This window comes from Cryptomeria japonica, chromosome 3 (assembly GCF_030272615.1).
Source record: "Cryptomeria japonica chromosome 3, Sugi_1.0, whole genome shotgun sequence".
NCBI classification, from domain to species: Eukaryota; Viridiplantae; Streptophyta; class Pinopsida; order Cupressales; family Cupressaceae; genus Cryptomeria; species Cryptomeria japonica.
The window spans coordinates 265,064,524-265,208,702 of NC_081407.1; the positions used below are offsets into that span (position 1 = coordinate 265,064,524).

The 144,179-nt window shown below is 38.1% G+C and overlaps 2 protein-coding genes across 2 annotated transcripts; both read left to right on the forward strand.

Moving 5' to 3' along the window:
• The first annotated feature begins 5,829 nt into the window (after positions 1 to 5,829).
• Positions 5,830 to 112,068, forward strand: LOC131066825 (uncharacterized). The gene is made up of 6 exons (XM_058001684.2): positions 5,830 to 6,014; positions 57,535 to 57,566; positions 105,894 to 106,091; positions 106,781 to 106,831; positions 111,523 to 111,590; positions 111,749 to 112,068. The coding sequence occupies exons 1-6, from the start codon at positions 5,968 to 5,970 to the stop codon at positions 111,836 to 111,838; spliced, it is 486 nt and encodes a 161-aa protein (XP_057857667.1). The 5' UTR covers positions 5,830 to 5,967; the 3' UTR covers positions 111,839 to 112,068.
• LOC131077501 (polyadenylate-binding protein, cytoplasmic and nuclear-like) lies at positions 78,504 to 80,164 on the forward strand. Its single transcript, XM_059217976.1, has 3 exons — positions 78,504 to 78,755; positions 79,583 to 79,824; positions 79,909 to 80,164. Exons 1-3 carry the CDS (start codon positions 78,504 to 78,506, stop codon positions 80,162 to 80,164), a joined length of 750 nt encoding a protein of 249 aa, XP_059073959.1.
• Positions 112,069 to 144,179: the final 32,111 nt, after the last annotated feature.

Sequence of the window (144,179 nt, forward strand, 5' to 3'; positions counted from 1 at the left end):
TGGCAATTCTTAATTTTAGAAATTCGATTGACCCATCACCTCTGCTTAGTACTATTGTGGAAAAACTTAGTATTTCGGTTCCCATCACTCAGCCAAGTCTCCCTCGATTTTTGTTTCCAAAAGATCTCTTCATTTGAGAGTGTCTTTTCATACTTAGAGAGTAAAGCCTTTTCTTTGAGGAAGAGATGTTCATCCATCCCCTTCTCGAGAACCTCAATGTTAAAATTCTTCAGATCATTTTCTATTAGGAGTTTTTTTATCAAAAATATTTCCAAAATTAGTCTTGTTCCATTCTAAGAGATTCCTTTTGATAAGCTTTAACTTGCTTGTGATAATAAACATCTTCGAACCAAAGAAAACAGAGCTTCTCCACCAGTTCTCAATTAAGTTTAAAAAGTTATCATCTCTAAACCACATGCTCTCAAATTTGAAGGGACATTTTTTAGGGGAGTGGTCAAATAATAAGTTTAGTTGGAGTGGGAAATGGTTAGATCCTGCTAAAGGGAGGGGTTCTGCATTCAGGGTAAAGTTAAGCTCCGAGAGCCCCCCATGGATAAAGAATCTATCTAGTTTCTCAACAATGTTATAGAAACCAAGCCTTCTATTGTTCCAGGTGAAGGCATTTTTTGTCGTCTGGATTTCCAACAGGGAGTTCCTATTGATCCAATGATTGAAATCTACAGTCGCTGGAGGAAGTTTGTTGCTACCTCCTCTTTTGTTTGCTACCATAGTGATATCATTGAAATCTCCCCCAATGATGCATACATAATTTGGGAAACTTCTAAGAAAAAACTCCAGTTCCACCCACACCCTAGCCTTATCCCTATTTTGGATAGGACTGTAAATGTTAATCAATTTGAATCTTAGGTTATTTTTATAACTTACTACTTCTCCTCCCATCCAATTTTTCTTAATCTCTAAAGGTGTAAACAAGATGAATCTAGAGTCCCAAATGATGGCTAAGCCCCCTGAGGCCCCTGTAGAAGGGGAGTGCTTTAGCTGTTTAACACTTAGTTTTTTCTCAAAAAGGACTATCTCAGAGGAGTTCATTTTGGTTTCTTGGATTAACATTATATCTAGTTTAGAATTAGAGATGCAGTGCTTTAAGATGCGATGTTTGTTAGGGGCATTTAGACCCCTAACATTCCATGTTATGATTTTCATGGCTCTCTAGGGAGGAACTTCCCCTCCCCCGCATTAAAAAGAGTAGATATTTTAGCCTGACCCTTGGCATCTCCATCCTTTAATCTTAGTTCAGCAAGGGATCTCCTACCTCTTCTCTTACTGTGTTTAGCACAGTCAGGAGAGTCTTTGCTTCTGTCAGAGCTGAGAATGCCTAGAGTATTTGGGTTATCATTTTCTAAGTTATCTAATGCTATAACTAGTTCATCTGTTTCTAAGTTGACTTTGGTAACATCCACTAGATTTTTGACTAAGAAATCCCTTTGTCTTTCCAACTCCTCATCATCACAAATTTCAGCAACCAATTGATCCATGAGGTCATTTACTACTTCTTCCCCTATAAAATTGGCAATGATGTTAACTTCCCTAGCTGCTCGATCACTCTCAGATTCTACAATTGTATCAGAAATAGCCTTCAAAGGTGGAGAGCAAGCCTTTGCCTCCTCAAAGCCCTCCAATCTTAATGCTAGAGATTGGTTGATCCTGCAAGGATGCCAATCCTGGATCCGGGGAAAGCCTATCCATCATTGCTAATTTCTCATAGGTAATTAGTTCCATTAAAGGGGGAGACCCCAAGGGGCTCAACTTCTCTGGTGGAATAAGAGAGCTAGATGATGACATATTTGTTAAATCAAGCTGCTCTTTCTAAGGGATAACCTCATTGATTTCACCATCTTCCAGATCTTGATCCCTGAGAAGAGAGTCAGCTGTAGGTGAATTTATAGTTAGCAGTGGAGGAAGAGGGGAACGAGAGGGCTTAATAGGGGAGCTATGAGGGTATAGGTCTAAGGTGAGATTAGGGTTATTATCAATCTTAGCCTGCTGGGGTGAAACCCCCTCCTTCCACAAATTTGAATGGTGCACCATTAGACATGAGCAACGATTCAGGGAAAGGTTTCTCGAAGGGGATCTTCCTTGGCATAGAATCTTCAAAAGAACCATTATAAAAGGGTAATTCTAGGGTTAAACAAGATTTATCGCATTTCAGAGTTATAGGCTCTAAAGATTTAATGTTAATATTCATTTTAACAATTAAGAGCTGGTTAAAGAAGCTTAGGGCTGATTTTTTGACTTCTACAAATTTACCTATTTTGTTGCCTATTATTCTTAAAAAGTCATTATTTCACAGTTCTACAGGAAATTTATCAAGTGAAATTGCTCTATTAACCATGCAGGAATTGAATTGAGATGGAAGAAAGAGAGGTTTCCATTCCCAACAATCAAACCCTAGACCCTTAAACGTTAATATATCCCCGTTTAACAATGAATTTCTCAGACTCTGATTACCACATTCAATAGCTAAGAAATTATCAGGAAGGATGTCAATTTTTACCTAGTTATTGAAGGAAGATGACACCTAGTTGGCAATTTGTTCAGACAGGATCCCCCAGCCTTTCCACTGAGCAAAGATCATTCTGTCGCTGCAATGCATTTGATACCTGGCCTGGGTATGATTATCAATTTCAATGACTAACCCGTTAGGAGAAGCTGGGGAATTTGAAGGTAGATCTGACATTGGGTGCTCGACTTCCTTAGAATTGTGACAACCAGGGGTTTCCATATCCTCTGATAATTTACCCAAAGATTTTCATGAAGGAAAAATATGGCAAGCAGAGGAACTCTTTGACTGGTTAGGTTTTACAAAACCCTCCTCCCGACAATGACTGGAATTCCATTTGGGGCCATTTGGTTGCCCTAAAGCCCTGTTATTTCTGCGGCTCACCAAATGCCAATCCTGATCCCAGCCCTTGTAAAGAGGGGGGGGAGCCCTAACCGCATTAACCAAAGAGTATTTTGTTTTTGCAAAGAAGGCCTCTTGATCGCGGGTCCGTGATATGACCCTACCAAGATCCCCAGTCCTGGAGTTATTAGCCAAAACAACGAAATGATTTGTAGAGCCTCTATAATTTCCCCGCGACGGATAAGAACGCTCAAAAAATGATGTCGATGCATTGCATCGCTTTTTTCGCACGCAAAGGCATTTTCGTAGAAAAGCTAATATTGTAATTATGTTTTAGGGATGACATATGAATGCAATTATAATTGCGATGCATATAATAGTGATATAGGATCTATTTCAGACAATAGGAAAACTATTAAATTAATGCTTCGATGTAATTATCCTAAGATATATAAATTTGAGAGTGATGCAATTTGAGTTGCATTCCAATCATTGTGTGGTTTCATCAGAAGATCATATGTAGTGTGGGAGAGTGTTGAAGGTTGATTAGATCATCTGCAAGTTGAATTATTATTTTTGAAGGTCCGCAATCCATTTGTTTTTTTCTAGTGGGACTAATGTTTCACCTCTGAGTTGATGTTCAAATCCTTGTGTTTAGGATTGGTGTCTCCAATAGGTTGGTGCCTATAAAAACAATAGGGGACTAGTGTCTTTGGTAGGTCGGTGCCTATTTCATATTGTAAGTAATTCGTTATTTTGTGAGGTTGAATTTGGGTACTAGTAGATTCAAGAAACTATTCTCACCATGGTTTTTCTCATCTTGGGTTTCCATATATGTCTAGTGTTCTTTATGTGGATGTGTGCTTTTGTGTACAATTAAATATATTTGTAAGAGCTAGATTGATATTTTAAGGTTGACGTTTGGAGAAGTTATTAATGTCAATTAATGTTTAATTAAGTTGAAATTGGGATATATTGATTCACCCCCCTTCATATATATGCTGGTATATAAGATAAACATAACACTGAATAAATAAATAACCACAACAAAGTAAATAATAGGTAGACTCATTGTAAAGGAATCTGTAACATAATTAAAATTAGCAAATCTTACTTCAACCTTTTTGACCTAACAAATCACATCGTGTACATTTTGGGTTTCCTTCCCGAGTAAATTAGCAAACAGGACGAAGTAGAGGACACTAACAATAAAAAATATAGAAGACAATGTCAATGTTTTCAATGATGCCTTTCAAATTGTGATAGGGGTTTTCATCATAAATACTATATAATAACATTACGATAAGTTTATTAGGTTGTATGGTTGGTTTCCTTTCTTTTTGCTATAGTTTTTGTCGCTGGAACGCCTGGTTCCATGGTGATATTGCCACTATTAACAGTTTTTATAGTATTGACATTATGATGGTTTATTGCTGGTTATTGCGCTTGTTGGACGAGATTGGTTTCGATCTTAGGTTATCCAATAATGGCAAGCAGTTTTTGTTTTTGATTACTAGAGTAGGGATTGGCTAACTGCCGCGTGTCTGCGGTGTGTGTGCTGGTAATGCTTTTTTTTGTTTCTTTCGGGCCAGCCTCCGGTTTTGGTTGGTTTATAATAAAAAACATTGCGATAAATTTTTTATAGAGAAAAATATTGTAATAATTATTACAATTTTATTTTGCACAACTATAATATTTGTGGCAAAAAAATGTCCAAAAAATTTAAAAAAAATATTTCACATTTTAAAATTTCAAATAATTTCTTACAAGATCCAAAACTTTTAATTAAACACATTGTAGAAAAATATCTTCTAGAATTTGTAAAGTTTAAAGTCTCACATCTTAATTTGAAAAAATATATTTTTTTCAAAATAAAAAATAACCAATTCTAATTATTCAACAAATATATTATTAATAATCAATTAAAACTTCATGATTGCAATGGCCAATGAACATTAATAAATTAAAATTCAACTACACATTTTAATTTACTTTTGTAGATTTCAATTGTAGACCTACTATTTTAAATACACATCTTTCTATTACACATTTTAACTCATCTAGATTGCAATGTAAATTTTACTCATGGTATCTTAAATACACATGTTTCAAAAGTAGATTATTATATTTATTAAAAAAAATTAATTTTCAATTTATGTAGATTATAATATATAATTTATATTTATATTTTAGATAGGTGTAGATAATTTGTCAATGTAGATTATTATATATATTTTAAAAGTATTTACGGTAGATGTAGATGACAATTTCGATTTGAATTGTACATATTATTTTAAAAAATTGAAAAATAAAATAAAATATGACAAATAATGTCTAAAATAAATTAAAATAGTCTAATATAGAATAATAAAATAATATGGATTGGTGTTAATCTCATAATGTTGTTGTGTCTTTATTGATCTATATTTCTCATTTTTTTTTTATGTTATAAATATCTCATCATCTAATTACATAGAATTTGATATCTTTTCACATCTTTTAAATAAATATATTTGAGATATCTATATTAATTATAAATTTTATAATAAAATTAAAATATTACAAATAACACATATAATCTAATACATGGTATGAGCTTTCCACTTATCAATGATTGCAGTAAGTTTTTTGGGTTCAAATAAAGTTTTTTGGATTCAACTAATGTATTTTTATTATTAAGATTATTTGATTCTTCCTCTTCCTAATCATCACTCTCTGATCATCCATAAAAAAAAGGCACACAATTGAATCCAAAATTAAAAAATGCACACAATTGACATACAATTGAATAAAAAAAAACTTATTATATAATCTAAATGAAAAGAAAATGATGTCTATTTAGTCTTTTAAATAGATATATTTATATTATATTAATTATAATTTTGGGGAAATAAATGTCATGGATTTAATAAGCTTATCATAAATTAAAGAAAAAAAACGTTTTATAAGTCTATTTTGTATATCTATTCTTCCCACTGTAAATATGTACAATGTAGGATAAATATTTCGCATACGCAGGGGACAGGCCGGTCTCCCATCCGTATCATTATTTTTATTTGAATTTTTCTCCCAAACCCTTGGAGTCTCTGCAAATCATAGAAGAGATGCAGGAAAACCCAGTTGATTCCACCAAGCGACAGCCTTCAACCAGGTACTAACTTCTTTTTCATTATTTCAATCAAATTTTGTGATGGTGGACTTGTTTGAAAATGTTAAATTAGAGCTGTGATTTTATTTTTCCAATTTGGAAGAGAGGGTTTCATTATATCTTTCAATATTTGAATTTGCATAATTTAGGTGGTTAAATCAATTTCAAAGAATTCTCGACTGAATAATTTCTTAGAATAATTCCATTCTTTATTGACTTTTGAGGGGTTGATTTGAGTTAAACGTGTTTGTTATGTATATGTGTATAACAACGTTAAAAATATACGTGCAGGTGTATATGTAATGTATACGTGTATACACAGATATACGCCTGTGTGTAGCATTGTTTTCATGCCTAAAACAAATGTTTTACAAAATTTAAACTCGAAAACTGGTTGCAGGTTTCAGACTATAGTATCATTATTAGTTGACTGCTCGGTTGACACTGCATCCCGTGGATTTCCAAGCTTAAGCTACAAATGTTACCAATTTATATTTAAAAGCGGTAATAGTAATAGCAAATCTGCTCATAAATGAGCCCTTGTATGCCAGTTGCACCTTTCCTTTATCCTTTTGAATGCCAACGTGGACTCTGAGAGTACGTTGATTTGTAAGGTTTAGTCTACTTCCAAACTTAGTCATCAGGTCGAAACCTAGCGTTACAAGATCTAAACAGTACATAAGATATTAAGCTAATCGATAAAGTCAAATCCTTTTGGAAATGAGGTTGTTATACTCCAAATTGGCATCTGCTTGGGCGTGACAGTACAAAATGACCTCTATTTACCTTTACCCATCATGTGTATATGTGTGAATGTATATAACGATTTCTATAGGGTGCACCTATTTGTCAGATTGCTTCAGATCTTACTGTACTTTCAATGTCAAATTGATCCAAAAAATCAATTCAATTCTAAAATTAGATGATTGGTTGTTTTTCCATTCAGTCAAGGAAAGACTAGTATTGGAGTACCTTTACAAGAATGAATTGCATTTTGTCAGTATTGGAGCTTAATGAGCTTGTGCGCATGGTTGTTAATGACTTGGGATGATCTGGAGCATCTTGGGGAAGAAGACCGCAACTGACAGAAGGTTTTCGATTTTGAGATCTGCTGAAGTCACTGCTTGTTACAGGTGGCGAACTTGCATGTTTGCCCCGGATGAAACAGGTGAACTCATGTTTGCCCCTTGGTGGAACTGGTGAACTCACTAAGGGGCAAAACTATTCTTGGAATGTGAAGGGTTTCAACTTCTTGGCATTAGTTTGTGTGTATGCATTCTTGGGGGGATGTGAAGGGGGCTATGTCAAACACGTTTGAAAAGGGAGCAAAGGTTGGCACTCATGTTTACCACTTGGAGCAAAATGTTTTGCAAGCCATTGTCATGCTTAAGCAGGGTTTTGGAACTGGATTGTGCTTTGTAGATTTTATCAGTTCTTGGAACTTCTTGTGAAGGTTGGTTGGTCATATTCAGACCTTACTACATTGTACTTGGTTGTTGTGTAGTGGAGATGAGGGGTTTATACAGTATTTGCTGGAGTTTTTCGCCTGTTTAGGGTTTATCCAGGTCAAATGTTGTGTTTGAGTCATTGTCATCCTGTACACTACCGCTGTTCTCAGGTTCTGTGTTTTGTGATGAAGTTCGATTGCAAACCAATGACTGTTACTTGATTAAGCAGCTGTTTGCTCTAATTTACATGTTTAGAGAGGTGTTTTGAGTTGTTACATGTTCAGAATCTGTTGCTCTAATTTAGATGTTTAGAGAGGTGTTTTGAGTAGTTACACGTCAAGAATCTTCTGTTGGTGAATTGTTTGGGAGTGTCTCACTATTAAATTGGTACCAGAGCAGGCTGGAAACACCTGTAAATTTACATTTTTCTGTCATTTGGTCGGTTTCAAGCATAGTGCACAAACTCAAACTCGACTTAGACTTGGCAAATGAAAAATTTCGGACTCAGTTAAAACTCACAACTTAAAAAATTACCTAAATTTCTTTAAAAAAATAAATCTTATGCAGAATTCTGTTACTTAAATCATCATTATAAATTACATATCTAGCAAGTTACAAATTATAAGATTTTACAATGTCCTCTTCTCCATTCTAGTGAAAATTGGGGAGAGGGTTTAGTCCTCATGTTCAGCTGTGGCTCCTCATTGGACCTAGAAGGTTACGCTTGTGGCTCCACCCTGCTACTAGATGGCAATGATCCACCGTTGCTATGTTGATGTCATCCAATCTAATATCTCCTCCTTTTGTTGTAATCACAAAATCAACAATCTTGTCCTTTCAAACAAGAAGGGCTCCTCATCCTACATTGTCCAATTGCTATAGGGATCATTCTCATCCAAATGAATATACTCCTTTGATTTGTACTCCACCTTTTTTGTGCAAAGCCAAAGGTCATATCACACAAAAAATAGGTCATTGAGGCATCATTGAGTTAACTAATTGTGCTTCTTTGTGTGAATGCCATTAAATGAACTCCAGTTGTGCACATAATCAGAAGTGCTGCAAGATTGAGACAAAATTCAAAGGGCTAACTTTTGAATATTTGGGTTGTTTCTGTTGGTGTTGGAAATAAGCCACACCTGGACCGACGATGGACTGGTCCAAGAGGGGCCAGTAGCTCAGTGGTAGAGCACTCCAGCAGCATATGGAAGGTCCTAGGTTCGAGTCCTAGCTGGTCCATGTCTCAACATGGTATCAGAGCCAGGTCCAGGCTAGGAGCCTCAAGCACACGAGAGGTGTGGCTTAAGGGGGGTGTTGGTGTTGGAAATAAGCCACACCCGGACCGACGATGGACTGGTCCAAGAGGGGCCAGTAGCTCAATGGTAGAGCACTCCAGCAGCATATGGAAGGTCCTAGGTTCGAGTCCTAGCTGGTCCATGTCTCAACAGTTTCCACCTCAATCTTCTCACCAAAAACCTGTAAATAAGATATTGAAGAGTTTGTAAGCAAAAGCAACTAATATTTCATTAATAGTTGTAATTTGTAACTTGTAAGATATAAGACTTCAATTTTGTTACCTAGTTAAGTGGATCTTCCTTGGATAGCTAGTGGCGAAGAAAATATTTTCCCTAGGGCTTGGTTATAATTTTGCAACTCTAATATAATGAAGTCTCTCACTTCAACGTCAGATATCATTCTCTCAATGCATGTTGAGAGGGTCTCTATAAGCTTACCATTAGGATTTGTGAAACTATTAGAGAAGAACAACTTGCTGTTGAGAAAGTACCCAATTGTGGGAATGGGTTAGAGTTGATTGTTCCACCTATGTTCAATGATCTTCCAAATGGGATTAAATTTGTCTCTATTCCCTCTTAAATAGTTTTTGATGGCCTTTTTAGCTGTAATGTACCCTACCTGATTAACATAATTAATCTATTTTAATATACTAAAATTGATTGAGAGACAAATCATGAAGCCGGTCATTGATATTCTTTAATATTTTAGTTATTAACAAGTGCTTATTTATTTTCCTCATTAGATGATTAATTTCCATTATTCATAGTTCTTAATATAGATATCAGACCTTGCTACTACTTCGGTTTTAAGGGAGAAGGGTCTATGTATGCTACCAAAGCGCTTAGAGACAAAATATAATAGGTTCCCTCAAAGTTTATAGATCCAAGCCCTTACCTATCTTGGGTCTATACCCTCAAGGCTTATGGGTTGCTGATCCCCACCCTATCTTGGGACTTAACCTATTGCTTGGATTTAGATTGCCCCTCTCTGGAACATCTCATTCTCATCTTCTTAAATACTGACAGTAATAACATGATTTAGACTATAACTATACTAATTTCTTATGTGCCCCTCTCTGGAATATCTCATTCCCATCTTCTTAAATACTGACAGTAATAACATGATTTAGACTATAAGTATACTAATTTCTTATGTATTATGAATATATATCTATGTTACCCCAAGTTTCCCGGACGGGGGGACGGGGGGACGGGGGGACGAGTTTCCGGGACGGCAAATTTTTTTCCCAAATTTGGGGACGGGGGGGACGGCAAAGGGGACGGCTGTATAAAAAATAGGGAAAATTTAAAATATATAGGAAAATTCTAAATGTTCATATGAAAACATGGATAAAGCATGCATCTATACATTATATTCATATGAAAACATGGATATAGCATGTGTATGATACTATGAAAACATTTTAGAATGCAAACATCGAACATACAACATTATCAATAGACTCAATACTCAATATGCACTCATAATTCAGAATTTCAATTCATTCACATTGTCAATATGCATATCATAATAGATATTAAAGAAATAAAATACATAATGGAGCCTAATCAGACTCAGAGGTTAAATTTTCACTACTTCCATCAGCGCAGTTCCCCCCTATATTTTTCGACGGGGGTTTGGGGGCAGCGCCCCCAACTTGGGGTCAAGGGGCAGCGCCCCTTGCGTGCTCCCTGTCGCGATACAGGGCGGGGTCGAGGGGCAGCGCCCCGCGAGGCCAAAACTACTTTTATTATTTTATATAGGCATCGGGTGTTATTTTTCTATTGGCAAAAAACCCTTCATGAGATATTTCACTCCCTCAATTACGCAAAAAACATCATTAAAAAAAATTGAAAATACGACATTTTTTATTTTAATATTTTTCCCTAGCCCTAGATGTGGGGGACGTCTGGCCGTCCCCGGGACGGCTGGGACGTCCCCAATCCGTCCCCAGCCGTCCCCGGGACGTACGGACGTCCCCCACAGCTAGGGAAGCCGTCCCCCCGTTTCGGGGACGTCCCCTCAAAATTTTGACAATTTGGGGACGGGGGGGGGACGTCCCTTGGCCGTCCCCAAGTCCCCGAAACGTCCCCGGGACTGGGACGGGGGTTTTCAGGTAGGGGACGCGTCCCCGGGTTTCGTAGATATATATATGAAATTAAGAATGACTGTCACACATATTTTTTTTTTTTGGGAAAAAAGGGGTAAAGATTTATTCAAAAATCACAAAAATACAAAATTCAGGCCTTAGGCCCACCAAGACAACAACAAAAACTAAAAGGATCCTAAAAAAAACCACTAGCACCACCACTACAAAGTCCAGTGACCATAGCATTAGATTTGATCGTCGGATTTCCAATGATAATACCTTTTCGAAAAGCTCTCAAAAAGATGGAATTACACAAAAAACAGGCTAATCCGGAGCCTCGAAGGGCCTTAAAAATGACAATGAAAAGAGAACAAACATAAAAGAGAAATTGATCCTACACCACTGGGTGCTCTTGCATCATCCTGTCTTCTAGCATTAACCTGTCTAAAGTTTCAAGATAATTAGGAGGTAGACCATCCCTTCCACTAAAATCCCAACCATCAACATGCTCTGAAGCCCACTTGGCCAAACAATCAGCCACTCTATTCCACTCCCTTGGAATATGACAAAAGGAGACAAATTCCAATGTATTACACAGTTGTAAAATCTGTCTGACCACAGAAGCTAATTGCCAGCTCACATCATTCAAATTTTGTTTATTCAACATGTCCACAACAATCTGAGAATCCGACTCACAAATAATCTTCCTCCATCCTAAAGAACAACCTCGTTCAACAACAATCTTAATAGCTAGGGCCTCCATAAGATTGTTAGAGTGCTGCCCAATATAAATAGAGAAGAAAAAAACTGTACAACCATCATCACCTCTACCTATACCTCCAATACCTGCATGTCCAGGATTCCCACGGGAAGAGCCATTTGTATTAATTTTTAAGATTCCCATAGGAGGGGGAATCCACCTTCCATCTCTACTTATCCGCTGCTTTGCATGTTGAGATCTATTTCCAGCAGCACAGTCCATTTTAATGTTTTCCAATTGCAGATTCCTTACAATAGCATAATCACCCGGATCAACATTTTCAGACAAATTGCACTTAGCCGAGATTGTCTTCCGAAGCCTATTAACTATCTTCTGCCACAGCTGAGGACTCCCTACATGTGAATCACAAAAGACCCTTCGATTCCTTTCCAGCCACAGATTCTAGATAATAAGGGCTCGCCCAATAGCCCAGGCCACTTGAAGAAAAGAGGTCTTCGTTGGGGGTCTACCCAAGCTATCCCAAAAGTCAATTAAGGAGGTAGCCTGAAAACAAGCATGTTGCCAAGCCTCCCACCACTTGTGCCAAATCTCCCTAGAGAAAGGGCATAGAAAAAACAAGTGGGAGCAGTCTTCCTCATTATGCATACAAAGATAACAGATAGATGGTCTCTGGAAACCTCTCGTACGAAGATTCTTCTATGTGAGGCATTTCCTCTGAGCAACCAGCCATAAGAAAAAATTACATTTCGGCCAAGAGAAGCTATTCCAAACCTTCTTCCACCAGGGAACATCCGTTAGGCCATGCAATTGCCTATCAAGCTGAGCATAACCTTCGACAACAAAAAACTTGCCTTTTGGGTTAGGACCCGTTGATGTGTTTTTTATGCACATAACAATACAGAATAAATTACCAAAGTAATTTACCCTCTTGAACAAAATCACTTCAGATGCTAAGAATGAGATCAACTAAAATGATTCCAAGGTTTCTGCATGTCAGGTTTTGACGAGTGGGTAAGTTCAGTGGTTGATGTGAATTGCTGTGTTTCACTTGGGGACTTACGCAAATGTTTGGATTATCATGAATGATGCAGAATAGGTGTGCTGACAACTTAAGATTTATCAATATGGCTCTGGATTTACTTCTTACTAAAAAAGGGGGAAAAGGAATAGGGTTCAGGAAATCTATTCTAAAACTAGGAATGTAGGAAATGATGAATGGATCTAGTGGAATCAAACCAAGCAAGGTCTCACAATAAGGTATTGACACAAGCTTAATGCAATCATCTAAGGTATACTTAATGATTTTCAGACTATTACCATCAAACGTAGACACCATCTAAGTTGATGCTTGTCAACGGACGCATAATAGTTGAAGTTATGCTTACTCAAATTCCAGTTGACCACACAAGGCGCACTTACCAGTGGCAAGAGGCTAGTGGTATGGATTAAGGATTCCACACAAATGAATTCAACAAATCTTTCACTCAATCTAACATACATGAAAATAAATTCTAATCTAAATTCTAATCTAACTCGGAGGAATTGAGAACCATGAATGCAAATACAACACTTGAAGAGCAAAATCACCAACAATTGAACAATGATTAGGATTCAAATAGCTGCAGCATATACCAACAATTCTACAAAAACTCTCCCTTACAAATGAGAGACAAGGAGGCATATATAGAGTCTCTGACAAAAATGGATGGCCTAGATTGATCTAAGATCAACGGTCGAGATCATGCCAACAAAACCCTAGAATTGCCCTGATCAGGGTTACATAAAAAATGGCGCCACCAACATATGGCCCAATGAAAAGATACCTAGTCATCAAATAGGGAATCTTCTAGAAGATTCCTCCTTGCATCTCTCTCTCTCCTAGCATACTCCAAGAATCTAGCCAATACTGAATCTAACTCCTCCATGGAAATGCTAGGCAAGGTATCCTGCTGTAAATCAATCACATCCAATGAATCCGAGCAAGCATTCAAAGTGTTCTCCCATTCTGGCATGAGCTTCTGCGAATTATGAACATGAATCAACAAAGAGACCAAGTCATCTATTTGACTCTTCTTCAACGAGTCCAACTGGCAAAAATACATAAATTTTATCTTGTCTCTTAATTCGGCTAAGTGTAAACCACTAGCATCACTAACATCAACACCCAATAATTCCTCAATTGAGACAAGGATCTTCATCTGAATGTCCTGAATTAATCCTTCCATCTCCATACAACTCGATTGGGCGTTCTCATAAGCTGATTTCTTCAAGGCTAATGCACAATACTAGCCATGGAAATCGTATATGTCTCCATTGTGCACAATGTTCTCGCTGACCAAGGTGGAATTAGGAACCTTCTTCAATGCCAGGAGGCATGGAATAGTCTTGTCCTGAATAGGCCGGAATTCTTCCCAAACTCCCTCCAAATACTGGATTCTGAATACGAGCGTTGTTGTCTTATCATATGCGTGGACAAACTGAGTAAGGAAATCATCTGCCTGCTTTCTTGTGCTCTCAATCCACTTTTCCACCTCTGAGTGTGTACCTCTCGCTACCTCGCAGTGTGAATGCATTCCATGGTCAACTGCAATAGGGGAAATAAGGGTGGGATCTCCACGCCTTGTCCTTGCAATATACTCTCTGAGTCTAATATTTTCTTCTTTGTACCTTTCATTTTCTACAATCGCTCTGTCTAACCTTGCATTGATTGCCTGGAGGTTGTCACCAATCTCCTGTAATTCCTGCCCTGCGGATGGACGACCAAGGGCAACTGAAGTGATCTGGAAATCCATAGGAGTAGCAATGTCCGCTGTCACGCCTGCAATAGGAACAACAATCTGCGCAATCTGCATTCCTGTCTCATCTCTAGCTATGTGCGACAAAATCTCTGCTCTCTTGGGCTCCTTCTTCTTAGCGCTCCTAGCTAGGTAGTCATCAATATCATCAATAGGCTGTACCTCTATCATTTGTTTACTTTTCTCCATGCTTCTCCTCAGCCATTCAGGAATAGTGGCCATTTCCATACCATCATCAAGACATACTTCTCGATCAAGTCCTTTCAATGCCGAAATAACAACATCATTATCATCAGGATTACTCCTGGTCCAATCATATACTTCATTTCCCAAGCTAACTTCCAAAAGGATAGTAGGGGATTCCGACTGATCATTATTCTCATCAGGAGGTGCAGATGTCACTGTGGCATGGAATTCCTGAATATTTTCTGGTAGTATCACTGTGTTGGAACACTGCTGAGTCTCCTTATTCTGTTCTGTTACTTCAATCACTTCGATTGATGAGACACTACGAGGGGGTGAAGGAATGATAAGTGGAGTGATAGTCTTTTGTTTCTTCTTCACCTCCTCAATCTTCTTCCCTCTGGCCTTGACTTCTCCAGGCATGTTCTTCCTTCTCTTGGGAGCTTGACTCTCTTCGTCAGCATGAATCCTGACATCACTAACAGTTCTCTGATCATCCTCGGAAGTAGACTCTTCCGGCTTCATCCTTTCATAAGTGAAGGGAACACCCATGTCAACCAACTTATTCATCTGCATATCTACCCATGTGCGGGAGAAATTCAAGACCTCTCTCATCAATGCATTTAGGTCAATCTCTTCTAACTCTGACCAATTTGGCAATAGGATTGCCTTCTTCATTTCATTCTCATAATGTGGGTGTGTATGATCTCTATCATCTAATACCTGATCAGGGATGAGGAAAAGTCCACACTTCCTCATGAAATCCACTAACATTTTGGACCACATTCTTCTCTTCACTGCTTGTTCGTCCATTAAGTTAGCCCAATAATCCTCTATGTCAACCTTATGAGTGAACTTCTCTCCCCTGATCCTTTCAACCTTCTTGTCTGGATCGAATCTTTCTCTTTTCTTGTATGTTGCAAATCTGTAGAATGCAATCTCCTCACCTGCAGTGCTAGCGGCTATGGCGGATTGGCAAACCTCTGACGTCTTCCCAACTGAAATAGGGAATGTCATTCCTGTCCTGTGCTTCTCTCTCTGGATAACATCGAACTCTAGAAGCTGTTTCACCACTTCCAACAATATCATTCTGTCGGTTGGATACCTAGGAAGTCTGTAGGGTTCAGATTGAAACCCATGAATCCTGAGGTATGTGAAAGTGGGGAAGTGTATATACCACGATCCATATGTTTCTATCAACTCTGTTGCCTCCTTGGACAATCTTCTGTGGATTCCGCCCTGCAGCATCCGTGTGATGTACATAGTGAATGCATCATTCACTCTCTTATAGTCTTCAATTCTATGCATGCTCAACTGGGGGTAGCATTCATAACTCTTAAATTGTCCTTGCCCATTCCCGACTTCACCTTTACATATTAATCCTCTGTATGAAACAAATTGTGCAAGCAGGTACACCAGGTAGGAAGTCATGGTGAATGACCTAGACCGCTCTACATTTCTCAGCTGGAAATCCAGATTGTCACTTATAATCTTGGACCAATTCACTAGTGTTCCTCTAAGACAATCCTGGATGAAGTAGAACATCCATCCATGAAATATTGCTCCCTGCGGCATCCCCATCACTCTGTTGAGTAGGAATATCAAATCACTATATTCCTCCTTAAAATCTATGCACATGAGTGTCTTGGGAGCCTTGGAATGATGAGACCTGGGCTCAATCATCCACTCTTTGTTAATTAAATTCTTACATACAACCATCTTCTTTGTGTATCTGTCTGCATAATCCTCCTTGGTCACATCCTTCATGTCTGCGTGGAATTCTGAACACCTCAACAATGGCATCCTTAGCAAGGTAGGCGATGACAACGCCCTTAGGACTCTTGATCATTCTTGTGAGCGGATCGTAACATCGTGCACACTCCAGGGTCAACTCACTGCACTGTATGGACTGTGGAAACCCAGCGGCATGGAAAATGCCACTCTTCATGATATTTGCATATGTTGGGGAAGGAACCTGATCTCTGACTCCGAACATCCGACGCTGCATCTGGTTGAAGTCCAGGAAATGCATGTTTGTATCAGCGATCTCCTTCCATCTGGATGAAACCTTAAACTCTGGATAAAATCCAGTCTCCAGCGTCTTCAACAGTTCTTTTCTTTCCTTGTATCCTGACTTTGACATCGCACCTATACGAGGCTCGAAGTTAGACTTAGGAAAATATTCATAATAAAATTCCCGACTTTCTAAAGATTTAGTTAATTTAGAGCATGGAGTCAGAAAAATAATCCATACACTTGGTAAATTTTAGCAATTAAGTTCAAAGTGTGACAACACCAAGGCATGGAAGCCTTCCATAAAATTCATTTATACCTCCTTATACTTAGAAAATATGCAAGCAAAGAATGCAAAGGAGTATACCGGATTGATGATGACTAAGGAAAAGGTGTGAAAGATTGTGTTTTCACACAATGAATGTTTGAAGACACCTTCCGCAATCAACAATGGAGGTCAAAATTCTGAAGACAACCTGAAAATCAGACTTTAAAAAACATGTTGTAATCTTCAAAATGTGCATAAAATCAATAAAAATCAGTTTTATTGATGAAAACAATCATTTTCTGGAATGTAAGTATGGCTGGTAAAAATTAGTTTTCTGAGGGCAAGTCTGAAAATCGGATACTTCAGACTTACCAGCACCTTTGCAAAATGGTTCAAATCCCTGAAAATGATGAAAAATTGCTACGGAAACAGCCCCAAGCAAATTCGCCAAAATTGGTTAGGTGGCTGGAAATGAAAATTTCTGAGGACAACCGCCTAACAATGGAGTTTCAGACCTGCAACAGCGATAAAATGGTCTAAAAAATGCACAGAAAACTCCATAAAACACCTCCAAATGCTAAATGACTAAGTTGGAATTGGCTGGGCAATAAAAACTTAAGTCTGAAAATTAATGACAGCCATTAGTAGAGGTCAAAATCTGAAGCAAACCTCAGATCTGAAGCGAATCAGCAGGCTGGAAATGATGGCAGCCACAAAACATGCATGAAAATCATCAAAATATGGCACCAAATCACCTCCCAAGCAAAATCAAAATTTTCCCAAGCATGGCGCCAAACTTGGAATTCTGAAAATTGACGTCAATGGCAGCCTTGATTTGTAGCAATGAAGGATGGCAGCAATCTGGAAAAATTGCCCAAGTTGGGGTTGGATACCCCAAACACAAAAATTTGCCTTCCCTAGCAAAAAATCGAAATTTTCAGAATTATGAAAAATGTTGTTAATGGCAGCAATCTGCAGCAATGAAGGTCTGAACAACAAGCACAAATGGTGGAGGAAAAATCGCCTAAGTTTCCAATCATGAAATTGCCAACTTTCACCAAAAAATGCTAAATTTGGAAAAAAACGTCAAACTTAGCAAAATCGAAAATCTGAAACTGGTCTTTAATGGCAGCCAAGAGGAATAGATCAGCAAGCTGGAAAAAATGGAGGAAAATAAATCCTCAATCCCACACTTCACAAAAACGCCTTGCCAAAAAATTCGCCCAACTTGGAAAAAAATCGCTTTCATGGAGACACCTGGCAGAAATAATAATAAAGTAATGCTGAAGTTCCTCTCATATACTTGCTTTCACCTCCAACTTTCACCACACAAGCAATGTGGGATAAAACACTTGTATAAATACTTGCTTGGTGAAACCCTAACTTGCTTCTAGAAGGTTCAAACATTTAATAATTATTGCAAATTATTAAATTTGCTTTTAAATTTTAAATAATCATTAATAATTATTTAAAAGCAATCAAAATGGGGCTTATTTATTAAAATATTTCAATTTAAATCTAAAATAAAGCCTCTAGGGGAAAATCGCTATCAGTTGGGATTGAAAAATCCCTTTAAAAATCACTTAAGTGTCAAAATTTACCCCATAAGGGAAATCTGACCCATGCTTGGATAAAAATCCATGCTCAATTTCATCAAAATGCACACAAAAACCTTCCCAGGGGAAATTCGATGTGAGTTTGGACAAAAATCCAGACAAAAATGCACTCAATTTGCAAAAAATCACCCCTAGGGGAAATTCGATATGTGTCTGGACAAAAATCCACACTCAAAACTCACCTAATTTGGAAAAATACCTCCCTGGTGGAAATTCGACCTTAGTCTGGATGAAAATCCGGACTCAAAACTCTTCATAATGTTCCGAGTGGAAAATCGATCCCTGTCTGGATGAAAATCCAGACAAAAATCCTTACTTAGATGTCACAAAAATCTTGGTGGAAAATCGACCCAGGCATGGAATTATCCTTGCACTCCAGCCCGCACTCCACTCTGCACTCCTGGTGGAAAATCAATGGCAGTCTGGATAAATCCTGACACTTAGCCAAATTTTAGCACTTCCAGGGGAAATTCGACCCAGGTGTGGATAAACAGTGGGGGAAATTAGTGGCCAGTATGGATTCCAGGAGAAACCCATGTGTAGTATGGATTTTGAGTGGGGGAATGGGTTGGGTAGTCTGGAATGTGAGGGGAAAAGCACCTCTAGCATGGAATTTGACCCTTTAACCCTTGGAATAAGGATTTCCCTTAGGATTTTATTATTTTAACCACTCAAAATCACTCAGCGACTTTAAATTTGACTGGACTTATACTAATTTTCCAAAAATATGAGCGAAACACTAGGAAAATATTGGAATAAAGTGCGAAACCAACTTAAATATTACCTTAGGAGCGAGAAAACAACTCCAAAAGGTTTGTGAATACCTTGGCACTTTAAAATCACTTGATGCACGTGTTTAAAAACACGTTAACGTTCAAATGGTCAAACACTTAGCAAAACTTAGGATCATTAAAAATATCATCGTTTGCAACTTGATCCTAACACTTCAAAGACCCTAGACGGCACTAGGCACGATCAAAATTCTGAGACTCGGGCACGGGAAACGCAAAATTGCCCACTAAGCAGCCAAAACCCTAACCTAACAATGCAGGCAGCTGGCAAAGAGGGGTCCCTGTTAGCAATGGGGCGATGTGTGAAAAGGTCACAACAGGACCCCAAGCCAAAATATCTCTCTCTTTGAGGGAACTACATAACCTACCCTCCAAGATATTAACCAACACCACACGATCTTCATCCGAGCCACCCAAGGGCCATTCAAGAGGATCCTTCCAACAAGTCACCTCAACTTGTCCAATGCACCTAATCGTTTTAAAATTCTCCACCTTAACCCATCCAACATTAGTGAAAATGTTGCAAAGAGGCTGAAGCTGTGGATAACTAGACAGAATAGGAGGGTGACCATCCCAAGAGTTCTACCAAAAAAGAGCTTCAAAGCCTCTATTACAAATCCAGAAAAGGCCATCTTTAATAAGTTGGGCACCTTTTTTAAGAGTATCCCAAATACAAGAGCCCCTGCCCACTAAACTAAGACGAGGCACCTCATGATCATTAGCACTAGGGAGATACTTGTGGGTTAAAATCTTGGCCTAGTCCTGATCCTGACTGTTACGCCACCTCCAATACAACTTAGCCGCCAAGGCCTTGCTAACCAAAGCAATAGATCTGAGGCCAAGACCCCTAGCATGTCTTTGTCTACAAACAGAGTCCTATTTAACTAAACTCCACTTAGAAGAAAGAAAACTACCAAACCAAATAAATTGACGGGAAAGAGCATCGAACTCTCTCACAAAGCTGGAGGGGGGGGCCTACACAAAACACCTATAAATGGGAAGCGCTTGCACCACAATCTTTAGAAGAATCACTCTTCTAGCAGAGGATAACCACCTATAAGTCCTATGATTAACCTTGCAACGAAATTTATCCAAAATTCCTTGCCAAAAATCTCCGTGCTGAACCCCCAAATCTAAAGGAATCCCAAGGTACAACAAAGGAAGGGACCCCGTCTGAAATCTGAGGATCCTAGCAATCCTATGGTGAATAAGCCGAGGAGTATCAAAGAAATATATGGATGATTTATCCTCATTAATTTTTTGACCTGAGGCTTTGCAATAGATATCCAAAGTTCTCCTGAAATTCACTGCCTCATTGATTGTGGCCCTACCCATCAAACTTGTGTCATCCACAAACTGAAGATGAGAGTAGGGAGGTAGAGCATTGCTCCAACTCCAGCCCTGAATAAGACCATGTCTCACCTGGGAAGTGAGAAATCTGCCAAGACCTTCAGCCATGAGAATAAATAAATAGGGAGATAAAGGGTCCCCTTGCCGAAGCCCCCGCGAACTGCTAAACAATTCCGAGGGTTCCCCATTAATAAGAACTGAGAAGGAGGTAGAAGTCACACAACTAAGAATCCAATTCACCCACTCTTCTCCAAAACCAAAAGCCAAAAGGATCTTCTGTAAGAAATCCCAACTCACCCTATCATAAGCTTTGGCCATGTCAAGTTTAATAAACATAGCCTTCTCCTTAGAGGAAGCCATCGAATGAATAGCCTCCATTGCTATCACAACTCCATCAAGGATCTGTCTTCCATCAATGAAACCACCTTGCTCCTTAGAAACCAAAGTGCAGAGGAGAGGTTTGAGTCGTTCAACCATCAATTTAGTGATTATCTTGTAGACAACATTACATAAAGCAATAGGCATGTACTGATCCAAACTATTAGCCCTCTCCTTCATAGGAATGAGAGCCAAGAAGGTAGAATTCATAGATTTGAGCATTTGTTTATTCCTATGAGATTCCTGAACCACATCTAGAAGATCATACTTTATAATCCCCCAAAATTCTTGAAAAAACTCAATAGGAAACCCGTTAGGGCAAGGAGCCTTGCCTTTTTTCATTTGAAACACAAACTCCTCAAGTTTAGACAACAAAATGGGGCGCAAGAGAGCATCATTCATTTCAACAAAGACAAGAGGGGGAATATAGTTCAAGATGGCCGTCTCTTCCACCATAGCTTTAGGATCCTCCTTGGTAAACAAATTAGAAAAATAACCGATAGCTTCCCTAGCAATTTCTTCTTTAGATGAAAGATGAACCCCTTTTGAAGATATGAGAGAGGTAATAGAGTTACCATACCTCCGAGCTTTAACAAAATTATGAAAAAAAGCTACGTTTCTTTCACCTTCTTGGAGCCAATCCACACGAGACTTTTGTTTCCAGAAAATCTCCTCATGCAACTCCCACTCTTCTAAGTCCTTAAGAGCAAGGGACTTGGCGATACTGAGCTCCACAATCATCCCTTGATCCCTAATTTGACGCGTAACTTCATCCAGCTTGGATTGAGTTGCCATCTTGTGTCTATGCAGATTCCCAAAACATTGGTTATTCCACCTCTTCAGCCTGTATTTCACATGTTGTAATCTCTTCCCAAAGGTGTACATAGCCCGCCCATGGGTAGGCACCCCTTCATACCACCAATCAACCATAAGATCCTTCAACGACTGATCATGAAGTCACATCAATTGGAATTTGAAAGAGGGATTTTTGGAGGTTCTAAAACATGTAATAAAAAGCTTAATAGGCCAATGATCAGAACCCCTCCAATCAAGAATTTCTGAACTGGTGGACCACCTATCATGCACCCAATAGCAAGAAACCAAAAATCTATCAAGCCTTTCAGAGATAGCCTCAACACCACTCCACCTATTATTCCATGTAAAGACACCATTAATTGGCTTCACATCAATGAGATTCAAGAGATCAATATTATCCTTGACTAAATTTGAGGAAGGATCAAGCCTGAATAGCCCATCTCGCTTTTCCTCCAAACTAGTAACGACATTAAAATCTCTAGCCAAAATCCAGGGGAGAAAAGGTTCTTGAGCTCGAAGAAGATTGATGTGAGCCCAAAGATGCGACTTACCCACTAGATCAGTAGGAGCATAAATATTAGAGAAGGGACATCTTTCTCCAGTCTCAAAGTTGAAGCGACCATGGAAATGGAAGATCTGCTAGAAAACCACCACAAAGGGGAAACTTTCCTCGGGTTTCAGAAACAACCAACCCCTCCTGAACTACCATGAGAACTCACTCCCTGCCAAAGGCCTTGGGGCCAGACACGCAAAGCACAACTGGCCAAACCATGTACTGAAAGCTTGGTTTCCTAAATAAAAACAACATCAGGAGACTCAGAGTAAATTAATCTGCGAAGAACCTTCTGTCTAGGGATGCTGTTCAACCCCCTTACATTCCATGAGAGCACAATCATTTATGTGGTTGAGAGAAGTGGGAATCAATGGGCTTCACAGACCCCGACTCAACCAAAGTATCACCAATAAGCTTAACCTTTTCGTGATCCATTTTTCGTCCACTCCTTAAAGGTTTGTCTAAAGAACCCTTTTTGAGGGTCTTTTGCTGCAAGCCTAAAACAGGCGGGGCTTTGTTACTCTTCACAGAATCTGAGGCCACTATAGTGGAAGGAGGAGTAGACGCCATGACCACTGCACCTCCAGGGACTTGTGACACACTAAGTTCTCTGTTGTCTTGAACATGGTAAGGCAAATCCATAACCATTTGAACATCCTATTGATTCTCCAAAGATAGGGCCCGATCCTCTTTCTTGGAATCCCCATCTAGCACCTCATGCTGAAATTGGGCACCCAAGGACATTTCAACTGGAACTCCTTCCTCTTGGACCAAATCATCTAGAACATCAAACCTATTTAGGGTGACATCATTTTGCCTATCCAACCAGGTTCTCTTCTTTCCTTTGCCTTTATTCCGAGGTTTGACAGGAATGAAGCCATCTTTATCAGCAGGACCATCAGGCACACGGGATTTCCCCTTATCTTCCCCTAGAACAAAGTGAGGAGGATCAGAGACGACCAATTTAGAAGATTTATTTTTGGGACATCTCCCCTGTAAATGACCATATTCATGACAAATTCTACATCTAAATGGCAGAGTCTCATAGTCCAGCTGTTGGATCCAAGAAGATGTCCCCAAACATATTTCCATAGAGTTTGGCAAAGGATTATTTAAATCAACTTCTACACATATACGAGCATAGGAACTTACCTTTCGATCTTGAGTTTGTGAAGTTGAACCCACAGGTTTACCAAGAAGCAGTGAGATTGAGTGAAGAATATCTTCTCTCCAGAATTCCAATGGAAGCCTCGACAATCGGATCCACACGGGCACACGAGAGGGAAACTCCTCAGCAGAATTAAAGCCAATATGCCAAGGTTTGATAAAGAGTCCCACCTGGTTGAAAAAATAAGGGCCACCCTCAAAAGCCTTGTTCCTGTCTGCCAGGTTGGAAAAAATAACCAGAAAATAGTTATTGGCTGCCATAAGTAGCTCCATATCTCCTTCAGGAATCCAAACACGGTGTGCCCAAGACTCTAAAACAGGTATAGAGAGGTGAATACCAATAAATTTGCATATGAGAGCATGATTACACCAATATTCAACATCCTTTGAAATTTGCTCAGGTTGAATAACAAGAACTGGACGATCTTGGGATCTCTCCAAACAACCATTCACTTTTTTCATGTGAAAAGGCTCTTTCGAAGAAGAGACGCCTGCCCCTGATTGGGAATTACTAATGTGTTCCTTTCCACATGCATGCATCAAATGAGACGGATCCGCCATATCTAGATCTCCAGAGATCATTTGAGAGGAGGATAATCCTCTATTCTCCATGGACCCAGAGAAAATGCCAAAAAAAGAAAAAGAAGAGGGGCGGAAAACCCAACCCCAAAACCCCGCACACCCCCAACGACAACCCAAAGCAGAAGAAACAGAAAAGGGTCACTAAAAAAACCTTGCGACAGCCTAGAAAACCCAACCACGGGCAAGCAAAAAACGACCCCCAGTAAGCAAGAAACCCCCCTCCCCCTCCGCGGAACGAAGCAAGCAGAGCGCAGGACACAGGCTAGGGCATGTCGGCCCTAGCACGACACCCACGCAAACACAGAAGCATCCTCCAATCCTCGATTCGACTGTCATACATATTGCAGTCCATATTAATATTAATATTACTATTAATTCTGCATAAGAACATTATCGGGCTTCATATATTAAGCATACTTATTAAACACATCCCCATGCATACCACCAAGAACAAGGATGTTATTGCCTACAACTTAATAACAGTTCTGATCTCATCTGATCCATGGTGATGTCACTAGATGCTTTTTATTCATTTCCTTTATATCTCTTGATGTGAGGGAGAGATCACACCTCTTCATCATGTATGTCCTTTGGAAAGAGACACCCTTTCACCATTTGCACTCTTTGTTCTTTCTACCCTTTGAAAGGGACACAACCTTCCACAATCAGATCTGCACTTCTCATTTTCCAAATTCTCCCCCCCTCAAATGAGGTTCTCTTCTCCCTTATATATCTCACGTTTGAGGGAGTCACAACTTATTTCATGCCTTTTGACCATTCATTAACTTTAGTCAAATATTAATTATATTTAATTATATATTTTTTATATTTTAATTTAATTTTTATATTTGTTCTTTTGTATTTTAATTTTATTATTATTATTTATTATTAAATTATATTTTAAAGTAGGGACATTACATTGGCCCTATCTATGGCCTCATAATGTACCCCACTGGGTTTTGATCCCTATGCTCCAACATAAAACTTTTACCAAGAGCCTCAACACCTACAAATACAAACAAATCAAAGTTAAAAATTTATAATGAAAGTAATTCCTTTTAAAAATTTTAAAAAAGGATTCACTTTGATGTTTAAATTAATTTTTTGAGGTTAACTTGATGATCTTTGCATCTCTCTTTGTAAAAGCTTGATAAAAAATTGCTTGTGCAATCCTTACTACATTGGCCTTCTTTGAATATGGTGAGTCAAACCATGCTTGACTCACAAACATTTGCTTAAGTGATGCCAACAAACTATTAATGCTTTGCAAGGTTAGGAAGTTAGTTGCAAAGCTTGTGACATTTGGTCGCACAAGCTCTTCTCTTTGCTTGAGTAAACATGACATGGTGTGAGGACTTCCTCCCATCAAGAAAACAAAAAATCTTTGCTCCAACTATCTTTTCAGACACAACATTGGTATTGCGTTCTTGTTGTTGAAAAACGAGTACATGGTTGTTTGAGGTTGGTGCATGTTGAGCTGTTCTAACCACTGACACCAAGTCATAATCACAAGGATGTGGGTTGTTGCTTGACTAGCAAAGCTCAAGCATTTGAATTTTTTTGAGAATTTTGATCCCTTGTTGATTTGTTGAAAGATCATTGGGTTGCCCTCGTAAGTTTGTTCACTTAGATTGAGGTGGAAATTTACTGACGATTTCTTAGAATAATATTTGAGAGAACGTGGATAAAAAGATGATCATTCCATATATGCATCGGCATAATGGTGTTCCTAAGAGGCGTGATCATAGCATAATGGAAATAATGTGAAGTATGTTGAAGGATACAGATCTAGTTTGTGCATTTTGGGTTGAAGCGGTTCTTAGAGCAATGCATTAGTTGAACAAGACACACAAAGGTTTTGGTGTACAAATTTCATGCACATCCTCAAGGTGTAAAGAAAGAAGTTAATAAGTCTTTGAGTTTTAGCTTTCTTGGATACGACTCAAAATCAAAGGGTTATTGGTTCATGGATCTAGCTACAAAGAAGCTGCACTTCAATAGAGCTGTCTTTGATGATGAGACACTCGCCTCACCATTTATTGCTTCGAAACAAGCATGAAAACTATTTGAGAGTGAAGAAGATGAATTTGAGGACATTGAAAATGAAGAAGAACAAGATGGTGAAGATTTGTTTTAGATGGAACAACCACCATCCATGTCCTCATTTGTTATGCACAAAATACCCAATTGGTATTACACTACCGTGAAGGTTGCGAAGTCAGATGCAAATTTTGATATGTATGCTTCAAGGTGAAAGACTCACAACAAGCCTTTTGATGAAGTAAATTTGGCTCTCAGGTGCACAATGATACAAAACACAAAATCAAAAACAATGAAGTAGGCACTTGTTTCATAGTTTTGGAAAGATTCCATGGATGCAATACTAAGTATTGATGAAAAACAACATATGAACTTGTTGATCTTTCACTAGGGAAGAGAGCAATTGGATGCAAATGGGTTTTCAAAATAAATTACAAACTAGATACAAATATTAAGCATAAGACAACTTAGTTTGGTTGGCAGGTTCATCAAATGGATGGTAAGAGTGCTCTCCTAAATAGAGATCTTAGGGAAGAGGTTTATCAACTTAACCAAAGGGATGCATTGCACTTGATTCGGCAAAAAAAGTTTGTAGACCTGTGAAATCTTTCCACAGTTTGAAATAGGCTTTTAAAGCCTAACATAAATATTTATGAGCATCTCCTTAGTCATGGATTCACCAAAAATCTATATAATTTCAATCCCTACCTCAAAGAGCAAGGTGGGAGATTGTGATTTTGACTGTTTATGTTGATGATTTAGTTCTTAGACAATGATTGAAATAAACAAAGAATGTTCTAAAAAATGGTTGGACAACATGACAAATCTCAAGCTTCTACATTACTATCGTGAACTTGAAGTATGGGAAAAGAAAATTTGTGTATTTGTAACTAAGATGAAATATACCAAGGCATTGTGCAACAAATTAAGAATGATAGATTGCAAACCAATTTCAACACTAATGGAGATTGTCTTTTGGCTATCAAGGAGTGATCAATCACCATAGGTGAATGCGATTGTGTAAAACCCCGACCTTCATTAGCTTTGTATTCATTGATACCCTAATTAAATTTGAATTTACAAGAGTGTGAAACGATTTGCAGAGCATCTATTGTATGAATTGGCTTGTTATACATCAATGCAGAATGGTCCTTTCCATTTACACCTCAATATGAATCACATAGATTGTCAAACGGGTCTATAGTGATGTAAAATAAATTGTAGAGCCTTTTCTATTTTGACTTCGAAATACATTGAACATGCTGTGGTAACAATAGGAACAATTGTTAGAACTGCCACGACAATGAAATCGAAAGTGCAGTGGCAAACCTTTAAATTAATGGATTGTGAATACATTACAAATTTTGCGATAACAACATTAACAACACATAAAAGTACACTTAGAGATGCTGCAAATACCATAGGTAGTCATCTAAAACTTACATGCCCAACCCACAACAACAATAAATCATATGAAGTTGATGCAGTTCTAGTCCTTGACCATGGGATATTGCTCATGACCTTAGGTAAAATTGTGTGATAGGGCAAAGCATTTTTGTCCTCTACCTCGTGAAACCAAAAGAGTTTCTATCTTGCGGTCTTCAGTCTTAGATTTGATTATTCAAACATTGGTGCTTAGATTGATGGCGGCCAGGGTTTTGATTTGGATAATAGTCAATGATCCTTGTCTGAGCACTCCCCATCATTTGATATCCTTCTAATCGATGATTAATGAGGGGTCCCACCAAACAATGGCTAAGGTTTGTGCAAATCATGGGTAGCTGTAGATACAACTCCCACCTTTAAGAATGGGTGATTGGTCATGTTCTATAAGCAACAACTCTCCTTTCCCACATCATTTGAATTGGTTGACTTAATCAGCCTTCTTCATCCCTTGCTTATAGTCATGCATGAATCCATGCCAAAGTGTTTTGATTATCGTTTTTGGTGGGAAAATCCCCTTTTTAGTGGTTGTATCGTCAAGCTGGCCATTAATGGCACTTTGATTGTGTAGGGGTAGGTAGGAATGGATCGTGCAAAAGGATGGGGGTGTCAAAGTTTGGAGGTTGAGGATACTACCTAACTCTTACTCTTGTTGGGGATTAGAGTTTAGAGGTGAGGCATACTAATAACGAGAAGTTTGACTCTCCAACAAGGGAAGGCAAAGGAAAAGCAGAGTGGGTGGAGGAGCTTGTTGTGAAGGGAAACCCCACAACCTACACAAACGTAGTAAGTGGAACATATCTTCCCAGTTATAAACCTCTAAACTCATTGGGTACATGGGGGATCAAAAAAGGGTGACATATATGCAAATTTGGACCAAAGGAGGCATCGGGAATAGGTAATAGGCCTTTAGTCCCTAAATCTGAATCAATTGAAAAGAGGACATTACAAATTCTTTATTGCCAGTTGATTGGGAGTCTCATTTACTTGATCTACATTTTGCCACATATTGGCTATGTTGTTTGTTATTTTTCAAGGTTCATGTAGGAACCGAAGGTATGTTTATGGTATGGTGGAATGTGGCCTAGAATATAAGTAGAATGATTGATATCCTTGGATGACGAGAAATCCACTTTTGGATTTGTATCCTTTTTGGTATTAAATTGGATATCATGGGGAGGGGGGGGGGGTTGAGAAGTAGACCATTGATGCTCATCCTTCCACAAACGTCTAATATTGTATCAAAGGTGGAGTTGTTTGTGAAGCAATATGGTTACATCACATTTTGATAGAAATGGCCATACTTGAAAGACAACTTACAATTCTATTTTGCAGCAATCAGGGTGTGTTGAAGCTTGCCCCTAATCCATTTTTTCATAAGCACAGTAAACACTTTGAAGTTTAGTACGACTACATTTGAGAACATGTTCAACAACATAATATTCAGCTCTAGTAATTTTCAACTTAGGAGTAGTGGACAAACATTTTCATTAAATCCCCTACAATGGTAAAATTCAAAGTTTTTCAACACTTCTTAATTCGTGCTCTTGAGAAAATGATGTAATAAGAGGGGGGGGGGGAATTGTTATAATTTTTTCTTTTTTGTTTGATGTGTGTGGGGAGAGGGCCCACTCCCTTTAGTATGATCTAAAGATAAACAATTAAGGAAAGCTTCAAGAATCCAACCTAATAATAAGGGAGCAAAGAAAAAGAAAGGAACAAATCAAAACTACATAGATCTACCTTGCTCTAGAGTTAGGCAGAAACAATTGAAAGGAGACTGTAAAGAGATTATTACTTTGAGCCCCCCAAAAGTACTTTAGTTCTATATTTGCTATTAGCAAACTCAAAACTCCTCATAAAAGTTTAGCTGCTATGTAATTTGAACAAGTTAGGTATAGCCATGTCCAATTAGAATTTAAGAGCCCATTAGGCTTCAGCCAGAGGCTCCCTTTCACCCCTTCTAGAAAGAAGAGCTTCCATGGTCCATTGGGAGCTTAATCTAATACAATCCCTAGCTTCTAACCAAAGATTTTCTACGTCAGATTTTTTGCTCCTTTGTTTTTTTGATAGAGGCAGAGAGAGCCACTGCAGATAGAAGGGGGAAGCCAATTTCTATAGATGCAATCTTCCCATCCTTTAGCCCTATCTCCTCAAGAATAAGCTGTGTGTCTTTATCCTTGATGAATCTCTCTATTGTAGCTTGGTTTCCATTGTTATCTTTCTCCCTGGATTCACAAATTTTGACTTGGGGCCACCCTTTCCTAACACTTCATGGTTTGCTTTAGTTTTGCTGCACAGTTTTGGGAGATTGTTAAGATTTCTTTGGTCAATAAATCATCTAGGAATCTTTGTAGGCCAAAACATCAACGTTTGATGCCCTGATATCTTCCTCTCTAGAGAGAACCTTCATTGGTGCTTTACAAAAATTGAGGAGCCTTAGTTGTTCTTGCTTTTGAATCCTCCTCCTAGGTATCTTTTCCTTGATTTACCATGAAGCAGCCATTGTTTTGCTAGATAAACTTAGTGTTGGATATTGCTACTGCTAGGATATGTTGTTATCATTGATGTCAACATATTCCTGTGTTTTGGTGTTGCAGAAAAATATTTTGGTGATCCGGTGATTGTAGTGAGTTGATCTCGTTGGTTTATCTGTTTGCTATGCTGAATCAACTAGAGATACGTCATTCTTTATTGATTCCATGATGCTATGTGATGATTTGATCGAGTTAAGGATTTCGGTATGGAGATTGGTTTTCAGTGTTCAGTGTTCAGTGTTCAGTGTTGCAGAGTTCTAGTGTTCGATCCTGTTGTGACCTTTTCACACATCGCCCCATTGCTAACGGGGATCCTGCTTTCTGCGTTGTTAGGTTAGGGTTTTGGTTGCTTAGTGGGCAATTTTGTGTTTCCCGTGTCCGAGTCTCGGAGTTTTGATCATGCCTAGTGTCATTTAGGGTTTTGAAGTTATAGGATCAAGTGCATGAAAATTGAGATTTTAATGATCCTAGTTTTGTCCAAGTGTTGACCTTTTGGAGCATTAACGTGTTTTTAAATGTCTTCATCGGTGATTTTAAGTGCTAAGGCGTTTTCAGATGTTTTGGAGTTGTTTTCTCGCTCCTAGGGAGTTATTCGAGTTGATTTTGCACTTTATCTCGATAGATTTCCTTGTGTTACGCTTCAATTTTTGATGAATTTGCCTAGGTCCAGTTGAGTTTTATTGAGTTTCAAAGTTTCTAAGTGATTTCTGAGTGGAAAAATCATCATTTTCCGGATGAAAATCCATATTTTAAGGGTTAAGAGGTCAAAATTTCATACTAGGGGTGCTTTTCCCCTCATATTCCTGACTACCCATGGTTTTCCCCACTTAGAATCCAAATTGGACATGGATTTCCCTTGAAATCCGTACTTGCTTCATTTTTCCACCACTGTGAGTCCATACTAGGGTCATTTTTCCCCTAGAAGCATTAAATTTTGACTGTGTCAGGATTTATCCTGGCTACCCACATTTTTCCACCAGGGAGTATGGATAGGATTGCGGATGACATTTGTCTTGATTCCACACCTGGGTCGATTTTCCACTAGGTCTTTTGTGACGAGTTTTGAGGATTTTTTGCAGACTCTCTGTCCAGACTATAGGCGATTTTCCACTGAGAGTATTTTTAATGATTTTGAGTCCGGATTTTCATCCAGGTTGAGGTCGATTTTCCACCAAGGGGTAGTTTGAGTGAATGAAGTGCATTTTGAGTCCGGATTTTCATCTAGACTAAGGTCGATTTTCTCCTAGCCCCATTTTGTGTGCATTTTGATGGATTTTGTTGGGAAGTTTTGTCTATACTTAGATCAATTTTCCCTTATGGGGAATATTTTGATGTTTTAAATGATATTGATGGTATTTTTAAATCCCTACTTGGATTGATTTTTCTAAGTGGCTCAAATTTTGATTTAAATTGCAATATTTTAATAAAGTGAGCCTTGTTTTAATTGTTTTTTAATAAAGCAATGATTATTTAATAAATTTAAAAAAACAATTAAATGATTTGCAATAAGCATTTAATGTTTTCAACCTTCTAGAAGCAAATCGGTTTCACCAAAGCAAGTATAAGACCAAGTGTTTTATTCCACATTGCTTGTGTGGTGATATTTGATGATGAAAGTGAGTTCAAATAGAGAGAAGTCCAGCATTATTTTATTGTTAAGTTTGCCAGGTGTCTCCATGCAAGGGTGATTTTCTCTCTTATTGGTGATTTTCGATGAAGTGTTTTGGTGGAGTGGTTGATTGAAGACTTCCATTTTTTCCTCCATTTTTCCAGCTTGGCAATTCACTTGATTGCTCCCATTGAAGTTCCTTGACTACATTGTTTTTAGATTTTCGATTTTTTTGGGAGATAGCGTTTTTTCCTAGTTTGGCAACTTTGATGATTTTAGAGGACTCTTACCTTTAAGTTGGCGATTTTCCTTGGGGCTGCCATTTTTGCATGCTGTTATCAGACTGATTTGGCTGCCATTGAAGACCCCTCATGCCACGATTTTGGTCACAGTTTGCCATTTTTGGAGAAATCCACGATTTTGGTGAAGGGGCGATTTGTTGTGATAGGGTTTTGACTCCAAACCTTGATGATTTTTTTTGATGCCACCATCCTCACTTGCTGTTCTCAGACCATTGTTGGCAGATTGTATGCAGATTGAAGACATTTTCCAGATTTGAAGGTGACGCCGTAGTTGGGAAAATACAATTTTTATTTGGCAAGTGTTTTAGGGACATATTTTGATGGATTCCATGCATCTTTGATACTCCCATTGCTCCTTACTTGCTGTCATTCCTCACATCTGAACTTTGATGCCATTGTTGCAGCAGGGGTGACCTCCATTGTTGGCTGTCCATCTATTTTCAGACTTAAACTTTCATTGCCAGCCAACTCTAAACTTAACGATTTACCTTTGGGAGAATTTTCAAGTCATTTTCAGTCAATCACTTGACCATTTGAGGGCTGTTACAGGTCTGCAACTTCGCCATGGCTGCTTGTCTTCAGAAAATTTAACTCTTACCAGCCATACTATTTTTCCCAGGTTTGATTTGCTTTCATTGTCTAAGTTGTTTTCCATCAAATTTATGCATGTTTAGGTGATTGCAACTTGTTTTGAAAGGCTAATTTGTACAGTTTCAGGTTGTCTCAGACTTTGTTGACCTCCATTGTTGAGTTCGGAAGGTGTCCTCAGACATAATTTTGTTTGAAAACACCATCTTTCACGCCTTTCCTTAGTCACTCTTGATCCGGTATACTCCCTTGCACTATAATTTGCACAAAATTTCAAAGTATAAGGAGGTGTTGATTTCATGAGGGTTTCATGCCCTAATTTTTCACATTTCGAATTTACATTGTTAAAATCTACCTAGAGTGTGGACTATTTTCCTAATTTCCATACCCTAATTAGCCTAAAATCATTAAGAAGTCAGGAATTTTATTAAGAATAGTATATTTTTCCTAATTTCTAACTTCAAGCTTTGTACAGGTGTGATGTCAAAGTTCGAACTTAAGGAAAGAAGAGAATAACAGAGGATTGTGGAGACTGGATTCTATCTAGAATCCAAGATGTCATTCAGTTGGAAGGAGATTACGGATACTAACATGCATTTCCTGAGCCTGAACCTGATGCGACAGCGGATGTTCGGAGTTGGAAATCAGATTCCTTCCCTAGCGTATGTAAACATTATGAAGAGTGGTATTTTTCAAGCCGCTGGATTCCCACAGTCCATACAGTGTAGTGAGCTTATCTTGGAGTGTGCACGATGTTATGATCCTCGCTCGTGAATGATCAAGACTCCTAAGGGCGTTGTCATTGCCTACCTTGCCGACGATGCGATTGTTGAAGTGTTTGGAATTCCACGTGGAGCAGATATGAAGAATGTAACTAAGGATGAATATGAAGATTGATACACGAAGAAGATGGATGCGTGTAAAAATGTGATGAATAAGGAGTGGATGATTGAGCCTAGGCTTCATCATTCCAAGGCTCCCAAGACACTCATGTGCACAGACTTCAAAGAGGAATATAGTGACTTAGTATTCTTGCTTAACCGAGTGATGGGGATGCCGCAGGGTGCAATATACGATGGATGGATTTTCTATTTCATCTAGGATTGTCTTAGAGGGACATTGATAAATTGGTCTAGAATTATGAGTAACAATCTGGACTTTCAGCTAAGGAATGTAGAGCGGTCTAAGTCATTCGCCATGACTTCCTACTTGGTACACCTACTTGCACGGTTTGTTACATACAAAGGATTGATATGCACAGGTGAAGTCGGGAATGGACAAGGACAATTCAGGAGTTATGAGTGCTAGCCCCAACTGAGCATGTATAGAATTGAAGATTATAAGAGAGTGAATGATGTATTCACAATGTACATCACGCGGATGCTGCAAGGCGGAATCCACAAGAGGTTGTCGAAGGAGGCAACAGAGTTGATAGAGAAATATGGATCGTGGTATATTCAGTTTCCCATTTTCACGTACCTTAGGATTCATGGGTTTCAATCCGAACCCTACAGGCTTCCTAGGTATCCTTCCGACAAAATGATCTTGTTGGAAGTGGTGAGACAACTTCTAGAGTTTGATTCCATTCAGAAAGAGAAGCATAGGACAAGCATGACATTCCCTATTTCAGTTGGGAAGACGTTGGAGGTTTGCTAGTCTGCCTTAGCCGCCAACACTGTGAGTGAGGAGCTTGCATTCTATTGATTTGCAACCTTCAAGAAAAGAGAAAGATTTGATCTAGATAAGAAAGTTGGAAGGATCAAGGGAGAGAAGTTCATCCACAAGACAGACATAGAGGATTATTGGGCCGACCTGATGGACGAGCAGGTAGTGAAGAGACGAATGTGGTCCAGAATGTCAGTAGATTTCATGAGGAAGTGTGGACTTTTCCTCATTCTTGATTAGGTGCTAGATGACAGAGAGCATACACATCCACAATATGAAAATGAAATGAAGAAGGCGATCTTATTGCCTAATTGGTCAGAATCAAAAGAGAGATTTCAAGATATTGATGAGAGAGGTCTTGAGTTTCTCTCGTGCATGGGTGGATATTCAGATGAATAAGTTAGTTGATATGGGCGTTTCCTTCACTAATGAAAAGATGAAGTTGTAAGCATCTACTTCCGAAGATGATTAGAAGACTATTAGTGATGTTAGGATTCATGCAGATGAAGAGTGATCCCAAGAGAAGGAAAAACACGCTAGGAGTCAAGGCCAGAGGGAAGAAGATTGAGGAGGTCAAGAAGAAGAAGCAAAAGACCATCATTCCTTCACCTCCTCTTAGTGTCTCATCAATTAAGGAAGTTGAAATGACATAACAGAATAAGGAGACCCAACAATGTTCCAACATAGTGATACTACCAGAGAATATTCAGGATTTACATGCCACAACGACATCTGCTCCACCAAATGAGAATGATGATCAGGTGAGATCCCCTACTGTCCTTTTGGAGGTAAGTTTGGGAAATGAGATATATGATTTGACCAGGAGTAATCTTGATGATGATGATGATGTTATCTCGGCATTGAGAGGACTTGACCGGGATATGTGTCTCGATGATGGTATGGAGATATCCGCTATTCCTGATTGGTTGATGAAAAGTATGGAAAAGAGTAAGAAAATGATAGAGGTACAACCTATTGATAACATTGATGACTATTCCACGCCTCAGAGCTTTGAAGAAGATTCCCAAGTCCACGTTGATCAACGAGAATATTGTGCACAGTGGAGATAGATACGATTTCGATGGTTGGTATTGTTCATTGGCCATGAAGAAATCAACTTATGAGAACGCCCAACGGAGTTGTATAGAGATGGAAGGATTGATTCAAGACATTCAGATGAAGATCCTTGCCTCAATTGAAGAGTTATTGGGTGTTGATGTTAGTGATGCTAGTAGTTTACACTTAGCTGAATTAAGAGACAAGATGAAACTTATGTATTTTTGTTAGTTGGACTCTTTGAAGAAGAGTCAGATGGATGATTTGGTCTCTTTGTTGATTCATGTTCATAGTTCACAGAAGCTCATGCCAGATTGGGAGAACACTTTGGACGCTTGCTCGGATTCATTGGACGTGATTGATTTACAACATGATACCTTACCTCATTTCCATGGAAGAGTTAGATTCTGTATTGGCTAGATTCTTGGAGTATGCTAGGAGAGAGAGAGATGCAGGAAGAATCTTCTAGAAGATCCCCTATTTGATGACTAGATATCTTTTTATTGGGCCATATATTGGGTGCGTCATTTTTGATGTAAACCCTAATTAGGGCAATTCTAGGGTTTTGTTGGCATCATCTTGGCCCTTGATTTAGTTTTAGTCTCGGCCATCAATTTTGTAAGAGACTATATATACCTCCTTGTCTTTCATTTGTAAGAGTTTTTGTAGAATTGTTGGTATATGCTGCAGCTATTTGAATCTGAATCATTGTTCAATTGTTGGTGATTTTGCTCTTCAAATGTTGTCTTTGTATTCATGGTTTCCAATTCTTCCAAGCTAGATTAGAATCTTAGATTAGAATTTGTTTTCATGTTTATTAGATTGAGTGAAAGATTTGTTGAATATATTTGTATGGAATCCTTAATCCATACCACTAGCCTCTTGCCGTTGGTAAGTGCGCCTTGTGTGGTCGACTGGAAATTTGAGTAAGCTTAACTTCAACTATCACGCGTCCCTTGACAAGCATCAACTTGGATGGTGTCAATGTTAGATGGTAATAGTTTGAAATTCCTTGAGTATACCTTAGATGATTGTGCTAAGCTTGTGTCAATACCTGTTTGTGAGACCCTGCCTAGTTTGATTCCACTAAATTTGTTCATCATTTCCTACATTCTTAGGCCTAGAATAGATTTTCTGAACCCTATTCCTTTTGCCCATTGTTTTTAAGAATTAATTCCAGAACTATATTGCTAAATCCTAAGTTGTCAGCACACCTATTCTGCATATTTTATGATCGAAGAAGATAATCCGAACATTTGTGTAAGTCCCCAAGTGAACACAACAATTCACATCGACCATTGAGTTACCCACTTGTCAAAACTTGACATGTAGAAACCTTGGAATCATTTTAGTTGATCTTACCCTTAGCATCTGAGGTGATTTTGTTCAAGAGAGGGTAAATTACTTTGGTATTTTATTCTGAAATGTTATGTGCATAAAACACACATCAACAAATCCATTGTGCTCCGGTATGATCATATCTTGTGTTGCGGATTTGGGAGAATGTTTGGGATGTTCGTGTGTATCTTCATTTCAAATGGTTCGTGATTTGATGCTCTGCAAGCTATCCTTCTTGCCCGAGTTGCTGCTGTTAAGTGTTCTTGAGTGTTAGGGTGTTGATCGATGAAGATTTGAATAAGTGGTGTTGGTGCAAATATTGCAGATGGTTCTAACGTGCTTGTTGGTGTTTCCTAATCATGTCCTATTTGTTTTGATGGTCTGCATTGATCCTTGTGCGAATTATGTAAGATCTTCTGGGTTCAGTGATATTCTTTGTGTTATGCGGTATCTTTGGTGGTGTAACATGTTGCGGTTGATCTTGGCAAGATTTCTGGTGGTGGCGTGCGTTTGAGGAGTTGATTTAGGTCCATACTATGTTTTTTATGACATTGTATTGGTCCGATGGTTGATTTATGTATCGTGTGATGTAATTTTGTAATTAGGTGTTAAGGGTTTGGTCGACCTTGTAGTCAAGGTTGATGATTTGTATAAATAGGTGTTATATTTGTGGTTCGATGATGTATGGTTGTTGAGTCTGCATTGTTAGAGATTGGTGTATGTGCGATCAAGTGAATTCATCTTTCGGTGTGGTGTATTGAGCAGAGATTGGTGAAGGGCAGACATATGAGCTTAACCAGAACTATAATCAGGCATTAGCAGATGCTATTTTTGCAGTTCATCTTAACCACATTGTAGTCTGAACTTTATTGTAAGGTAGTGAACCTTCCCTGAGGGTTGGAGCCTTCTGGGTCATTGTAATTTGAGCAGTGAACTTTAGGCAGTGTGCCTGAATGCATGTGCATTCCCCATTGGTGCTTTTGCCCGGAAAACTGTACCCGCATGTGGACTTTAGGGCTTAAAGATGTATTTTCACATACAACTACAAAGTATCATCTTATTGTTGGTAGGTTCCCACCGTGGTTTTTTCCTTAACCGGGTTTTCCATGTCAAAAATCTTGGTGTTATGTGTGTTGCTCTCATTGCTGTTATGTTTCTTTTTGTTGCAGTTGATCAGATCTGAGATTGTGCTTAATTTGTTTAATCTGGTGAAAACTGATTCACCCCCCCCTCTCAGCTTTCCTTCTTTACTGTTGCCAACACTTAGGATCCAATTTGTCAATTTTGGGAGTCCACTTCTAAAATTGAACAGTTTTCATAGAGTGATTCATGGGGGAGCTATAATTTTGTTTGAGATGACCCATTTGGTGGCATAATAAACAATGGAATGGAACCCCTTCACAATTCATTTGTTGAGTCCATAGCCCAAGTGAAGAGCGGATCTAGATGGAACATTGAAGAGGTTTCAAAAAATCATCAATGCACATGCTTATATGTTGTGGCTTTGAGTTCAACAAAAGCTGGATTCATTTTAATGAAATACCTAGCTGTTCCACCAAGATTTTCAACAAACCTGCATTTCACAAACAAGAGGAGTATTATTAAAATATTCGATGTTGTGATGTGATAAACAATGGAGATGAAGTCTCCTTAAATAGACAAATACAAGATGATGTTTCTAAATAAAACAATCGTAAACTGAAACCAGAAATAGAAACTACCTAAGCTAACTAAGACAACTAGATGACCATTAAAGAAATAATACATTATGCTAACACCCTCCCATGGCTAGGACTAATCTGATGGTGCTCATCTTGTTGTCGGAGCAAAGGTCTCCATGTAATCAATTCCTTCATGCTGAGAGAAGCCTTTGGCAACGAGACGAGCCTTGTACTTATCCAAAGTACCATCAGCCTTGTATTTGACCTTATAGACGCATTTGACCTTATAGACGCATTTGCATCCAATGGGTTTCTTCCCTGGAGGAAGATCTGACAGTTTCCCCAAGTGTTATTTTTCAGCAAGCTCTGGTGCTTAGTTGCCATAGCTTGTTCCTCTTCAAGTATTCCTTTCGCCTGTGTGTATGTTTGTGGTTCATACACACTGTGAATGTTGGCCATGAGAGCAAAATTGACATAATCGGGCTGCTTGCTCTTCTTCTGAGTAGTTTTACCCTCGATGAGCTCATCATCATGAAGATCAGCAATTGTCTTAGCCCACCATTTAGGCCGGAGAGTAGAAGTGCCAACATTAGATGCAAGAGGTGCAAGAAGATCAAGTTCATCAAACAAGAGATCAGAGGAATCCTGAGGAAAGTCAGGTGGAGCAGCTGCATGTCTAGGTGATCCTGCAGGAGAAGGAACTGGTGTAGGTGTAGGAGTTGGAACCGCTGGAGCCCTCCCATCAGGTGGACCTAATGGAAGATGAACACCTAAGTCTGAAGCCTTAAAAGGCTGATCCTCTGAATCCACAACTGGAGGAGAGAGATGAAATGGCCCTCGTTCCTCATCAAAAACCACGTCACGACTAAATATGATACGATCTGTCCCGATGTCAACCAGTCGGTAGGCTTTGTGAGTATCACTATAGCCTGTGAGCATGATTTTCTGGCTCTTGGCATCCAACTTGGTGCGCTTAGCATCAGGGATCCAAACAAAAGCAGTGGAACTAAAAACTTTCAAGTGATTGATTTTGGGCTTGCGACCTGACTAGGCCTCTTCCAGTGTCTTCTTCTTCTTCACAGCCACAATAGAAGACCGATTCAAAAGATAGATTGCCGTGCTAACTACTTCAGCCCCAAACTTATTCGGAACACCCTCGTGTTCAAGCATAGACTAGGCCATTTCAGTAATCGTGTAGTTTTTCTACTCAACGACACCATTTTGCTGAGGGGTGTAAGGTGTAGCGAGTTGGCGCTTGATGCGATGTTGTTCACAGAAATGGGAGAAGCCAAAAGAACAAAATTCTCCCCCATTATCATACCGAAGAGTAACAATGGGTTGTCCAAACTCTTTTTCAACTAATGCTTTGAACTTTTGAAACACAACAAACACCTCTGATTTCTGATGAAGAAAATACACCCACATTTTTCTACTATAATCATCAACAAAAAGTAGAAAATACCTGGACCTAGTAACAAGAGTAGCCATAGGTCCACATATATCAACATGGATCAGTTGTAGTACCTTAGAGGCTCTCCAGGAGTCGCCATCCAAAAATGGAGTCCGATGCTGCTTGCTAGCCTGACATGCTCTGCAAACTTCGAGGTTCTGGGTTTGAATTTCTAGCAATTTGAGGACAAGATCTTCTCGAACAAGCTAAGAAAGATAGTGCACATTTAAGTGCCCATACCGCTGATGCCAGAGTGTATTAACAGAGGAGCGCTTGGCTACCATGGCAAGCTCTTGAGAATCACCATAATCTAGTCTGAATAGACCATGATCCTCGAGACCCACGACAATAGTAGACTGAGTCTCCCGATCAATGATACTGCACTAATGTGAATTGTAGGTCACTTCAAGACGAGGAGAATGTCTAAGAATTTGACTAATTCAGAGAAGGTTGAGTTCCATTCCTGGAACATAGTACACATCGAGGAAAATTATTTTCCTCCCTCCAGACTGAATCTGCACATTGCCCTTTCCGACAATGGTGTACTCTTCTCCAAAAATAACTAAATCTGAGTAAGGTTGAAAATCCGTGAGCCAATCTCAACGATGAGTGAAGTGGTGGGAGGCACCTGAATCAATATACCAGGGAGAAGATTTAACATGGTCTGCAAGTCTTTTAGCCATGAAGGTGTAAAAGGAAGACTAGCTTTGCTCAGTGTGCTCCCCTACATTTGCTTTCGGTTGTGAACCACTCTGCTTAGCCCGTGCAACCAAGCGTTTACAACATTCAAGCTTCATGTGACCAAATTTATGGCAGTAATTACATTGAACATTTTTCTTCTTCGAGCCTTTTGATGACGGAGCAGAGGGTTTTTGTTGAGAAGATTGTGATTTGCCTTTATCCTTTTGAAAGGATTTGGCTGCAAATGCTTGTTTTATGGAGGATGAGCTGGTACTACTGTTGAACTGCTGCTTCCATCGATCCTACTGCAGAAGTTTAGTGTAGAGATTAGCGAACTTCAGATCAACACCGATCAAGGTGATGTTGAGAGTTTCGACAAAGTGCTTGTAGGACTTGGGCAAACTTTTCAAAGTGATAACGACCATGTTCTCTTCCTCCATATTCCAGTTGATGGCTTCCAATTGGTCACGGATCCCAATGTACAGATTTTTGAACACCCAAAAAATTATGACAGATACCCAGAAAAGATTTTGAAAAACACCCAAAAAACCTTGGCCGCTAATAAAAGTACAGAGGGTTGTTAAAAACCCTAGGCGCGATAAACTTGGCCTGTAGCCACCAAATTGTGAAAATTAGAAGCCAAAAATCGCGGGTTTTGAAAATTGCAAATACTGCGAATCAGACCAATTTTTTCATAGAAATCAAAAGCAGAAAAACCAACGACTCGACGAGCAGTTTCAGAAGTACAACACGAGCAAGGAGTTTGCAAGAAATGTGTCGGAAAAAATATAAACCGTCCATGCAAATCAAAAGAACACAGACTGCGCGGGAAGAATGAGTTGCCGCTGGAAAACCAGAGAATCACAGGTTGCAAAAGATAGAGGTCGTAGTAATAGAAGGAAGGGCGTGTGAAAATGGCTGTCGAGCGTGCGAAAAAAAAAATCGCGTCGCCTACAAACCAAAATGCGTCACAAAATCCTCAAACACGACCCGTCTGCACAGAGAGCCTTTGCGAATGCACAAAAAGGCGCGATTTTGGACGCCCAATAATGGACGCCGGGTTTGCAGCAAGAACATGTCAAAAAAAATGATGCGAAATAACCCTTCAAAAAAATCACTCAAACAATTTACAATTTTCGCGAAATTTTGATTGAAAAATCCGCCCAAATTAATTATTGACAGGAAAAAATAATTTTTAAACTGAATCGAGTTTGGGGAGCAAAAATCGAAAAAAATTCTTAACCTACTCTGATACCATAATACAAGAGTATTTGGTAAAAAGCTGATTGAATTAATGAATGATCGAAAGATCTTTATATAGATTACAAAGGGATTGATGTTTCTATTAAGAAACAACCGATAACAAACACTAAATTAGAAACTCCTAATATTTATAGTATATTACAAAATTGACCATTAAATAACTAAATAAATTTATTATTCTAATGAGGGTTATAAAGCCCAATCCAACATGGGACTTGCGTGGAGACCACTACGAAGGGGTTGTAGAGGGGTTACCAAGGGCACTCGGAGATGCCGTTCTTTTCAAAAATCCATGGTTTGTTTGCTTGAACATAGTCTTTGGCTGTTGGAGTTTGGAAATTTATAGCAAAAAATCCATTAAAAAGCATGATCACCAAGGGGTTAGAGATAGAGGGGCCACAAGGCCTCAATCCACCTATAGATCTTTGTAAGTGATGGCTTCCTTCCCATCATGCTGCAAATAATTGAGTGGCCTTCTAAAGAACTAGTAGTATAATTAGTTTGCTACTTTGAGAAGTCTAAAAACAAGTGTGGACAAAGAGAAAATTATAGGGATGTCCTTTAAGATATATGTAATGTCCCCACTTTGAAATAGGATTTAATAATAAATAATAATAATAAAATTTAAATATTAAAAATTAAATTAAAATATAAAAGAATATAATTAAATATAATTAATTAAAATTTAATTAAGTTAATGAATGGTCAAAAGAAATGATAGGAACAGTTGTGACTCCCTCAACAATGAGATATAAAAGGGAGAAGAGAACCTCATTTGAGAGGGGATAATTTGAAAATGAGAAGTGCACATCTGATTTAAATAAGAAGTGCAGACCTGATCATGAAAGGTTATGGCCCTTTCAAAGGGCAGAAATAATGAAGAGTTGCACTCTTTCAAAAGGGGCTAATGGTGAAAGGGTGTCTCTGGCCAAAGGGCATGCATGATGAAGAGGTGTGACCTCTCCCTCACATTGAGAGATATAAAGGAAAGGAATCAAAGCATCCAGCAACATCACCATGGATTGGATCAGATCCGAACTGTTATTAAGTTACAGGCAGTAGCATATTTGTTCTTGGTGTCATATTTAATTTCATATATATTTATAATACATAGAGGAAATTATAAAGACTGCCAACAAGGATAGGAAAGATGAAGAGCTCAGTGACAGGTATGTATATAATAGGTTTCTGATTTAATATTGGAATATAACAGCTAGTATTCTATATATTAAAATCCTATATGTATACCATTATTTATAAACTGTTGTGTATGATATTAATTAAATTAGCAGCATTAAAGCTGAATAAGCAAACAATATATAATAACTCAAACAGCATTAAAATGATTACACATAACATTACTGTTAGACATAATATATATATATGTGTGTGTGTGTGTGTGTGTGTTAATGAATCCAAGGATGAATAAGGCAATTTACACAAATTGTTATAATACTGTAAATCCATATAGTGCTAATAATATAAGAAACAACGCAGTGCTTGTAATGAATAAATGCGAATAAATAATACTGATACAAAATAATACTAATAGAAAGCATTGTCGACAATCTAATATAATGCACTAATGAAATATAATGTAACGGAATTGTGATACTTATGTCAAGTATAATTGATTATCATAATGAGTTGAATTGAATAACGAATATAATGTCATTGGAATATCACAAATGGTTCATTGCTTATGAGGGTTTCTCTCTCAAGTATGCCACTCCATAGTGGATGCTTAACACCTGCCACATGGAGCCAAGAGGGATGAAGCATCTGCTCTTGGGCTTTTGGGAGGAGGTGGTTGTGATGAGGGCGAATGACGATAGGACACCTCACTGGGTATGCCACCAGCCACTCCATGATGGATGCTTAACACCTGCCACATGGAGCCAAGAGGGATGTAGCATCTGCTCTTGGGCCTAGAATGGAGGGTCTCTTGGACACCCTATCCAGCTAGCCTACCCTAGTGCACTAAGAAATGGATAATAAAGAATAGCAACTAGCCTACAATCTGGTTTTATCTAACAATTATAATACTAATGGTAATTAATACATAAAAAAGAATTTTATCACCCAATCTAATTCATTAGTATATGTTTCAGTTTATAAGTATTACTTCATATGTGTTGTCTAATTCTGTGTTGCAGGAAAACAGTATGCAAGGGTACTCCCATGAACTTAATTACCTATTTTAGATTTGGCCAAATTTAGGTTAATTTAAAGTATAACTAATTAGGGGACATTACAAAATAAGGAGCCCTTTCTTCTACATTAATTGTCCCTTCCATCACGATGGGAGTAAGAGCTTTCATAATTGAAACAAATGCAAGATTTAGAGTTTCCTTGACTTCTGTGGAAGGATTAGTGTTGGAAGGAGGTGCAATGATAGGCATTTTAATTAGAGGCACAAACAAGAATCTTTCATCAAAATTGTGTTCTTGCAAAAGTCCCCATAAGAGTGGTAGGGATTTGATTCATTTTTGAATAGAAAGCCCTAATCTTTTGCTTGCTTCCCAACTCAAACTTAAATATTGTTGCATGTGTCGATTGTAGGCCATGTGTGATCAATTTTGTTGCCCCCTTTGTAGGTGCCTTTCTAATTCCATGGGCTATATGGCTGATAAAATGAATAATTGACATCCTCATGTATATATTCATCTGGCTGCTCATTGTCTCTCAATGTTTTTTTGCATGGTAGTAGTTAATATCTTTTGGGAACTTTAGTCTTTCGTAGCCTTTATAACTTTCAATACAATATTACCTTCTACTGCAATATTTTGATCTTCTATGTGGATTATGAGCTTTGAGGGCCTTTGATTTTGGCAATTGAAGATAAATTTTAGTGGTTCGCTATGACTAATGTAAAGTCCCTTCTCAATTTCCACTAGTTTGAACACTTTCTTTTATCATATGGTCAAACAATTTGCATATTTGTTTAAAGAGTTTGTCTTCCAGGTTCAAACAAAAATTATAAAGTAATGTAATACAGAAAATACAGTTTATTTATTCTTCCAGAATCTTTATTACTTGTACATCAAATAGAGAGATGAACATGGTGTAATATAGATATATGAACTCATAGTAAATTTAAATTTCAGAGAGCATGTATCTGACCTTTTATGACCACACTACCAAAGAGAATTAAAGTGTTGCATTGTGATCACCGCACAACAATAATCCATAAAACAGACAAGACCCCTTTCTGTATTAGTTCTGCTCAATGATACTGTTTCACCAATAGAGGTATATGAAAGAATAAGTGAGTTTCAGAACCCATTCACATATTGTACATATAAGCACAATGATGGCCAATGCAAGAGTGCTAATAACCCTGCAATGATGAATACTGGATTCGTTCCCACAGTTTCACTATTCTGGGAAGCATCGGCTGGCAGTGAGTTTTCTTTATGCCATTCCGTCCCCACGATATTCGGCTTCCAGAACTTATGTCGCACAGCCATCGGTAAAACAACCCTGTGTGATAATCACTTTGAATTCTCTGTTATAGAAGAGGTCCACCATATCACCTTGTGCAGAAGTTCCATTTCACAAATAATCCTGAATCCATCAACAAGAATGTTTACTGGCTTATTTGGATGGAATGCTGCTGTACCAGGAAACTGCGATGCCTGTATAAACTCTTCCCATCATCAATCAACAAGCATTGAATATCCCGCCGACTTCTTATTGCGTTGAACACAAACAACATGAGTAAATTGAACCACCGGTGAAGACCACAGAATAAGATGAGCAAAAGATTAAGCGATAATTCTATGTTGAATTTTGCAACACAAGCTTGCAAGATCAAACGGCAAACAAAAACACTTTCCACAATGAGAGCTGCACAAAAGAATGCTATATTACTCAAAAGCAAAGAATATAGAATGAATTGCAATTGTACAATGAGGTGTTTATAAAGAAAGCACAAAGCCAAATTTTAGGAAAACTAAAGTGCAAGGATGAGGAGCTAAATAAATCTCAACTAGATGCACAAAAGCTAAATTAGAAGCAAGCACTCTTAAGTGAACTTAAGCAAAAAAGCATAAATAGTTGTAAAAAAACAACTAATAGCTAAATATGCTTGAACACTCACCCTTAAGTGAAACTTAGGGTGAGTAAAAAAAATTCTAAATTCATGAATGCAGAAATGGGTCCTGGCAACCAAAGGTTTGATTAAGTACCCATGTACAAACCAATGAAGTCTATTTAAATGGAGAAAAGGAAAAAAACCATGTGGGAAAAAACCCCTCTCCAAAAGTGAGAGATGCAATGCATGAAAAGAAATGTGAATTGCTAAAAAAGGAATGAAGGACTAAGAAGCTTCCAAGAAAATGTCTTGGAAGAATAGGAACATGAAGAACATCCTCGAAGCACAAAAAAGCTGCAAACCATTGTCGAATGATAACTGCTATAGTGCTGAATGAAGAACCTCCTTTGAAACCAAGATGATGATTAGGATCAAGAAGACAACAATTTGCGTGAGTGCCCCCATGACACTACTCGAACAATCAGATTGCAAACAAAGGAAAAACATTTGGCAATCAAAGATACAGATGACACATGGATTTGCATGAGTGATCCCAATGACACTACTCAACTATGCAAGAGAAACTTGCTAGTCGAAAATACAAGTGGCAATAGTTTGAAGAACATTGATCAACAGAAGATGGAAGGTTGCCTCCACAAAACTGGAATGCGAAACCAAGGAAGTATTAGCATCAATAGTAGAAAACCCTCCATAATGCTGACAAGGGAGAGGCATGACAGGTCCACTGGAATTGTGTCAACATTAAGTGCATGAAGGAGAATTTGAATGTGCTCAAGAAAGTATTAGCAACTGAAAAAGGGCATGCAACTAATGCACACACACATGGGATAAGAATCTCTAGGATTCGATGTCGTCATGGAGGGACACTCAATGGACACAGGTGTGATACAACCCCCCATGGCACTTTATAATACAGTGCATGTACAGAATAAGGCACAACAGAATGTGCAAAATCTCCAAAAACGATAAGGAGAATTTGAATGTGCTCAAGAAAGTATTAGCAACTGAAAAAGGGCATGCAACTAATGCACACACACATGGGATAAGAATCTCTAGGATTCAATGTCGTCGTGGAGGGACACTCAATGGACACAGGTGTGATACAACTCCCCATGGCACTTTATAATACAGTGCATGTACAAAATAAGGCACAACAGTATGTGCAAAATCTCCAAAACAATACACAAGAGCAACACTTTATCTTAGTGTGTCTACAAGCAAAGAAGTTCATGAAAATGATGTTCAAAATGCCCAAATAGGGCAAAGTGCTGCAAATACATGTAGGACACCCCAAGAGAAGCCATCCATTGCAAACAGAAAGGTTCCAGTAGCCAGAATGTCCAAGTAATCAGCCATGAAGTGAAAAACACAATAGACTGAATAAAAATTACTTGGGTCAAAATCTAGAAAAATTAACAGCAGATCTGAATAGAGGACCCAAGAAGATACCTGATAATACACAGGAAGATACGCACCCAAAAGTATTTAAAAATTGGTTATTCGCCAACTCCCGACGAAGAAAAGACTTTCCGTTTAACTTGGTTTGATAGGTAGCAGATAAATGTTATATAGACGTCTCTTCCTAAGTCGATCCCCTTAACTAATAATTGCAGAATAGCCTGAGTGCAAATCCATCATTTCTCCTTAATAGAGACATACTTCTATTAAAGCAGAATTGTCTTTTGTGAAGACATCACAAATTCTGTAGAAACTCCAAACAATAATCCCATCTGAAAAGCCTGAATGACTTCTCCAAGTGCATCTAGGACATGTATCTCATTGTCGAAGGTGACAAACTCCCGGTTTAAAATCCAAGAATGATATTGAGAAAATTCTCAAATCAAAGATCAGAAAATCCAAAAAAGATGATCCTTGCAACATTCCCCAGATCATTAATATAATGATAAAATTTTGTTTTGAATTCCCATACAGCAGTTGTAACTTAATGTGACATTAATTAATCATTTTTATAAAGGCACATTTAATTATTTAATATTAGTTTTATAAGCTTCTTTTAAAACATAATATTAAATAATTAATTTCAAACTTACTTTTATAGATTCAGCTTGAGAGGGGGGGACATTACAACTAACCCCCCATTTGACATTAGGAATAGCTGGAGGTGTGTAACAATATGTGTATTGAAATAAAAAGTGGTGCAAAAGTGCAATCTATGGGTTGAATCAACTCTTTTTAGAGAAGAAAAAATTGATATATCTCAGCTAGAAACTCTTTTAAGATCAAATGGAGACGTTGGCATTTGACATGTTTCTCATGATGACCCCAAACTGCAATGCTGAGGTAGAATCAACTTTTGTGATAGAGGACATAAGTATTCAACATATCCAGGTATACTTGCTGCAAATTAATTTTGGCTAACTGGACAACTTTGTTTCTTGGCAAAAGTTTTTGAGGCAAACTATAATTGTTTAGCTTGAGGCTGAAATGACTTGCAGAACACAAGACAAGAGTGTTTATAATTGCTCTGATAAGAGTGCCTAAAATTTTCGGACATTTTGGAAGTATTGCTTTTTCTTGTTTTTAGTTAAAATAAAAATAAAAATGGGATAAAGTTAAACATTAAATTGATCATAGAATTTCAAATTTGGGAGTAGTATTTCAGTTGATTCTGAAGCAAACTGAGGACATCTTAAACAAATATTTAAAGGCTAAAGTGGAGGCCAAAAACAGGAAACACTTTATTCAATTTAAAGAAACTCTACTGCAGACACTGATCTGGACCTATACCATGGAGAGTACAGAAAATCCTGCACAAAACTGCAAAAAATGCAGCCTAGGTTTCCGAAAACTTTTGCTATCTGAATCTCTTAAAAAAGGCTTGCCTTATATTGGGTCAAATGCCATGTAGAAATCTGCAGTATAATAAGATCATCCACAAATCAACACAAGCTCAGACAAAGTCACAGATATCATAACCAGAGAAATGAAAATCGTCCAAAATCGCTTGGACTCGACGAGTCCCGAGCCGAGTGAGTCTCAACGAGTCCAGGGGGCTCGGACTTGGACTTGGCCGAGTCTGGGGTCTAGACTCGCCCAAACTCGGCCGACGGCAATGACATTTTAAGTTTTAAAAACACAACAACTTATAATATGTTTTAATTCGATTTAAGGACCACTGAGGCTACAAAACCTGTCTTTGGTGACAATGGCATTGATTGGGTCGACTGGGCAGATAGAGAGCCTGAGGCTATAGCCATGTGTTGATGTGTTTTTTATGCACATGCGAACACAGAATAAAATACCTAAAAGGTACCTTATCATCTCTTGAACAAAGTTCCCGATTGTTGAAGACCTCGCCCGAAGGATCAGTCGGAGTAACTCCAAGGTTCTTGTATGTAGGTTCTCTACTTGTGGATAAGCTCTCTGTGGTATGATGTGATTTTGCTAGAATCACAAGGGGACTTACACTTGATGACTGAACGTCTGATTTGCTTTGAATATTACTGGAACACAGGAATTCACTAGTCTAGATTTTGAAAAAAAAGGAAAAGGATGAGGGCGAGGAAAGGATCTAATTCTGACACTAAGAATGTAGGAGCAATGAATAACCTTTGATGAAATTCTAACTAAGTCTTGTTTTGACATCCCAGGACCATCTCTACAAGGTTAGTGCGATCTTTGGAGGAAAGCTTTATGATGTTCATATCATCGCTACAGGCATAGACACCATCAGGCTGATGCATATCAGTGAAGAAGCGACAATTGAAGTTAAGCTTAAGCTGAACGATTCCAATTGACTACACAAGGCAAGTCTGCAATCAACAAACTGCTAGTAGTATGGATAAACAAATTTCACCATCAATCAAACACATTTCTTCCATTCATTTAATAACATGAAATCAAATCTGAGAAGTATAAAGACCATGCAAATTGTTGAATCGACCCATAGATTTCACCATTTCTTCAATGAAGTTTACAAGTCTTTTACAACATCTTGGCAACAATCTTTGCCTTCTCTTCCTATTCTACTCTAACTGCTATTCTATTTGCTATTAATCATTAGCTATTCTAACCTCTATGAACTAACTATTAACCTTCTAGCTATTGACTAACTATTAGCCTTTACAAATGAGGAGCCAGGGCTTATATAGCACTCTCAATACAATTCAATGGCTCAGATCAATTTGAGATCAATGGCCAAGATTTTACAATGAAAACCCTAATTAGGGTTTGTTAAAACCAACTCAATTCTGGCCAATGAAATAATTGCATTATTTGGACACATTTCTTCTTTGGAATATTCAACCAATGGATAGCCGGGGTAGGTACATTGAAGTTAGTGTCATCTTTGATGAGTCAGGTACATTGAATCTGGACACGTTGAGGTGGATCAATCCGACTGGAGGAGTGATGACTGGGACGCCACCTTGTCTGACACTTGGCTGATGCTCAATTTGGTGATGCTGAGAAGCTAACTTTAATTAACTCTTCTGAAACTATTTGCTTCTCCAATAGACCCTTGCTTTGACCTCCTTTGTCTTTGATGTGCAGGATGGATGGTGTACCTTTCCTTCAAATGCTGGACTAGAGAAGGTTGTCCTTGATGATGCCGAACTGGTGGAGGTCACCCTTGATCTTGCTAGACTGGAGGAGGTCGCCCTTGATCTGGCCTGGTCTTCTTTCATCTGCAAGACAAACCATAAGATGATTAAGGACACATAATATATTTATTCTAACATAGCATTTTCTTCCTTAAATCATCAACAAGAAGACATCAAAATGAAGTTTGTTCAAGATTCTTTTCGGAGACAGGCCCTATAAGAATTTCGCCGTGGACCCTCTGGAAGGGTCAGGAGCGAAATTTGCATTCCTGGCCAACTTAGACCTCTTTTCAACATTACCTCACAACCTGCACTTTGCCTGGCCCAAACAAGGTGAAGAATAGTACTTTCAAAGGATTTCGCCCTGGACCCTTTGGAAGGGTCAGGAGCGATTTTCTTGATTAGGCCTCAATTACCCCATTTTTTCACTCCAAAATCTTCCGGAAGGTGAGCATATGCTAGTCTTTTCTCCACCAAAGCTTGGGAATCCATTTCTTGATCATCATTGTGAGCAATTTAGGTGAACTTGGGAATTTCGCTCTGGACCCTTTGGAAGGGTCAGGAGCGAAATTCAAGTTTTAGGTCTTAATTCCTCATCTCCTTCACTTCAATTCATCTTGCAGGGTGAAGAAACATCATTTCAACCTCAACCACGCCTTAAGACTCAAAGTCTTGACTTGACACCAGGAGGAAATAGGTAGATTGAAGAATTTCGCTTTGGACCCTTTGGAAGGGTCAGGAGCGAAATTCTAATTTTAGTTCAAAGTTTACATTTTTAATGATCAAAAATCCTTCCAAGGCATTCCAAATAGCTTCTCTCACCCTAGTCTAGGCTTGACTTTATTCAAAATTTGGGAAAAAGGATGGTTTTAGTGCTTTTCGCTCTGGACCCTTTGGAAGGGTCAGGAGCGAATTTGTCTCTATGCTTGCCTTCCTTCACTCAACTCCATTTCTCTCACTTTCTATACTTGGAATCTCATTCTTGGATCCCTCTCCGAAGCTTGCAATATTTTGTTTGACTTCAAAGTGACCAGAAAAGAGAATTTCGCTAGAAATCATGGCCAGGGACAGGACTTATAGTGGATTTCGCCCTGGACCCTTTGGAAGGGTTAGGAGCGAATTTTTTTCCTCTAGCCCAAAATCATCACTTTGGAGACAACAATCCATTCAAAGGGCAATCTCAAGGGCTTCTACCATCTTTGTCTAGGCCTGGCTTGGCACAAATATGAAAGGAATAGATGGATTTTGGAATTTTGCTCTGGACCCTTTGGAAGGGTCAAGAACGAAATTCTTGTTTTAGGCTTATTCCTCCATCTTTCAACTTCAACCAACTTCAAAAGGGCAAGAACGTGTCTCCTCGCACCCACCCAAGCTACAAAAACCCAAGTTTGACTTGACTTTGCTAGGAAAATAAGGGTTTTTAGGAATTTCGCTCTGGACCCTTTGGAAGGGTCAGGAGCGAATTTCCTATTTTGAGCTTGTTTTGGCTACTCCATTACTTCAATCCAATATTCAAAGGCAAGAACACATCAAAGTCCTTCTAACCATGCCATAAAACTCAAGAATTTGACCATCTCCAAGAAGAAAATATGAGTTTCCAAGAATTTCGCTCTGGTCCCTTTGGAAGGGTCAGGAGCGAAATCCATATTCTTGATTGATTTCTCACCTCCTTCATCCAATCCATCTTCAAAACTGATCTAACTCAACTCTCCTCTCTACAATCAAGCCCACTCACCATCAAATTAGCTTGAAAACTTCACCTCTCAATACCTTAGGCAAAATAAAGGGGGTAAATGAGGATTTCGCTCTAGATACTTTGGAAGGGTTAGGAGCGAAATCCATGTTTTGAGTTGATTTCCACCATTTCTCAAGGAAAGAACACATAAATCTATCTTTCAACACGCCTTAGAAACCAACACTTGGCCAAAACTAGGAAGGAAATAAGAGCTATAGAGATTTTTCGCTCTGGACCCTTTGGAAGGGTCAGGAGCGAAAATTACTTTTTAGTCTTCTTCCTCCATCCTTTCAACTTGAATCCACCTCAAAAGGGCAAGAAAACACTTCTCCTCACTCATCCAAGTTATAGAAACCCAAGTTTGACTTGATTTTGCTAGGAAAATAAGGGTTTTTAGGAATTTCGCTCTGGACCCTTTGGAAGGGTCGGGAGTGAAATTCACTATTTGGCTCAATTCTTTCACTTTCAATGATTTCCTAGTGCTTGAAGTCATTCCTAAGGATCTCTCTCATCTCAATTCACTCTAGTCTGCAATTGCCTTGGCATAAAATTGAGGAAAAAAGGTGGTTTAGTGAAATTTCGCCCTGGACCCGTTGGAAGGGTCAGGAGCGAATTTCCCTCTCTAGATTTGATTCTTCATCCTTTCAACTCCAACCCTCTTTGCAAGGTAAAATTTCGTCTCTTTTTGCCCAAGGAACAAGGTTTTAAGTCCAAGCAAGGTTGAAAATATAGGTTTGCAAGGAATTTCGCTCTGGACCCTTCCAAAGGGTCCAGAGCGAAATTCAAGGGTCAGGAGCGAAATTCACCTTCTTGGCTAAAATCCTTCACTTTTCAATGCTTTCAAATATTTCCAAAGCCAAAAACATGTCCATTCTCCCTTTCAACATGCCTTAGATATCAAAATTTAGTCAAATATGGAAGGAAATGAGGTCTAGGAGGATTTTCGCTCTAGACCCTTTGGAAGGGTCTGGAGCGAAAATCATCATTTGGGCTAGATTGTCCGATTTTTCAAACTTCAATCTTGTGTGGGAGGCGAACATAGATCATTTTCCACTTGAGGAACAAGGATTGATGCCCAAACAAAGTATCAAATGAGGTTTATAGTGAATTTCGCTATGGACCCTTTGGAAGGGTCAGGAGCGAAATTCATCTCTTAGGCAAAATCTTGATCATCCAAAGCATCCAACTCCCTCTCAAGGCAAGAACATGCTAATTCCTCCTTCATCATGCCAACGCCTAGCCAAAACAAGGAAGAAAACAAGAGATATAAGGATTTTCGCTCTGGACCCTTTGAAAGGGTCAGGAGTGAAAATCATGTTTTAAGCTTAATTCTTGACTTTTCCAACTCCAATCCTCTTTGGGAGGCCGCTCTTCTTGCATCTCCATCTTGGTCCTGACTTTGGCAAACGGGAAAAGGAGTGTTTTCAAGAATTTTGCTCTGGACCCTTTAGAAGTGTCAGGAGCGAAATTCATCTTCTTGGCTAAAATCCTTCATCTCCTCCACCTCAAGTCGCTTTCTAAGGTTTAGAACAAGTCAAAATACTTCTATACATGCCTTAGGACTCAAAACTTGGCCTTGATAAGTGAGAAATTGAGGTTTAAGGGGATTTTCGCTCTAGACCCTTTGGAAGGGTCAGGAGCGAAATCCCTATCCTTGGATAGTTTCTCACCTAGGTTCATCCCATTCTCCTCCAAACTTGATCAAATCAACTTTTTTCCTTCGCAATCAAGACAATCCACCACCCAAATGGCACCAAGCGAGGTTAAACTAGGTTTTTAGGGCCAAGAGAGGGCTAGATGGAGGATTTCGCTCTGGACCCTTTGGAAGGGTCAGGAGCGAAATTCTCTTTCTAGGCTAGCTTTCATCATCCCAAGGTCTAAAAACTCCTCTTCAAGGCAAACATGTGTCCAAGGCCTCCAAACTATGTCTTAGAAGTTACAAATTTGGTCATGCTAAAGAGAAAAATAGAGGAAATATGAATTTCGCTCTGGACCCTTTGGAAGGGTCAGGAGCGAAATTCTCATTTTAGGCTCATTTCTTGATTCCTTTCTCCTTTCCTTGGCTTGGACATAACTTGTTAGGCCTCCTTTGATCTCTATCAAGCTCACCTTGGCATCCATTTGGAGATTTTGTGAAGAAGATAAGGTTTTATATGAATTTCGCTCTGGACCCTTTGGAAGGGTCAGGAGCGAAATTCCTATTCTAGGCTCGATTCACCTTCAAACTGACTTGACTTTGTCCTAGACTTGATCCTAGATCCATATCGTTGCAAATTTGCTTGACCACTCTTTGACTTAGGCGAGATCCTGAGTCCTTGGTGAATTTTCGCTCTGGACCCTTTGGAAGGGTCAGAAGCGAAATCCTTGATTTGGTCTCTCCGTCAGGATTCATGTATGGAATATAACATTCTTATACTTTAAGTTATATTCCATATATACTGTCAGGATGTTTGAGAGTGGTTTCGAACCTCCAGGAGTTATGATGCAAAATCTAGTTTTTGGAGGATTCTTCAGTTTTCCAGACTTAGTCAAATTTCAGGATCAGGACATTCCGGACTTTAGCCAAATTTCAGGATCAGGACATTCTAGACTTAGCCAAATTTCAGGGCATTTGAAGATCAGGATGACATTCCAGCCAAATTTCAGGGCATTTGAAGATCAAGATGACATTCCAGATGTAATGTCCCCATTTTAGCAGACATGGTTTTTTGGTGATTAGCCTATCATTCTGACCCTCTTAGGCTAATGAGTATGGATAGAGGGTCTCCCGAGGCTTGTATCAGCTCCAGAGTTCAGTGTGTTTCGATCTGGCTTTCATTTGGTATCATTTGGACTTCATTTGCTATACTTACTATTTATAGTAAGTTTGAGATGTTAGAGATGGACCCCTTCTATATTTAGTAAAGGGGTATGGTCATATGCAGCTTCATCATGTCAGCTCCCAGCTCAGACGGCGTTTAAAAATGTTGAGTATTAATGGACATATTAATGTTTATTTAGTTTAAATAAACATTAATGTTTTGAGCTTATATTATTAAGTTATAATATAATTTTATATTATAACTTAAGTAAGGGTCCAAGTATCATTAAGGGGGACCATTTAATTAATTAATTGTGGCTCTTTTACCAAGGTGAAATATTAAATGACAAAGTGAAAATATTATATCATTAAATGTCATTTAATATCATTAATTGATTTAATGCCTTATTGGAGAAAATCGAACCTTCATGGGAAATATATATAAGGCTTTTGAAAAGAAGAGAAGAGGGATTGATTATGTGATTGGAGTTTTTGATTGAAGTTTTTCTGGAGCATTGAAGTGTAGAATACCAAGGGTTTCTGCAGGATTCAAGGCTTGTCGGCATTGGAGAGCGTGGCTTCTTCATTGTAACAGCATATAGAGGGTGTGCAATATCATCTGATTATGCTTGTGAGAATTGGCTTCATTCAGAAGTCAATATTGAGCTGATTGGAGGGTTTATTTCAGAGTTTGTTTGCAGATTGAAAGAGACTACAGTGCGCTACAGTGCCATGAACAGTGCGCATGAACAGTGCGCTACAGTGCCATGAACAGTGTGCATGAACAGTGCCGTGAACAGTGCGCTACAGTAGTTTGAGTTCTATAGAAGGGGATTTAGAAAGGTTGAACAGCTATATATATTTGACAAGGGATTTGCATATGAGGAGAATCAAACCAATATATCAAGGCAGCCATTGAAATACCAGGTTTTCTATCTATGGTCATTGTATTAGAAAATCATTACTTCATTGCATCATTTTCTATTATGATTATATCATGAAATACTTGGAGGTTGCATATGTTTAATGGAGATATAATTTGCATATTCCACATTCATGGTAACATTCAACATTGATTAGCTACTTAGCTTTCATGCCAATTGTTTGCTTAAATGCCTAATGGCTGTAGGTATACATTGGGATGCATGACAAGTGTTTGTCTTAATGTCAACTAGCTGTACTAGTTAATTTCAGTCATTACATATGTGTGGAAAGGTCTAAAACAGCTAGTATATCATTTCTATAACAACTTTGCATTGTTAGAAGCTTTCCATAACTTCATTTGCAGCCTACAAACCTAAAGAAGACAAATAAAGAATTCACTACAGCGGCTTCAAACATTGTATGCCAAGTGTTTGACAATATTCCTTGGGGTTCAAACAAGTGAAACAGGGTCAGATTAGCCAAGGGATATTACACCAGACTTCATCACTCACCAACTTGACCTAGCTCGGACCTTCAAGAATGATACTCACTCACCAAGCAAGACACAATTAGCAACAAGAGCAAAGCCAGGCCCTAAGGAAGACTTTCAAAGAAACCCTAATTCTGGGGCCTCAAAGACTCACCTCGGCTCAATCAGAGCCTGCCATCCTAGAGATCCCCCTGGGGGCACTCAAAATGCAAAGGCTAACAGACAAACCCTAAAAACCTAGAAAGCAAACCCCAGAAAGCAAAAAAAGTAGGGGTCCCCATTTGCAATGGGGCGATGTGTGAATACGTCACAACACCATGGCAGAGGAGGAGCAGAGAGCACGAGTAGAGACAACAGAGCCAGAGGCAGACACAGATATTCATATACCTGATGTTGGTGAGGGTGGCATGGTGTCACAGGCAAAGGCTATAGCTGTTGAATCATCCAGGACCTACCTTAGACGCCTTCGTAGGAGGGATGCATGCTTCTCTGAGCCATAGGCTTGTAGTTGTTTTTACTTTTGATATTTGTATGGAACATTTGATCATATGATGACATGGATATTTTATTCCATGAGTTTTGTTATATTGTATACATTTTGACAATATTTATATATCTATGTTTGCTATTTTCTTCAGCTACAATTTGTGTTTATGCTTATGTGATTGATGTATACTTGTGTATTTAATCAAATTAGCTTCTATTTGATGATGTTATTGTGTCTTTAAGGTGTATTTAATAAAGGGTGCATGAAACAAGTTTTAAATCTTTAAAAATCTCTAAATTTCTTGAGTTTTTCACTTTTCTGAGTCTAGCCGAGTTTGAGCCTAGTTTTTTTGGTCTAGTCCGAGTCCCGAGTTGAGTCGGCCTCGCCAAGTTCGAGTCCCGTTTCTATGATCATAACAGTACAAATTTGTACAGAGCAAAATTTCTTAAATAGCTTTGAAACCATTAGAATCCTCTCTTGCATATGCAATACCAAGAAGTCCATGCCCTCATAAAGAGAGTCCGTGAACCCAAGTCTAGGCATTTTGGGGAATAACACAGTTTAACATAAGTGTATCTTCAGTTCATTGTTATAAATAATAATGAAAAATCACTTTTGTATGGTTTGGTCTTATTTCTTGTGGTATTCAATTGTTTTGAAACTTACCTTCTTGATATGCCTAATGCATGGAGTTTTTTTTTGTTTTTGCTCAGTTATGGACCAATTTTCAAGTGAATGCTTGGTAATAGGATGTTGTTGTGATTTGTAGGAATCGTGTGATCAAACCGCGGCATTCTCGAGGTAAGCTATTTTAGTAGTCATTTCTAGCTTTTCTAAAATTTATTATACTTATTACTCATTTTCCATAAATAATGATAGTGTTGAAGGAGATGCTAGTTAATGTTTTTGGCATTATAAAAGGGGTTAAATGGGTCTTTTTCTCTTCATTGAAAACAAATATTATTAAGTTACATAGATTCTGAGTTCAAGGTTGAACAACCAACAGCTACAAAGAATAAAACACCAGAACTAACAGACTAGAGCAAGCAAATTAGAACAAACTGGTGACTACAATAATCTAGTTAGTCACACAGGTATTGTTAACAATTCAACACTTAAGATATAGGTAAAAGTGGGCCATACCTAGCCAATCAAAAGACTAGTCAATACAAACCACTAGAACAAAATTTGAGCAACTAGAGCAAAGCAAACTAGTACAGAGACGAGAACCAGGAAGGATGTTAGTCTTAAGATGGATCAGCTGTAGGACCTGCTTTGTTAGAGGTGTTCAATAGATCTTCATGGAAGAACTCCAATTGAGCTTGCAAAGCAATGATCCCTATAGGTGAGGGGACTTTCATTTTGTATATTAGGAGAGCTAGAGTGGGAGTAACATCAAAGTCAAGAGGGTAAGTGTGGGCTGCAAATGTATACATGTAGTAGGGAGTGGGACATTTGGGAAGCCAATGCTTTAAGCTCCTGTATGAACTTTACCATTTCTCCTATTGACTTGTTGAGTGTCTCCAAATTCTCATCCAATTCTAGGTTTTGAGCCCTAAGGGCATTTGGCTCTTCTAGAATCATGTCCTTAGATACACTGCCATCCTCATTCCTAATAAGCAGGATGTGCCCAAGGAAGTCAATCACCATTGTGCTCTTCAGCATTATGTTAAAATGCTTAGAGAAAATTTTCTATTCACTCGACAACCTATATAAATAGCATCCTTTCAAAGCCTAAAAATGTGTAGAAGCCTTAGAGGAATATAATTAAAGATGTTAAAGGCCTCTTAGAGCGTGTGGGTAGTCACAATCCAATCACTAGGGTTTGCACCTGCAGGGAATGTTAGTTTCTCAAAACCGCAGGTCCACAATCCTAAAACATTTCTTACTTTAGGGAAAGGGAGTTGTTGAGGATTTAAGAACAACAAATGAGAGTGGGTATTCTTGTTTGCACTTTGGGTTCATCTTTTAGACCTTGGAGGTTATTCCCAGAGGTATCTGTGACAGGTTTGTACATCAAGTAAAATGTAACATGATTACAAATTTACATCGATTACCAGCGATACTCAAATATACCCTTGATTCTATATTTGTCACTAATCAAGATCAACTAGCTGTGTAAGACCTCTTATATAGCTGATTTAACACCTTGCACATGCACCTACAGATGACAATAGTATTATGACCCCCACAGATGATTTCATTTAGTATTTCATACACAATGGCAAGGTGCAGACATGCATATCATGATTCTCTGATAATTTAGCTGTTTAAATTTCTCGAGATTTGTTCCCTAATTTGTAATACTGAATCATGAGTAGCATGCATATCCTACACTAGACTAATCTACTCCTACAATTAACTAGGGTGGAGAGTGTTTTAATGATGAGTGTTTGATCCTTATCCAATGTGGATTAGTTCCTACTCCATTGGGCAATAGAGTCATGAAGAGCAAAGAGGAAAGAGATGCCATTAAAACATCAACATAATTAGATTTCATTTACATGCAAATCAAAGATTGCATTCAACGTGATGGACATACATAATAATCAATTTTAAAATTACAATAACCTATATAAAAAAGAGGGAAGACCATTGCAAAGTATTTCTAATGCATTATAAGCTGTCACACTTACGTCTAACCCCTATTACAATTGCACCAACAAATGAGGTAAGAGGAAATGCACAATTGTGACTATACATTCCCTAGAATCATTAAAAATTGGGATGGAAACATACCAAGTAGTAAGCTGCCCTGTTGTTTCTTTTTTTGCTATAATTACAAAATATATTTTTTTTTGTGTGTGATCTTTCAGACTAGATAGAAGATACAGAAGGGGATTTGTGTTTTTTGATTGCAATGTTTTGATGTTAACAGCATATAAACATAAAATATAGCAGCAGAAATAAATTCTGAAAATAATGGAAACAACATGAAATAACAGAGCTGAAATTTCTAGATTTTAATGCTGATCAGAATATGAGTTTTTTCTCCAAATTAACAGCAACCTAGTTCATAAAAAAACATAACATATCTTAAACAAACACACCCAGAAAAAGTTGATAACTTAGACCAACTGCTGTGATGAAAGTCCGATCTGAAAACCCTTCAAAAACAAGTCACAACACCACAAAATGAACTCCAAAATGCCAAGAAGCTGATGAGTAATGTTTGCATGCCCTGGACACTTCAAAAAGGCCTGAAATATCAACCCAAAACTCAACACTCAGCCCAAGGTAGCTGGCATGGCCAGCATGAAAGACAAGTATGGCCAGCAAAGGGATGTCAAAGACTCTTTTCAGTCACCCAGACTTCCTTAATCTTCTCAACAATCTAGAAGATCTGCAATAAACTCTGAACTGATTATTCAATCTCAACTATAAACCCAGGTGTGTTTCCTAAGTGAAATCACCTCCAAATCCCCCAGTCTGTATCTCTCAACATGCGTAGAAGATGTTGTTTGCAAGGGGTTTCATCCTCACAAACCAAGAAGAAGCTATTTCCAATGAAGCTATAGCAAAAGCTCCAAATTCTCCTAATGAAAAAGGCTCCAAAAAGAGCTTATAACATCACCAAAAGAGGCGGCCATCTCCAAAACCCTAAATCCCATGCCCTATGAGAAAGAATAAAATTTTATTTTAATTTAATTTATCTTCTTATGTCTCCCTCAGCTTGGGCGCCAACTACTAGGAGTCCCCTTTTTAAAACAACTTATGTTCACCCATGGTCCTTTTTATAACTTAATAAAATTTAAAATATTATATTTAACTTTAATACATTATGCTATTTAAAATAAAGCAATGGACCTTATAAAATATCGAATCGATTTCAAATGCACCCACCGAAACATCTAAAAATAGCTATATTGACCACAGGCACTATTGGTGACCCAGCTTGACTTACTATAAATAGTAAGTACTGGAAACGTGCTAAAAAACTCTAAAACAAAGGCATTATGCACCAAGAGAATTATCAAAATTCATCTAAATAAGTAGATACTGCCAACACAATTGGATAACTGCCTCCAGAGTTCCCTAAACTCCACTCATCAGCCTGCAGGAACTCAATTGAATGGGCTAATGGTCCACCCTATCAATTGGTTAGGAAGGGGACATTATAGTCCACTCTTTCCAAGATTGCTTGTCCTCAAGCAATTTAAGCTCTAGATGCTGCAAGATCTGCTCACTCTTTGACATTGCATCCTCTACTGGTAAGTCCTTCCATTTGATCAAATACTCCTTGATGACCTTCTTTCGAAGAACCCACTCTCCGAAATCAATAATAGATTTTGATATTAAAATCAACTTTCCCTCCTCATCCAATGGTGGTAAAACTAATGAGGGCACCACATTATGCCCGAGTGCCTTCTTGAGCCTAGATACATGGAAGACATTGTGAACCCTGCTGCTAGCTGGTAATTCAAGCTCAAAGGCAACCTCTCCAACCCTTTAGGTAACTCCAAATGGGCCATAAAATCCGGGCTTGAGCTTCTCTGCTCCACTCTTCGTGAGAGTAGATTGTCTATATGGCTGCAATCTCAAATATACCATATCCTCAACCTCAAAACTACGCTTTATTAGTTGTTGATCAACATACAACTTCTGTTGATTTTGTCCCTGTTGCAGATTTTCCTTCAATGTTTTCACGATATCGTGACTTTTCTGTAACAAGTCTTTTGCCTTAGGCACTCTGTTGTCTCCAAAAATAAGATCCATGAAGTTGGGAGCCTCATACCCATATAAAGCCATAAATTGTGTCATCCTGATAAACATATGATAGGTGGTATTGTAGCAATACTCAGTAAGGTGCAGCCACCTAATCCAAGCTCTCTGTTGACTAGAAACATAGTTCTGAGGTACCCTTCCACCCTTTTATTAACTATCTCTGCTTGTTCATTTGTCTGTGGATGGTAGCTGTAAAGACCCTTATTAATTCTGACCTGAAGTTTTTCAGTTTTGGCTGAAAGGCATTACGTCAAACACTTAGCATACCTCTCAAATAAGCCCGATTTCTGATTACTGATATATTTGGGTGCAGTGACCTTCCTGGTTAATGGTTGGAATTGACTGTTTGCTGCAGCTAATTTACTGAGTTTGTTTTGATTCTTGTTTGTAAGTTTATGTAATCAAATAAGCATTTGTTTGATGAATGTTGATTTTCAGATTGCATCCAGGAAGTAGAACATACACAAACAAGAAATACTTGCAACAAAGCATTGGAAACAAGAGTACTTCAACTAGACTTCATACCACTTCATTACTGATTCAGATATTACAAATCATTTTTATAAAACATATTGCAGACCTGGTAATTACTCAAAACATGGAATGAATGCACAGAATTGATCCCAGCATCGACACTAGGCATGAAGCACTTAATGGCGACTTGTATAAGCTACTCCTAATCTCCCCACGCTTACAATTGTATTCCAGCTTCTGCAAATGTGTGCACAGCTACTGGAGGTTCAAATCTTCAAGTATTAATCCACTTTGATACCCACGTCTCCAATAATGGAGTTAGCAATGGAATACGCGCTGCTAGAAAACCACGCAGATTAGAAGGAACTCTTTCCTTGAGCCATGACTTTCATATGCTGCCAGCCGCCTCCATTATTCGCCCGACTCACTGTATTTAGATTGGTGTAAGCTTTGTGCGTGTTGCAAAGGGGTCACTTGGTGAAGTTCTCCTCTCTTCACACCCACGTTTTGTTACTATGGAAGATTTGAAGCCACCACGAACTGGGATAGTGCCACCACAAGGTAATTGAGAGAGAGAAGCTCAGATTCGATGCGATTTGGAGAAGAGTCGCTCCCGTATGCCCTAGGTTTGCATCCAGGAAGCGCTTAGGTTTTCGTCTAAGCTGTAGGTGTTGAAAGAAGACTATATCAAAAAATATGAAGTCGTGAATAATGCCCAAAACAACCCTATATTTCCTTATGTATTCGCTTTAAACAAGTCCCGTCATTGCATGTTCATCAAGCCACAAAATTAAATCGCTTTCTAACTCCATCGGCTCAATAGTAATAAAAATTATTGATTCCACTTCTCGACCCAATTCCTTTGTATCGCATTTTCTCCAAAAAAATTCATACATTAAATTTAATGTTCTCACTTGATGTTAGGAAAAATATCGTCCAAGTCAATTATTGCCCCATATTAATATTAAGTGGGTTCACCATTAATTAAATATAAAATTAGATATAAATTTACACCCATAGGCTCTTTCCATATTTAATTAACGACTTATTCCCTTATTTAATTTGCTCTAGCCTCTGGGAATAAACTAAGGCTAGCAAATTAATATTAAATTGAACACTAGGCAACGGGGTACATTACAATAGCTCATACTAGGAGTTGTTGGTGAGGAAGTTTGCACTCTCTAACAATGCATAATAAAATATACTAGGTATATCCTATCCTCTTTTGAATAAGGAAATCTCATATGTTGTTTGACTTGATCAAATGAGACAACCTCAAGGTTCTAATTGTCAAGTCTTGACAACACTTAGGATAACTCAATGAATGACGTGATTTGTTGGTAATCACAAAGGGACTTACTATTAGAATAATATCTTTGTCTTATTTGTTTCTATTTTGTTTAATGGTCAATATTGTGTATATCTTGTATAATTAGGTTCTTTCTAATTCTGACGAGTTTCTTATTAGAAACTTCGTTCATTGTAATTCTATTTAATGATCGGTTTGATCATTAGTAAATACATCAAATTTTTATCAATTACTTGTGTTACAGTAATATGGTATCTGAGCTCAGGCTAAAATTTAGTTCTTTTTTCCTGTGTCTGTTCGTATGCATGTGGGTTCTAACGTGATTCCTCTTCACGTTTTTTCGTCTCAACCTATCTGTTCACTCTGCAAATTTCGTGACTCGGGCTTGTAAAAGTTTTTTTTTTCGCGATCTGTTTTCTGCAAAATTATGACCTATGTTAAGCTTTTTCGCATGTCTGAAATTGCGCCTGTCTTCTTGAGCGACGAAAATCAGTTTGGCGGCGTGATTCTTTGTAACCTTCGCATTCTGTGTCTATTTCGTCCCGTGGTCTGCAAATATTCACGCGATTTGGAGTTTTTCTGCGTAATCCTCTTTCTACTCGCGGATTCCTTTTTTCTCGCGCGACGTCTGTTTTTGGTCACGTCACGCCCTAGTAATATCCTGCGATTTGTTTTTTCTGCACACACGGGTGCAGTATTTTTTGGGCCTATATCGCAATTTGCGTCGATGCCCATCTCTGTGTGCGAAGGAGTTTTTGTGATTTCTCTCTGAGTTTTTCACGATTTTAAGAACATGATTCGTCTATTTTATTTACGCTTGCGAGACGCAATTGTTTCATTGTGCACGACCCTCAGATTCTGGCTAGGGTTTGACATATTTTTGCAACTAGGGTTTTCACTATAACACTCTGGGTTTTAGTCCAATTCAAAAACTGAGTGCATATTCTTGGTGGGTTTTTTGAAACCTCAACTGGGTCACCGTCAGATTTTTTTTGGGTGCACAATAATCCGTACATTGAGATCCGTGCCAAAAATATTTTCAAAAGCTGCCTCGAAATCAGTGCCTGTTTTCTGCCTCCATTCTCTTGCACTTGTCGCGTTTACATCTGCCTCGATATTCATGCCATTATTTGGTCAACCAACTTTGACCTCAGTTTTCCATAATGGCATCTTTGACGAATATTCTGCTCGAGGGCAATCAGAAATTCAATGGCAAAAGCTACAATACTTGGAAACAGCGGATGCTCACCATTTTTGAGTATCGCGTTATTGATCAGTTGGTTCTTGGAAAGGCCACCCATCCTACTACAACCGGTCTTGAACAGACAAAGTTTGATGAACAAAATCGTGAAGCTGTCATGCTCATCAAGCTCCTAGTGACCGACAATCAGCTTCCTCAGATTCCTTCCAGTAAAACAACTGCCGAGATATGGGAGCATCTCAAGATGCTGCATGAGACGTCTGACAAGAGTAGAGCCTTCTTTCTGAAAAATATGCTCTTTTCTATTGTCATGGATCAACGCAAATGCCTTCAGGATCATCTCAATCGGATCAAGGAAATCTGTGACCAGTTGGAAGCCATCGGCCGGAAAATAGAGGAGGACATGGTCATGATAACTCTAAAGAGCTTACCAAAGTCCTACGAGCATTTTGTCGAAACAATCAACATCACCTCAACTGGTGTTGATTTGAAGTTTGCTGATCTTTGCACTAAACTTCTGCAGCAGGATTGGTGGAAGCAGCAGTTCGGTAGCGGTAATAGCTTATCCTCTTCAGAACAAGCATTCACAGCTAAATCCTTTCAGAAGGATAAAGGCAAATCACAATTTTCTCTGTCTTCTCAGCAAAAACCCTCTGCTCCGTCATCAGAAGGCTCGAAGAAGAAAAATGTTCAGTGCAATTACTGCCATAAGTTTGGTCATATGAAGCTTGAGTGTCGTAAACGCTTGGCTGCACAAGCTAATCAAAGTGGGTTGCAACCGAAAGCAAATGTAGTAGAGAACATTGAGCAGAGCGAGTCTGCCTTTTACGCCTTCATGGCTAAAAGACCTGTTGTCATTTTATGACACCCTTGGTCCATCAGTGAGAACTGATCAAAGATATGTTCTATGGACCAGCGCAGCCTCAGTTGATCAAAGAGAAAACAATAGAATCATGAAGTGTGAAGTGTTGCCTTGTTCGGAGGAAGTTCCTCCCTTGGCCTTTTCTTCTTCCCCGGAACTTCGGAACCTTGAGGTTCTGAAGTTCTTTTCCCTTTGCCTTCTCCTGTTCTCCTTCTTCGGAACTCCAAAACCTCGAGGTTCCGAAGTTCTTTCTCTTTCCCTTCTCTCGCTTTTCCTTCTCCGGAACTCCGGAACCTCGAGGTTCCGAAGTTCCTTTCTTTTTCCCTTACTCGGAACCCTGAGGTTCCGAAGGTCCCTTCCCTTCTTCTCTCCGGAACTCCGGAACCCTGAGGTTTCGAAGTTCCCTCGTAGCCCTTCTTCCTTCTTTTCTTCGGAACTTCGGAACCCCGAGGTTTCGAAGTTCTCTTCCGCGCTTCCCCTTCTTCTCTCTGGAACTCCGGGACCTTGTTCCTTCCCTTGTCTTCCTCACTTCGGGAGTCCGAGCTTCCGAAGTCTCCGGACTTCCTTCCGATTGGCGACACTTTCGGATGGCGTGATCGACACTCAAGGCTTTAAATGCTTTGACAGTTTTGGTGACTTGTGCACTTTCTTTTGTGGAGCCACAAGGGTGCATTAAATGTTTTTGGCAGGATTTCCATCAAGGGAGGTACGGGGCCATGCTTGGTGACTTATGTCATGTTTGACTTTGGAAGGTTAGTCAATCCACCTTCTCAGGATTGCCCTTTGTGGGTATGGCTAGGTTGCTTGCATGTACAAGTCAAGTGCATACACTTCCCTGCACTCCCAGACTGACACACAGGGGTCATGATCACTCTTATAACCATTTTTCCATATAAAGGCTGTTAAGCCTCATTGTAAAGGGTTCTCTCCCTGCTGCCTTGAGCTTTCCTATGCTCTTTCTCTTCTCTTGAAGATTTGTAATTATTTTTGCATTTCTGCAACTGTAAGTTTGGCCTTTGGCCTTTGAATGAATTGAAATTACATTCTTGCCTTCCTTCAACTTATGCATGCTGTTTATGTTTCTTTACCTTCATCATAAGTGTATGTTTTGTGGCTCTTCTCTCCATATATGCTGTGTTAACTTGTTTTTCTAAGTGTGACTTGTGGGAATCCTTCTCCCCTCTTGACACTTAGCAAATTCTAACCTCCATACATGCGTTTGGGTCACTCATGCAACTGAAGTTTGTGCATCTCTTGGGTATTTCAGTTGATTCCTCGTGTCATTTCGGGTGGGGAGAGGAACAATCTCTTCTTGGTGCATCACCTCCTTTTATTTCAAGCATTTCTCTCTTCCCTTTACCTCTGCAATTTGTTAGGATAGGCCTAGGAGTTAGTTTTGAAGTGTTGAGTTGGTTCAACACCTACACTTGGATTGAGAAGGAAGCCGACCTTCTCTGGAGATTCAACCCCCTTGCGCAAGGTCCCACACTTTGGGGTTGTTTCCATGTTTCACAAGGTTGTTGAGTTGATAGCTCAGCAAGGGTGCGAGCTTTTGTGATAACAAGACTTGCAGACCATGTCAAATCCTCTGCCTGGTATATTGATTTAGGTGCCTCTTGCCACTTCACTCATCGTCGAGATTGGTTCATTGATTTTCAGCCTTACTTAGATTCAGTTATCTTTGGAGGAGGGGAAGAGTACATCGTTGTTGTTAAGGGCAATGTGCAGATTCAATCCGGAGGGATGAAATTAATTTTCCTCGATGTGTACTATGTTCCTGGAATGGAACTCAACCTTCTCTTAGTTAGTCAAATTCTGAGACATTCTCCTCAGTTCGACGTGACCTTTAGTTCACATCATTGCAGTATCATTGATCGGGAGACACAAACAACTATTGCTATGGGCCTTGAGGATCATGGTCTTTTTAGATTAGTTGACCCAGGTTATTCTCATAAGCTTGCCATGGCAGCCAAGCGCTCCTCTGTTAGTACTCTCTGGCATCAGCGGTATGGGCACTTAAATGTGCACTATCTTTCTCAGCTTGTTCGAGAAGATCTTGTGATCGGACTGTCAGAGATCTAGACCCAGAACCTCGGAGTTTGCAGAGCATGTCAGGCTGGCAAATAGCATCAGACTCCCTTTTCAAATGGTGACTCCTGGAGAGCTTCCAAGGTACTTCAACTGGTCCAGGCTAATATTTGTGGACCTATGGCTACTCCTTCTGTTATTGGGTCTAGGTATTTTCTACCTTTTGTTGATGATTTTAGTAGAAAAATGTGGGTGTAATTTCTTCATCAGAAATGAGAGGTGTTTGTTGTTTTTCAAAAATTCAAAGCATTAGTAGGAAAAGAGTCTGGTAATCATATTGTAACTCTTCGGTTTGATAATGGGGGAGAATTTTGTTCTTCTGCTTTCTCCCATTTCTGTGAACAACATGGCATCAAGCGCCAACTCACTACACCATATGCCCCTCAGCAAAATGGTGTTGTTGAGCGGAGAAACCGCACGATTACCGAAATGGCCCGGTCTATGCTTGAACACAAGAGTGTTCCGAAGAAGTTTTGGGTTGAAGGAGTTAATACTGCAGTCTATCTTTTGAATTGGTCTCCTACAATGGCTGTGAAGAAGAAGACTCCAGAAGAGGCTTGGTCAGGCCGTAAGCTTAGAATCAGTCACCTAAATGTTTTTGGCTCCACTGCTTTTGTTTGGATCCTTGCTGCTAACCGCACCAAGTTGGATGCCAAGAGCTAGAAACTCATGCTCACCGGCTACAGTGATAATCACAAAGCCTACCGACTGGTTGATATTGAGACAGATTGTGTCATCTTCAGTTGGGACGTGGTTTTTGATGAGGGTCGAGGGCCATTTCAGCTCTCTCCTCCAGTTATGGATTTCGAGTATCAGCCTTTGAAGGCTTCTGACTTGGGTGTTCGTCTTCCATTAGGTCCACCTGATGGGGAGGGCTCCAGTTGTTCTCACTCCTGCACCTACACTAGTTCCTTCTCCTGCAGGATCACCTAGACACGCAGCTGCACCACTTGACTTTCCTCAGGATTCATCCGATCTACTGTTTGATGAACCTGATCCTATTGCACCTCCAGCATTTGATGTTGGCACTTCTACTCTCCGGCCTATATGGTGGGCTAAGACACTTGTTGATATTCATGATGATGAGCTCATCGAGGGTAGAACTGCTCGGAAAAAGAGCAAGCAGCTTGATTTGTCAATTTTGCTCTCATGGCCAACATTCATAGTGTGTATGAACCTCAAACATACATAGAGGTGAAAGGGATACCTGAGTGGGAACAAGCTATGGCGACTGAGCACCAGAGCTTGTTGAAAAATAACACTTGGGTTTTGTCAGATCTTTCTCAAGGGAAGAAATCCATTGGGTGCAAATGGGTCTATAAGGTAAATTACAAGGTTGATGGTACTTTAGATAAGTACAAAGCTTGTCTTGTTGCCAAAGGCTTCTCTCAGCGTGAAGGCATCAATTATGAGTTAACCTTTGCTCCGACTGCAAAGATGAGCACCATCAGATTAGTCATAGCCATGGTAGCTCAGTGTGGCTGGAAGGTCCATCAAATGGACGTCAAGAGTGCCTTCCTGAATGGTGAGTTACAGGAAGAGGTCTACATGACACAACCTCTTGGATTCAAGGTTGCCCGAAAAGAACACCAGATGCTCAAACTGGTGAAAGCACTTTATGCCCTGAAACAGGGTCCTCGGGCATGGTACATGATAATTGATAAGTACTTCACAAATTAGGGTTTCTAGAGGAGTCTTTCCGACTCAAATTTGTATGTCAAGACTACTGGCAGTGATGTCATCATTCTGGTTATTTATGTTGATGATCTGATCCTCACTAGCAGCTCGACATCTTTGGTTCAGGGAATCAAGCAGAATTTATGCTAGTCTTTTGACATGACCGACCTTGGGCTTCTGCACTATTGCCTAGGTGTTGAGGTTTGGCAGCAGTCTCATGGCATCTTCATTTCTCAGTCCAAATATGCCAGGGCTCTGCTAGACAAGTTCTGAATGCAGGACTGCAAACCTGCATCTACACCTATGGAGAGAGGCCTGAAGTTGTCGGCCAAATCCGGTTCTCCAATTGCGAATGAATCCGATTTTAGGCAACTAGTGGGTAGTTTAATATATCTCACCTCCACTAGACCTGATCTGAGCTATGCAGTGAGTTACATATCCCGCTTCATGACAACTCCTACATCAGAACATTGGGCTACAACGAGGTGGATCCTATGCTATGTCAAGGGCACTTCAAACTTTGGTATCCTTTATGGACGGACCAAAGATCCTAGACTCATCGGTTACATAGATTCGGACTGGATAGGCTCTGTTGATGACAGAAAGTCCACATCTGGGTATGTCTTCAATTTGGGTACAGGTGCAATCACTTGGACCAGTAAGAAGCAACATGCAGTAGCTCTTTCCTTGACAGAAGCTGAATATCGAGGAACAGTCAAAGTAGCTTGTGAGGCAGTTTGGCTTTGACGGATGCTTTCAGACATCCAACTGTCTCAGGCCGGTCCTACACCCCTCTTCTGTGACAATCAAGGGGTGCTGAAACTCGCTAAGAATCCAGTCTTCCATGAGTGGACCAAGCATGTTGAGCTTCACTATCACTTCATCTGCAAGTTGGTTGAAGATGGATCCGTGGATTTGCAGTATATCCTACAAAGGATCAAACTGTAGATATCCTCACCAAGTCCCTACTTCCGGATAAATTTGTTAAGTTTAGGGGGTTGCTTGGTGTAGTAGACAGATTGACCATTAAGGGAGGGTATTAGAATAATATCTTCGTCTTATTTGTTTCTATTTTGTTTAATGGTCAATATTGTGCATAGCTTGTATAATTAGATTCTTTCTAATTTTGACGAGTTTCTTATTAGAAACTTCGTTCATTGTAATTCTATTTAATGATCGGTTTGATCATTAGTAAATACATCAAATTTTTACCAATTACCCGTGTTACAAATTTTTACCAATTACCTGTGTTACAGTAATACTTACGCATCTGACAAGTTGGTTAGCATCTGATATGGCAATCTGAGTGATGCTTTCTTCTTAAATTGATTGAAATAAAAGTCAAAAGATAGGGTTAAGAGAATCTAAACTAACTCCTATGGACAATGACAGTAATGGCTGATTCTGCAGATAGACAGATTTTATAAACTGATTTCTGCTTAACCAGATTTCTCACAACGCCACAAAAATAGTGCAATCTTGAAAGGAAATCAAAATATTTTTAGATTGTAAATACACATCAAAGTACCCAATTTTGGCACAACTTAAATAAACATTGATAATTGAACTAACAACAATAATGGGTTCAGACTAGCCATACACTACAACTTACAATCAGCAAATTACAAATAGTATGAACTAGAAATCCATCAAATATCCTTGCATTTCACCACCAAAATCACTGAACTTTATCTAAAATTGATGAAAGAATAACCATGCAAGCAAGAGAAAACGACTGGTAAAACACCACACTTAAATGCTTTATTCATTTGTTTCAAAATGCTGGTGCAACAATTTTTGTCAACAACTAGTCTACTACTAACTCTACTTTCTGGCTACTAACTACCTAACTTTACAATGAGAGAGGCACTGGCCCTTTATAGATTTTATAATTTATATCAACGGCTAGGATTAAATCCTTTGAAAGGCCTAAATTTAGCTTCTAGAAACCCTAACAACTTTTATTTAATGATTTCAACAACTTTATAACCACTTTCGAACTACTCCCACTACGGGACGAAAGTTTACACGTCCAAGATAGAAAAAGACGAAATAACAACTTTTTTGCTGGAGAATAAGACGACATAACCACGTTTTGGGAAATAACAACTTCAGGCTTTATAATATTGATTGATTTTTAGCCAAAAAGTTATTATTTCCTTACAAATAATTATTTTCCCTTTATAATAAATCATTTTTCATTACACATCCAATTGTCTTTTTCTGTTTCTGTATGTTCTTTGTAGGATTCACTATTTGCAGATTTCTGGAAATGACATCCTCTGGATTTTTGTATTGTGATAGGGATCTTGAATCTCCATTCTTTATCTTTAGCTTTGTAGCACGTTCTTCATTAGCACATGTTTGCTGATATTTTCAGGTGTTACAGAATTCTTTTCAATCTTCTTTAGAAAGACATCATCTAGGATTTGATCTTGTGTTTCCCATTTCTTCTGGTAATCTTATGGCACACTTGGAAACGATGACTTGAAGTCATCAGCCTCTTTGGATAATCCTCCTCCCTGTAACTCTTCTTTGGGGCTATCCATCCTGCAAAAACAAGTAGGTTTAATTACCATTATGAACCTCAAGAGTTTTAGCATAAGCATTTATCATAAGATAACAATCTCTTGATCAATAATCAAATTCATTTCACTCATTCCACCTGGGTACACATCATGAGACTCCAGCACTTAGTTTTCCCACTTGTTTGGAGGGTTTGGGAATCAGATTTAAAAACTCTCCCTCCAAGGATGCACCTTAGAGCACATGAAAATTCAAACATTTGTATGGTTGCTATGAAGTTTACCCTTTGGAAGATAATTAAGAATCTCTGGTTCGAAACTTGACTAAAGGAACTTCAATAGGAGACCAAGCTCTGGGACTGTGGAAGAATACTTGAAAATGATGCACTTGGAGAGATGGCGAGGGAAACTCATACCTAGGAGGCTAATCAGGATATCAGATTTGAGACTGATTAGGATTTGGCTTCATGGAATCAGATTTGGATTTCTGCTTTGAGGGCTTAATGCTTGGAAGCTAAGTCACAAGGTTCGAATTCGAATTCGATTTCAACAGCTATGAAATTTGTGAGACATGGACCAGCTCTGATACCATGTGAGATTTTGCCAAGATCAAGAGGCAATGGAAAGCACAAATAAGAGAGAACAAAATATATGATAAGAATAAACTGTATTCTATCAAGAGAAAATATTGATCAACTGGATCATTAATCGATATATACAATGAATATGAGCCTGCTTATATAGGCAAGGCTATATGGATATGTGAGCACACAAACATGACATGTGGCTCAATAAGAAACAAGGGTAGGTAGGAAATAGGTGTGGGTAGGTAGGAGGAACAATATAATATTCCACATGAGGTGGATCACACACTAAATGTGGAGTGTAACAACAAGATCACACCATAAAAGGTGGAAATTCTCCTATGTTATCGGAAAATATGTATCGTTTAGTAATGTTAATTATTGATAGTCAGTTAGCCGACGGGTAGGTAGTTGGAGTTGCGACGGTTGTGTCGCACCCCTTCGGCTGTCATATATTGTACCACCTCCGGGTGTTGGAGGACATGTAATATGGACGACAGATTATAATATGAACATCTTTTGACATTAATGGAAAGCTTATTCTGGTACTTCCTTTGTAATTGCATTGTGCATTGTTATTCAGTTTCTGTATTCTTCCTGTTTACCCAGTGAGGTAAACATTTGGCGCCGTTGCCGAAATTATTCCGGGAGGGACGGGAATATACTACATGGCACAGGGATAATGGGACAACCATTGCCCGAGGGGACGAGCAGTAACCCTGACGAAGATCACCAAGAACTGTTCGAAGGAGAACGAGCACTCACAAAAGATTTCTCTTGCATCCTTCGGGTGGCCATCGAAACACACGTATGGAGGGAAGCCACCATTGAGGCTGTTCCAGAGGATGCTGTGTGGAGCATGCTTGGTATAAGCCCGGCCGTGAATCGGTTGATGAGCAATTTGCCTAACCTTCTGGCTCAAGCATTTTTGGCTCTTCAAAACCGCAGAGAAGACACCTATCGTGAGAATCGACGACAGCAAATCTTACGAGAATTTCATGAGCGCCAGGAGGACGGACGTAGGGAAGACCGACGAAGGACAAATAATCCTTAAATTGTGAAGGGAGACAAATAAAGAACACTGTTAGAAGCAGAAGAATTATGTTGATTATATACAAAAGAATGAATTAATAAAGACGTGTTGTGTTTTGGTCTGTGTGGTGAAATATGAAATTGTACGACAATTAATGCCCAATTTATTGAATAAAGATAGAAATAAGAAATTAGAAACCGACGAGTGGGAGGCTGCGCAGAAGGCTTTGATTCTGGAACGTGTAGAACGTAGACAGAGGCTGAGGCAACTTGCCGAAGGACGATTTGCCGAAGGGTTGCCCGAAGGGAACCAAGGAGGTGTCACGGAAGGTGCAGAAGCCGAGGGGAATTTCTACGCGTCACCAAACTACTGTAGAGCGAGAAGCCTCGAAGAGTTTCTGGAGGAAACTAGGTTACGGAGAGAACTAGTTGAAGAGACTTGAGATCGGTTCAAAAACTTATCTCTCACGCCACAAAGGGAGGATCACCGAAGGGAGCCGGGCACGGGTGACGACGAAGGGGAAGCTAACCGCACAATAGGTACAAGGCAGAACACCGTACCTTCGGTCACCACCACAAGAGACATCAGCGGCATCGGAGGGAGTAGCGCCGGAGGGCAGACACAGCCACAACCACCTCCAAGTGGACGACTTCCATCAATGGCGACCAAACAGAAGTTGCCCAAATTCAACGAGGATAGCAAAGATGATCCCGCACGGCATTGCCGTACATGCGAAACCATCTGGACAGCCAACGGGGTGACTGACCAGGATGAATGGATGAAGCAGTTCCCCGCCACACTGAGAGGAGTGGCTATTGACTGGTATTCAGACTTGGATAAAACCGGGGTAACTACGTCGGATGAATTGAAGAAAGCATTCGAGAAGGAATTTCGGCTTCTCCGAGATGATAATGAGATAGTCTCCGAAATCTATGGAACAAAGCAAGGAAGGAAGGAGACCGTACGGGCATATGGCCGCTGGCTAAAGGAATTAGTCGGAAAGATGGAAAGCCAATCGGCTGATGGCTTAAAGAAGCGGTGGTTTGTCGAGGGTCTGAACCCTAAGCTACGACGAAAGATGAAAATTGTGCCTCCGACATCCTACGATGATGCATACAACCGGGCCATGGACTTGGAAAGTGAAAATAAGACGGCCAAAAAGAAGAAGAATAGATCTTTGTCATCCTCTGAAGATGATACGTCGGAAGAAGAGAGTAGCAGTGATGAGAAGCCGAAGAAGAAAGTCACGGCCCTTCAGAAGGATATGGAACGGATGTTAAAAGAGTTTAAGACAATGAAGGGGACCACAAGCAAGGATGATGAACTGTGGTGCACGGATTGTAAGGAGAGCGGCCACACAAAGGGTGCCTGTCCCAAGAAGGCATTCTATGACATCTGCCAGATCATGGGACATTCTACGAAGGAATGCCCATACAATCTGAAGGCACGTAACCAGCAAGTGCTCTTTGCACATGAGCAGCCCTCCACATCGGATTCAAACAACAATGCATCTTCCGGAGGCTACCGAGGAAATCGACGAGGCGAACGGGGGAATAATAATAATTCCACCAGAAACAGGGTCCAATACGATGCGAAGGGACGCCCGATGATTCAATGTAGGGCTTGCAATCAATGGGGTCATTACGCACGAGAGTGTAATAACAATGACACCGCTCAAAAGCTATGTCGGTGGTGTGGCCTCGGTGACCATGAAGATGCCGATTGTCCGAAGTCTGGCGTAGGGGCCAATCTGATTGATATCGAAGGCAACACACAGGGTAAAGAAGCCATCCTTGCTCTTACCCGAGGGCAGGCAAAGGAAGCCCGATACCCCCATCCCCGCACGGAGAAGCAGAGAATGACGGAGGCAAGGGAGGAAATAGAAAGGGCCATGAAAGGCCAACGGGGAGAGACACACGAGTCATCTGGACCCTACTGCACAGACGCGGAGAGGAACATCGTACGACAGATGCTCCAAATGGAGGTACCTGTGAAACTGGAAGACCTCCTACACACCATACCGTAATTGGGAACAGTGTTGTTGGGCACAAAGGTTGATAAACCCAAACCGAGAGACATGGACGCTCCCATACTAGGAAGCTCGGCAACAAATCCAGTTGTACTTACCGTCAACAATGGCCGACACCCAGCCGTGGTGGAGATGGGCATCCTGGGCACCATCTTGACAGATACTATAGTAGACGGCGGTTCCGGAGTAAATGTCCTTCCGGAGGACACATGGAAAAAGCTAGGAAAGTCCACTCTGTGGCCACCTACGTTTAATTTGCTAGGTGCAGACCAGCACGGGATTAAGCCCCTCGGCATGTTGATGGCACAGCAAGTCACTGTGGGTGCACAACCTTTTGTACTCGACTTCGTGGTCATTCCATTGAAACAGAAAGGGTATGACGCCATACTTGGAAGAGGATGGTTGGTGGCAGCGAAAGCAAACCACAACTGGACACGAAATACGCTCTCGATGGAGAGCGGAGGCAAGAAATTCACTATTGATCTCCGGACGCAGTTGGTGAGCGAGGAACTTGCCTGTTCCTCGGGATTTGAATCCGAGAGGGAAAATGACCCACGAGGCGAAGGGAGAGAGGGGATGGACCCAGATGCCGAAGGCATATTAAAAATCGGAGGTTGCTGTTCGGAGGATGACACAGATTCACTAAATGGATTGTTCCATTGGCAGCAGGAGGACTATGAGATGTTCTCACCCTCCTGTAACGTATTAAGCATCGAAGGAGAGGAGCCAGATCAATATCCTCCAGAATACGGGGAGTATAAGGAAGGAGAAGCTACAATGGACACCGTACCCGCACATCAATTTGGAAACAAGGAGGCCATGAAGTATGAAGAACCGACGGTGAAACCCTTGAACCTAGGTATGGAGACGGATAAGAAAATCATTCTGGTAGGAGATGACTGGAACCCAGTGTTGAAAACGGCGGCATTCAAGATTTTCACCGAGTACAAAGATGTATTCGCATGGACTTATAAGGATTTGAAGGGAGTCCCACCGGAGTTATGTGTTCACCGTATTCTGTTGGTACCAGACGCAGTACCAGTACGACAGCGATCGTACAGGATGAATAAAAACTATGCTGCAAAAGTACAAAAGGAGATTGAACGAATGCTGGAGGCCAAGATTATCTTTAGGGTGCAGAATAGCGAACGGGTATCCCCCATCGTAATATCTCTCAAAAAGGATGGTAACGAGATCCGGATTTGTGTCGACTTCCGGCGACTCAATGCAGTTATCATCAAAGATCCATTTCCCATACCGTTCACGGACTCTATTCTTGAAGAGGTGGCCGGCCATGAAATCTATTCATTTATGGATGGATTTTCCGGCTATAATCAGATATCAATAGCGGAGGAAGATACGTTGAAGACGATATTTGTGGTGGAGGACGGAGTATATGCTTACAACCGGATGCCCTTCGGTCTTTGCAATGCTCCGGCAACGTTCCAACGAATAATTCTCCACATTTTTGATAAGATGTCCGTGGGTAACTTCAAGGCGTTCCTAGATGATTGGTCCATCTACAGCGGGGAGGAGACGCATCTGAAGGCACTCGGAGAATGTATGGACAGGTGCCGGAGGGCACGACTCGCACTAAACCCTAAGAAATGCAGATTCATGGTACCTCAGGGTAGACTACTCGGACACATAGTGTGTAAAGCGGGACTTAAAACAGACCCGGATAAAGTTCGGGTGATTGTGGAGATGGAACCCCCACAGGATGTCTCAGGGGTAAAATCTTTTTTGGGACACATCGGATATTATCGAAGGTTTATAAAAAATTTCTCCCAGATATCTTACTCCCTGGATAACCTCACAAGAAAAGGGGAGCCGTACGTATGGGGAACGGTGCAGTCGGAATCCTTCGAGGAATTGAAATCACGACTGTTGGCGGCACCAATATTGGCCTACCCAAACTGGGACAGAGAATTTCATGTGCACGTCGACGCCTCCAACTATGCAATAGGTGCAACATTAGCACAAGTTGGGGATCATGGGTTGGATCACCCGGTCTACTTCGCCAGTAGACTACTCTTGAAAGCTGAGAGGAATTACAGTACAACTGAACGGGAAGCGCTCGACATGGTTTACGCAGTACAGAAGTTCCGACATTATTTGTTGGCGACACCCTTCACCTTCTATGTAGACCACCAAGCTTTGATGTACTTGGTGAATAAACCTATTATTCAAGGACGGGTGAGTCGGTGGCTGTTACTACTGCAAGAATTCACATTCAACATTATAGTACGGCCAGGGAAGAGCCATGTGATCGCTGACCAACTATCACGAATCAAGTCGGGAGAACGAGCGGAGGGGGTGAATGATGATTTTCCGGATGCGCACTTATTCCGGATTGCGGTTTTACCATCCTGGTACACTCGTATTGGCGAGTACCTATCGATGTCCCAGTTCCCTTGGGACATGCCACTAGGGGAACGACGGAAATTGGTTCTGAGGAGCCGAACGTTCCAACTGATCAATGGACTCCTTTACAAAATGGGGACAGATCAAGTACTCCGCCGATGCGTGATGGAGGAAGAGATACCGGGGATTTTGAAGGAAGCACACGAAGGACCCGCAGGAGGTCATATGGACACGACGGCCAGGAAAGTACTGTTAGCCGGACTATGGTGGCCGATGCTACATAGCGACACCAGAGAATGGGTCGGAAGCTGTGATACATGCCAGAGGGCCGGAAAACCACTAAAACGAGACTTCATGCCATTAAACCCTTCAGCGGCACAAGAGTTATTCGAACGTTGGGGGCTTGATTTTGTGGGGCCTTTAAAAGTTAGCAGACCGCGGCGATGTACATACATCGTGGTAGCTACGGAATACTTGACAAAATGGGTCGAAGCACGGGCCCTACCCGATAACACCGCGGTGAGTACAGCCAGATTTATTTATGAACAAATTATCACGAGATATGGAATTCCGCTTCAGATAACCAGTGACAGAGGAGGCCATTTTGTGAACCATGTGGTGAGACTCCTTACGATGGAGTTCAAAATTTTTCACTCCTTGTCCAGTCCGTATTATTCGAGGGCCAATGGTCAAGCGGAGGCAACCAACAAGATTCTAGTTTCAGTGATCTATAAGTCGTGCGGGGTAGAAAAGGAAGATTGGGAGGAGCGACTACCGTCGGTGTTATGGGCATACCGCACCACCTACAGAGTAACGACGGGCTAGACACCATTTCAATTAATGTACGGACAGGAAGCGGTAGTACCGATGGAGTTCATGGTGCCAAGTCTCCGAATTGCTATTGAGAATAAACTTGGCGATATGGAGAGCCTGAGGGAGCGCCTGTATGCCCTAAACAAACTCGATGAACGAAGGCTGATGGCACAATGGGTGACAGACGTGGCCCAGCAACGAAGGAAACATTGGCACGACCAACACATTCGGCGGGCGAGGTTCACCCCGGGGCAGTTAGTCTTGAAATATAATGGACGAAACGAAATTAAACGGGGGAAATTCAAAGTCCGATGGTTAGGGCCCTTCCGGATACGTGAGGTCAATACGAACGGGGCGATAAAGTTATGGACGCTGGACGGGAAGGAGATACCAGACGCAGTCAACGGGTTGAAATTGAAGATCTATCACGAACGGAGGGAACCGGGAACCCCCAGTCAGTCAGCCGTTGCTAAAAATTGGAAAACTTGAAAAAAAATATATAAAAGAAAATTCGAAAATATATATATAAAAGAAAATTTGGAAAAAATAAAAAAAAAAATAAAAAAAAAAAAAAGATAGAGAAAGTGGCCACTGTACAGTGGGCCGACCAAAGGCGGCATCGCCGCACGATGGAACCACCGATGATGGAGCCACCGACGGTGGCACCATCGTGCGGTGGAACCACCGACGGTGGCACCATCGTGCGGTGCAAGCCACCGACGGTGGCACCACCGTGCGGTGCAAGCCACCGAAGGCTCGCGAAAAGCATAAAAAGCCACGCAAGGTTAAACGCCGCGCAAAGGAAAAAAGGAACGCCGAGGATAGGAGAAGCCACCACGCCGCACACCGCACGAAGGAGACACAACGTCGCACACCGCACGGAGGAGACACCACGCCGCACCGCACAGCCAGACCACCGCGCCACCACGCACAGCAAGGGAGTTTCTTGGATACAATGGCCGTGGTCCGTGAATAAAATAGAGACTTCTGTGAAAATTTTGAAGGCTGGGGCTCAGATTCTTTTGTTTTTCATGGGGTTGTTCGATAATTGCAAATACTGGTGGGTTTATGCAAGCCGCTACCTCCATCACCAAATGTGAATGGCACGGAAATGAATCAATTGTTTGCCACAGTTTTCTGCTGAAATTGAGTTCCGTTGCTTTGTGGGCGGGCTTGCCTGGGCCACCGATGACCGCACCCTTCACGACGCTTTTAGCCCGTTTGGCGAAGTTCTGGAGTCCAAGATCGTAAGCGACCGCGAAATTGGAAGGTCTCGTGGATTTGGCTTCGTGACCTTCAGTGATGAGAAGGCGATGATGGACGCCATTGAGGCTATGAACGACAAAGAGCTAGATGGGAGGAATAAGAGCCATAGGTAGATCAAGTAGCCGCACGGCGGCAGCCAAAAAAAGAAGGCCGTTATGAAGGGTAGAGTTTTTCCTAAACAAATCAGTTACAGGAAACTAATGGAGTTTGCAGGAAAAAGGAATTGGAAAAAACGGTTGCAGGAGGGCAGCCACATGAATAAGGATAGCCACATGAATAAGGATAAGCGAGTTCTCCCTTCGGGTGTACGCATAGCAGGTAGCACAATGGACGCCACACAGAAGAGAAAGACACTACAGCAACATGCCGCAAGAGGGAAGAACACATGGACTCCGCAGAATATCACCTTTGAGGGATTGAATGGGTCCGAATGCAGGAAGTGGTGGTAGGATACACCAGATGATGATTTGGTGAAGAAGAGCCTTCGGAAAGCAGGAGTGGAGTGGGCCATCCGAATGCCTGTGTTCGCTATCCGTGAGTACGAGGGAGCATTACGGTTCATGGTTGATACCTTTGATAGCCATTCACGGACGAGTACTTTTGAGTACCTTGGGAAGGATATCACGATATCCTTCAAACCGGCAGATTTCACGAGAGTGTTTGGCATTCCAGGAGTACATGGCAAGAAAGGGGAATGGAAAGCTAAGAAGATGACGCGAGAGGAAAAAGAATATTGGATTAAACGAGTATCCCGAGACTTGACCACAGCAGAATTGGAGAGCATTGTTGATGCCACGAAGAGCCGTGGGATGCGTAGGTCTTTTGTTGCAGAGGGCCATTGGCGGTGCATAATGGACGTCCTCAAGAGCAGGTTGACGGGGTCTGGTAGGGCATTGGATATCGCTCTACTGCAGATCATATTGATGAATGAACTTCTGAATGGCGTTGTGTATGATTGGGCTACATTGTTATCAGAGCGGATGTGCGAGTTCTTGAGGATGGAGCATCGCACGTTTTACATGCCCCACTATGCCATCGGATTGTTTCTGGAGGCCACGCGAGAAGTCGCACCGGAGGCAGAATTGGAGATACAGCCGCAGAGACCATTGACTGTAGGTGAGCCTCCTATCATGCATTGGAGACACCTTGACATTGGCCATTCTTCCGCGAAACGGAAAAGGATAGTAGAGACCCCCTCGGTAGAACCTGATAGTGGAAGAGAGACTTCCAGCAGCGAAGAGGCTTCGGAGGAAGAGGATTCGGCGAAGGATAGTAGCAGTAGGGCGACAGAAGAGGGGAGGATGGAGCCCGCGGGGGAGCGAGTCTTGTTTGCGCCACCCTCACTACCACTTGGCACACTTGTGAGGTCATCGGCGGGAGTGGGAGGCACGTCGATTCCAACTTTTGGGGAGGGCCGCACGCCCGTTGCACTTGGGCCCATGCAGCAGGTGGCATCACCTTCCATCGTACCACCTCCGCAGTCTAGTGCGCCACCCGCGGGACCGTCTTCGGCCATAGAGGCACATACAGAAGGCATGGCAGAGTCGTGTGGATCACCGCAGCAAGTAGTGGCAGAGGAGGAGCACAGGGAGGTGGTCCACGCAGAGCCTCAGGTGCGGTTGGACGTTGTGGGATCCGAGGCAGTAGTAATTGTGTCTGCCTCTTTGTTGGAGGAGCCCCTGGATAGACACACTTTAGAGGTGGAGAGAGGCCTGGAGGTGTTGAGTACAGATCCATCGGTGGTGGCTATGGGGAGTTGGCTGACCCGGCGATTTCAGATGACGGTGATGCCACCAGTAGGAGCTGCTGTATTCTCACCTCGGCGAGAGCCTCTGACGGAGGTGGTAGACTTGGAGGATTCATCGGGTGAGACACCGGTACCAGCAGTAGGGCATGAGATAGGAGAAGTCGTCCCTGCTATCCAGGAGCAGGCGGGGGTAGAGGAGACACCTTTGTGCCAGCAGGATGCAGCAGTTTTGGTCCCACTCGAGCCTCCTGCACCTATATCGGGGTCCCAGCCTTTGGGGCAGGATGGGGAGGACATTGAGGCTTACTTAGCAGATATGGTGACGAGGGGTCGGCGAGTGGTGGCAACGGCTCAGACGCGAGCTTTGCAGCAGGTTGTGGAGGAATTAGAGCAAGTCCTCCAGTTTATGCGGGTAGGCTGTTCGACAGCTTTTGCTACATGCTTTGAGTCACAAGGGTGGCCAGCTATTCAGATAGATGCAATGCTCGAGGCTTGGAGTGTGCCTCAGCCCGTCGTGGAGAGTAGGGTGACTACTCTCGTCCGACAGATTGAGCAGGTTTACAGGGATGCCTACTATGCATTGCGGCAGACGCAGCATGAGTCCGCGGTCCGCGAGGCTGCTTGTGTAGAGATAGAGAGAGATCTCGCCAGACAGCAGACTTTGTGGGCAGCCGAGAGGACGCAGTTGTTAGCACAGCTTGAGACAGCCCGTGCAGAGAAGGTTGCGGTTGACATCCGCCTGTCGGAGGAGCAGAGTGCGCGGAGCCTTGTGCAACAGGAGCTGGATGCTGTTACTGTAGAGCAGGGTTTGTTGCAGACTCAGTTGGTCGGTATGACAGAGTCCGCGGATACCAAGGAGAAGGAGTTGCTGGAAGCTGCGCATATGGTGAAGACGGCTTTAGAGAAGGTGTTGGTGGCGGAGCGGGATGTGGCAGCACGCACTCAGCAGGTTTATGACCTCCGCGCCCGCCTGGCGGCCCAGACACCAGCATCCCAGCCTTCGACTTCAGGGACGCTTCCTTAGCACCCTCCTTGACTTTGTTTTGGGGGTATATATGCATTGTCTCCATTTTGTTGTTAGTCGTCGGAGACGACTTCTTTTTGGGGGGGATGATGTTATCGGAAAATATGTATCGTTTAGTAATGTTAATTATTGATAGTCAGTTAGCCGACTGGTAGGTAGTTGGGGTCGCGACGGTTGTGTCGCACCCCTTCGGCTGTCATATATTGTACCACCTCCGGGTGTTGGAGGACATGTAATATGGACGACAGATTATAATATGAACATCTTTTGACATTAATGGAAAGCTTATTCTGGTACTTCCTTTATAATTGCATTGTGCATTGCTATTCAATTTCTATATTCTTCCTGTTTACCCAGTGAGGTAAACATCCTACACATATTATCTTAATGTGACACAAACACCCAAGTGTCTCGTACCCAAACTACTATGAAATGCATTTCCTAAGTAAACTTAAGTAAGGTGTAATAATATCCAAAATGAATAAATATTTACACCAACACCCCCCCTTAAGTGCAACTTCGGGGAATGCACTAAAGTCTACAATGCAACTAAGCAATGCAAGGTGGGTCCTGGCTACGAGGCCACGTTAGGTACCCATGTACAAATGCAAATGCATGAAAACCAATGCAAGGAAATCTCTCACAAAGTGGGGAAAGAGAGAAAAACCCAATGGGAAAAAACCCTCCCCCAAAAGAGAGATGAAAACTAGATACAAAGAACTCTCATAGAAGTATGTGAAGGACAAAACCCCATGTGAGGAAAAATTCCCCCCCATATGAGAGAAGAAGAAGAGAGACTAGGAATCCCCCCCTCAATCTGGAATCTGCACCAATGATATAAGCTTGAAGATGAATGAAGAAACTGCTCCATGAACGTCTAACAACATTCCTCCCCTTAGGAAGAAACAAAACCAAAGGTGTATCCATGAAGTCTCCCCAACCATGAAGGGAAGATGAAGCAAAAATGCTCATGATGAAAGGAATCTTTGAAAACTGCTCAAGTGTCCCCATGTCGATGCTGAAAGGTACCCCCTCCAAAGGTGGTAAACTGTGCCACACTGCTGAAAAAGGCACTTCAAGATCTAGTGGAGATGAATGTAGAACAATATCCAAAGACTCATATGTCTCCTCAAAAGATAAAGAGACCTCCTCCAAGTGTTGTACAAAAGTATCCACAATCATGTCAACCTCTAAAGATTGATCATGTAGAGAATGCACAAGAGGGTCAGAGTGATCCCTCACAACAATCAAAGAAGGATCATCTTCATCAAAGAGAAGATGAATGTCATCAATGGTGTCTCCCAAATTTGCAATGTAGGAGTCCACAAACAAACCTGCAATGCCTATCAAGTAGGCATCCCAATCAACTGAAGCTGGAAGACATGAAATATCTTGTTGCACTGAATCATAAGAAGGCAAAACTGTCGCACTAGCTGCATCATCAGGTGCAATAGGTGGTGTGATATCAATAGAAGGAGATGAAATGCAAGGCTCAAGAACGGGGTCACATGTGAGAATCCCCAAGTTTAAATGCCCATAGTTCTCCTCAAAATCTGAATCATCAACATAGGAAGAACCAACCTTATCAATAGGACCAAAATCTGAAAAAGAGTACAACCGAGATGCATGATCAACCACCCCAGTCGCAATGATAGCTCCACTCTCCAAGTCTCTAATGATAACTGAGTCAGGTGTAAACTCCACAACTTTCTTAGTTGCCCCATGTGTGATTTGATAGATGGAAAGAAGATTATTTGTCAAGTGGGGTACACACAACACATCATTGAAGGAGTTATCCCCAATGGCAATAGATCCTTTCCCAATCACATCCATGTATGTATGATTGCCCATCAAAATCTGCGGCATGTGGCAAGGCTTAAATATAGAAAACATAGAGACTGCGAAGATGTCATATGATGAGAAGCCCTCAAATCTAGAAGCCATCTCCCTGAATCATGACTTGTAGTAGCACAAAGAGCTTGTCCCTTTCCTTTATCTGTCCCAAAAAAGTGATCCTTTCCTTTATCCTTGGAAGAAGAAGCCGATGTAGACATTCTAGAAGGTAGGTTGATTCTATTCTTCTCAAGAAGATTCTTCAATTCATCAATATCCTTCTTATAACAATGATGTTCATCATGTCCCGACTTCTTGCAATATCCACAAAAAAGATTGTCCTTATATGATTTCCTCTTAGGTGAGAATGGTGTATCACCTTGTTGTGGAGAGGAAGATTGTGCTCCATCTTGTTGTGGTTTTGACTTAAGTTGCTTTTGATTCTTGCCTTTTCCTTGATTACTTTGATTCCCTTTGTTAGCCACCAAAGCTTGTGACTTTAAAGATTTGAGAATCCCCATTGTGGTCAACTTATATTGCTCAAGTATTAACATCTCTGTGAATGAATCAAATGAGGGAGAAGTGTATGAGGAACCTTGAGCTAACCTATGGGTGTGAAAGCTAGATACAAAGGCTGCATACTCTGAAGGAAGCTTGTCCAACAAGTTATAAACCAATTGAGCATCCTTTTTGTCAATTCCACAATCCTTTAGCTTTGCTCTTAGCTCAGTTGCTTTTGTGACATAATCTTGGATTGTATCAAAATCCTTGGGATCCAAAGTTGTGAGTTCACTATCAAGCTTGTAGCCCTTAATCTCATCAACTTGACCATACAATTTTTGAAAAATATCCCAAGCCTCTTTAATTGTTGTACACTTATCAATGTGAAAAATGAGGTCATCTGATACATACTTTCTAAGAGTTCCAAGTGTCATAACATTTTTAGTAAGCCATTCAATTTGAGCATTAGGATCAGCCTTAGGATCAAGTGGTGCTGTAATAGATTCATTTACATAATGAATGAGTCCTTTTTCCATTAGTTTACTCCATGCCTTAATCTTCCATGATGCATAATTATGAAGAGTTAAAAGTGGAAATTTAGGAGAACCCATAGCACCAAAATGAAAAAACACAAGATAAAGAGAGACACAATCACACAAGACACCCCCTCAAAATACTCAATCAAGAAACACCCCCAAAATGGTGATTTTAGCACTTTATACAATGGGCCACTTGCAAAACAAGGCAAAGTGGACTTCTGATTTCAATTTACAACTTCTCAAAATGAGATCTAAGAGACTTCAACAAATACTGCTAGTGATCTAAATTGAGATCCAAGCAAAATGCAAGTACCAAAAATGCCAAAAATGGCCAAATACTGAAAGTACAATTTCTACTTAAAATTATTGCAAACAGATGGCATATTATGAAAGTAGATGAAAAAATATGCACTTTCAAAAAAAAGGCACCTGAAAAGGAGTCCATATGAGCCCAAACGAAGCCTCCAAAGTTGTAAAAATCGGGATTTCGTGATTTCCGAAAAACCTATATTCGAAAATCAGAAAACTTCTGCACCACTATACAGATCATGAAATTCTACCCCAAAACAAAAAAAATTGCTCGGAAAAACGAGTCCGGATGAGTGAGATATCGCTATTTGAAAATTGTCTGCAAAATTATAATTTTTGGAAAATTTCCGCCGCAGCGTCAAACTTCAAATGCCTCTAGATTTGGCCTCCGAAGCCCGATTTGGATGAAACAAAAGACAAAACTGACTTTCTTGGTCGTCCTCAATCCAATGGTAACCTCAGATTTGACCCATCAAGCTTCAATAATAACCTGCAATAGAAAACTCCAAAATACACAACCCCAAATAGCATCAAATTTCTTTCAATTAGCAAACCAATGACACTCTAATGGCTCTGATACCATGTGAGACATGGACAAGCTTTGATACCATGTGAGATTTTGCCAAGATCAAGAGGCAATGGAAAGCATAAATAAGAGAGAACAAAATATATGATAAGAATAAACTGTATTCTATCAAGAGAAAATACTGATCAACTGGATCATTAATCGATATATACAATGAATATGAGCCTGCTTATATAGGCAAGGCTATATGGATATGTGAGCACATAAACATGACATGTGGCTCAATAAGAAACAAGGGTAGGTAGGAAATAGGTGTGGGTAGGTAGGAGGAACAATATAATATTCCACATGAGGTGGATCACCCATTGAATGTGGAGTGTAACAACAAGATCACACCATAAAAGGTGAAAATTCTCCTACACACATTATCCCAATGTGGCACAAACACCCAAGTGTCTTATACCCAAACTACTATGAAATGCATTTCCTAAGTAAACTTAAGTAAGGTGTAATAATATCCAAAATGAATAAATATTTACACCAACAAAATTCAACAAAGGAAAAATCCGAAAAAAAAAAAATTCGGATAAAATTCGCCTTATATAATTTTGTTTATTTTTAAATATATGTATACTTATAATAAATTATCAAAATAGCTTAACATTGCTAAATAGATTTGAAGTCATTATAAAAAGATGGCACATTTATAAAATATAAACCATAATAAACTTAGGAATTTCAGTTATGCTAGTGATCATATATGATATGCCTAATACAATGTGTAAGGGGCTGCTGGAGTCAGTAGGCTTCTGGGGTGATAAGTCCCTTCTGATTCTCATCAGGTGGAAGTTGTGGTGATTGACAAACGGTTAATGCCAAGCTACAGTTGTGTGAGAACTGGACGAAAAACTTATATAGGGGGAAGCAGAGTACCCCACCGTTCACGAGAGAAGATTTCTACAGTGTGCTTTACTTTCCTAGGCGAAGGTTCATGGTGGAGAAATCCAAGGAGGACCAAAACAACATTCCAGCGAGCAAGGGTGTTCAGAGCGATTGCAAAGCAGAGGTGAAGTAGAAGCAGCAGCAGAGAAGTAGTGAGACTTGGAGTCCCCGTTCAGGGAGGGGGCCTGGGTCGTGTACTGGGTAAGTCGTCGCGGGCTCACGAGAGAGTAAGTGGTGCGCTAGGTTGAGTTCCGAAGGAGACAGGCTCTTTGTGGATCGGGAGTCTATGTGAGAAGCTACAGCCAGGGGCGAGGTGCTGTGGTATCTATACCGGTGTTTCAAGAGTGGACGTAGATCCAGGGGCGGGAACTTGTAATCGGGTGCTTGGGAAGTACTCGGGGTAGTGACCAACGACATAGTTGGAATTGTTTGTAGACTGGGCCAGGGGCCTTTTCTTTAGATCAATAAAGCTATCTTATTGCCCCAACATTGTGTTCATTGTGTAAGGATTCCACTGTGCAAGTTTGTACGTGTTGTGCAAGTGTGTGTGTGCAGGTTCTGGAGCTTGGGAGTGCTTATAGGCGTAGTCCAAGTTCTTGGAAGTGCTTGGATCTCATAGACAAGTATCTAAAAGATCGTCGGTGCTGCACGAGTAAATCTAGCCCCGTGACACAATGTATAGCGGAATCCCTTTTGAACCTGCAGAAGGAAGTGCACTTGACACCTGCATTTCTCTAAGAAATTTTTTACTAGGTGATAGTTCAATGTCGCTTTGCAAGTTATCATTTTCTATCTGGCCTTTATATAGCCACAGCCGGGGACCATGTTGAATTGAATCTTAGCCTACAGGAAATCACCCTCTTATTCTAGGAACTTGCCATTTCTTTTATATAAAAAAGTGTCATTGTATTGGATTACTTTATTTCACATTTGTAGTTTTTGTAAAAGTTATTCTGCCATCTGCCCACTTTTTAGCAGAATATTTTTATGGCCGAATTTGAACAATTTTTTTATAAAAGTTTGAAATTCGATAAAATTCGAACCTCATCCATGAAAATCGCCATATTCTGTGACTTAGCTCAGAAGGATGATTGGCAATTTCTTCTGTGGAAGGAATTTGGACTGTGAAATGCATCCTGGAAACCATGCTTGGGGAGCAAACTCCGACTTGGGAGAATGAAATGGAATTCTTTATCAAAACTCGGACCTCAGATATTTACATGGAATCTGATCTTTTGAAACTTTGGGTTAGGGAACATGATTAAGATTTTAGATCATGAAAACTTAGCATTTATCTTGGCAACTGAATTGCAAATTTGGACCTTGGAAGCTAATTGGGAATCTCAGCTTTTGAAATGCATTTAGGAAGTTTGCCTTGAAACTTGGTGCTTGAATCATCAAATGGAACTTCTGTTTGAAACTCTGAATTGAAACAGCAGAGTAGAAACTCGGACTGTGGAAGATAACATGGAAGATGCAATGGACAGCAAATTCGGTCTTTAGAATGATGTTTGAAGCTTGGATGCTAGAAGGAGATTTGGATCTTGGAAGGCATCATGAAATTCTGTTCTTCAAATTCGGACCTTGGAAGGGAGGAGGGAAACTTGGACTTGGGAACATAGCGTTAATGTTGTAACTACAGGAGACATCATTTCCTGCAATGACAGTAAGGTTCGTCTCGCTGTTTGCATTCTTCCTCAGTTCGTGATTTTGCTCGACCTTCTGAGCTCCTTGATTGTTGCTGTTTATTTTATTTGCTTCCTAGTTGATGGATATGTTTTGGTTCTTGGTAATATCTGTCACCGCCCCTCTTGCTTGTGCACTTATGGACGCATTACGTTGCCAGCAGTTCATCTTCGTTGCTGTTCATATTTTCTCCGAGAAGAAATTCATTCGTGGATCTATCTTCAAGACCACCGTCGGTGCGAGCCTTGCTTGGTATCGTCGTCTTTATGATAAGTGTCGGTGCGGGAGGAGTTACATTTGTTGTGTAACTGTCACCGTGCATTTGAAGTTATTTTCCTCCGCATTCCTCCGTCTCGCTTCTTGATTCTTTTCGGGCGCTTATTCTTGAAGAAAAGAAAGTGCTACCATATTGTATTCCTTATGTAGCGGAATTCTTTAAAGGAAAGTTAATTTATTTCCTTTGGTGATTAGTCGTGGTGAAGAGATTTGAAGGCAATTATCTTCAGCAGCTATCTTGTATTCTTCTGTCTTTCATATAATCTTTATGTGTATGGTTGATGTGCAATTGATATTCATTGTAAAAGAAGTTATATGCTGCAGGCGTGATATAAGTTTTTTTTGAAGTTATATGCTGTTGATTGTTAAAGTGATAACAATCATTTTTGTTAAGCATATCAGCTTTGTATCAGTTCTGTGCCAATAAAGATCAATTTTGGTGTGGCTGGGTTTTTCACCCTCAGGTGGAGGGTTTTCCTAGGATAAGTTTTTGTGTTCTGTGTTCTTGTGTAAATCCTTGTTTCAGATTTCTGAGTTTTTTTTGTCTATCTGGTTCTAAATTTAACACAGAAGCATTAATTGTTTGGGGAATTAATGGCAAACCAAATGTATAAGATTTTTTGAAAAAATCAGGAAAAAATCTGGAAAAAAGTCGGATTTATAAAAAAATGTAAATTTTTTGAAGAAAAACAGTAAAAAAAACTACTTCTAAAAAAATATTTAACAGCATTTCTATAGCATAGAGACATTGTAAGCAAATAAAATAGAGACTTCAACACATGAATTGTAGAAAATAGATTTTTGTTGTTTATATTCATATCGCTGATTACATTGCACAAAACATCTCTTTCTGATTGTGCTCAACTTTGGTGAAACTAGAAAGGTATCAAGCAATATTATACAATATCAATATCTTAGTCTTATAGGTATTGGATGTATTTGGGTTTAGAAGCTCCTGGTTTGATAGTCAAATGTACAAAGAAGTGGGCACATAATATAGATTAAAATATGGAAAGAGCCACAAAACTTGTACGAATGGTGACACCGTACTTTTGTTAAATGTGCTCGAAGATGGAGATATTATATTCAGTATAAATGAGGTGTAAAATTGCTACATGTTATACATAGGGTATTGGGCGCAACCTAATTTAGCTGAACCAAACTTTGCTATGATTTGATTCAATCTAAGCTTGCAAGGACGAGGATTCACTTGAAGAAAACTTGAATAATTGTAACCAATATTTGCTGGTCAAGATATAGTCTTTAGACTAGTTCCTCCACATATGGATAACAAGTAAAGACATTAGATCTAAGAAAGGATGTAATCTAATTTGATTTTCAATGTTTATTTGTTTTAATAAATTTCTATGTTATGGTTCAGTTTTTGGTGGTTTTGGGAGCCATTGTAAAACCCAATTCGAAGGTTAGGGGCCTTTCAAAACCCTCTTGTTTATCTTTGGCTGGATGCTGACAGTTTTGAAGGGCCCAACTTAGCTAGTGTTCGTTTTTGGTTAAGGGCCAAGGCTAGCCTTTTGCTGCCTGTTTTTTCTGAATATGGGTAGGGGATTCCGGAAAATCCCTGATGTTTGGATGTGGGAGTCTATCGACTTCATCTATTGTTCTAAGCTGTGAGACCAACAGGTTTGGTGCTGGCTTTTGTCTGGTTTTGGTTGTGTTGGCTTTTGGTTGGTTCTAACTAGTTTTGCTGTTTTAGTCTGCTGATTTTATTTGCCTATCTTTTTGGCAGAAGTTTCTTTGTAGGTTCCAAATCTTGGCAAATTCTGGGGGGTTTCGGGTCCCTTTAAAAACCTGGTGTACGGGGTTTCTGGTCCCCTCAAAACCTGTTTTCCCTTAATAAAAAACAACATGAAATATTTAAAAGACATTTTTATTTATCGATTGAAATGCCTATATTATGTAGTTTTACTGAATGAAATTGAAACGTAGAAATATTGAAAAACTGAGTGCAACGAAAATGGTTTTAATCGAATGGTTTCAGCGATTTTCCTTTTACTCCCACACATCGCATGATATTGTCCTTCGTCACGCACTATTTTTATTGATTTTTGCAAGTGCTTCTGTGTTTTTTTTGTGCTTTGTAGGTATCTCTTAGCGTTGAAAATTGTTGACCAATAAATCGTGGTTTTTTTGGGGTAAAAATTGGCTACCTGGCCGATTCACGATTAATCGCGTACAATCACGATTTTTTGCAGATGTTTGCTTCTTTGATATATAGTATTATAAATAATAATAAAATTTTTATTAAAAATTAATTTAAGTAATATCAATAATTTATTTAAATAAATGTTTATTATTAATAGAATATGACATAATATACATATTTCCTAATTTTTAATGTATCATATATTTGTAAACCTTATGTAAATATAATATTAATAAATTGTAATATCATAAAATAATATTTAAATTATTAAAAAAATTACTTTAGTAATATTAATAATTAATTTAAATAAATCTTTATAATTAATAATAAATTTTCTTAACAAAAAAATATTTTAATTTTCTCGCATTGTCTATATATACATTTCAAAAGATTGATAAATTAAAATATATTGTTAATATGATCATAAAAATAAAATATATTTATGTTAAAAGAACCATTTTAGAATCCTCCTCAAATTTTTATTTCCCGTGAATATGTTTTTCACAGAAATCTTGACCACAAACATTCACTCTTCGCATCTTATTCGTGTTTGTATTTCTACCTCTCCAACTAGGGTTATAAAAAAAAATCAGAGATTTTGAAAATTTTAAACACGACTTGAGAATTTCGTTAGGGCATGCAATTATTTGGATTAGTTCCTCTCGGGTTTACATGGATTCTTCAAGGTGAACACACAATGTGTCATATGCACCACCACCAAATTTTTAATGAACAACCTCAAATTCGAGTTAGATTTTAGGGTTTTGTGTTTTTTGCAATTTTTAACCAATTTTTTTGCGACGGTTTAAACACAATAAATTGTTGACTCAGAAAAATGCAATTTTGTCAAAAAATGGGGGAAAAATTTGGCTTCTTGGGTGATTCCCGATTAATCATGAGTGGTTGCGATTTTATCCAGATTTTTGCTTCTTTGCTTGTGAACCTATTTGGGAATGTCTCTTCAAAGTCAGAGTTTGGAACAGATTTAGGTTTAACTGTAAACTCGAACCTAGGAAAGGTTTTAGGAATGGTTGCAAATTTAGAGTTTGGAGAACTTTTGGGATTAATCCTCAAACCAATCCCAAGTCTGAGTTTTGGAGGTGATAATGTCTTTTCCAAGAGAAGCTTGGAGCTGGGAAAGCTTTTGAGAACTTTGGGGTTATAAAGAATTCCAGGATAATTCCAAAAACTTATCCTATAGCTGAGTTTGCCCCTTTGTTCTTGCGTTGTCTCTTTCTGACATTCTTGACTCTGAGTTTGGTTATGTTTCTGCATTGCTTCTTGGTTCCAAGGCTCCCTCCTTGAGCCAAATCTGGCTGCACCTTTAACTTCCATGCGCTTTCACTGCTAAGTCTTTCCCCAAGTCAACTTTGGGCTTGAGTTATCACCCTCTTCCTTCTTTGCATGCTTTGTATAATATTTTCTGATTTGATTTGAATCAGCCTAGTTCCATTTGGCCAAATTTCTTCTAATCTTGCTATGTTCTCTTTGCTCAAAGTCCCTTCCCTTTGCTTGCTGCTTAATCATTCAACAATCTTTATTCGTTTCCATTTCTAAATTTTCTTTGAGTTTGGTCTTAGTGTAACTTGGAGTTGGGAAGGCATTAGGAAATTCGGCCTAAAACCTGGAGTTAGGAAACATTTTGGGAATTCGGTCTGAAACCTGGAATTTCGAAACATTTATAGATTTTCCCAAACATGGACCTTTAAATGATTTTTGTATTTTCCAAAAGTCTTCCCATTGCTGAGTTTGGGATTTGTCTTAGTTTTTGCATGCTTATGGTGAAACTTGGCTTTGGGAACATGATTGGGAATTCCTAAAAGGCTTCCTAACACCAAGTTTTCTATTGTACCAGCTCTTATGCATGATGTAATTTGGGGTTTGGAAGAGTCTTAGGATGGAATCCAGAAACCTATCCTATAGCCAAGTTTGCTATTATTCTTTGGGAACTTTGATCAAATTTATGCAATATGGACACTCCTAAACACTTCAAGCCTCCGATGCTCCTTATCAAATTCATGATTGTATGATGCACTTTGATCTAACCTCTCTCTCATTCTAGCAATCCTTACAGGACAGAGTTGTTACAAAAGACCAGCAAAGTGGGCAAAGCAAAGGGGGTCCCTGTCGGAGATGGGACATGTGTGTGCAACACAACAGGAGTGAGCTCAGTCCTACTAAATCTGAAGAGCTTCTACCAAAAGATACTCAGAAACTTGCTGTCCCTATTGCTCACAATGCTCTTGGGCAGCCCGTGCAGTCTAAAGATCTCCCTGAAGAACAAATCAGCTACTTGAGCAACTGTATATGTCGCTGAAATGGCAAAAAAGTGAGCAAATTTGGTCAATTTGTCAATCACCACACAAATACTTTACTCTGTACCTTAGACAGCCCTGTAATAAAATCCATAGAGATACAATCACATTTCTGATTAGGAATGGACAATGGCTGAAGTAGACCAGCTGGATGTGTATGCTCATTCTTATTTTTCTAGCAAATTGAGCACTCTTTAACATACTTAAAGACTTCATTCTTAAGTCCTTTCCAAGTGAACCTCCTACGAATCTGCTTGTAAGTCTTAAAGAAACTTGGGTGATCAGCCATGGGTGTATCATGAAAAGTCCTCAAAATCCTCATCTTAAACTGCGACGAAGGCACTAGATAAATTCTGTCTTTATACATGATCAACTCATTAACCATTGTATACCTGTTATCATGACTTGTGGCCCCTATAATCCCCACTTCCCATGAATCTTTGGCATATTCTGCTTCAAATAATTCTCTCCAATCAGCAGAAATCTCCACTAGAGAACATATATGAGGCCTCTTAGAAAGTGCATCGACAACTACATTCTTCTTCCTCATTCTTCTTCCTCATTCTTCTTCCCCATTCTTCTTCCCCTTGACATATATAATGTCAAAACCATATGCTTGCAATCTACTAACTCACTTTTGGTGCCTATCATTGAGGTCCTTCAAGTTCATGAAGTATTTAATGCTGTTATGATTTGTTTTGATGTAAATTTGCCCCCAACCAAGTATGGTCTGAATTTGGCCAATGCATGCATGATGGCCGACATCTCCCTATCATAAACTGGTTAACTCCTCTCCACACCTCTTAACTTCCTACCCTCAAAAGTGATGGGATGCTTACCGTACATGAACTTTGCTCCTATCCCCTTTCCTAAAGCATCACGCTTCAACTCAAAAGGTTTGGAGAAGTCTGGTATAGCTAACACAGGTAATGTAGACATCACCCATTTGAAGTGCTCAAAGCACTTATGTGTTGAATCAAACTATACAAATGCTTCCTTCTTGATCAAGTTTGTAAGTGGTGCAGCTGCTTGTGAAAAAACATTAACAAACCTCCTATAGAATCCGCAAAGGCCAAAAAGCTTAAGCTATGTGAGATTGGTCGAAGTAGGCCATTCTACAATAGCCTTAATCTTCATTGGATCTACGCTCACACCTTCAACACTAATGATGTGACCAAGATAGAGAAGTTCTAGAATCTTGAAGTCACATTTTGATTCCTGAGCATAAAGAGAGACTCTAAAATGCCCAGTACCTCCTCAAGGTGTTGCATATGCTCCTTCCAAGTCCTACTGAAACTCAAGATGACATCAAAGAATATCAAAACAAATTTCCTCAACTACTTCCTGAACACCTAATTCATGCACCTCTAGAAAGTGGCTAGAGCATTCGTCAATCCAAAAGGCATCACCAGAAACCCAAAATGGCACCTGAAAGTAGTCTTCTCAATATCCTCTTGCCTCATCTAAATGGTGGTACCCTGACCTCAAATCTATCTTAGAGAAATATCAAGCCCCATGCAACTCATTTATCAGCTCATCGATCCTGGGAATTGGGTAGTTGTTTTTGATTGTCTTCTTTTTCAAGGCCTTGTAATCAATACACATTCGCATAGTGCCATCTTTTTCTTTATCAATACAATTGCTGATGCGAATGGACTTTTGCTGGGTCTAATGTGCCCCATCTCCAATAATTCCTTAATTGCATTCTTTATCTCATCCTTATGCTTCTTAGGATGTCTGTATGGTGTAATGATTACTAGTTTAGCACCTCCGTCTAGCTCTATGACGTGCTCTATACCCCTCTCAGGTGGAAATTCATGAGGTATGCTCCCGAAAACCTTGCTAAGCTTAGATAGCAGCTCCTAGATGTCCGGATGGTAATTGGTCTTATGTTGATTTGTAGGCACTTAAGTCATAACAAGACACTTTGCTGCCCACTCCACTTGATCATGCCTAATCAATCTTTCCATTCTCATGAGTGATACCACGTTGAGTCCTCCATCTGAAATTCCCTTGATCACTATCTTCTTCCCTTGATGTTCAAACCTCATCTCCAATTTTTGCAAATTGAAGGAGAATTCTACAAGTGACAACATCCAAGTCATACCTAAGATGACATCATTATCTCTCATATCTACTACAAAGAATTCATCCCTCAATTCATAGTCATTGAGTTGCATGCTTAGATTCGTCATCTTGAATGTACAAGGAAGCATCTGACCACTAGCCACCATCACCCTGAACCCCTTATGCTCCTCAGTCTGCAATCCCCTCTTGGCTACAAATCTCTCATCATTGAAGTTATGTGTAGCCCCTGTGTCAATCAATGCTATCTCCTGTTGGCCCTTTATCACCCCTCTCACCTTGAATGTATTGGCTTTTTGGGCACTTGTTAGCTGGACAATGGTCCCCTCATCCTTGGTTTCCTCTTCCACAATATTTTCTTCATCCCCACAATCTGAATCCAACTGCTGATCTGAAATTTCTGATGCAGATTCCTCAGCAGAAAAATACTCCAATTACTTCACCTTAGCTTTAATATTGCACTTATGGGAAGGGTCCCAAGGCTCCCTGCAATGGAAACACAACTTCCTCCTCTTGAGGTCATTTAACTACTCTCTACCCAACCTTTTTGAATCACTCCATGGCTGGTATGATTCCTTATGGGATGGTCTCTTATCCTTATCTTTCTTGGAGGGAAAGTTTATAGGCTGAAATTTGTTCCTTGATGTAGAAGCCTCCATATTCCTTGCTTTCTTGATAGCCTCTTGCAAGGTAGGTGGGTTGAATGCCTTAATCCATCCCCTTAATGGTTCAAAATTCAAATAGCCCATCAATAAAGAGTACAATGAGCCTCCTCTCAGAAATATCTGTCACCAAGATTGACAACCATTGAAAATCAGCAACATAAGCATCCACTGTTCCCCATTGTTTTAATTGTGCTAACTCCTTGAAATGTAGCTTTGGATCCTTCTTGTCGAACCTCAAAATTAATCTCTTAGTAAATTTTGCATGTGTGATGTGTGTATGTCCCATGGTGAGCATACCATGATGCCACCACTCATGAGCAACCTCATCTAAATGTATAGCAACATATTTAATAGACTTTTCTTCAGGCATAGTGTTGAGGTTGAAGTAGGTATCTAACTTTTGAAGCCATGCTCTAGCTAAAGTTTTATCGGATCCATCAAAATAAGGGAGAGTAAGTTTCCCAACCTTCCTGCACAAGTCATAACGTCGTTCTCTATTTCCTGTCAGGCATATGTCTCATCCTAAGATCAATATAATCTCATAGGGATAAATCACGCTAAAAATCTGGTCCTGCATCATGCCAATCCCATCTAAGCTCCTCTTGGATACCAATCAAAGTAACATCATTCCCTTCTGGTAATTGTATTCTTGGTGGAAAAAATGAAATAAGTGGTCTAGCTATTGCTGCCCTATAGTGACGATTTGCTGCTCTATGATGATCCACTCCATCTCTCTGCTCATTATTTCCCCTATTGTTGACCCCTATCTGGGCTATTGCATCAACTAACTGTGCAATACATTGATTGGTTTGCTCAACTTCTAAGCAAAGCATCCAAAAGGAGTGCTATATGATACAGTTCTTGGTCCCTATTACCTCTTTCATCTCTTTCACCCATGTTCTCTGAATTTGCTGATTGTTCAGAATGGCTCCCTAAGTGTTGTTCTGCTGTATTGAAGGCCAACATTCCCAAAAATCCTCTTCCTTTTTCCTTTGTCTTTCCTGATATCTTCTCTCTCTGTCACTGATGCTCATGGATACACATTAACCCACTGGATGGCAGGACAAGCTGTGCTCTTGTATCACTGTAGTAAGCTGCCCTGTTGTCTTTTTTTGTTTTAATTAAAATATTATGTTATTATCTATTTTTTTGTGTGATCTTTCAGGCTAGACAGAAGATGCAGAAGAGGTTTTGTGTTTTTGATTGCAATATTTTGATGTTAATATCATATAAACATAAAATATAGCAGCAAAAATAAATTTTAAAAATAATGAAACAACATGAAATACCAGAACTGAAATTTCTAGATTTTAATGCTGATCAGAATATGAGTTTTTTCTCCAAATTAACAGCAATCCAGTTCATAAAAAAGCATAACATATCTCGATTAGACACACCTAGAAAAAGTTGATAACTTAGACCAACTGTTGTCATGAAAGTCCGATCTGAAAACCATCCAAAACAAGTCACCACACCACAAACTCCAAAATGCCAAGAAATAGATGAGTAATGTTTGCATGCCCTGGATGCCTCAAAGAGACCTGAAATATCAACCCAAAACCCAATGCTCAGCCCAAGATAGCTGGTATGGCCAGCCTAGGAGGTGCGACCAGCATGAAGGACAAGTATGACTAGCCTAGGAGGTATGGCCAGCATGAAGGACAAGTACGGCCAGCAAAGGGATGCCAAAGAATCTCTTTTTAGTCACCCAAACTTCCTTAATTTGCTCAACAGTCCAGAAGATCAGCAATCAACTTTATGAACTGATCACTCAATTTCAACTATAAGCCTAGCTGTGTTTCCTTACTGAAAACACCTCCAAATCTCCTAGATTGTATCTTTCAACAGCGTAGAAGATGTTGTCTGCAAGGGGTTTCGTCCTCACAAACCAAGAAGAAGCTATCTCCAGTGAAGCTACAACAAAATATTCAAATTCTCCTAATGAAAAAGGCTCCAAAAAGAGCTTATAACATCGCCAAAAGAAGTGGCCATCTCCAAAACCCTAAACCCCAGGCCTTGGGAGAAAGAACAATATTTTATTTTAATTTATTTTATCTCCTTATGTCTCCCCTAGCTTGGGCACCAACTACTGGGAGTCCCCTTTTTAAAACAACTTATGTTCATTGATGATCTTTTTTATAATTTAACTTTATAAAATTTAAATGACATAAGTTATATTTAACTTTAATACATTATGTTATTTAAAATAAAGCACTGGATCATATAAAATATCGATTTCAAATGCACCCATTTACACTTCTAAAAATAGCTAAATTGATCACAGGCACTGTCGGTGATCCATCCTGATATACTAAAAATAGTAAGTACTAGAAACTTGCCCAAAAACTCTTCTAAAGTCATTATGCTCAAGAGAGCAATCAGAACTCATTTGAATAAGTAGATACTGCCAACACAGCTGGATAAATTGCTTCTATAGTTCCCTATTCTCCAATCATTAGCCTACAGGAACTCAATTGAATAGGCTAATGGTCCACCCTGTCAATTGGTTAGGAAGGGGACATTACATACCAGCACATGGAGATGTGCTGTTACAGACCCTTCTTACACTTCACTAGATACAATCTTTCATTTGCAGCTCAAATATGCAGCATTTGATGCCTTAAAATCAGCTTGAGGTATTTGGCTTAGCAACCAAAGATTTGAATATAGAACAAATCTGTATTTATATATCTCATGTAGGTGAAATCCGTGACCAATGACAAAGGGTGTGCAAATTTCCATTAAGATCGAAAATCCTTGAAGTGGTATGTTGCAGAGGACGCCTATACCTCATGGGCATTGCTTATTCTTGAACTACACCTATAATTGTGGCCACTTTCTATGACCACATTTACAAAGCTTATGAGTAGAATTCAATGAAGGAGAATTTACATCCAAACTCGCTTGAAGATGTTCAAAAGGTTATAAGTTTTCTCACAGTTTATGAAAGCATGAATTTTGAATTATCCAATCTTGTAGCTGAAAATGATTAAATAAAAGTGATTTACGCTTATATCTGAAAGGTTGGATAGTCATAAATTAAATATTACTTTTTTCTTGATCTTAAATGAAATGAGTATGCTATATAATTAATAGAGAATCAAAATCTAGAGGTAACTAATATCTAGCATGGTGCTTAAGAACTTGAAAAGCTAGGATTATGAGAAATTCATGAAGCAAGAATTTACTGTAATCAAGGGTTAAATTATTTGAATATCCAAGTAGTTGGAATTTTGAGCAGATATTGGGTTCATTACATCTCTATGTTGAGACTTTAAGTCAAGCATGGTGGCAAAGAAGTCTAGGTTAAATCTCTAGTAGTAAGATCAATTTTTAATATGAACCAAGAATAAATAGGTTTAATACGAGCTTTGGCTTATGGGTACTTAATAATGTAGGTGATAATGACTTCATTATCTAAAACTATGCTGTATTCATACTTTAATGCTTCAAGTTGATACTTTTAGGTAATTACTTTGGATTTGGGGATATGTTTATATGACTACGTGATGTCTACAACCCTCTTAACTATAAGAACCCCAATATGGGAACTCTTAGATGAACTAAGGGACTTGTACTAGATTATTGCATGATTAAATAGAAGGAACCATTACTTAACTCAACGAGGTTGTTGAGATTGAGTTAAGAGACAAACCGTATTATAGTGGGACCTCACTAGGGCTCATGTTGAGGTGTATGCGTATTTGAGCATGATAATGATATTTCGATTACTATATAAGGATGCACACTCATTACTGATATTCTATTTTTAGATTGAGTTTGATTTGCAATGTCAACTTGTGCCTAGGTATGCTTGGAGAGATATATACCTTGGATCACAATAATATCGATAAAACTTAACTATCTTCATTCTCTTCATACGAGAATCTTAATGTGTATAGAACCTTGGCAGGTTGGCAATTAAGACTTAATATTAGTTTGCTAAGGTTTAATAAACTTCTCTTGGGAGGAAAATTGGTTTACTCTTATTTATTAATTAGATGAGGGGTTTTCGGTGTAGTAATTCCAAGTGTATGCTCCTTGAGAGAGACCTTGTGAGAAGAAATACATGTGACTTCGATTCTATTTGAAAGCGGGTATGTAGGCAGTCCTTGGGCGAAGGATGCCCTTGTGACCTCAAGTTTGTAGGAGGGTTTAGGGGAATGACTTCAAGGTTGGGGTTGTTCCTAAACTTGCTCGACTTTCCCTCTTAGTAGGCTTCAATTTGAGACTGAAATTGTTATAAGATGGTTATGAATAAAGAAACTCGATAACTTGTATTTTATACCTAATGTGCTTTTTAATAGTAAGATGAATGAAGTGAAAGGATTTGACTACGTTATAGTCGGTATTTGTTTATGTGTCCTGTTGAATAGAGGCCATCTCATGTTGGTTCAATGTGATTCGTATGTCTTTATGAAATTCAACTCTAGACTTATAAGACTATATGTAAAGGCTCCCAAATCAATTGATTGTGGTATGCTTTTATAGGTCCACTTGGCCAGTAATGTGAACCATGTTATGTATGACCCCCACAAGCATGAACCTCCAGGGTATTTGAGTAGTGACAGGTAGTCATTGGATTGTGCGAATGATTGATGCTTGGGCTACTACAAGGGATTAGACAGCATTCACTTGGTTCATGGAGGTGAAGGTTGCCAAGGGCTACCCTAGTTATGAAATGAGAACGATTGTGTGGGTAGTTATCCTTTCGTGCGGGTAGCGGTAACCAAAGCTAACCATTGTAAGAGGAGAGTTAGAAGGTAGTCACTTGTAGCATGAGTGTGATCAATGCCAAGCGTTATCCGAGTTGTGAAGAAGATAGTTGACAATTTCACCAAGGTCACAAGGTGGTATATGTTAGAAGCTACTTCTTCTTGGGTTGGTAGACTTGTTGCCGGTGTCCTATAGGTGATTGAAGTTGGAATCCATCGAATTGGATAGGTTCACTACTTTCGGAAATCTCACTTGCCTTTGTGATGGAGTGTGGATCCTAAGTGTAAATGTGATACACCGAATCAACTTCCTAATCTTCTAATGGTGTCGCAAGTAGTATGGGATGCTTGCTATCATCATGATGGGTGTAGTAGATGAGGGAAAAGGTGGGACCCACGATGTAGTGTGCAATGCATTGATATTCATTTTTCTATTTGGGATGTAGTAAAAGGGTAAGTGTTAGTCACCCATTGTGAATGTGTAGTCATACACTATGTATATGTTATTCACTCATGGTGTAAATGGCCTCTGGTTTTATGCACGTTGTTATGGATGCCCTTGCTAGTGGTGACATCAAGTAACATTGGTTGCTTGATTATTGTCACAGTTGGTAGTGGATTGGAAAAATGATGGGATGCATGGTGTAGTATGGGATGCATTGACATTCCTTTTCTAAGTGAGATCTGCTTATGAGCATATTTGTTTGTGAATCAAGTAGTGGGATGATGCATACAATAGGTTGCATCCATTTCCACTTTACCAGTTGTTCTTTATGTAAACATATGATGTATGTGTGGATTATTCACACTAGATATGTGTGATGTATGTTTGAGTTAGTCACTATTGTACTTGTGATGTACATGAGTTAGTCACTATTGTACTTGTGATGTGCATATGAACTAGTCAACTATTGTACTTGTGATGTGCATATGAACTAGTCAACTATTGTACTTGTGATGTGTATGAACTAGTCACTATTGTACTTGTGACATGCGTATGAGCCGGTCATTGTTGTACTTGTTATGTATGAACTAGTCACCTTGTATATATGGGATGTATGCTCGAGATAACCACTGTGTGAACTTGGGATTATGGAATGATATGACCCTTGTGTGAATTTGTGTGGTTGTACACTAATCATTGATATTGGTTGGTATGAAACCAACACTTGATGGCAAAATGTTATCATTTTATTGTAATTGTACTAAGTTGATAGCTTACGCATAATTAATAGTCATAAGTTGAAAGCGAGATTAGAGATCTCATACAAGAGGAGAGAATGAACTCCCTCCAACAGTGGTGTTCAAACTATGAAGCCTTTGATTTCCCAAAGGGGATATGTAGGTAGGGTCATCATGAATGCCTTGAGGTTTAGGTCTGAGTCCAGGGATGACCCTAATTGTGGGAGCTTAACACCTTTGAGTGTATTCATATAAATGGTGATATTGATTTGCTGCCTTTATGGTGAATTGAAAAGTTTTGAAATCAGCACTGTTAATTTAGATGGAAGATGCTTGGTTAGTTAAGTTGGTAGTTGTTGTGAATTGAATCGAAAAAGAAAAAATAGTAGCGACCGAGGGGCGGATTGTATAAATGATTTTTAGAAAATTTATTTAGAGGAGTCTTATTTCAAGATTTGTTGTTTTAGATGGTCTGTTTCAGACGATTTTGTATTTAAGGCTTGCTTGGATTACAAGTGGACTATTTTTAGAATAGGAACTAAAGTATGTTTATTTATCATGCAAAACTCTATAAAAAATTATGAATATGCACCTATATTTGCAGGAGATAGTAAAACTAAGCCTTTCACATAGTGGATTGAGGAATAGATGAGGGTAGTTGATCATTCTCGATAGGTAGGAGATCCTTTTGAGTGCATTTGTTTCTAGTTATTTACTTTTGTTGTGCTTTAATAATCTAATTTTTCAAATTGTTTATGCTCTTGATGTGGATCTAGCATTTTCTTCTTCTTTTGCACTTGGCAATGTAGGCACAATAGATGGGTGGAGAGATGTGATAGAGTTCACTGGGAGTAGCCAATTATCAGATTGGTTATTTTTATTTGTTTCTATTATTGGAGGATCAATATTCTAAGATGAGTTTTTAGAAGATTTATTTATAGGTGTCTTATTTCAGGATTTCTTGTTTTAGATGATCTATTTCAGGCAATTTTGTATTTAAGACTTGCTTGGGGTATATATATATTTAGCATGCAAAACTTTGTAAACATTTATAAATATGAAGATTTGGAGGGAATAGTAATTTTATGCCTACTTGCTGCTGAAATTGTTATTCAAGCTATATGTTCTTCTTATATTGATGGAATAGCCACATGTTTTTCTTATATTGTGATTTTGTGAGTTGAATACTGCTTGATAGTTATTGTAGGCTTTGTATTGCGGTAAGTATTGATTTATGCTTTGGGGATTTGCATACAAATCTCCAGATTCTATTCATAATATCTTGTTTGTTTAATCCAATTCCAAGTTTTGTGTTGTACTTGCACTTTTGAGTCTTTGCATTTAGCTAAAAAGCATGAGGCCATTAGCTATTGCAGGTGTTTACTTTCTAGAAAAATAATTTTTTTTTTCATGTCCTTGAGTAAAGTATTGATAATTCTTGTGCCCTCACCTGAGAACAAAAGACACGATTTCTTAAGTCTGTTTGCAATGCATGCTCAAAATCCTGAGATTCAATTTCTGCATATTCTAGAATGCAAGAGGTTGTTTCCTTAACTTCATTTTTTTAAATCAATTTGTACTTACAAGGAAGCTTCTTCTATTTTGAAGAAAGGTTTATCCTTAACACTGTTCCAGTTTGTGTTGTCCTGAAAGGGGCTAATTAAAACACTAACTTATTAGAAATTCAGATGCAAATTTGTAAACCACATTAAGTAACAATCAGAACAAATTGTTGATGGAATTTAGCACTTTTATCTATTGAAAATCATTGGAACTAGTCTTAACTTCTATCTACATTAACACATCCAATCCAATACTCAAGCCTGTCTGTATTTTAATCTTGATGAGTTTCAGACTGCAAATATCACATAGAAGTTAAGAACCCAAAATTACAATAATTGTGCTTAATGATAATTTAGTCTAAAAGTACACATTAGTTCATATCCCTAGAGTATTGCGTGAAAAGGTTCCATATTCTACTTGAAAACATAAAAAAATTGCAGTTTGGCTTAGCTGGAGATTTTCTTTTTAGGACTAAATTTTTTTCAGAAAACGTTACTTTTTTATGGGGATGGCCAGCCATCCCTAGGACGGTTAGGGGATGTGACAGATGTCACACCCATCCTCTTTTGTTTTATGGGACATCCCCAAGTTTCCGGGACATCCCTTGTGGTTTCTTGAAAATTGGGGATAGCCTGGGGACATACCCTAGGCATCCCCCCGTCCCTGGAATGTTTTGGAAACGGGGACACCCCAAAGAATGCTGGGGACGCATCTGTGGCTTTTACTGATCTGCTTCAGTCAACATATATCTGAGAAATTTGGTATTTTGAATGAATGGATTATTGAATCTACAATGAACTCATCTCTGCCTCCCTACCTATAATCTTGCATCTCAGGGAACAGCATTGTCATTGAGGATTTTGAAGCCAGCCTCTTTGAATCTTTTGATGAGATGTTGATTTGAACGATTGCAGTTTACTGTTGAGTTTGTTGTCATATATAGTATTGTACTCATGTTCAATTTTGAACTTGTAAATCGTCCAATGCAAATTTTAAATTGTTGGGGTGCTTGGCATTTTAACTTTTAAGCAATGCCAGAAAAACCACACGGATCCCCAATTTCCATGCCAAAAATATTTCCTCCCTTGGAATGGAGCTGGAAACTTGAAATCTCGAGTGTTTCACTGTAACACAAATTTTCTCAGGGATTTGCTATCTTAGCATGTTCAGAGGTTTCCACAATTGAATTTTATTTTTTATAGGCTGGATCAATCTCCACATTAAAAGCAGAAAGGGAAAAAACCTAAGGAAATAATAGGAAATATAAACAGTGTTGGGTATTCTTAGCACCAGGAAGGATTTTGATATATCAAGACACATTTAGTTATTTATTCGTACTGTAGTCTTTGTTTTTATTATTTTAGTGTTCAAGTAATTTTTCCTATAAAGATTGTGTTTTCCCGTTTCCTATCATTTTGAAAGAGCCATTTCTGAAACACATGCCATTTTCATAGTGTACTTTGTATGTTTTGGATGTCAGATTTGAAGGAAAGACGCATTGTACAGTGTTTATTAGTTTTCATAGTAGTGATGCTACCTCTGTTAATATAAGCCAGATGTTGGAATTTAAAAAAGCATTGTTTTATTGCTATTTCTATTGTCATAAGATGTGAGTATTTTTGTAGTGGTTATTATTGGGTGGCCAACATGTCAGATTTACAAGTTTTGGAATTATGATTGGCTGAAGGAGGCTGGATAGGCTAGCTGTCCATTTGGAATCTATAAATAATCAAATTGTCTTATTTATTCTGTCCATGTGTAACAACAGGTTTTGTAGTTAAAATATGAATAGTAACCTGCATTTATCGATGCTACTCTATCCTCGAATACATGTCAGAAGAATTTGCATAGTAAGTTTTCATTATGTTTTTTGTTTCATTAGTGAAATGTGATTGGCAATAAATAGTTTTGAATAGGCTTCAAGTATTGAAGAGATGACATGTATTCAAAGGGGGAAATTTCAATTCTCTGCTATATAGTAGTGTAAAATTATGTTTCTTTTACCAAAGATTTATGACTTGCATTCTTGTTAATGGAATTTTTAAGAGGACATAAATTTGCCTTTAGTTTTGGACGAGTTGACAGACTAAAATGTTATTATTACAGATCGTTCTGATCGGTCAGGTTCCTTTCCAAATGATAATGGAGAAAAGGATGGATCTATTTCCAACATGGCATCCTTTGATCGTGTTGGTCTTTCAGTGACAAACATTAGCAGCAGCAACAATGCTGAATCTCTGAGTACTGGAATCGTCACAGTACAAGGATGTAGTAACAGTGAAGTGGCCAAGATGTTAAATGATCGTAAGTGTAACTGCCCTCAGCATATGCTCAGTGGTATTTTAGCTTATGGAAATATAATGGACTAACAAAATGAAGAAGAAAAGTGTCAGGTCTTGATTTTGTCATTTTGCCCATCTTTGTCATTAGGTGGGTGGCATCCTGTTCCAGGATTTTATTTGTCTAGTCTGGCATATTCTTCATAGATTTTTATTGTCTTTCTGGTTTGTGTGTGCAATTCTTGTTTTTGCCACGAGGTGTAAATTAACTGTGTTTTAATGCAGTTAGTTTAATTACTAAGTTAGTAGGTTAGCTACAACTGATAAGTTTGGATGGGGTGTAAATTCACTTTAAGTTTATATTGATGTGGTTAGTTTAGTTACTCAGTAGTAGTTAGCTATCATATTTAAATTTGACTGGCTGTCTTCTGCCATCAAAATTTTTTCCCCTTCTCTTTCTAGTTTATACTAATAATGTGTATTCTTCATTTGCAATTTCTATTTCTTTTGATTGGTCTCGTTTTCCCTACTATTATAAAGAGCACCATAAGGTTTTGTAGACAACTTTTTATTTGAACATGGATAGAACACTAAAATGATACACATTTATAACTTAAAAGTTTTTATCTATTTAGATCTTATAAAGTAAACACAATTATTTAATTGTTATCTTAATTTGAAAGTACCTCCTCAATATATGCCATTTGATTTCAGGCTGGGCTGCTGTAATGCATTCTTACAATGATCCCTCACTGGATGCAGCAGGTACGTTTACTAGTATCTGAACCTTCTGCATGCATCAGAGGGACTAAAGAAATAGCAATTTTACATGAATTTTGTGTTCTGTTTAATGGATAAGCATTTCTAAGTCTTGAAATTTAGTTGTCTTTTTCTTGCAATTTTCCCTTATGTGTCTGGCTAACACCATAATTTCACATCTGTAAAGAGTTGATTGATGTCACCAGGTTGCCCTTGTCTGCAGCAGTTATCGATAAATTGTTTGTTTATTTGATCACTTGAAAAATTTAGGACAATTCTTTTTATGTGGGCTAAAAGGATTATTATGTTTCTTGACTAGTAAAATGCATGGCTACATCTTTATATGCTGACAATTTTATAATGAATCTTATAGCAGGTGGGATTTAGGAATTTCATAAATTGAAAAACATAGTCAGATTAGCTGCAGATTCTGATGATTATTTACGAACACTGAATTTTAATTCTCAAAATCTATGTTCTACAACCAGTCACAAGAAATTTATTGCAAATAGCTTATGCAAGATGGGGGAGAAATTGGATTCTTGCCACGGTGGCATTTTATTGTTCTTGTTTATGATTACTTCATTTTTATCTGTTCTACCTGTGATTTTGCTGATACATGAAAATTAAGCCTAATAAGTGATATGTAGTTGCTCAGATCTTGTCTAGACCTTCTAACATATCTGAATCCTAAGGCGTGAAAACAAAGATGAGAATTTAAGACTTCTGTACTGAACATACCTTAGATTCACGTGAATAGAAACTACCTACAACCTCAGTATAAAAATGGGATGTTAGCTGTGGACCATGTTTGACTGAAGGTGTAAAAGGCATTATTACCAGGGTCTGTTGGTTTATGGAGATATGTGTGTATAAAATCCAAATCATTAAGACCCAATTGATTTAGCAAGCCAGACAAAATGAGCAAGACCATTGGCATCAATTGATACAGTTTCTTATCAAATGGCTAGGCATTTAAAATAACTGAAAGAGTACATGCCCCTTGGAAACCAATATAAAATTAATCTTAATGCAGTCCATATATCAACCAAAATCCTCATACATCGGTGGTTGTATATAATACAGAACAACCAAAACTTTAACATAAAGAAGGGATGGGAATTCCTCGTATTGTATATTAATATATTATCTTTGTTCAAATTTCCTTCAGGATTGGGGTTTAAACATTAAAGCATTACTTTTCTGCTGAAATCTTGCTACAACAGCATTGCTGAGATATTTGATGTCCCTGAGACTTGGAAATGGGGACAAAACATCCCTGCCATCCGCCAATCATGGTTTGTAGAGGGGCACGTCCTGTTCAGGGAAAGTCTCAGGGATGACTGTGAGTTCCCCTACACCAACAGGCCACCAAATTATTTATTTTTTAAAAACATGTCAAGAAAAAACTAAGTATACTTTTTGGTGATATACTTCTGCAATTGAGCAGATCTCTTTCTCTCTCTTATATGTTAGTTCTTTGCCTCTTGCAATGCATTATCACTTCCTTAACACTCAACTTCTATTGCAAACAATGACCTAAATTTCCCTTATACTACTATGTCAGGTTTATCAATAATGGCATACATTTAGCACTATGTGCTCTTTAACAGCTACGAAGAGAATTATGACAAATTTACAATAATTATAACCTCAGTTACCGGTTCTTGCCAAAAATGGCCGGGTCCTGGTCCTGGTTCATGCCTGGTCCTGGTCCGAGCCTGGTTAGACCTGGGTCCCACCCGGGTCCTGCCCAGGTGGCTGGGCAGGACCGGATCCACAGGGAACCCAGCCACCTGGGCAGGACCCGGGTGGGACCCAGGTCTAACCAGGGAGGACCCGGGTGAACCCAAACCCGTGGGTTCCCAAAACCGGGGCCCACAGGTTAGAAAACAAAGAAAAACAATTAAAAAACAAATTTTTTAATCTTATTTTAACATTTTGAAACTTGAATCAGTTGAAACTTGAAACTTGAATATTATATTTTTTGCAAATTATGAATATGATATTACATTTATTATTTACGATATATCAATATCAGAATATTTATTGGCATTGGCAATTATGGATTTAATTTTTATGATTTATCTGTTATCATTTATGTATCATTGTATGGGAAAGTTACATTGTATGTTTCATATTTGTATTTTTGAAACTTTGAACTGTGAACATATATAATTTTGATTTTTGAAGTTTGAACATATATATATGTACGGGTATGGACGAACCCGTACCCGTACCAAAAAAAAAAAAAAAATTTGCCGAATCCGCGAATCCGTACCTGAATCCGAACCGGTAACTTAGATTATAACAACACAGCTCATACCACTATAAATGCAAATAGAAGCAACAGGCAACAATAGAATGATAATTCAATACTTCAAAAGGGTTGGATTTTTGATGATTTTTTTTCAAAATAATATGTTAATTAACTTAATTAAAATAAGTTCGGCATTTAGATGAACCCTAGTTTACTTGGTGCACAATTATAATTAAAGAGCACATAGGGACCTTCTAAGCTGCCTACACAATTATGTCAATGGATTCTGTTAACTTGTTAAGTACTAATTACTATATTATATTATATTTGATTTATATTGCAATTTCTTATACTTTTTTTATGAGCAAATTTATCAAGTACCATATATGTTATATAATATATTTGCACTGCCATAACCCCATCATCTCCAGATTTTGGTCTATAGTTGCTAGGAAACTCTAGTAGATGAAGGATTGTGTCCCCTTGCCCTTCTCTATACCCACAATTTTTGGTAACTACATTTATATATAAGATAGTGTAATGTCCCCGTTTTCGGATTCTCTAGCAATGTAGTTGTTGCTGACATTTTGGGTTTGTGTCAGCATGATCCAAGGGGTGTTTTGGTATTTCCAATGAGCTCAAATGGTTTAGAGGAGTTAAATGATGCTTTCAGATGTTATTTTCGGCTTCCGGTTTGGGCTCCAAGATTCTTGGAGAGAGCGTCTATTTTTAGTAAGTCACCCAGTCGAGCTCGTTTATCATCTTTGATCATCGGGATCACTCTTGAGCTGCCAGATTTTGATTCTGATGCTTTTCGGCCATTTTCGCAAGTCAGGTGTACTATTTTAATTAAAATTGTTTAATGAGCACCTTAGTGTTATAGTTCGTTGGAACCTTGATGAGAAGTTTTAAATCTTAAACAGGGACCTTGTGTGTCAAATTATCATTGTATTAACGAAAAGGTCATTTTTTGAGCAACAAGGGAGTTCAAATTAATAAAGTGACTTTATTATAATGTATACTTTAAATTATAACATAAAGTTGCTCTTGAAGGGGAAATGAAATGAAAGAACTAAAATAAACTATTTCTTTCAAAAAGGGAAAAGGCTATCATAAAAGGAGCAGAAAGGGAATTGGAATTCATTCTAGAGTTTATGAGTTTTTATTTGTTTTGGAGAGCTATCTCTGGATCATCTTCTAGGACAAAAACCCTTGGAGATATTGGGTGACTTGGACAAAAACCCAGGATCACTTAGGGAGGGATTCATCACGGAATTCCATTGGAGCTAAGTGACTTGAAGTCTTAGGGTTTCAAACCCTAATCTTGATGCCATTCATAGAGGAAGGTAGCGACTTGGTCAAAGGAGGGTTTATATGCGTATGTTGGCTGCTAGGGTTTGGTTGACAATTGGATTTTCAGAGAAGACCTTTGGAACAGTCCTCCTACATTTGGATCAGTGTTTTCATCCCTTTTTGGGACAGCCTTGCGCATCTCACTTCAGCAAATCCTAGCACTGCCATTAGGAGATATTTTTGGAGCTGATTTGTAAGTCATTTGATTGTAATACGTCTTTCTTGTTTCGAGGGATGGGTTCGCCCAGCTAGGGTGTGTTTATCAACATCTTTTGGCATACTTCATGAGACTTGAAGGTCTGAAATATATAACAACATTATTCTGAGTTTGATTCTGCAAATAAGGTCTGCATTTTACATTTTCCTGCATGGTTATAAGTCTGATTTTTAGTAGCAACCTGTATATTTCCAGGAATCAGATTTTATGCATGATATTAGTGGCTGAGATAATTATGCATGGTATTTCTGAAGATTCTGAGCATTATAAGTTTGATATAATTACACAGGTCTGCAAGTAGAGTCAGATATTCACATTATTGGTTTGTAATCTGCATATATGTTATTTCTGCAGTCACTGTTATTTCATTATATTTATGTTCTCTCTTAGAATATTGTGAGGGCAACAATGTTTCCATGAAATATGAAAGGTTGTTGATTGTGGACAGCATAATATTAATTTTCTATGCATTTTTATCTGAATTGGCAATAGTCATAAACACCAAAACATAAACTATAATCAGAAATCAGATAGCAGTGGGTTGTGTGTCAAGCGTTTGATGAATTGTCCAACATCTAAAATTGAGAAAATTAGTCCGAATTTAGCAGGGGTCCTTACAGATAGGCATACCATTATTTATTTACTCATGTATCCTAATTTTAATGGTGTTCCCATCCGCATACAGCTACATATATCCCCATGTCTCAAGGGAACTATAATAATTACTGTATCACATAATGCTTGGTTTTGATTCTTTGAAGAATCTAAATATTTGGGCATAAAATGTTAAGGGCAACCTTTTTCCCTGTATCTGGTGTTTCAAAGGCATAATATTGGGCCTCATGTATAAATTTTTTTTTAATCCAGAGAAACCAGTTGTTTACTCTAGTTCTGGAGGAGGGCCAGGTTGGGGATCTTCAAAGCTTGCTTACCAAGTAAGAGTTCTGCACATTCTGTGTATTTTATTGTGTATTTTTTTTCATTTTAGTGTTGCTCTAAGGCCTGGCATTTAATGTTTTGGAAAGTTTGAGCTCCAGCTTAGACATTTGAATATTGGCTTTTAATTATGTGAGGTATTTTGTTACTTTTGCAGTCATCTGTTACGGATTTCATGGCAGAGATGTCACAAGCAATACGCAGGGCAAATATTAATCAAGTCAATGCAAGTAGTCTTCCAAAGTAGAGAGATTAGTCATAGAGTAATTATTAATAAAAATGTACTTCGTTGCAAGTTGATTAATATGTGAATAGGAGGATTAAGAGTTAGTGGGGTAAGATAACTATCAAAGTAAGATTATGGTAATGCATACACACAGAATTTTCTATAATTTGTTATTAAATCTGATTGCAAAACGAGACTGCATATTACTGAATTCTTGAGGAAATTATTAGATTTATTTTTGTTTTAATTCATACTTTCTTCACTTGTAAACGTTCTGGATGTTCTTATACCACAGTAGATTATTAATCTTAACATCTGTAAATAAAACCGTTTTTCTTAACAGATCCTATTAATGATTTCGAACTGTCCACATTGCATAGCAGAATGCTTTGATATTTGTAAACTTAAAAGATGGATTGGGACATCTATCTTATTGCTTTCAATTTTCTGTATTTAAAGTGCACTCGTTATGTTAGAGCTTGTATACTGGTCAGAGAAGCTTCTGTTTTAGATCATTTGAAGTTTGAACTGTGAAAAAGCTTTGATTTTGTTTTTACCCTGTAAGTTGGGGAATTTAAATTATAAAATAACATTTCAAAACAGATATGTAGAATTCAGGCCACTCATCTGCTTTGGTCTCTTAAATGTCATTATTGGGAGACCTAAACTGGTATATATTCGTGGGCAATGCACACAATATGTTGGCGTTTATTTTGGGCTTGTTGGGATATAACATCTATCAATTGTTTATTTTGTGATAAAACAGGGGATGCTCTCTGTTCTTTCTGGTTAAAATTATTGGACGTTTTTGATTAGGAAAAGCAGGAAACAAAGGTCCTGACCTTTTACAAAAGCTGCCATAAGTCAAGACAAATCATGCCCCACATTGGCCAGAAACAACATTATAACAGTACTCCAAAGTAGTGAGGTACAGTTGCAGCGAAGCTACTGATAACAATTACAAACAATAGAAAGAGCTGGGACTGCAGGGGTCCACCTGAGACAATGTTAAGCCTTGTATGAGTTGGTCTCTCATCCAACACTAAAGCATGGGTTTGGGATAATAATTTAGAAAGACCTTTCCTCCTCCTAACAACAATCCATGAGGGAGAGGGAGGGGGGGCATGGGGATTCCCCCATAGAGAGCTCATCAGTGTGCAAAAAAAGAGCAATAGAATGGTGACCTTCCACCACACGCATAATCTGGAGCTGAAGACAAAGCAGGCTGTGAGATCAAGGCAAGAGGTTCCCCAATAGGGCCCGAAGGGCATGTTAGGGCCACACTAGAAGCTAAGGAAGCATCATTGACTTGAGAGGAGCTCTCCGATGGAGGATTGGGGGGTATGAATAGTTTAGTGATCTTCATTAGTGTCGTCCACCATGTAGTAGTGCCCTTCTAACGAGAGAGGACAATTTGTAGCTAGGGGACCAATGGAGAATCAATGTCTGTGTTTGAAAGGGAGACCCTCATAATTAAAAGTTTGAGTGTAAGGCCTTTCCCCAACTATCAAAACCACATCCTCGTGAAGAGGTTTGGCGATGTAAATTTTCATCAGAATGGGAGCAAAAGTAGAGTGCCCCATGTAGGAAGTGGTATGATCAACCTTCAAAAAGCGACCAATATAGTTGCTTATGGCTTCATAACAAGAAACCTTCCAAAATTGGAGGGGAAGATTCAGAAGTCTAACACACATCGAACACATGTTTAGAGGTTTAGTAAGAGGGTTAAAGGAAGTTGACCAAGGCTTTAAGGAGAGAGAGTGCTCTCCCCAAGACCACAACTTATGATGCAACATCATCTCTATGTCCTCAAAAGAAGTAAAAGATAGCCATTTTCAAGGACGAAAGCCCTTGGGAATTTGTGGGTTGGACGGAAACCCAACTCCACGTAGAGAGGTGGATTCATTCAGAATTCATTTTGGGGCTTATTTGCAGTGACATGAACAGTGTCGTGAACAGTGCATGAACAGTACTGTACAGTGACGTGAACAGTGCTTGCAGCAGGTTTAGATTTGTTTGAGCAAGGGTTTGCTAGTATTTCACTGCTAAGTTGTGCTAGGGTTTGGAGGAGATTTTAGAGAGTTGGGCATCACCAAATTGCAAGCAACTTTGTATTTCAAACCTTCCAGTTTCTACAGAAATCTCAGACTCATTGGAGTCCAAATTTGAGTTTGTTTCATCATCATATGGTCTTCTACATTGCTCATCTCATTGCCATTGGAGTTATGCATCATCCGGTATGTTGTAATTGTTGAACACTCAAATACTTAGGGTTTGTACTTGCTGTTACAGTCTGATAATTACCTGATTTATTTGTAATCAGACCTATTATTTCACCAATAAAGGGTTCTTCGGTATTGTTGAGTTGTTTGTTATGTTCTCTCTTATTTGGTACATGTAATTGCAACACAATCAATCCAAAATTCAAACAACAGAACTCAGAAATTTAGATTAAACCCAGAAAAATGAGAATTTAGAGGTTTGCATGCCTAAAAATTAAGGGCTGAATTAGTAGGGGGTCTTACAGAATTTTCTCCATCAAAGGTCGAGTAGCATCAACACCTGCATTTGCAATATTAGCAAAGCTCCTATGACCAGTAGGAGGCTTTGCCCTATTATTAAGAGTGGCAACAATTGCAAGACGAACCTTGGGCGTCAGCATTGTAGCAAGGGAGGTGCCAATACAAAACACAATAACAACAGTTGAGTCATTAAACCAAAAAATATATGGTGCACTTGCAGCATAAACATACAAACCCTTTGATAGGCGATGCCTTTCCTGCAACAGACCATGCACCAGCAATGATAAAGAAATAGATCAGATGATCCTGTAATAGACAACACAACAGGCATACCCACAACAGTCGGAACGAAAGTAATAGATGGCCCAGAGACTAACAGTGCACTCACACCAGAATGCACATCGCTAGTTGAGGAGACACAACACCAGACACAGAGGAACCATGAATCCTTGCAACAAGCAACAAATGGGTGGGAATACAAGTAGGAGAGTCCATTTCAAAGGGAACCTGGATTGTTTTTAGCATTTGCATCTATGCATTGTTCAGTTTATCCAACAAATTTTGAGTTATCTAAGTGTTCTTTTAATAATCATTTTCTATTTATTGTGCAAAAAGCTTTAGTGACCCTACATTGCCAGTGTTATTATGGTACGTATGGGTTGAATCATTAATGACTGGTTATACACTTGTATTGTGACAGACAAATCAATAGGTGAAATGCAAGTAAAGTCACATGTAAAAGAATCTTAATGTTTGAATGGACTCTAGAAGAGGGGTCTAAAGGTTGCAGTGATAGTGGATTCATCCAGTTTTAAAGAATCTTTGTTTTATGTAGTTGTCTTAAAGAAAAACGATTCATGTTCACTGGACAATATATGAGGCAGCCAAGGTAAAAAGAAAATGTATGAGCTTGCCCTAATCCCTTATGAATATTATGGAATTGTGACATTGATGTAATATAATGTTTGTTAGAGAGAGAACATGAACATGTGAACAATGACGTTGGTTAGGAATATCAATGAACCTATGCACAGAGAAGAAATGTCCATCGAATCTAGAAAGAAATAATAATACAAAACTTGTTAAGGAAAAGGTAAAACAAAGATAATGATCATTGTTAGTATTAAAGCAATTATTTCCAATTAAGTAAAATATTTTATGCTGGTAATTAACTCTAATTCCTATCTGAGCGTTTTATTAGAACAGAAATGTTAGGTACTGCTAAGTACTGTTACATAATGGGGAGATCATAAAGTATACGATACATATTCAATATAAATAAGGGAGTTTTAAGATAGGTGGAAGGCTATGAAACTTGCAAATAGCTGTAAGCAGTTGGAAATATACAATGATAACAGTACACAAGTTAATTGTGGTTTTTTAGAATGTGTAATTTTTTTTTTTTGATGGAGGTCCAGACCTGCGAGCACGACAGCCCAGTAAGGGCATGAAGCCCGCGAGCTGCCAGCCCAGCAAGGGCCTTCAGGAAGTATTTATAAGGCCACTAATTTGGTGTACAATTTATAAGGGGTGTTTGAAAGAAAGTATAGGTGTAGAATTGTTTTTTACATTAATCAACAAGGGAGGTATGTGCAAATACATTTAATTTTTGTAGTTATAAAAATCATAACAGAAGGTTTATGTGGTTTGAGGTATGTGCAAATGGATTTAATTTTTGTAGTTATAAAAAATATATCATAACACAAGGTTTATGTAGTTTATTTTCTTTTAGGATTAAAACTCCTCTTCAAAAGTAGGATCAATTGAATTATTTAGCAACAACAATTACAATACAACATTTTGAGTAATCTTGATAGCATGATAGTATCTACAATCAACAATACAATTCAAACAAAGCTCTTATCTTTTAGCAACAATGAGTAGATTAAGGACTAATTAGAAGCAATCAAATAGTTTTACATAATCATGTACCAAAATTGTGTGTCCAAAATCGTACAAATCTCAATGTCTCATTTTAGGTGTGGTCTTGGTCTTGATTGAATATCTAGCATATTCATTAACTTTCACATCGTCACGACTTATAATAGTTGACTACCTAACTTGAGTCCTTACTTTTGTCCTCTTCCACATTTATAGATGCTCTATGTTGTGTCATCGTATTGTCATAATGTTGGTCAATATCCTAATGTAATCCTCCTATAATCAAGGTTGTACATGTCATAAGTATTCATCATGAGTAACTTCCATCTTACAATGTTATAATGACATTTAAATGCTTCTAACAACCCCTTACATTTCAAAATGATTTACACATGGTAGAGTGCCACCTCAAAATATGATCCACCACTTCTCATGCGAGGACAAAATAATAAATTAATGCAAATAAATGCAAATCTTACAAACATAAGTAACTGCCATGTCCTCAATCTTTGTAGTCTCGATGCACAACCTATTGCTTACTCAGATAGCACCAACAAACAAACTAAAAACATAACTATTCGTAGATCTCTTGCTATCAACATCCTTTGATAGTTATAATTTACAAATATGAAAAGTGTCGATGAACTATAGAATCACCATGATAACAAATAAAGTACTTGGAGGTACCCCACAAATGTTTGAAGACCCTTTTAACTACATCTCAATGATCACATCTAGGATTAGCTGTGAAACAACTCAAGACTCCCATTGCTTAAACAATTTTTGGTCTTGTATAGACCATAGCATACATTGGATTCCCACTAACACTAGCATAAGGCACGAGTGATGCCATTCATCTTAGTAGGTGAAGTCAGACATTGCTTTGCAATTTCTCACATTGAATCTCTCTAAATTAAGTTTTACATACTTGCTCTAGCCCAACCTATTGTGCATTTCATTACACAACCCATTTTGCTTATGACAAAATGAACACCCTCTTTCACTTTCTAGCTTTTGCTTAGTTTAGGTTTTGCATGCTATGTCAATTGTTACATTCCTAGCTAATAATAAATGCTTGCATTTTCCTAAAGTCAATTTTAAGTAAAATGGTCCTTGCTCCAAAAAATTGCATGGTCTTGTTATTGTTTTTCATCATGTCTTTTATATTTTCCATAATTTCCCATTGTGTTCCACTTTCCCAAATAGATCATCTTCATTATTTTGGGTTCATTTTCACTAGTTACATAACTCTTCCTTACATTTAGATGCTTTTTTGTGCATTTGCAAAAGCTTCTTATGCATTCCAATTTTCATGACTATCTATCTCAATTTGTCCAACTAGTGTTTTATTTTGCTTATCCAATTTATTATGTTTTTCCCACAAGTTGATAAAAAAGGTGTTACAAGTCATTCATCTTCATGTTTCAAGTATATCCAATACCTTGGCCTTTTCTATGAGGATGTGTTGGCAGTCATTAAAGCTCATTTTTTGTTTTATAGAGATCCTTTAGGATGTTGGATATCATGTTCTATATCAAGTTCAATTGACTCATTTTCTTTTGCATCTAGATGGACCTTCATTTTTTACATTTAGATGGACCTTTTTCCACATCCACATGGACCTTCATTTTTCTTATCCCAGGGTCTAAGATATCTAGACCCACTTGTTGTAAAAACAAGTTCTAATTGTCATTGATATCAAACTTGTTGGTCTGAAGGAGATACTTAGCCATTCTCTAGCTTCGAAGATGGTTTTGAAATGAGCAAGTAATGTAACTGCAAAAGACATGTAGTTGTATGGAGTATGTGTATGGATGTCTATGGCAATAGATTATGGTATGTTATGGTATTTTGGAGCTCTGTTGGTGTTCTGTGTATATCGGTATGATGTTTCAGTTATGTTTGATTGTTTTAGTGTACTGTCTGTAATGTAGTTTGGTCCAGTACGTGGCTGATATGTATCATATAGTTATGTGGTTTCGGAGTAGTGTTTGTGTATGCACATTCTCATTATACCTCGGTTTTTAGAAGGATATGTGATCTACTGTTGGAGTCAATAAAGTCTCGAGTTTCAGTTGATATAGTTGCGGTGTAGTAGTGTGAAGAAATTCATTGCATCCCTTAGCTTACAGTTGGATAAGTGTTGTAGATGGTTGATTCAAGATCCTTGATAATTCATGTTGCTTCTTTTGTTGGTGGTCCAGGTTGAAGTTTGAGTTTGTCGTATTAGCTAACCATTTCATTTTTTGAGGCCGACTTATGTGTTTTTGGTCTGTGCGGTAGTGTGCGGATGCATGAGAGCTATATTGGGAGTATTTGGAAGGTGCTGACATGGTGTGACCCTTCACACATTTCATTTGCCTTTTGCATTTGCATTGGAGAGTGTTTTGGGGTTGACGTTTATGAACACATTACATCTTATTAGGCTGACCTATTGGATATTATTAAGGTTGTAAATAGTATATAAAGGTCATATTTATTGTGTGGATGCATGAACAAGTAGAGTGTGTTGTGTGAAATCATTGTGAAGTAGTGAAAAGGTTTTGATGTACAATTATGTATGAACACATTACATCTTATTAGGCCGACCTAATAGATATTATTGAGGTTGCAGATGGTAAATAAAGGTCATATTTATTGTGTGAATGCATGAACAAGTAGAGTGTGTTGTGCAAAATCATTGTGAAGTAGTGAAAGGGTTTAGATGTACAACAGGGCAGTGATATTGATAGTTTTTTATGTGTATTAAACCGTGAACTATTATCAACATTCCAGTAGATACTTTCTCTATAGTTCAATCTTGTTGATGTCATTGCATTAGAAGAATTTGTTTCTTGCCTTGAAGAAGTGATTTTCAATATGTGCAAGTAATTATTGTATCTTGCCCTAAGGTTGTACGCCTTAGTTTGCAAGTCATCTTTTGGAGCAGTGAGCTCCCTGGTCTTTGGCCTAAACTTTGTAACCAGCTTTACATATATTGTGAGTTTGACTGTCACCGTGGTTTTTCCTAGTTTGGGTTTTTCACGTAAAAATCTTGGTGTTTATGCATGTTTGGTTTAGTGGTTTTAGTTATTTACCTTCATGCATATAGTTGATGAAATGAATGATAAAGTAAGAAGTTAAATTTGATCAAGTTTTATTATATGTTGATTTGACCTCCCTCTTAGCATCCGTTAATATTTAACAATTGGTATCAAAGCTTGGTTCTTGAAGAAGCAATTTAATCACTGAGTTAGATCTGAAATTTGAACACAATGTTTGAAAAAGAGAACGTGGATCTGAATGAGTGGGAATTTGAAGTTGTTGATATGGAAGAAGAATTGAGATATGCTTTGGTGGATCTAAATGAAAGCACAAAGAAATGCAAGAAAGTAGAAGAAAGATTGCCTATCTGAGAAAGTTATTTGATGAAGGAAGACTATGGATGGTCTAGAAACAAAGCTAAATGAAAAGACTGAAGAATGTACTAGATTTGAAAAGGAAGTGACTATGTTGAAGAAGGAATTGAGGGATGCAAAAGACCATATTGACAAAGGATTGAAGCTTAAAGCGCGTAGTGAAGTGCTTGCTGTGATGCTGAGTGCTAAAAAACAAAACAAAAACAAAGGCGAACTTTGTTTTGATGAAGGTGAAAGTTCTAAAGTTCCAAGCAAAGAAGATAAAGGAAAGGAAAAGGTCAAGAATGAATTGATGAACAATAATGATGATCAACAAGGTTTCAATCAGGTCTGGAACAAAAAGAATCTTAGAAAGACTGCTCCTGCTCAAACCAGGTAGTCATCAACTTTCAATGATAACTGTTTTTCATGCAATAAGTTTGGACATCGAGCTAGTGAATATAGAAGTCAGATAAGATTTCAATCATTTAATGGTCAATGTTATAATTGTAATAAGTTTGGACGTAAGGAAAATGAATGCAAAAGTAGGATGAATTGGAATGGATATGGAAATACGAATTATGGCAAAAATGCTTAATCTTTCAATGGATGTTGTTATTCTTGCATCATGTATGGGCAGAACACTGTTGAGTGCCGGTCTAATTTTAGAAGAAATGGAAATGGTTAGCAACAAGGTCCAGAATGCTACGAATGTAACAAATTTGGACATATTGCCAAATTCTGTAGAGGAAGAAATGAGAAGAATGGTCTGAAAAAGAAGATTGCTGTTAATGTGGAAAAGGTGAAGATGCAAAAGCTACGAGTAAGGAAATTTGATGGAAATGTGGAGGAAAAGATTGAGGATGGGTTTGCACCTACTATTGGTGTTGATTCCTCTTCCAAAAACTAAGTAGATATGCATTATTTGAGGGGGAGAATCTAATGTAGTTTATGCGTGCCCCCTTGCGGTTTGGATGCTTAGTTGTTTTTCGGTATAGCAGAGGTTAGGGGTATATTTCCAGAGGTTACTAGATGGTTTCTTTCTTTTGGAGCATTGTTTGTAAATAGTGGCAAAACAAAGTATTAACTTTTGAGTTGTAACGATAAAGTGCATTTATGGAAGTTCAACCCTAGTTGGTGCATACAATGGGTAAAATGGGATGTTGAGTTCATTTTGTTCACTTGCGAACTTGTTATTTTGTGTGCTCTTTCTTGCAAAAAAATTTCTTGTGTGATTAGTGCGATTGAAGTGCATGTGTGCAAACCCTAGTTTTTGTGAAGTCTGTGAAGTAAAGTAAGATGACTACTTCGATTGTTGTCGACATTGAGCTCAAGCCATGATCGATTTTCAAGCCCTATTCGTATGTGACAATGGTAAGAGATAAGGAAGGTGCATTCTCGTGAGTTTTGATCAACTCTATCTACGTTCAAGACGTAAGGGCATACATTTGTGCTGACATGAAAGATGTGAGTCATTCTAAGTTCTATGACATGTGGGGATGGGCTTACTGAGAGTAATTTGGTGACTTTTAAATATGAGTATAAAGACATTCTGACATTAGGGTTAAATATTTGGAAAGAGTTCCTTGATTTCACTTATGAGACCACGTGGGTAAGAATCATTTTGAGTTGAATTCATGGAGACGTCATGTATTTGGATAAACCCCACAAGATTACAAAAGAGGCCATTAGGGCATTAATTGGTTTGTGCATGAACGAGACAGTTCCAGTTAAGAAGTTGGTAAAGAACGACACTGTTGCTGCCCTAACTGGGTTGAGGTCATACGGAAGATGGATGATTGCTGAAGATATAAAAGATCCAGGAGTCAAGTATGTGACTAAATGTTTAGCCTACAAAGTTTATTTTGAGAATTGAGAGGCTTTGGCCACCACGAGAACAATTAATACAACATATCAGATGGTGGTTGTCGGTGAAAGATTTGGCCTCTATGAGATTTAGAGACAACAACTAGCAGAGAACTTGGAAAAAGCAAAGAAAAGTAAGTATGCATTCAAGTATGGGTCCCAGATCATCTATCTAGCATTTATGTTTTTGAATGAACTTTTGGGAAGGGATAATCATACTTGGGAAAGGACTCCCCCTGCTACGATACAAATCAAACAATAAATCAATTTTTTTGGAATGGATAACAAAGCATACAATACTGCATTTTCTGGATAGTTCAAGAACTTTTAGGACACTATGTAGGAAAGGGAGATATTTCCTCCAGATAAGGTTCAAAAGTATAAAGAGACTTTTACATTCTTGGTTAGCAAAGATTCTTATTATATTGAGGTAGTTGAACCTAGAACGACATGGATTCCAGAGTTACTTTATGAGGTAACAACAAAAGAAGTGGAAATTGCTACCATCATTTAGTTGTTGATTGATCCAAATGAGCCCTGGTTTGGTACAGTGGAGGAGATTGAAGCAAAATTGAGAAAATAAAAGATTGATAAGGGACATGAAAAGAGGATGGAAAGGTTATGCAAGGACATTGTTACGAGGACAGTATCAAAGACCTTTGGTTTGGCTCCTCTTGAGGGGTCATCAAGACAGGGACAAAGGAGGACAAGGCTTGTGCCCACCTCCCCTTTGGTGAAGTTGGGTTCCTCTAGAATCCCTCCTCCATCTGAGACAACTATAATGAAGGCACCAAGGAAGAAACAAAAGGCTACAAGGAAAGTAGATGATTTGGAGTCGAAAGTAGAAGAAGTTGAGAGCAATTGTTTTGATGAAGAGGCCCAAAAAGAATAATTCTTTATCTGAACTAGGCCTAAAAGGAGTAAGGTGAAGGAAGAAGAAGAGGAAGAGGACAACATGCTTATTGCAAGGAAGAAGAAGACTTCGGTCTCTCCGATAGAGACCACTGCAGTGAAGACAAAGGAAACAAAGCCTAAGATACAAAAGAAGAAAAAAATAAATAAAAATGATTTGAATTACGAGCCTTTGGAGTTGATTAGTTCAATAAATGTTGTGTGAGCACAATTATTTGGAGTATACAACAAGTTTGTACAAGGATGTCTCTCCAATGGATAGATAGACAATAGAGAAAGCAACCATCGGGTATTTAATAACTTTTGATAAAACTCTCAATGATATAGAAGATAAGTTGCCTAAAGAGCTATTAGAAGTCTTGACTAAGAAAAGGAAGGATGCAATAGTGAAAAAGTATAAAATGAGATTTGGAGCATTAGATAAAGTATGTATCCTATTATCTAAGGAGGCTAGGGCTAAGATTGTGGAGGCAATGAATATAAGATTTAGAACTAAGGAAAGAGTAAATATGACCATGGGTAATGATCCAAAAGAATACAAGAGGATGGTCAAACAAATAGATGAGATGGATGTTGAGATTATAGAAGAGGTAGAGAAGACTTTGTCTTCTCCTTTGGAAAAGACAAACACAAGAACCGGTAAAGGAGAGACAAGCAACAACATGACTATTCTAGAGAAGAAGATTGAGTAGCAGAAGAGTGAAGGCATTGGTTCAAAAATTGATCCGAATAAGTAGAATGAAGAGGAAAAAATTGAAAATGTTCCAGATGACAAGAAGGAAGAACATAGTGCTAGTTTGGAGACTGTTCCAGGTGATCAGGTTGATGATGGACATAATGTAGATATGACGTCAATGGAGATTCTAGGTGACAAGGAGAAGGAAATGACAGAGGAGAAGAAGGATGAAGAGAAGACATATGAAAGGGTAGAAGAAAAGGAGAAGATAAAATAGAAAGAAGCGAGCTTGGAGAAGATTATTAGAAGGATATCAATGGTAGAATCCTTCAAGGATTCTGGAATAGAACTTGCACAACTTCAAATGGAGTTTGAACTGGTGGTGACATCGGAGATATTATAAGTTCTAGTGACTCAAGGAAGGTTGGATTTGGACAAACTAACACCATAGATACTAGAGATACCAATTGTTGGAATCAATGAACACTGAGAGAGGGGGTGAATTAGTGTTCTACAATATTTAACATTATTCATCTGATTCTTCAACCATTTAATGCAAATGAACAAAAGAAAGATGCAAACACATAAAGCAAAAATATACAACACCATAACACCGAGATTTTTATGTGGAAACCCGGTTAAGGGAAAACCACAGTGGGATTGAGACCCACAATGAGATAATACCCTGTTAGGAGTAAATGAAATATTACAATGGGGAATGCACATGCATTCAGGCACACTACCTAAAGCTCACTGCTCAAATCACATAACAAGAAGGGCTACAACCTCAGAAGGCACACTGCCTTACAAAATGATTACAAAAGATAATTGGAATGTCTGAATTGAGAAATAGCATCTGCAAATGCCAAAATACAATTCCGGTTAAGCACAAAGTACACTGCTCTGCTACACTATTTTGTTTTGTTATATTCCGGAGCACAAATCCTCTACTTGTATACAATCACTCATAAATACTTTCCACACAACCATCAATATAAAAAATGATCATATCAGTCACTCTTATATATCCCTAACATCAAATTAGGTCTTCTATATGTCGGCCCAAAAACACATCACACACAAATGAAACGTGCACACCAAGTTAGCTAAATCCAAACCAAAACAATCATGTGGAACAAAAAGAATTGTCCACATGCTACCCATATGTTGGCTTACCATCCTCGAACACAAAAACAACCACCAAAATCGATCCACATAATCCACACAACGATTAACCACATGAGACTACTGATGAACACTATTCTACCCAAAAACATATACACCGAACCTTCCAACTCACTCAAGAATTATCATCGGAGGCCACAAGCCTGGAATAAGGTAAATAACACTTCCATAAAGCTTCCCACAGATCCGCAACCCAAAATATTCAACACAGATGAAATGCCAACCAAGATACCGCATACTATAGGATGTCTTGTTCTATCTCACCGAACCTCACTAAAGCTCAATCACTCTTCTGGTATGAACAATTCATGAACTCCGAATGAGATTCTTGACATCAGTTGCCATCAATGACAACATCTGATCATCAATGCGGTGTCTCTTGCCAACAAAGGAAGGTTGGATTTGGACAAACTAACACCCCTTCACATGATACACTTGGGCAATGCCCTACATCATAGAGCTAAGAAGAAGTACATTGTATCCAAAGTTGAGCGCACTAAGTTGATTGAGGAGACAATGAAGTCCCTCCAAGAGAAACTTTTAGATGTAAAGTTGGATGAATCTTTAAGTGGTGAGGAGCAATTGTGGGTGTTGTTAGGAGACTTGAAGGGTCATTCTTCTAACCTAGACGCAATAATTTTGACAAATACTGAAAAGAAGATTGAGGAGAAGAGATTGAGGGATTTGGTGAATAAGTCTATCACCACACATTCTCGGTTGCAAGATGGTGTGTCATCTTTTGAGAAAAGTGTAGATACTATAATTAATGTCTATAAGTTTTGTCACTAGTGGCTTGAGTCTACAAAGGAGATACACAGACAAATAGGAATGTTTGAAGCAAAATTTTTATAGATGACTTCGAATGTGAATCTAAAAGAAGATGAAGATGGAAAAGGGAAAAAAGAGATAGAGGAGTGTAAACAAAGTTGAATCGGTTAGTAAACCAAAGGGAGCAAATCAAGAAAGATTTTTGCAGACTGAGAGATATAGTAGACATGCACCTCACATATATGGTAAAAATCTTGAAAGACTCAAACATTATGCAAGTCAATATTAGTTCCGATCAGTTGTGAAGAGGCAGAAGATTTCATTTTGCAGATGGAAAATCAACTGAACATTTTGATCTCCGTGGGAGTTTATTGGTGTAATGCTTGGGCTTAGTGAAAATCAATTCATAAGGAAATCATATTTAATGCCTAGCAGTGTGTTTAGGTGGACTCTAGTAAGGCAATTTTGATTATGGTTTCAATTTTGAGGAGATGCTATGGATAGGGAGAGCTATTTAGAACATTTAGTTTGTATTGTATAGGCACCCTTTGTCCTTGATGTCAAAGGGGGAGAAGTTTTGGAAAAGATAAGCTTTTGAATGAAGATAAGTGGTTGAATTGGCACAAGTGTTTCCATCAATGACAAAGGGGCAGATTGTTGTAAATATGAGTGTTGATTGTCATTGATGTCAAACTTGTTGGTCTGGAGGAGATACTTTGACATTCTCTGAGATGGTTTTGAAATGAGCAATTGATGTAAGTCGGTGTAGAAGACATGTAGTTTTATGGAGTATGTGTATGGATGTTTGTGGCAACAAATTATGGTGTGCTACATTATTTATAAAACTCTATTGGTGTTTTGTGTATACTGATATGATGTTTCAATTATGTTTGACTATTTTGGTGAACAATCTATCATGCAGTTTGGTCTAGTATGTGGCAAATATGCATCATGTAGTTATTCGGTTTCAAAGAAGTGTTTATGGATGTGCATTCTCATTATATCTCAATTTTTAGAAGGATAGGTGATTTACAGTTGGAGTAAATTAAGTCTGAGTTTTGGTTGATACAATTGCATTGTGGAGGTGTGGAGGAATGTGTTGCATTCCCCGACTTACAATTGGAGAAGTGTTGCAGATGGTTGATTCAAGTTCCTTGATGTTTCATGTTGCTTCTTTTGTTGGTGGTCCGGATTGAAGTTTAAGTTTGCTTTTGATTAAAAAAGTAGCAAAACGAGGGTGTTGGCCCTTTTTACAAACAACCCAAAGGCAAAAAAAAGAAACAAATTCAGGTTAGACATGTCATTAGCAGTAGGAAAAAACCATTGTTAAGGGCATGCTAAACCCAAAAGGACTCAACTCAAGAGTGAGGAGGAACACCCAAAACTCTAATTAGAGGAGTTTGTGTGGGGGGAGGGGGGTGACTTCCCATTCCGCCCGTGACAAACAATAGTCCATGCAATACTTTAATTAGGAACAACAAAAGAAGGATCAAGTTGGGAGCTCCCCTCAACAAATTTGTCTACTGTAGGAGCACATTGTTGTTGTGGAATGTCTGGAGTAAACTCACCAGTGTAATGCCCCGCCAGGAAACCCCTAAGGGTTTAAGTTAAAAACACTCAATTAGAGTGTAATTTTTTTTTTAAAAAAAAAATAAAAATAATTAGGAGTGTTAATGAAAAGTTACAACATTAAGATAGTTTGAAGTTATCTCAGTTCACAAATAGACACAACATTAAGATACATTGGAGTTACCTGACAACTTGGATATCACAGCGGAAGGCTAAAGCGATCCTAAGGAGTTTCCCAACGCGATTACACAACCTTACACCTAACTCAACTTGCGTCATTAGATCCATTAAACTGGATAACATAATTGTGAGATAATGCATAGATCTTGATTATATATGTGTTCAATGGTTTGACATCTTATAACTTTATGAAGCGTTCAATTACTTTGGTTGGTGAGGAGGCCATCGAGAGGTTCAAGCGTTTTAAATATAACAAAGTTCATTCATTAGGGTTTTAAGATAACCATCCACACTTGACATCATTCTTTAATGCTATAAATGTGCCTAACGAGATTTATTCGTTTAGGGTTAAACCACGATTAGTACAACGAGGGTTCCATCATTTGATTTTAAAATATTCACCCACATTTGATGTATATTTCTTAAATATTAAAAGATATGGTTAATATGAAGAATTTGTTTTCAAGGATTAACTACAATTAATAGAGTGAGGTCTCTTCATTTGTTTTCATGCATAGCCAACTGATGAGTTGAAGTTCTTTTATGAAAGGTATAATGTGAGTAGTCATGGAAATTCATTTGAAGTTTTAATAATGCAAATAAATGGACTAATTTCATTAAGATGGACATGCATTAGAACACACGAGAGCATCCTTCAATTTAAAGTATCGTTAACTAGATGACATTCATCATTTCAAGATTAGAGTAATAAGATCATAATGACGTTCTTCTATTAGAAATTAAAATACAATTATCTTATTGCATATCCTTTTTTTTTGTTAAATGAAAGTAATATGCGAGAGATACTTTTACTAAGATTTAATGTATAAACAACAAATCAATTACCTTCCCATTTTAGATTAATTTTAGCAATCATGAGGGATTCCTTTTATAAGGATTAAAATATGGATATCTAATTGAGTTCACCCAATTATAAGGTTAATCTGGTGAGGATTATTGATTATAATTACAACATGAATTATTAAGTATATTCATCCAATATACAACATGGATGCCTAGATGAGTCCACATGATTATCAAATTAATCTGGTGAGGGTTATTGGTTATGATTAAAGCGTGAAATAACTTAACAAATTCGTCCAATGTAATGAAACATAATTAACATGGTGTGATTCATTTACTAAGGTAAATAAAGTAGATATTTATATGATGTGCATCCTTTAGATTTCAATCTAGGAATTGTGACATAAATTTTAACTTTGCTTCCCTTTTACATTCATTCCATTAACATGCTTATTAACAAATTAATCCAATGAAGTATTCTAGCTAGATTCTTTCCACTATTACAATTTAAATTAACATTATCAAATTACTTTTTTTCCATAATCTTATTCACGATCTTTCATGAACCTAATTACTACATTTATCAAGATGAATGATTTTGTGCATTTGACTTAAATTCGTTAATTTTCCACCATACACTTATGAATAGCAACCATACATGAGTAACTTAAAGAATGATACATAGGAAAACTAAAACATCGCATAACACGGATATGATCTCGGAGTTCACCCCTAATGGGCTACATCTCCGGGTCTGCTCAACTGCAAGACCCCTTTGGTATTATATCGTTAGGAATACATAATTGATAAGTCTTTTACATCTTGCCACTTAGGCAAATACAGTCAATATACAACAGTCACCCCGGTCGAAATTTACATAATGATCCCTTTTGAAGCGGATTCAACTGAACACTCCTAGGCGAATTACACATTCAAATGACTGACGATACTCTGACTAGGGACGAAGTCGGTTATGACCAACACAATTAACCAAATGATCGGGTTCAAAGCAAACCTAGCAAGACGCGCTACTAATATAGACGCATTGATCACTAAATTACTAATGGGCCGTACTCTGGCGTTAACAGGTAATTACAACACCTTCCCCAGTTGTCTTTGTAGTCACATAAATCTGTCCACTTAATTAAATGAATACTTAGTATTTATTTGATTATTTAACCATCAATTAATAATTAATTAAATTAATATTTAATTAATTCATCTTAACCCTCTTCTCCTATTAATTAAATAAATTATTCAATTTATTTGATTTAATTCACTTAACCAAATTCATACCATTAATTAAATAAATAAATCATATTTGTTTAATTAAATCTTCTCTCACATTTAAATAAATTAATATTTATTTAAATCCCCCAAAATCCCACCTCTCACATTTAAATAAATTAATATTTATTTAAATCCCCCAAAATCCCACCTCTCACATTTAAATAAATAAATCATTTATTTAAATCACCTTTATCCTCTACCCACTTGTATTTTCCTACAAAAGCAAGTTGCACAATTATTTTAAATAAATAATTTATTTAAATCACCTTTATCCTCCACCCACTTGTATTTTCCTACAAAAGCAAGTTGCACAACTATTTTAAATAAATTATTTATTTAAAATCCTATTTATCCTCACCCACTTGAAACCTTTAATGGTTTCCCTTAAAGTATTCAAACTTGATGGCTTTAAAGTCTTCAAACTTGATGGCTTCCTTCTATAGTCTTCTTAAAGACTTTAATGGTTTTCCTTAAAGTCTTCAAGCCTTTAATGGTTTCCCTCAAAGTCTTCAAGCATTTTAAATGCTTTATCTTCTTTTTCTCATTTAAATAAATTAATATTTATTTAAATATTTATCCAAATTCAACTTACACCATTTAATTGAAATAAATGATTTTATTTTAATTGAAAATACCAAAATTTCTCCCACTTGCATTTTCCTACAAAATCCACTTGTATGCCTAAACCCCTTCTAGATTCTTCTAAACCCTTCCTAATTAGCCTAATCCATCCCTTAAATATTGTCACATTCCTAAGCAAATTGGAGTCACTTCTCAAAGACTCCAAAGTCTTTGAAAAGCAATTAATGCTTTGTGTGTTCAACAAATTAACCCTCAAAGTCTTGGATAACCTTTGAAAGCTTTCAACCTTCAACCACTTAATCCCCAAAGTCTCCAATAACCATTAATGGTTAATTCAACCCTCCCACATGGTTAAAACATTTGTTTTGACTCAACCTCTACCCAACCCAAAGGTCTCATCAGGCCATTAATGCTTTGACCATGATTATCTCTTAAACATTTGCACAAAGGTTTATCCTTGGATTAACTCTTAATCCAATGGGTAATCTTAATTTAGACTTGACCCTTACCTTCTAGATAACCATGAGGTCTTCTCAGGCCTTTAATGCCTCCAACCTCTTCTCTCAACCCAATCCTATGTTGACACTTGTCACCATTTTATTGGTGCCAATTGTGCACATGGATCCCCAACTTTCAAACTTGGCCCTTGATTAAACCATTCAATCTTAACCCTTCATTTCCCCATTTCTTCTATAAATAGAACCCTTCTCCTCAAGCAAAAGGAAGCATTTTAGAGTATTGTTGTTATACTGGCATTAGCATAGAGCTTTTTCATAGCATCACTATCTACTCTTGCATAGTATTTGCTTATCATATTCAACCATCTTGAATCTCCATATGGCATCCATGGCTAGTGCTAAAAGCTGAGAGCTACACTCATTTGGGACTTGGAGAGGAGAGAAACAAGGGAGAAGCATCAAAAGGCATCATGGAAGCATCTTAGGGAGGCTCTTCTCCTTTCTTTTATTTTGTTAAACTTCTTTCATGCTTTTTGAAATCTCTCTTGATATGTTTGGAATGGTTTTTAGTTCTTTGTTTTGTTTTTATGGTTGAAACTAACTTATTAACATTGAACTTTGTTGTTGTCTTGTCCCCATTTCCATGACATCAGTCTTAACCATCTAGACAAACAAATTATATCTTAAATAAACACTAACGACATGTTGGTTTCATAACAATAATCTAACCCCTGTTTAATGATACAAAAAAAAACAACCCTCTTCTACAAGAGCAAAATATATTAAGAGTAAATGGAGGAATGGACAATTCATTTCCAAGCTAAACTAATCCTCTATTGCATACATAAAAAAAAGAAATTAAAGTCCATTACCCTCATGAAATTTACTCACTATCTTATAAACAACTATCATTTGATTTTCTTTTTAAAAAAAAAAAAAAAAAACTACAATGAAAGTCATGGCTATACTAAAGCCCAAAATCTATATGTGTAATTAACAATATATGCTAAATAGATGATATCTATATTAGCATATATTTTAATATACACATTTATCCTCTTTTTTTTTTTTCTATCTTAAAAAAAACATTATTTACTAAAATCAAAATTCCCAACTCATTGTTGTAATGCAAAATATTACTCAAAATACATTTATACTAACAAGCATCTCCCTCTTTTTTTTTAAAAATACCATGAAAAGACCCGAAACTCGAGTTTTAAATCACACATAAAATACTGAGTGGAAATAAAATTAAACAAAAAACATTTTAAAAGTAAAAAAAAAAGAATGGCGGCCGAACCCTAAGCGAGCCCTAACCGTAGGGCATTACCGTGCGGCGGCGCCACTGCGGTGCCCGCAGGTCCGCGGCGCCCTGCAGCCCCTACGGCCACCGCAGTGCCGCGGCCACAGGTTAGCTACGCATGCGAGCGGGGAGTAAAAAAGGGGAGGCGAGCGGGGGAGGGGAGGAGGAGCAGGTGGAGCTCCGCTCCTCGCCCTCCAACCCTAAACAAAGGCTTCTTCTACATAAAACCTCCGCCCAGTTCGATAACATTTATCTTTTTTCTTAAAACATACAGGTTCGAAACAATGAAAACCTAAACGCCCGCCACAATATGATAATAAAAGATTAAAAACGCACAGGCTCAAAATAATAAGTTCGTTTTAAACGAATTGTGTTTTGGGTATCATGATATTTGATGATAAACATTTTTTTTTTCAAACACAAACAGGTTTTAACACACAAAAGATATGAGGAATTACAACACCTCAAAAAACATTTCCAGATTTATACCAAAATCTCCATTATGGGAGAAAGTTTTCCTAACAAGTTTAAAATCCCAAAATCCATCAAGAACGAGGGTTTGATTCAAGAACAACCAAGATTGGGAGAAAACTGAAACTAAGCCTCAAAACATTCATGGGAGATACTATATTTTTTTTTTGTATTCAACAAACAAATAAAGGCGTAGATTCGAATCCTACCTCATAATGCAATTCCGGGCATGAATCTTGATGAAGAGCTTCCCCAATCTGTTGCTCCAATGCAAATCCCCCATTTTTTTTTCAAAAAAAACTCTCAAGCAAAAGAACCCCCAAAATGCTTACAAAACTAGGTTAAAAAGAGAAACCCTAATTTTGCCCTAATTTTCAATTTCGAAAATAGGCATTTATTTTTTAAAATAAAATGGATGAAAATAAAAATGGAAGTTATTCATTACCATTATCTATTACATCCTATTTGTTTTCCTTATTAAAATTATAATGCTTCTTTTTTCTATTTGAGTTTTAAATTTTTAATTCCTCAATATTAATTTTAGACCTACTTTTATATTTCGGAACTATTGACCCGGGGTAAGGCATTTGATTAATTTAATTTTCTAAAAGTCAAATTTTTATACTATATCGACTTTACAAGTAAAAAGGAAATAATCTCGTTTAATAATAATAATTTACCCCTTTTTTCTTCCAAAATGCGAAAATGAGTAATTTATTTCTATCTCCCAAATGACTTTAAAATTTGTCCTTTCTAAAACGTATAACTCAATAAATTCGTTATTTTAAAATTAGCTATTAAATTAACTCGCTATAACATAATAAAGCGACATTTTTAAATAAATGACTAATCTAATGCAAGAGTCTTGTTTATTCAAATTTCTCAACTACAAATGCATAAATGTTACAAATGCGTAAATGAGCACACTAACCCCAGTTAAATACCTTAAGCTTGCTACAATAACAATTTAAAGCAATCTCTTAAATTAATGATTAATCATATAAAAGAAGCTACCTATTTAAATTCCTATATCACTATTGTGTACGCCTACTCATTAATTTGAATTTAATACTTAGGATAACAAACCCTCACTTACCTCGCGCAAGGCACACAAATCGAGGAAGTCCTCCAAATCTCTCGACATGCATCCCAATGAAAAGCAAGCCCCACGAATCCACACACGATGCTCACCTAACCATGGCTAAGGCAAGACGAGAGTTATATGACCACTAAATCCGAATTCAAAAGATGAAGGAGCATACTCAACCTTGCAAATTCCAAAGGAGATGAACCTTGCCCTAAGTGGTGTTGTACCTGCAATCTCCTGCACCCATGAATTCATACAAGCATGCATATACATATACATATTCAATGAAGGCGTTAGCTTAAGATTTATCTCAAGGGTTAGGAAACAATTACATTTACATGAGAATCGATGCAAAAGCACAATAATAAGTATGCACAATTTATTTATATTATCTAAACTACACATTGCATATCGGTTAATCTACCATTCAAGAATGCCACATAGGAAGTCAATCAAGGTTAAACGGGTTTTAAAAGTCTAACTAGGGTATGGGCATTACAACCAGGAGAAGACCGTTGCTGCAGAATAGGAGCAACATGAGACAAAGTGTCAAGGCTAGAAGAGGCCTCACCAGAAGCGACCAAGGGGCCCATAGAGGCCACATCAGCAATCAGAGGCACAACCTCATCTCGGGAGGGGTCCTCATCCACATCTGAGGAGACATCATCATTAGAATCAAAAGCCATAATAGTTAAATGATCAACAGTAGCACCAAGTAGCAACACCTTTATGGCGAGAGAGAGAGAGAGAGAACAATCTGAAGCTAAATGATCCATTAAGAAGCATCTTCGATAGTGAAAGGGGAGGCCCTCATAATCCAATGATTTATTTGATGGCCTATCCCAACCATGAGGACCACATCCCCCAAGAGTGGCATAGAGATGTCAATATTGATTAAAATGCAAGCAAATGTAAAATGACCCATGGAGGACGTGACATCATCAACCTTCAATAATTGACCAATAGTGTTACCAATGGCCTCATAACAAGAATGCTCCCAGAAATGAAGGGGAAGGTTGGGAAGATACACCCAAACCATACACACATTGAGTGGTTTGGTAAGAGGGTTGAAAGAAGGAGTCTAGGGCTTGGCCGAGAGAGAGTTTACTTCCCAAGCTGACAACTTACCCAACACCAAGTCATGATCATTGGGAGAAGCAAAGAAAACACTGCAGAAATCCCTAGCATTGGGGTAAAGCTCAATGCGGCCAACAACCAAAGGCTTCCAAGAATCACTCACCCAACGATGGAGGTTAGGAGAGAAGGCCATAAACCAATAAATCTGCACACCAATCCACAACCTTGGTAGAAGCCAATGTTATCTATTGGACATATTGCCTACAAACCACCACAGGGAAGTCTTGGCACAAGGAAGGGGAGAATGTTTCCCCTTGGGAAGATAAACAACAACCGCACGAACAAAGCTTCACCCTCTAGTAGAAGGTCCAATAACCCTACCGCCAGAAGAAGCCCTACTGACAACATCCAACCCACCCACCAAAGGAGCCATTGAGGGAGCCCCATTCGAACAAGGGCCGACAACAAAGGCAGTTGCAACCATAGCAACAACTACAGGCCATGAAGAAGAAGGGGCCAAAAGGCTCCCGACAACAATAGACGTAGAGCCATTGGGAGCAGAAGATGCAGACATAACCGTCAGGAGTGGGAGCTTCATTTCAAAAGAACTCACTAGATGGAGGATATGTGAAGTTTGAGTTTTTTTGTATTGGTTAAATGTTTCATCTTTTGAGGCAGACTTATGTATTTTTGGTTTGTGTTGTAGCGTGTAGGTGCATGAGAGCTATATTGGGAATATTTGGAAGGTGCGACGACATGGTGTGACCCTTCACACATTTCATTTTCCTTCTACATTTGCATTGGAGAGTGTTTTGGGGTCAATGGTTATGTATGAACTCCTTACATCATATTAGGCCGACCTAATGGATGTTATTGAGGTTGCAAATAGTATATAAAGGTTAGATTTATTGTGTGGATGCATGAACAAGTAGAGTGTGTTGTGAGAAATCATTATGAAGTGGTGGAAAGGTTTGAATGTACAACAAAGAAGTAATAAAGACAATTTTTGATGTGTACTAAATTATGAACTATTATTAGCATTCCAATAGATTCTCTTTCTATAGTTCAATCTTGTTGATGTCATTGTATTAGAAGAATTGTATCTTGCCTTGAAGAAGTGATCTTCAATGTGTGCAATTAATTACTATACCTTTCCCTAAGGTTGTCTTCCCTAGCTTGCAAGCCATCTTCTAGAGCAGTGAGCTCCTTGGGCTTTGGCCTAAACTCTATAATCAGTTTTACATATATTGTGAGTTTAATTCTCATCGTGGTTTTTCCCAATTTGAGTTTTCCACGTAAAAATCTTGGTGTTCATGTGTGTTTCATTTAGTGCTTTCAATTATTTACTTGCATATAATTGACGAAATGAATGATAAAGTAAGAAAATAAATCTGATCAAGTTTTAGTATATGTTGATTCACCCCCCTCCCCACCCTCCCGCCTTCCCCCTCTCAACATCAGGTATTGTTAAAGAATTTCATTTTCCACATATCATAAATTGTTACAACTAGTTAGTTATTTAAAATTTGAATAGTTTATTGTCTTCTTTTTCTTTCATAGGGTCAATTTCATGATGATAGATTTGTGTCCTATTAGAACGTCCTATTGAAGTTGTAGTTTTCCATAGTCCAATTGCACATTTTCTTGAAACTTCCCATTGGACTCCTTGTAGTTGTAGATTCTTATGATCTAACTACATATCTTGTTGCAAGGTATCCCATAGTCCAACTGCACATCTGTTACAATATCTGTTTGAAGATCTTGATGGAACATCTAGACAAGAATTCATAAAAAGGAAAATGTTGGGAATATACTTGATGTTGGAATAATACCATTAATTGAAGAGATACCTCAGCCATTGATGTGGAAGTAACTTTTGGGAGTCTTCTCTAGTAAAAGGGCCATTGATTAATCACTTGAGAGTGAAAATTGTTGATTTTTGTGGGATTCTATAATAAGTAATATTAGAGTAAAATTTTCTTCATTATTTTTTTGCTTAGGATTATAATTTTATTATGAATTGTGGTGCACAAGTGTAATGGATGTCGAGTTTTAGCTATCAAACTTTCTAATTATAAGATGATTTGAACCTCGATTTTCTAGTTATATAGATGATATCATTAAATTATAGTATTCTTAGGTATTTGATGATTTCATAGCAACCTAGAACTTCTAGTGAATCTTGCACTTGCTTATGTAGTTGTGATAATATCAAGTCAAATGAAGGATATTTAATACGTATCTATTTATAATTACGATAAAATTTCATATTAGGATTCTCTATCCCTTTGTATTCACCCTTTCTTTTTATATTTTGTAAGAAAATTTGTAATCATCATCAATTACATTGAATAGTATATAATATGACTTTTGGATTATTCAACACATATTTAGGGTTTGCGCACATTAAATTTGTCTTTATTTTTCAAATGTTGACCCTATTTTTCAAAGTCCAAACATGTAAGTCTCTTTGTGATAATAGTATCCACACTAAATAATTGACAAATACACATGCTTAGAGCCAACAATCGAGGACTTGAGGTTATTAAATATTGTTTCACGGTTTAATTTCCTTTCAAGTTAAGGTAAATTTTGTTTGAATAATTTTACCTTAGTTGATAGTGTCACTAACACGCATCAACAAATTCACACTAGGAGGGATGAATAGGCTAGATCTGTATTATGAACTTTCAAGTTACTAATTTGATATAAGTTAGGATTTGGGAAATTTGAAACTTAAAATTTTTGAAAACTGAAAAAACTAAACAATAGAATTCCAATGGATAATAAAAAGGTGTGAAAGTTGTAATGCGTCATAACTTGAGAAAAAAATCAAGTGGATATCCCTCTTTTTCAAGAAATATTAAATATGCAATTATATTCATAAAATTTATTTCATTTTGCTTCACTAGAAGATGTAGGGTACACTCTATGACTAAACATGTAGAAATTAATTGTTGAATTTATCTTTAAAAGAATACATTCTACACTCAAATAGATATATACTTGAGGTTATTCAAGAACATGATGAAATTCTAGTGCAAGAAGATGCAACAAAAGGACATGTACATTGTCTAGAAGATACATTAGTTTGAACAACTTCTGAAGACAAGAGCAAAGATTATCCATATCAACTATTTTACCTTAATTATACTCCTAAAGGCTGTAGAGATGATGTACATATTGGTAAGATTAATCTTCTTTGTCAAACTACTCTTGGAGATAAAATTAAATGTAGAGATGAAGCACTTGAAGTCTATTCCATAGGACAATTTCCTTGTTTTCATCCCTTGAGCATTGAAAAATTTAATATAATGAGACATGTTGGTTCCTAAGAATAAAATAAGGTTTGATAATGAATTGTATGCCTTAAATATTCAAGTTGAAGATTTAAATCAACAATAAAATGCTAGTCAACTGAGTGATTTATAGACTAATTCAAATCTTAAAGTTGTTGAAAATTGTTTTTTTTTTAGTTTGTTGGAATTATTAATTTTAAAAGCAAGTGTTAATACCAATTGGATGAAACCTATTTAATGACAAGACAAGAAGGAATTAGCCCATCAAGTGGGGATAATTTTTTTACAACAAGAAATGAAGTAACTACAGTGAAAAGCAAATGAAGTACAATTTGATGTTTTCAACATAGATGATTAAATATAGGATTGTTGCATTCTAGTATATCATAATAATATCATATCAGACCTTTACCACCCTATGGGATGCCTTACAAGTTGATCTAAGTAAATTAATTGAATATAAAACAATGATAATAGAATAAATCAATGAAGTGGATTAAAACAAATAGCCAAAAGAGTATCTAAATGACTTTTAGAAGCCATTTTCGAGGTCTCAAGTTCAGATTTTGAGATTTTTTATTCTCCAATAGAAGAGGGTGTAAAATTTATTGAACACCAAATATAACCAAAGAGCACACTTAAAGGCAAATAACTATTTTGATCATCATTGTTGTTAGCAATGAGGAATAGTCGATCAAATTTTGTTGAAGAATGAAATAGATAATTAAGAGATTTAGATAAAATAAGTTGAAGTCTAGCTTCTTATAAGAAACTTTGTAGATTTGGATCAACCTCAACCCTGTAGAGCTAGTTATTGAAGATAAACTTCATCGTACAATTAAGAGTTGACGAGACTATCCCCATGACACGAATCCTTAGTTTACCAAGAAGAAGATTGTATAAAAGAGCACCAGGCATGACATGGATAAGTGTAGGTAAAATAAAATATCCTACCTAAATTGATAGTGCGATTGTACCTAAGGATTGTCTACTTAAATAATAATACCCATGAATAGAAAGAGAATAAGGTTCAATGAGGAAGGTATCTACATAGATCTTATGTAACAAGTCTATGCTACAAACAGTAAGGTCTAATCCATTATTGATTAGAGTATGATTTATTGCATGCCAATTAGTAATGACCAAAATCATGAGAGGATCATGTTGTTGTTGAACCTCTAGAGAAGGTAACTCATGTTGTGAGAAAAAAGTCCAATTTCTCACAGACGTACAATCAAACAAGGTTGTTACATCATTTGGTCCAATAGAAGGTGGGATGAATGTCTTCTATAATGCCTCTTAGAGTAACTTTTGGTATGTAGGAAAAGTTTGTATCAATGTCGACAGTGAGATCTCAACTAAAGTAGTGCAAAGTTGCTCTACAATATCACTTTCTAGTAACATGCTGAGAAAGGCAAGGAGGCATGGGAAGGAAAGGTCAAGGAGGAAGAGATGTAGGAATAGTTGGTTCTTGTTTCATTTTCTTCTTGTTAAAAGTGTTACATGTGTGGTAAATCGCATGATAATGAAGTGGTTGTAAAATATTTTGTGTATCCAAACGAAGGTGCACAACAATTTTAGGTTTCATAATTTTTTTGTGGGAACCAAAAATGTAAATTGTGTTGACTAGATTTTGACAATAATATATCTATGGGAGATTTGATGTGAGTGAACATACTTCATTCACCAATTCTTGATCTCTAGAAGATAGAGTATTGAAGTGAATAGAGAGTAAAGTTACATTGAGATAAGTGCTAATGGTATAGTCCTCTTGCAACAAAATGTCCTATGAATAGGTAGCATTTCAGGAGAGGGATCATTGAAAAATAATAAAAGAGGAGAAATAAACTCACTTTGACATGCTTGTAATAAAACTACTTGATGTTACTTAAGAAAGCTAGAAAGGAACTTAAGGAAAGAACATAAGAAGCTCATTATAAAGAAATTGACCGAAGACTGGCGTTGAAATTTTATTTGTAAGAAAAGAAAATAGTTTTGAAGAAAACATGTTGCTATGTCCTTTTTTTTTAATAATGTCTCATCAATTAATTAACTAATTAAACACCAAAAATAAAATTAAAGAAGATTGCAAGCATGTTGGGTTCACCAAAATGTAATATGGGAAAAGAGACCCTAGACTAACATAAATTAATCCTTCTCCACATGACATTGGAACACAAACTGTCTAAAGGCATTTTTCTTGGCTAGCATCCTCAAAAGAGAGCAAGTTGCCTAGGTTTTGGTCCTTTGTTGTAAATGACAAGGATTGTTGGATGATGCAATAAAAAAATTTAATGATGACAAATTGACCAAATTAGATGCTACAAATCGAATATTAAAAACCAAAAAAAGTTAAGAGAAAATGATATAGAGTAGAAATTGGTGCCAGAATTTGGGGCAGACTTTCAGGGACATGATTTTGTTGGGATAGTTTATAAAAAATATGAAAAATTGGGTTATGATCCAATATGGATTTAGTAGGGTTTGGGTACCTATCATTGAAAGTAGATATGATAGGAGTAGGATAATGATGTGAGGCACTATTGTCCTTAGGGTTTATATAGTTTGAATTCCTATTCAATAATCTCTTTCATAGTCTAATCTATCCTCTTATAGCTCCTCATTGTCAAAAAGTTCTGGATTCAGATCTACACACATAAAAGAGGGAAAATGGTTTTGTTGTACAAGGGAACGCCTCAGTCAAACCCCAAGTTGGTGTTCCCACCTCCACAAAAACAATGATGATTATTATAAAGAAATTGTGCTCTCAAAGAAATAGAGGCAAAGTAAATGATAAAGACTACAACAAAAAAAATCATGAAACAAATTTACCATAAATGTGAAACTCTTGTTTGATTGATGTTGCAACATGAATTGTCCACAATGAGTTGATAAAGAAAGAAGATTATTCCAATACCTATAAGAGTTAGTGTATACAAAAAATAGAGAGCTTCAAGATTGTAGATAATAATAGGGAGCTTGCACATATACAGATTATATCCTTAAATATATATCATTCTAGATTCGTCAGTCCTCAAATGAGAGAAAGAGAGTTGTTTATATATGCTTCTAAACATCAATTGAAGGCCTTTGTGAGCTATTCTGACAAGGTACAATGTCCAAGACACTAAAGACCAACATTTGAAATTTTTAGCTTTTGAAATTCACATGCAAGACACTAGCATCCCGTGCTAGTGTCCTGACATTTTTCATTCTTGAAGTGCTAGGTGTCTCGAGGGATTTAACATGTTTCCTTAATCTTTCCCTGACATGGTCATATTATGAATAAAATAAATCATACACATGAAAGAGGGTGCCAAACCTAAATCATGTTGGCAACAAGGCAGAAAATTGAGAGGGGGGCTAAATCAGTTTTCTCAAAATCTTTACTTAACTCAAACACAAATTCAGATTTGATAATTAACAGTGAAAGCATAAATAAGTACCACATTAATAACACACATAACACCAAGATTTTTGACGTGGAAAACCCAGTCAAGGAAAAAACCATGGTGGAAACCTACCCACAATATGATGATACCCTATTAGAATGTGAAATATTACAATAGGGAATGCACATGCATTCAAGCACATTGCCTAGAGCTCACTACTCAAAAATAATAAGAAGGGCTACAACCCTGGGGAAGACTCACTATCTTACAAAAGGATTCTGTGTGAGCTTGAATTTCATCCTTAGAATGTTAATTGTAATAAGTTAGTTTCACAAAATACAATGGAAATGCATACAGGAAATCCAAAATCCACCAATGAAACTACATGAAATACATATTAAAATAAAATATTATTTTACCTTCATGACTTATGTCTCATTGTGTCCTAACTCCACTGTTCCTGGTTGCAGATGGTGTGCTCTCAGACAATGCACTGTTGGCTTCCAAGATGGCATATGAAGAATGGACTGATAACTTGTAGTTAACTGATAGTATGATATGTAAAGCTACATGATTATGCTAAAATGATAATACTATATGATTATATTGCTAAAATGATATTTGCTATTTGCTTCAAAAACTCACGGATGCATAAGATTAGCTTGAAGACTATTTTTTTGAAGACTAACTCTCTCAACTGAAGCTCTTGATTTTATAGACCTTGAGAGGATTAGATGATGTGGCTTAGATCAACGGTCTTGATCAGATCTACAATTTTGAATGGCTATGAGCAAAGGTGAAGGTTGAGAGAAAGGGGGAAGGAGAAGACAAGTGTCACTCATCTCACCTTGACTAGGTTGATGATTGAGGGAATCTAGGGATGGTTGGAGGAAATTTAGGCATGGTAGGACAAGTGGACTCAAGTCCTTCCCAAGATGTAGGGGGTGTTGGAGAGAATATAGGAAATGGTTATGAAATGTGTGTATGTACACAATTTCATTAATTTGGGAGGTTGAAGATAAATCATGAATTAATATTTAAGAAATATTAATTTCCTTAGCCACATGTTTGATGAGTTGGCAAAGGGAAGATGAAGTGGAGTTGGAGGGTGAGTTGGAAAAGGGATTAAATAATTTTGAGAATTATTTAATATTTGAGACTATAGGATAGGAGAATAATATTAAATATTGGATATTTAATTGTTTGGAGAAGATAATTAAATATTAGATATTTAATTAATTAGAGGAATAAGATAATTAAATATTAGATATTTAATTAATTCGGAAGAATAGGATAATGAATTAATTAATAAAATATTAATTAATAGAAAGATATGAAAATGAATTAAATTAATTAATCTTTTCAAATTAACTATTTAATCGCTCAAATCGATGACACTCCACTAGAATCACCATTTTGGCCACCTCAGCAAGAATATTCTCTCCAAACACTAACAAGGATAACAATGAAGTTAAAATTAGCCTTGGTTAATTTTATATTTACTATTTCAAGAGTAACTAATTTCAACAATGCGGCAATTTAATTTGTTTTTTACAAATGAATTTAATTGACTAAATTTTTTATCACATTATCATGAGATTAATCATTAAAACTAAAATTTTCGACAATTTCATGATCAATCTCCTAAGGGGGTACACAATCTGGATTTTTAAATTTCTATTAGGCATTATCGAGACTTGATTTAATCTTTGAAACAATGTTGTCTCGACATCATTTCAAAGAGGGGCAAAATGTATACACCTAAAAATTGGCTATGAGCAATTAAATAAATATTTTATATTTATTTAATATTTATTCTTCTATTAAATAGTTAATTTGAAAAGATTAATTAATTTAATTCATTTTCATATCTTTCTATTAATTAATATTTTATTAATTAATTCATTATCCTATTCTTCCGAATTAATTAAATATCTAATATTTAATTAATTAGAGGAATAAGATAATTAAATATTAGATATTTAATTAATTCGGAAGAATAGGATAATGAATTAATTAATAAAATATTAATTAATAGAAAGATATGAAAATGAATTAAATTAATTAATCTTTTCAAATTAACTATTTAATAGAAGAATAAATATTAAATAAATATAAAATATTTATTTAATTGCTCATAGCCAATTTTTAGGTGTATACATTTTGCCCCTCTTTGAAATGATGTCGAGACAACATTGTTTCAAAGATTAAATCAAGTCTCGATAATGCCTGATAGAAATTTAAAAATCCAGATTGTGTACCCCCTTAGGAGATTGATCATGAAATTGTCGAAAATTTTAGTTTGAATGATTAATCTCATGATAATGTGATAAAAAATTTAGTCAATTAAATTCATTTGTAAAAAACAAATTAAATTGCCGCATTGTTGAAATTAGTTACTCTTGAAATAGTAAATATAAAATTAACCAAGGCTAATTTTAACTTCATTGTTATCCTTGTTAGTGTTTGGAGAGAATATTCTTGCTGAAGTGGCCAAAATGGTGATTCTAGTGGAGTGTCATCGATTTGAGCGAGTTCGGCGATATCAGCGGCCAACCGAGTATGGGTATCCAGTATGTATCTTATCCTGAGCTTTATTTTCAAGTTTTCATTCAAAATTTCATGTTTTAGGCGCTCTTTTTTGAATTTTTGAAGTTTTTGATTTTTTTGAGTTTTAGATTAGCGCATTTGCAGTTTAGTTTAGCACATATGCAATTTTGGTTAGCGCAAATGAATGTTTTAGTGAATTTGCTCTGTATTTTAGCGCATTTGCATAGAATGTTAGCGCTTTTGCTTAAAGTAGCACATATGTGTCATTTGTTAGCACTTATGTTCAATAGGATAGCGCAAATGCACAAAGCAACGCATATGCATGGTCGATTAGCACATATGCATAGTTGATTAACGCTTTTGCTTAAGTTAGCGCATATGCATCGTTGATTAGTGCTTTTGCTAAAAAAGATAGCGCTTTTGTTTAAATGTGATATTGTTGATAGGTACAAAAGCTAAAAAAAATCACTTTGATGATTAGTTTTAATGTGTTTGATACGCATGTATGATAAAATAGAGTCATGATTGAGTGATTGCATGATTGATAGATCGATAGATAGCTTTGATTACTGGATTGAGTAGCTCTGATTAGCTTGATTTGATAGATCGATAGATAGCTTTGATTACTAGATTGAGTAGCTCTGATTAGCTTGATTTGATAGATTTGATGATTAAGTAGCTCTGATTAGCTTGATTGATAGATTTTGATGATTAAGTAGCTCTGATTAGCTTGATTGATAGATTTTGATGATGAAGTAGCTTTGATTAGCTTGATTGATAGATTTTGATGATTAAGTAGCTTGTAAGAAACCAATTTAGTTTCTGATGTAAGAGTTTAGTAGAGTTTTTGATCAAACTCAGTGATTGATAATAAACCATGATTGATAGGTTTAAAATGATTTGATAGCTTAAGTTGCTTCAATTTGATTTGATTGATTGATTGATTCAGTTTGATTTGATTGATTGATTGATTGATAATTGATGATTGAGTCAGTTTGATTTGATTGATTGATAATTGATGATTGAGTTGATTGATTGATTTCTCTTGAAAAACAGGAGAAACTTGATGTTCTCCAGTGTCGGGAGAAATTACCGGCCATATGTCATTTAGTT

Excerpts from the sequence above, each read along its gene's own strand:
- LOC131066825 (XM_058001684.2), top strand. The coding sequence starts at position 5,968 with ATGCAGGAAAACCCAGTTGATTCCACCAAGCGACAGCCTTCAACCAG. Across the intron at positions 106,832-111,522 it reads TCCCTCACTGGATGCAGCAG|AGAAACCAGTTGTTTACTCT; the intron begins GTACGTTTACTA and ends TTTTTAATCCAG. Across the intron at positions 111,591-111,748 it reads CTTCAAAGCTTGCTTACCAA|TCATCTGTTACGGATTTCAT; the intron begins GTAAGAGTTCTG and ends TTACTTTTGCAG.
- LOC131077501 (XM_059217976.1), top strand. The coding sequence starts at position 78,504 with ATGGAGTTCATGGTGCCAAGTCTCCGAATTGCTATTGAGAATAAACTT. Across the intron at positions 78,756-79,582 it reads TTAAACGGGGGAAATTCAAA|TTTTCTGCTGAAATTGAGTT; the intron begins GTCCGATGGTTA and ends TGTTTGCCACAG. Across the intron at positions 79,825-79,908 it reads GGGAGGAATAAGAGCCATAG|GAAACTAATGGAGTTTGCAG; the intron begins GTAGATCAAGTA and ends AATCAGTTACAG.